This window comes from Trachypithecus francoisi, unplaced genomic scaffold (genome assembly GCF_009764315.1).
Source record: "Trachypithecus francoisi isolate TF-2019V2 unplaced genomic scaffold, Tfra_2.0 Lachesis_group8, whole genome shotgun sequence".
Taxonomy (NCBI): Eukaryota; Metazoa; Chordata; class Mammalia; order Primates; family Cercopithecidae; genus Trachypithecus; species Trachypithecus francoisi.
In genome coordinates this window covers 13218661-13342972 of record NW_022681473.1, presented here as the reverse complement: position 1 = coordinate 13342972, position 124312 = coordinate 13218661, and the positions used below count along the sequence as shown (strand labels likewise).

The 124312-nt window shown below is 38.1% G+C and overlaps 2 protein-coding genes across 10 annotated transcripts; both read left to right on the top strand.

Annotated features, from left to right (window-relative positions):
* Window positions 1-7183: 7183 nt before the first annotated feature.
* Window positions 7184-46182, top strand: LOC117080998 (membrane-spanning 4-domains subfamily A member 8-like). 4 transcript variants are annotated; one of them, XM_033206525.1, is made up of 7 exons: window positions 7184-7382; window positions 8796-8849; window positions 16061-16204; window positions 28742-28798; window positions 40837-40956; window positions 43292-43409; window positions 46027-46182. In XM_033206525.1, the coding sequence occupies exons 2-6, from the start codon at window positions 8802-8804 to the stop codon at window positions 43400-43402; spliced, it is 480 nt and encodes a 159-aa protein (XP_033062416.1). In that variant the 5' UTR covers window positions 7184-7382; window positions 8796-8801; the 3' UTR covers window positions 43403-43409; window positions 46027-46182. The 4 variants fall into 4 exon arrangements, with proteins under 4 accessions (XP_033062416.1, XP_033062414.1, XP_033062415.1 ...); XM_033206523.1 differs by having other exon boundaries at window positions 8753-8849; XM_033206524.1 differs by having other exon boundaries at window positions 7184-7521.
* Window positions 46183-50210: 4028 nt separating this feature from the next.
* LOC117080968 (membrane-spanning 4-domains subfamily A member 8-like) lies at window positions 50211-122591 on the top strand. 6 transcript variants are annotated; one of them, XR_004436028.1, is made up of 8 exons: window positions 50219-50317; window positions 55032-55080; window positions 55863-55960; window positions 57022-57077; window positions 76034-76090; window positions 89292-89411; window positions 96425-96545; window positions 122357-122591. XR_004436028.1 is itself a non-coding variant. In XM_033206471.1 (8 exons), exons 3-7 carry the CDS (start codon window positions 55913-55915, stop codon window positions 96542-96544), a joined length of 489 nt encoding a protein of 162 aa, XP_033062362.1. In that variant the 5' UTR covers window positions 50219-50317; window positions 55032-55080; window positions 55863-55912; the 3' UTR covers window position 96545; window positions 122357-122591. The 6 variants fall into 6 exon arrangements, 4 of the variants coding, with proteins under 4 accessions (XP_033062366.1, XP_033062362.1, XP_033062365.1 ...); XR_004436029.1 differs by having other exon boundaries at window positions 56934-57077; window positions 76034-76086; XM_033206471.1 differs by having other exon boundaries at window positions 56934-57077.
* Window positions 122592-124312: the final 1721 nt, after the last annotated feature.

Here is a 124312-nt window from a genome sequence, read left to right as displayed (position 1 = left end):
GAGCCTACAACCAAAACCATCTACCATGAGTTCCAGAAGGAATCATGCACACCAGTGCCATGGTGGAAAGGCTTGTCTGCCTGCTGACATTGATCTTGGCAGTGACCCTGAAAGGTGCACTGTGGCTCTGCTTCAGCCTTCCTTAGCTGAGGTCCCAGCTCAGAGCTACTCACACAAGAACCCCAAAGTGAGACTCACTCATCTCTTGTAACCCAAAATTCTGAGCCTCCATGATAGGCTTGCCAACCTCTGTCCCACAGCAGATCCCAAGCGGGTCCACTCTCAGCTCCAGTGCCTCTCACTGCAGTGAGAAACTATCCCATCTGTGCTGAGAATCTGCTGGGAAATGAGTACTTGTCTGGGCCAACAAGATGAGTATTCCATCCTACATCACAAAGGAGACCCCAAGGGAGCCCAGTCTCAGTTCCAGTCCCTTCTGCTGCAATCAAGGAACCATCGCATGTTTGCAGGGTCCTCCTGGGAGACATGTGCCCTCTGAGCCAACAAGACGGAGCTCTATAACCTTTATTCCACCGCAGATCCTGAGGGGCCCCAGTCTCAGCTCTGGCCCCTCTCACTGCAGTTGAGGAGCTATCCTATCTGTGCAGGAACTTGCTGGGTGGCACGCACCCCTCTACACTGAAATTGACCTCCTCATCCTGTGTCTCACTGAAAATCTCAAGGGGGCCCAATTTCAGCTCAAAACCCTCCTGGTACAGTCAGGTAGCTATACCAGCAACCCACCCTCTGTTTCACAGCAGATCTTGAGGGGGCCCAATCTCAGCTCTGGCCCTTCCTGCAGCAGTCAAGAAACTTGCCCACTTGTGCAGGAATCTGCTGGATGATGCATGCTTATCTGAACTGACATGGGCCCACTAGCCTCCTTCTCACAGCAGTTCCCAAAAGGGCCCAGTCTCAACTCTAGCTACTCTTGCTGCACTTGGGGACACAGCCTATCTGTACAGAGACTTGCTAGGCAGTACGCCTATCTGGGTCACTGGGTCAGTCATTCAGCATTTTCACACAATCCCAGTACCCTTCTTGAGTCTTTCCCAGGTCCATCTGGATCAGAAAGCTGTGTCAACCTTGAAGTCTTCAAGAGGTTCACAGTAAGCCTGGGCTTAAGGTGTCTTGTAATGCTGAGATAGCTGCAGTGGTCACAGGCTCCGGTAAAACAACAGTAAGTCAGCTTAGAATCCCTGGAAATCCCTCTAAAGGACAGGCACAAACAAAGCCAGTCTGTGAAGAATGAAATAAAACCTAATCCCTCAATGCATAGAATAGAATGCTAAGGTGATTGTTAAATTGATATTGTAACTGTGGTGTTTAAACGCTGTATATCTTTAGTAAGAAGACTAAAGCCAAAACTATTAAAAATAAGAACATTTAAACTACTAAAAATAAAAATATTGCCTATCTTAAATATCTAAAATATTTAATATTTATATTAAACAACTTGCTATAGCTATAAGATGCTTTATATAAGCATAATGGAAACCACAGAGTAAAAACCTATCATCGATATCCTAAAAATTAAAATAATGAATTAAAACATGCTACTGGAGAAAACCACTTACACACAAAGGAAAACAGTAAGAAAGGAAGAGAAAAGTTACACAACAACTATAAAACAAGTAGCAAAATGGCAGTAGTAAGGCCTTACCTGTCAATAATAACACTGTTATTAAGTAAATTAAATTATCCAATTAAAAGACATACAGTGGCTGCATGAACTAAAAACAGAACCCAACTATATGTTGCATACAAGAAATTTACTTCACTTATAAAGACACACACAGATTGAAAGTGAAGGATGGAAAAAGATATCCCATGCAAATGGAAACCAAATATGAACAGGAGTAGCTATGCTTAGATAATATAAAATAGACTTTAAGTCAAAAATTATACAAAAAGGCAAAAAGGCCATTGTATAATGATAAAGGTGTCACTTCAACAATAGGAGATAACAATAGTAACTATGTATGCACCCAACACCAGAGCACCCAAATACATCAGCAAATATTAACAGATTTGAAATGAGAGATACTGTAATACAATAATAGTAAGGGACTTCAACATCACATTTTTGGCAGTGGACAGATCATCCATGCAGAAAATCAACAAAGAAATATTGCAGTTAAACTACACATGAATTGGACCTAACAGACATTTAGGGAACACTTTGCCCAACTACTGCAGAACACATATTCTTCTCATCAGCAAATGGAATAACCTCCAGGATAGACCATATTTTAGCCACAGAATAAGTCTCAACAAATTCAAAAAAGTAAAAATTGTATCAGGTATCTTTTCCGACCACAATGGAATAAAACTAGAAATCAAGAACAAGTGGAACTTGGGAAACTGTACAAATACATGAAAATTAAACAATATATCCTCAAACAACCAATGGGTCAAGGAAGAAATTAAGAAGGAATATTAAATATTTTTGAAACAAATGAAAATGGAAACAAAAGACACCAGAATCTATGGGATGCAGAAAACGTGTACTAAGAGGGAAGTTTATACTAATAAATAGCTATATTTAATAAATTTCAAATAAGCAACCTAACAGTGCACCTCAAGGAACTACAAAAGCAAGAATAAACCACCCTGAAATTAGTAGAAAGAAAGACATTTCTAAAAGATCAGAGCAGAAATAAGTGAAATTGAGACCAAAAAACAATACAAAAGATCAGCAAAATGAAAAGTTGAATTTTGAAAAGATAAAACAAAATTGGCAAACCTTTAGTTAGAATAAAAAGGAGAATAAAAAGAGAAGCCCCAAATGAATAAAATTGGAGAAGAAAAAGGAAACATTACAACTGAAACCAAAGAAATACAAAGGATCATTAGAGACTATTATGAACAACTATATGCCAATAACTTGGATAATCTAGAAGAAATGGATAAATTTCTCGACACATACAACCTACCAAGATTGAACTATGAAGAAATAGAAAATCTGAACATACCAATAATGTGTAACAAGATCAAAGCAGTTATAAGCAGTCTCCCATCAAAGAAAAGTCCAGGATCTGAAAGATTGACTGTTAAAGTCTACCAAACATTGGAAGAAGAACTAATATCAACTCTACTCAAACTATTTCAAAAAATTAAAGAGGAGAGAATAGTACTCAACTCATTTATAAGGCTAGAATTACTCTGATACCAAAACCAAACAAGAACACAACAAAAACTACAGGCCAATATCCCTAATGAACATAGTTGCAAAAATCCTCAACAAAATACTAGCAATCTGAACAACATACTAAAAGAGATTATTTATCATGATCTATTGGAATTCAACCTAGAGATGCAAAAATGGTTCAACATGTACAAATCAGTAAATGTGGTAAATCATATCAACAATAAAGGACAAAAACTATATAATCATTTCAACACAGTCTGAAAAAGCATTCAATAAAATTCAACATCCCTTCATGATAAAAACCCTCAACAAACTGGTATAGAAGGAATATACATGCACTTGATAAAGGCCATATATGACAAGCCCACAGCTAATATCATACTGAACAAAGAAAAACCGAAAGCCTTCCCACTGAGATCTGTAACAAGGCAAGGATGCCCACTTTCACCACTTGTATTCAACATAGTACTGGAATTGCTAGCCAGAGCAATTAGGCAAGAGAAAGAAATAAAGGGCACCCATATTGGAAAGGAAGCAGTCAAATTATCTTTTCTCCAGACGACATGATACTATATTTAGAAAAATGTAAATTCTCCATGAAAACACTCACAGGACTGATAAATGAATTCAGTAAATTTGCAGGATATAAAATCAACACTCACAAAAATCAGTAGTGTTTCTACATGCAAACAGCAATCAATCTAAAAAATAAATCAAGAAAGCAATCCCAAGATTGCTCCAAGATGGCTGAATAGGAACAGCTTCAGTCTACAGCTTCCAGCATGAGCGATGCAGAAGACAGGTGATTTCTGCATTTCCAACTGAGGTACTGGGTTCATTTCATTGGGACTTGTTGGACAGTGGTTGCAGCCCACAGAGTGTGAGCCAAAGCAGGGTGGGGCATCACCTCACCTGGGAAGCATGAGGGGTCAGTGAAATGGTGCCAGTGCCCAAGCCACCAATGCCAGTACCACCTCAGATTCAGGATTCATAGACCCTCCACAAGTACCAGTGCTTCAGTGAGATATTGCTCCTCACTGGAGGGCATTAGCTGTGGGGGGTCCACCCACAGACCCTGACCCAAACAACGGATGAATAAAATCTACACTGATATACACAGACACTCTGTTTTGCCAGTCCTGCTGAGCGTCCAACCGCCTGCACACCAAGAAGGGTTTGTCGCTGCGGCCAGCCCTGAGCAGTTCACACTCCAAGCATTTATTTAGTATACAATAAACAACAAAAGCTCTGAGTCAACACACTTGTGGATAATTAACATGGTTAAGAGAGTAGTTCTAGGAATGATTAAAGCTCAGGTCTAAATGATTAAAGCTGCGATCTAAAGTAAACACCATTAGGGGACAATATTCCTGGTCGACCTCCCCCCAAGAGGGCCATCTGGCTCAAAAGTTAGTTAATGGAGGTAGGGTAAACAGACTTAACTAGGGAAGCCTCTATTGTCCCTAGTATTTACCCTATGACCTAATGCTCTCAGGTAAGAACCAGCTGCCTTGAGCCCGTTCAGTTATTACAAGCTATGTAACCTTTCGGCCTTCCAACAGATTTGTGACTATTTCTTATAACTTTTCCTAATATTTCCCTTTAATATTTCTGCCACCATCCTGAGTGAATCCCAACACTTCAGGCTTCATGTCTATGACCACTCCACAGGTACCACTCAGCAGACATCAGTGCCAATGCCATTTGGGCTTGCAAGTAGGATCCAGTGTCAAGAGAACTTCCATCACTACAACATCAGGATCAAGAAGACCCTAACAGCTACAACCACCATAAAGCCCAAAAACTCACACTACTGCAACAAACATCCACACTGGTGCATGCTGAGGATCCATGTAATCTTTGTCAATACCAAACCGAGCTGACAGAGCTGCAAAGAGACTGCACAGCTGTGCCCCTTAGTGATGCCAGAACTTCTGCTGCATCCCACCTAGCAAACACTCTTGCACCTCCTTTTACCCACAGGAAAAGGTGTTTATACACAAAAACTAGCCTGTAAATTCTAGTATAGAATTTCTCTGCTCCACAAATGCAGAGAAATCAATATAAGGCAGTAAGGAACATGAACAACTAAGGAGACATACTACCAAAATAACAGTCTCCCAGTAGCTGACCCCAAAGAAATAAAGATATACAAACTGCTTCACAGACCATTTAAAATAATTGCTTTAAGAAAGCTCAGCAAACTTCAAGAAAATATAAACAACTCAATGAAATAAGGAAAATAATAAATGATCAAACAGATACACTTAACAGAGATTAAAATTATTTTAAAACAAATTTTGGAGCTGAAAAATATAATAAATGAAGTGAAAAATGCAATAGACTCAGTAATGTTTATTGCTGAGTCAAATGGCATTTCTGCTTCTATATCTTTGAGGATTTGCCACACTGTCCTCCACAATGGTTGAACTAATTTATACTCCCACCAAAAGGGTAAAAGCATTCCTTTTCTCTGTATCCTCTCCAGCATCCGTTGTTTCTTGATTTTTTAATAACCGCCATTCTAACTGGCATGAGATGGTATCTCCCTGTGGTTTGGCTTGCATTTCTCTAATGATCAGTGAAGTTGAGCTTTTTTCATATGTTTGTTGGCCACATGAATGTCTTATTTTGAGAACTGTCTGTTCTTGTCCTTTGCCCAGTTTTTAATGGGATTGCCTGTTTTTTTTTTTTTTCTTCTTATAAAATTAAGTTCATGGTAGACTCTGAATACTAGACCTTTGTCAGATGGGTAGATTGTAAAACTTTTCTCCCATTCTGTACATTGTCTGTTCATTCTGATGATAGTTTCTTTCTTTTTTTTTTTTTTTTTTTTTTGACAGAGTCTCGCTTTCTCACCCAGGCTGTAGTGTAGTCCAGTGGTATGATCTCAGCTAACTGCAACCTCTACCTCTCAGATTCAAGCAATTATCTGCCTCAGCCACCCAAGTAGCTGGGATTACAGGTGCCCACCACCCCACCACCACACCCGGCTAATTTTTGTATTTTTAGTAAAGACAGGGTCTCACCATCTTGGCCAGGCTGGTTTTGAACTTCTGACCTCATGATCCACCTGCCTCAGCCTCCCAAAGAGCTGGGATTACAGGCATGAGCCACCATGCCTGACCTGATGATAGTTTCTTTTGCCGTGCAGAAGTTATTTAGTTTAATTAGGTCCCTTTTGTCAATTTTTGCTTTCGTTGAAATTGCTTTTGGCATTTTCATCATACAATTTTTGCACTTGCCTATGTCCTGAATGGTATTGCCTATAGATCATATCACATATTATACGTTTTATTTTCAGGCTATGGAAAGGTATTTTATCTATATATAGCAACTTGAATTAAGCACAGAGTCTCACTGGGCATAAAATATTCTCTCTGAAGAGTTTTCATAGGAAGCTGAAAAGTCTGCAGTGACTGTGCACTTTGGTTTTGGTTTTGGGGTTTGTTGTTGTTGTTGTTATTTGTTTACTTGTCTTTTGACTGTTTGCCTGACATTTGGCAGGTCATCACCAGGCACAGGATTAAGAGCACATTGAAATCTGTGGTCTCTCTATTTTATAATTTACTTTATCCCAAAATGTACACCTTAACTATACAGAAAACAACGTAAAGAATAGGGAAGATCAATACTTTGCTCAAACAGGCAACTACCAAATAAAAGGGAGAGTTAAGGACCAGAGCCCAGGTTTATTGATTAGTACCCTTTCCTCTAGACCTTGTGGGGATTAAAAGTAAAAAGACTTGTTAATACTAACCTATTACAGAAGTGATGAAGAGGGCATTTGCTTGATAACGAAGTCTCTGTGGAGGCGGCCTGCGGCTGGAGTCAGGCGCAGCGAGTATGACGCTAACATGGGCAGGAAAGCATTCGTCTGTGTCAGATCCCACCCCACGCCTCATCTCTCACTGCCGTCCTGAGAGACAGCAGGCTCAGAACAGTTTGCAGGCCCGCAGGGTGCCTGTGTCGGCGCAAGTCTCCACGTGGAGTCCCCTGGCAGCCGCTCTAGACCATAACCGCTGCGTTGGAACCTCGCGAGAAGAGATGAGGGTCACCATCCAGGAAACATCTCCCACCAGGGAGGTGCTGCTTCCGCAACTCTGAAGCCGGAAGATCCAGATCTAAGGGCACCAACTGCAGGATCACACACCTCTGGCCTTGTGATCAAGTCATTGTAGGGCATGGTCTGCTGTGGACCATAAGTTCCTCTTGTTCGAGTTTCAATTTTGTAAGTTTCTCTTGTTTGCTCCCCAATACAGTGCTACAGGAGGGAGGGTGGGTTTTTTTGTTTTTGTTTTTGTTTTTGTTTTTTGGCGCTGAGGAAACAGACTTTGGAAAAGTAAATGATGTGAACAAGGTCATGTAAGGTAAGATTTGAACTCACAACTGGTAAGATACGAACTCAAGTTTGACTCTTTCCACTACAGCTTTCCATTTCAAGCTTAATGGGTCATCTCAAAGGCAGTTTAAGCCTTAAGAGTTCATGGTTTATATAAGTGAAAGGAAACGTTTATAAATGAAAAATATAAAGACAAGATCTTAGACTTTGACAATCTTCCCTTGGAGACTGGGGAATCTTGTGAAAACCACATGAGAAAATTTACAAGACAAAGCAATTTAAAAAAAAGTTGCAAGAAACAAAAGCTATCTCTTATTAGTTTTAGCAAAATTAAGATATATTTGTTATAATATATGAACTGGTATTTTACATAATGTAAGGACCAGAAATCAGCCAGGTTTCTGAAAGAAATTGAAACTAGAAAATGGAAAGCCATCATAATCTTGGGAAGTTCTGTTCTTCCATCTCTGCTTTTCTCTGGGTGTCTTTATCCTCTCACTCTCAAAACTTACTTTCTCTACAATTTTGTCCATTAGAGAAGAGCATGGCAATGCCACTGCTACTAAATTTTTACATCTTCTCAACAAGAGACCAGCCTGAACAATCTTGGAAAGAGAATATCATGAACTCACCTTGCTTTAGATGTTTACCTTTGACCCAATCAGCTAGGATAAAATAATAATTATGGATGCTAGGGAGAATAACACAGGTTATATACAATCTAATGATAGCTATCTGTGAGTTGTAATTATCTATTGAACACCCTCTCTATATTTTTATTGGTTCCTAACTTATGAAGCCCACCTTTCCAGAATATAACTTATCACTCTATTTTCCAGCCTCCCCTGCATCTGGTGGAGGTATATGACATGGGTTCTTCCAGTCAGGTACCCCTGAACCAGGCTTTAATTTAGAGGGAAACAATGAGTAAGAGAATAAACCATGGCAACCAAAAGCCCAATTTCTCTGACCCTGCAAGATGTGGGGATATGGGTAATTTCTAGAGGGATTGATGTTATTGGGACAGTCACCATATTCTATTTACTAAAGCCTAATTTAAGGTTTGTAAGTGAACAAACAATTTGAGAGGTAACTAATGGATTTCTCAAGATGGTAATCTTGGTGGTTTCATGCAAAAAGCTCTCAGGGAACAACAAAGTCATGAAAAATAGGCAGCTGTAGGTTGGATTTCCCTCTAAAGTTTAAGTTTCTTACCCCCCAAAAAATTAACATTAATTTGTTTTCATATTTTCCTACAGAAAAGGAATACATTTATTCTTTCATTTCTCTATTGTATCTTAGTGAAAAATGCCACAAACTCGTCTGTGGATAAAAGAGGAAACAAGAATGTTGGGGGTAAGAACTAAATGCCACTTGAGTGAATAAATGATTATAGTGTTGCGATTTCTAAATATAAAAGGGAAGAGACTGTAACCACCTCTATTATAAACTCCTCAAATGGAGGAATGTTAATAGAAGTGTCCTGAAATTGTTATGTAGCATCTGCATTTTTCCACATTCAGCCTCAACACGTAAGCTATTTATCAGGCTCACATTAAATAAAGCAGAAATTATGAATTTATCAGCTACATGTAAATGACCCAACAACGTCTAAACCCACTCATTGCTCTCAGAAAACCCTGACTCTGGAAATGCGTAAAGAAATCTCCTTTTGGCATCTATAAATTATTTCAAGCTAAGCTAATGACATGGTTCTAAATGAGATGATCAAATTGTGGAAACTACATTCAGGAGAAGCTGCAGACCATAGAGCTTTATGGACAGTGGTAACAATAGCACTGTGCTTTCAAGATTACCCCCAAAATACATGACTCTTTTCCCAGTCAACTTCATCAAATATGGCAGGTATTCACCCATATTGCTGGATGATTTTGCATTATCCATTCATTGTTGGATGATGGAACCAGATTAGGATTAAACAAGTAGGATTAAAGTTTGGTTCAGGAAAATTCCCAACATCACAAGTATATTATTACTCCCACTTATTTAAGATCTGCCTGATCCTTTGCCAGAATTATACTAAGAGCCTTACATAAAACAAGCAATGAACCCAATATTTTCTCTCCTCATTTATAAGGTATGAAATTAAAGATGTGGATTCCTAACCCCCTTATCCATTTATCTGGTCTTGATATTGGGAAATAATTAGTTGAAATGTATTTGAGAATAAATAAATTTGTTATTGTCTATATTACTGTCTTTCTAATGAGATCTACTGTTATCTAAGAAGACACAGAGCTTTGGTTTTATTTCATGCTTTAAGACATTCCAACGACCATTTCTCCCTATTCTTACCACTAACTATATCTAAAATTTTGGATAAATACAAGAAGATCCTGAGAAGTACAGATAAGGAAGAATAAGATTTAGGGAGCTTTGAACCCAGAGAATGATATGTTAGTGAGTTTCCTGGGTTTTCTTTTTATTTCATATATCTCAAACTGGGTCCCCAGTTGAGATATACCTACTAATGTTTTGAAGCCTGCAATTTCAAAACATAAAATACCTAAGAATAAATTTAACCAAGAAGGTGAAAGGAAAACTATAAGTAAAACTACAGAAGACTGATAAAAGAAATTGAAGAGGGCATAAACAAACAGAAAGACATCCCATGCTCATGGATTGGAAAAATGATGATACTAACCAAAGAAATCTACAATTTCAATGTATTCCAAATCGAAATACCAATGTAATTTTTTATAGAAATAGAAAAAAGAATCCTAAAATTTGTATGGAATCAAAAAAGTTTTCAAATAGCCAAAGCAATTCAAAATACCTAGAAGAGAGGAACTTGAGACATTTGCAACACACAGAAATATCCTAAATACCCTGGCTTGATCATTACACATTCAATAAATGTAGCAAAATATTACATGTACCCCACAAATCTGTACAAATATTATATAACTAAAAAATAAAATAAATTTTAAAAATAAAAATTTGATTGATATAACTAAGCAAGAAAAACAAATATATTAAAGAACTCAACACCACCATCAACCAGTAAAATGTAATTAATATTTATAGAATATCTAACATCAGAACACATACTCTTTCTTTTTCTTTTTTTTCTTTTTCTTTTAGGTTCAGGGGTGTATGTGTGGGTTTGTTATATAGTAAATGGTTATTATGGGGTTTATTGTACAGATTATGTAATCACCCAAGTCATAAGCATAGTACCTCATGGGTAGTTTTTCAGTCCTCACCCTGTTCCAAACTTCTACCCTCAAGCAGGTCCTGATGTCTGTTGTTACCTTCTTTGTGTTCATGTGTGCTGGACATTGAGCTCCCACTTATAAGTCAGAACATGCAGTATTTAGTTTTCTGTTCATGTGTTAGTTTGCTTAGGATAATGGCCTCCAGCTCTATTCATGTTGCAGCAAAGGACATGATTTCATTCTTTTTTATGGCTTAGTGTATATGTACCACATTTTCTTTATCTAGTCTACCGTTGATGAGCATTTAGGTTGATTCCATGTCTTTGCTCTTAAGAATACACATTCTTTTTAAGTGTCCATGGGCCATTAACCAATTAACTATATTTTGGGCCATAAAACAAACTTGGAAATATTTAAAAGAATTGAAATCATATGGAATGTGTTCTTTCACCAAAATAGAATCACACTAGAAACCAATTAAGAGAAAGATAACAAAAAAGCTCCAAACTTGAAAATTAAGACACTACTAAATAATTAATGCTTTAAAGAGGACATTTCAATGGAAAATTTATAAAATTCAATTAAATTATAATGAAAATACATGATATCAAAATGTATAACACTAAATCCTTACAGAAAACAAGAAAATTGTCAAATAAATACTCTAAACTCTCACCTAAAAATAAACTAGAAAAAAGAAGAGCAAAATAAACCCAAAGAAATCAGGAGAAAATAATAAAGATAAGAAAATAAATCAATAAAATTAAAATTTAAAAAGTAGAGAAAATCAGTACAACAAATAGTTAATTCTTATAAAAGATCATCAAAATCAACAAACATCTAGCAAGACTGATCAAGAAAAAGAAGACAAAAATTATCAAACTCAGAAATAAAGTATATTACTACAGATAATTTATATCTCAAAATGATATTAAGAGACTGCTATCAGTAACTATAGACACAAATTTGACAACTTTGATAAAATGAACAAATTTTCCCAAAAAGCACAAACTACAGCTCAATATGAAATAGATCATTTTAATGGCCCTATAATTGTTAGAAAAATTAAATTTGTAATTTTAAAACTCCTGAAAAAGAAATCTCCAGGCCAGGCCTGATTTCACTGAAGAATTCTACCAGGTGTTCTTAGAATATTCAACACCAGTTATTTTCAATATTTTTCAAAGAAACAGAAGAGAATGAAACATTTCCCAACTTATTTGAAGAGGCCAATATTATTCTGATACCAAAAACAAATAAGACAAAGATAGTACAAAAGAAGAAAACTATAGATCCATATCCTTCAGAATATACACCCAAAAATCATTTATGAAGTATTAGCAAATATAATTCAACAATATTTAAAAATACTTTTCCACCATGACTAAGTGAGACTTATTCCAGATACACAAAGCTGGTTTAGTACTCAAAAAGCAATCGATGTAACCCATCATATTAATAGGCTAAAGAAGAAAAATCACATGATCATGTCAGTTGATGCAAAATAAACCACATTTGACAAAATTTAACACCTATTCATGATATTTTAGAAAGCTCTTAGAATAATAGAAATGTAAGAGAACTTCCACAACCTGATAAAGAACACCCACAAAAAAACTTACAGCTAACATTATATTTCATGTTTAAAAATTGAATTATTTTCACCTAAGATTGGTAACAGTGCAAAGATATCAAGTCTCACCATGCTTACTAGCACAGTACTAGAAGTCTTAGCACAGATCAATAAGATAAAAAAGAAAAATAAAAAGCATACAGATTGTAAAGGAAAAAAATGAAAATATCCCTGTTTGCAGATGACATGATGATCTATGTAGAAAATCCCCTGCAATTTGAAAAAAAAAAAAGGACTCCTGGAACTAATCAGTGAGTTCAGTAAGGTCACAGGATACAAGATTAATGATCAACATACAAAATTGATTATATTTTTATATAATAGCAATGAACATATGGACAACAAAATTTAAAACACAATACTATTTAAAATCAGTCAAACAAATACTTAGGTATAAAGTTAGCAAAATATGTACAGGACTCATATTTTGAAAATTATACTAATAGAGACTCAGGCAGGTGGATCACCTGAGGTCAGGAGTTCAAGACAAACCTGACCAACATGGTAAAACCCCGTCTCTACTAAAAATACAAAAATTAGCCAGGTGCCGTGGCACATGCCTGTAATCCCAGCTACTCAGGAGGCTGAGGCAGGAGAATTGCTTGAACCTGGGAGGCAAAGGTTGCAGTGAGCCAAGATCATGCCACTGAATTCCAACCTGGTTGACAAGAGCAAAACTTTATCTCCAAAAAAAAAAAAAAAAAAGAAATAAATAAAAGAATTCCAAGTAGGTTACGTAAATGAAAAGACATTTATTGTTGTGACTGAAAATCTCAACATAGTAAAAATATTAATTGTCCCAAAATTGACATATAGATTTAGCACAATTCCTATCAAAATCCTGGAAACATTTTTTGTAGATTTAAATAAGATTATCAAAAATTTTTATGGAAAGGTTGAGAAGCTAGAATAGCTAAAACTTTTTAAAGAAGAATAAAGTGAAAGGAATCATACTACCTGATTTTAAGAAATGTAACTACAGATATTAAGACTGTGGTATTGGTGTAGTAACAGATACACAGATAAATGGAACAGAACACACTATCCATAAGTAGACTCATACAGTTATGGTTGACTGACTTTTTATAAAAGTAATTCAATGGAGGAAGTATAGTCATCTCTAAAAATTGTGTTGGACTAACAGGATAACCACCGGCAAAAAATAAAAGAAAAGAACCTCAAACTAAAGTCTTTTACCTTATACAAAAATTAACTCAAAATGGATAATATATTTAAATATAAAATATAAAACTATAACACTTTTAGAAGAAAGCATAGGAGAAAATATTTAGTACCTAGGACTCTAGAGCTCTTTAACATGACCTTAAAAACATGATCCATCCATAAAAGACACAAATCAATAAATTTTACCTCACCAAAATTAAGTTTTGTTTTGTGAAATACCCTTGTTAGGAAGATGAAATGACAAGCTACAGAGTAGGAGAAAATGCTTGCTAACCACATCTCTGACAACGGATTTATATCTAAGAATATCCTTCTTAAAATCCTTAAGACTCAACTGCAGAAAAAACACAAATGATTCAACTTTAAAACCAGCAAAAGACATGAAAAGACATTTCACTGAAAAAGATATACAGATGGCATAAGCATATAGAAAGATGCTCAACAGCATTAGCCATGAGAGAAACACAAATTAAGACCATAATGAGATATCACTACAAACCTATTAGAACAACTAAAATAAGAAATTGTGATAATACCAAATGCTGGAGATGATGCAGGGAAACTGGATCTCTCTTACATTGCCAGTGAGAATATAAAAATGATATAATCACTCTCAAAAATAGTTTGACATCTTATTTAAGTACTAAACATACACTTACCATTAAACTTAGCAAGTGAGCTCCAGGGTATTTATCTTGGACAACTGAAAACTGATGTCTGCAGAATTTACATATGACTATTCATAACATCTTTATTTGTAATAGCTCCCAAACTGGAAACTATAAAAATACCCCCTCAAGAGGTGAATAAACTCTAGTTGTTCATACCATAGACTACTACTCAGAAATTAAAAAGGAGTGAACTACATTGTTACACATAACAACTTGATGAATTTCAAAGGTATTTTGCTGGACAACAACAAAAAAGCCAATCACAAAAGGAACATACTGAATTATTCCATTTATTTGACACTATCAAAATGATAATAGTGAGGATATGAAAAACAAATTAGTGACTACCAGAAGTTTAGCATTGTTGGGACAATAAAGATATAGCACGAGGGATAGCTTCATGGTGATAGAATAGTTCTGTATCCTGATTATGGCTGTAATTATGCAAATACGCTTATGTGCTAAAATGACACATAACCATACACACACACTGTATCGCGGTTAATTTCCTAATTTTGATATTGTCATATAGTTACGTAAGATGTAACCATTCTGAGAATCTGGACTCAGGACACAAGGACCTGTCCATAGTTTTGAAAATTCCTATGAATTTATAATTACTTAAAAATAAAGGTTTTTTTTTTTTAATTCCACATCCTTCACTAAACTCAGACTTCAGAGAAAGTCATTGTGTTCCATGCCAAGCAAGGAGATGAAATGTGCACAGCACGTCAGTCAGTGGGAAAAATCCTATCCATTCCAATTTCCCCTTGCTTCCTGCCACAGCCTGCCGGAAGTACCTCTAAATGCGTAGTTTTGTGTTGTCTAGGGGTTAATCTGTAAGTGAAAATAGTATTTTCATTAATTAGCCACTTCTTGGCTCTCCCCAGAATCACACACCAGAACAGAAGCTCATTGCAAACTTCAAGTAGAGATGTCCATGTTTTAACAAAATCTGTGAGAAAAATATGTCAGGAATCCCCAGACATTGTGAAACTATGGTGGCAGTATGGCAAAAGATGCTAAGTTATGAACTCCAATCCTGCTCCTTCAGCTTTTTCAAACTTAACCCCTGTGCTTACCTGGGGGTGTAGGTAGGGAGAGTCAGAATGTTGGTTCATTCAGCTGTGGCAGAAAAAAGCACCCCTGAGAAATATCTACCTGAAAACCAACTGAAAGGCTCTACAGTGATACGTTAGAGGGCTCTTCATACAACTTAGATTTGTCCTCCTATGGCTGAGAAACTGTCATAGCTGACCTATAACTTCACTGGGTACGAATTATCTGAGACCTCCACATCAGGAAATAGCCCCTTGGAAGAGTGACAGAAAACCAAGGATCCCAAAGGTTCACTACCCTTTCAAAAGGACCCTCTTGTGAAGGACTCAAAACTATCAGTTATAGATGTTTTGGAGGTGGGAAGAACAAAAGGAACCAAAGTCCAAAACCCAGCTTTGGTAAGATAAGAGGAATCTAGGGAAGGTCAGAAATACCAAGTCTAGTTGCCTGTAGAACATAAGAGTTGTATATGCCGGATAATATTGTTGACCTAGGTCAAGAATTCTTGACCATACAGGTCAAGGATTGTTGACCACACAGGGACTGATGACTCTCAAAAGAGATCAGTTCTTCTGGACTCCAGGACTAATGCTGCTATGTAATCTCCTGAACCAATCAGATAAACAGACTCCTAGTATAATTTTATTGGATATGTACATAGTCATTATAACTACAAACTGCTCTGAAATAATCAAGTCTCCTTATCTGATTTGAATGTTGAGAAATTTAAAATTCTGTTAGGTCATCACCTTCCATCTTCACCTTGGCGCTTTCTTGATGTCTATTCCTTTCAAAGGTTGAACTAAAATAATAATTAATGGTAGTGTTATTTTCTTCCAGGCCATACAAATAATGACTGGCATACTTCTTGATTGCCTGGGACTGCTCTGGATGTATTTGTTATTCACACAAATTGTTGCATTTGGAGCCACATATACTCCTATTGCATTACTAACAGCATACCCATTTTGGTCATCCTGGCTTGTGAGTAAATAATCAAATTTCTGATTGTCATTCATTACATTTAATGACTGTGTATTAGTCAAGCAGTGTGCCAGAGACTGAAACTAAAAATGCACAATTTTTATTCTCAAGGAACTCATTTTATCTAGTTGAAAATAATATACCAATACGAAAAAACTTAGATTCTTATCAGTGATATTCTTTAATAATAAGAGTCTTTTGTTAAAAGGCTACCTTTTACATTCTTCTAGGATATGAAGAAAAATGATAAGATGCACAAGGGGCATTTTGGGAAAACAGAAAATTGTTGGTGACTATTCAACTGCCCATATGGTATTTATTTTGCCAGTGGCGCAAATAAAACATGAGAGAGCATAACTGCTGAGGAAATAGTGGGATATATACAATTTGTGTAGGGAAAGAAACATAAAATCTTTGTGTTGTATTCCAGAAGTATTTGGTAAAATTAAACAGAGATTTTAAAATTGAATTTTATTGTGTCTGATAGTATGATGAGTGATGTGCCATTGTCTTTAAAGGGGATATCATGAAGAAGGATATTATGGTGGTTGATGTGCCATGTTTCCCACAAAATCCTGAGTGAAGCTTATTATAATATCACATTTGGAGTTTGATCACTCAACTGGTACTTACTGAGTACCATGATGTGTCAGGCACTGTTTTAGGTGCCTGAGATACATTAGCAAACCAAACAAAGATCCAAGTTCTTATGGAGCTTTTATTTTAGCATGGCGTAGTATATTAGAAGATGATAAGGCTATAGAAGCAAAAAGAGAGTAGGCTAAGGGGGACTGGAATTTTTGGGAAAGTGGCAAAGGGATATAGGTTATCATCTAAAATTGGATGGTTGAGGTAGGGCTCATTGAAAAAGTGGCTCTATTACTGATCTATTGTTATGTAATAAACCACCAAACACCCAGTGGCATACAATTACAAGCATTTATTTTTTACTCACGCAGACTTGGCAGAGATTCAGCTGCCCTTGGCCTGGTTTCAAGCTACAGGACAGGTCCAGATCCACTCCATATGTATCTTATTGCTTTTAGACTAGTGGCTACTAGAGGCATATTCTTCTCACAATGAAAAGTGAGAACACAAGAGGACAATCCTAATCATACAAGACCATTTCAAGCTTTGGCTTGGGTCATGTTTGTTAAAATCCCAGCTAAAACAAATAAAATGATCAAGACCTAAATTAAAGAGCAGGGAAGCATAATCCAAGCACCATGAGATCATGGCAAGAGTATGAAAATATATTATTATTACCTAAAAGTAAAAAATTGTGACCAACAGTTCAAACTACCATAGTGACATTTGAGCAAGGACTTGAAAAAATGATGGTTTTGACCACAAAGATATGTTGGGAAAGAACATTTTGGAGAGAAAACAGTCAGAATGAAGTCTTCAATGAAGAGTTCCTAGAAAAATGTAGTCAGTATTTCTGGAACATTTCTGGAACAGAGTGAGCAACCACAATAATAGTAGAAAACAAGCTAGAAAAAATAATGAGATGCATGACAATATAGGGCTATGTAAGCCATTGTAAAGATTTTAGCTTTTACTGTAAGTGAATTGGAGTTATTATAGTGTTTCATAAACAGAAGTTAAATAATCTGGTTTAGGTTTTAAAAGAATCACTTTGGTTTCTGTGTTGAAAAGAGAATGAAGGGGTCCAAATAGACTTTTTAGAAAGCTACTTCAAAAGTCCAGGTGAGGCTCAAACAAAGTTGTTAGAAGTGAAGGTGGTGAAAGTAATATAGACATATGTTGAGGTAGAGCCAACTTGATATCTTGATGGATTGGGTATGGAGTGTGAAAGAAGTTAAAGATAATGCCAGGGTTTTTGTTCAAGCTAATAGAAGGAATGACTTGACATCAAGTGATACAGGTGAGACTGTACAGAACTGGTTTTCAGAGGAAGATGATGAGTTTGCTTTGACAATATTGAGTTTGAAATATTTATTTAATATTCAACTGGAGATGTCAAGTAGCCTGTTGGATATGGAATGTAGAGTTCAGAAGACAGAATTAGAATAAAAGATACAGAATTGCAGAAAGGACAAGAATTCACCAACCAAGTATCTGCTGCCTTCAAGACACTCACCTAACACAAAAGGAATCACATAAACTTAAGGGAAAGGGGTAGAAAAAGATATTCCATGCAAATGGACACCAAAAGCTAGCAGGAGTAACTATCCCTGTATGAGACAAAACAAACTTTAAAGGAACAGCAGTTAAAAAGACAAAGAGAGACCTTATATAATAATAAAAGGCCTTGTCCAACAAGAAAATATCACCGTCCTAAATATATATGCACCTAACACTGGAGCTCCCAAATTTATAAAACAATTACTACTAGACCTAAGAAATGAGATCGCAACACAATAATAGGGGGGACTTCAGTACTCCACTGGCAGCACTAGACAGGTCATCAAGACAGAAAATCGACAAAGAAATACAGATTTAAACTATACCCTGGAACAAAGTAACTTAACAGATATTTGCAAAACAATTCTACCTGAAAACTGCAGAATATACATTCTTTTCATCAGCACATGAAACTTTCTCCAAGATAGAACAAATGATAGGCCACAAAACAAGTCTCAATAAATTTAGGAAAACTGAAATAATATCAAGTACTCTCTCAGACCACAGTAGAATGAAACTGGAAATCAACTCCAAAAGGGACCTTTAAAACCAAGCAAATACATGGAAATTAAATAACCTGCTCCTGAATGATCATTGGGTCAACAATGAAATCACAATGGAAATTACAAAATTCTTTGAACTGAATAATAGTAACACAACCTATCAAAACCTCTGGGATACAGCAAAGGCAGTACTAAGAAAAAGTTTACATGCCTACATCAAAAAGTCTGAAAGAGCACAAATAGACAATCTAAGGTCACACCTCAAGGAACTAGAGAAACAAGAACAAACCAAACACAAACCCAACAGAAGAAAAGAAATAACAAAGATTAAAGCAGAACTAAATGAAATTGGGGGGGAAAGGCAATACAAAAGATAAATGAAACAAAAAGCTGGCTCTTTGAATAAGTAAATAAAATTGATAGAACATTAGCAAGAGTAACCAAGAAAAGAGAGACAATCCAAATAAGCTCAATTAGAAATGAAATGGGAGATATTACAACTGAAACCGCAGAAATACAGAAGATAACTCAAGGCTACTATGAACACCTTGTGCACATAAATTAGAAAACCTAGAGGAGATGGAAAAATTTCTGGAAATTTACTACCCCCTAGATTAAACCAGGAAGATATAGAAGCTCTGAACATACCAAAAAAAAAAAAAAAAAAGCAGTGAGCTTAAAATGGTAATAAAAAATTGCTAACAACAACAAAAAAAGCCCAGGACCAGATGGATTCACAGCAGAATTCTATCAGACCTTCAAAGAAGAATTGGTACCAATCCCACTGACACAACTCCAGAAAATAAAGAGGGAATCCTCCCTAAATCATTCTATGAGACCAGTATCACCCCAATACCAAAACCAGGAAAAGGACATAACAAAAAAAGAAAACTATACACCAATATCCCTAATGAACATAAATGCAAAAATCCTTAACAAAATACTACCTAACTGCATCCCACAGCACTTCAAAAAAATAATCCACCATGATTGAGTGGGTTTCACACCAGGGATGCAGGGGTGTTTTAACATACTCAAGTCAATAAATGTGATACACCACATAAACAGAATTAAAAACAAAAATCACATGATCATCTCAATAGATGCAGAAAAAGCATTTGACAAAATCCAGCATCGTTTTATGATTAAAACCCTCAGCAAAATCAGCATACAAAGGTCATACCTCAATGTAATAAAAGTCATCTATAACAAATCTACAGCCAACATAATACTGAATGGGGAAAAGTTGAAAGCATTCCCTCCGAGAACTGGAACAAGGCAAGGATGCTCACTGTCACCACTTTTATTCAACATAGTGCTGGAAGTCCTAGCCAGAGCAATCAGACAAGAGAAAGAAATAAAAGACATCCATATCAATAAAGAGGAAGTCAAACTCTTGATTTTTCCTAATGATACAGTTGTATATCTAGAAACTCCTAATGACTCATCCAAAAAACTCTTAGAACTGGTAAATGAATTCAGCAAAGTTTCAGGATATAAAATTGATATACACAAATCAGTAGCTCTGCTATACACCAACAGCGACCAAGCTGAGAAACAAATCAAGAACTCAACCCCTTTTACAATAGCTGCAAAAAATAAAATAAATAAAATATTTAGGAGTATACCTAACCAAGAAGTTGAAAGACTTCTGCAAGGAAAACTACAAAACACTGCTAAAAGAAATTATAGATGACAGAAACAAATAGAAATACATCCCATGCTAATGGATGGGTAGAATCGGTATTGTGAAAATGACCATACTGCCAAAGCAATCTACAAATTCAGCACAATTCCCATCAAAATACTACCATCATTCCTCGCAGAACTGGAAAAAGCCAATCCTACAGTTCATATGGGACCAAAAAAAAAAAGCCCACATAGCTAAAGCAATATTAAGCAAAAACAACAAATCTGGAGGCATGATATTACCCAACTTCAAACTATACTATAAAGCCATAGTCACCCAAACAGCATGGCACTGGTATAAAAATAGGCACATAGACCAATGGAACAGAATAGAGAACCCAGAAATAAAGCCAAATACTTACAGTTGGCATATCTTTGACAAAGCAAACAAAAACATAAAGTGGGGAAAGGACACCCTATTTAATAAATGGTGCTCGGATAATTGGCAAGTCACATATAGGAGAATGAAACTGGACCCTCATCTCTCATCCTATTCAAAAATCAACTCAACATGGATCAAGGACTTAAATCTAAAAAAAAAAAAAAAAAATTAACATCGGAAGAACCCTTCTAGACATTGACTTGGGCAAAGACTTCATGACTGAGAACCCAAAAGCAAATGCAACAAAAACAAAGATAAATAGGTGGGACTTAATTAAACTAAAGAGCTTCTGTACAGCAAAAAGAACAGTCAGCAGAGTAAACAAACAACCCACAGAGTGGGAGAAAATCTTCACAATCTACACATCTGACACAGGACTAATATCCAGAATTTACAAGGAACTCAAACAAATTAGCAAGAAAAAATCAAACAGTCCCATCAAAAAGTGGGCTAAGGACATGAATAGACAATTCCCAAAAGAAGATATACAAATGGCCAATAAACATATGAAAAAATGCTCAACATCACTAATGATCAGGGAAATGCAAATCAAAACCACAGTGTGATACCACCTTACTCCTGCAAGAATGGCCATAATCAAAAAATTTTAAAAAAAGAATAGATGTTGGCATGGATGTGGTGAAAAGGGAACACTTCTATGCTGGTGGGGGAATGTAAACTAATACAACTATTATGGAAACAGTGTGGAGAGTTCTTAAAGAACTAAAAGTAGAACTACCATTTGACCCAGCAATCTCACTGCTGGGTATCTACTCAGAGGAAAAAAAGTCACACAAAGAAGATACTTGCACCCACATATTTATAGCAGCACAAGTTGTAATTGCAAAAATATGGAACCAGCCTAAATGTCCATCAATCTACGAATAGATAAAGAAGCTGTGGTATACATATACAATGGAATACTACTCAGCCACAAAAAGCAACAAATGAATGACATTCACAACAACCTGGATGGAACTGGAGACTATTAATTTAAGTGAAGTAACTCAGGAATGGAAAACCATACATTGTATGTTCTCACTCATAAGTGGGAGCTAAGCTATGAGGCTGCAAAGGCATAAGAACAATACAGTGGACTTTGGGGACTCGGGGGAAAGGGTAGGAGGGAGTGAAGGATAAAAGACTACAAATTGGGTTCAGTGTATACTGCTAAGGAGATGGGTACACCAAAATCTCACAAATCACCACTGAAGAATTTATTCATGTAATTAAATATGACCTGTTCCCGAAACCCTATATAAATTTTTTTAAAAAATGTAATGACACAAAAGAAGCTTAAGAAAGAAATCTTTAAAAAGTAGAATGAAGAGTCACTGGCATCTAGTAATGAGACTAGATGAGATCACCAAGGAAATGAATAAGCATAGAAAAGAGGAGATAACTAAGGACTAGAGCTGCACTGTCTAATACAATAGTCACATGTACCTACTGAACCTGGAAAATGCAATTAAACTGCACTGAGAAGTGCTGTAAAGATAAAATACATATAAGATTTCAAAACTTAGTATACATTTTAAAATGCAAAATATATAATTATTTTATATTGATTCTATGTTGAAATAATTTTGGATATGTGAACTTTTAGAAAATATTAAAATAAGTTATATATATTTCTTTTTAGTTTTCTTAATATGGCACTTGAAAACTTATAATTACATATGTTGCTTGCATTATATTTCTATTGGACAGCCCTAGACAATATTCTGACTCAGGACAGTGCTATGATTAGGTTTGTTTTAATACCATTACTCTATGAGTAATAAGAGATTAGATTTGAGAATGTTAGGGAAGTTAGAAGAGGCTACTGCAGTGATTCAGATAAGAAAAATGGGGCCTTAATTCAATTCAGAGGTGCCAAAAATATAGGTTCTGTCTTAGTCCATTTTGTGTCGCTGTGGTAGAACATCACAGGCTAAGTAATTTATAAAAGAAAACAAATGTAAGTAATTTATAAAAGAAAACAGTTCTTGGAGCTGGGAACTCTAATATCAAGATGCTGGCATCTTGTGAAGACCTTCATGCTGCATCATCTCATGATAGAAAGTGTAAGGGCAGGCCGGGGACAGTGGCTCACGCCTGTAATTCCAGCACTTTTGGAGACTGAGGCCGGCAGATCACGAGGTCAGGAGATCAAGACCATCCTGGCTAACATGGTGAAACCCTGTCTGTACTAAAAATACAAAAGATTAGCCGGGCATGGTGAGGTGGGCACCTGTAGTCCCAGCTACTCAGGAGGCTGAGGCAGGAGAATGGTGTGAACCCAGGAGGCGGAGCTTGCAGTGAGCCGAGATCGCACCACTGTACTCCAGCCTGGGCGACAGGGTGAGACTCTGTCTCGGGGGGGAAAAAATCAGTGAAACAGGTAGTTGATATTTTGCAAAGTTAAACAAATTTGACAAATGTTTAGCCAGACTAACCAGGAAAAAAAGAGAGAAGATTCAAATAAATAAAATCTGGAATTAAAAAAGAGACATTACAACTGATGTTGCAGAAATTCAAAAGATCATTAGTGGCTACTATGAGCAACTATATGCCAATAAATTGGAAAACCTAGACAAAATGAACAAATTCCAAGATACATACAACCTACCAAGATTGAACCATAAAGAAAGCCAAAACCTGAACAGACCAATAACAAGGAATGAGGTCAAAGCCATAGTAAAAAGTCTCTCAGTAAAGAAAAACCTGGGACCCGATAGCTTAACTGATGGATTCTACCAAACATTTAAAGAACTAGTATCAATTGTACTCAAACTGTTGCAAAAAAAAAATAGAGGAGAAGGGAATACTTCCAAAGTCATTCTACAAGGCTAGTAAAACCCTAATACCAAAATCAGACAAGGACCCATCAAAAAAAAAAAAAAAGAAAGAAAAGAAAAAAAGAAAACTACAGGTCAATCTGATGAATATTGATGCAAAAATCCTCAACAAAATAATAGCAAACCAAATTCAACAATGCATCAGAAAGATCATTCATCATGACCAAGTGGGATTTACCCCTGGGATGCAAGGATGAATCAACATACCCAAGTAAACCAACGTAGTATATTATATCAACAAAATGAAAAATAAAAACCATAAGATCACTTCAAATGATGCTGAAAAGTCATATGATAAAACCCAACATCTCTTCATGTTAAAAACCCTCAAAAAACTGAGGATATAAGCAACATACCTCAATATAATAAAAGTCACTTATGACAGACCCACAGCTAGTATCATACTGAATGGGGAAAAATGGAAAGCCTTTCCTCTAAGATCTGGAACATAACAAGGATGCCTACTGCCACCACTGTTATTTAACATAGAGGACACAGACAAATGGAAGAACATACCATGCTCATGGATAGGAAGAATCAATATCATGAAAATGGCCATACTGCCCAAGGTAATTTACAGATTCAATGCCATCCCCATCAAGCTACCAATGAGTTTCTTCACAGAATTGGAAAAAACAGCTTTAAAGTTCATATGGAACCAAAAAAGAGCCCACATTGCCAAGACAATCCTAAGTCAAAAGAACAAAGCTGGAGGCATCACGCTACCTGACTTCAAACTATACTACAAGGCTACAGTAACCAAAACAGCATGGTACTGGTACCAAAACAGAGATATAGACCAATGGAACAGAACAGAGTCCTCAGAAATAATACCACACATCTACAGCCATCCGATCTTTGACAAACCTGAGAAAAACAAGAAATGGGGAAAGGATTCACTATTTAATAAATGGTGCTGGGAAAATTGGCTAGCCATAAGTAGAAAACTGAAACTGGATCCCTTCCTTACTCCTTATACGAAAATTAATTCAAGATGGATTAGAGACTTAAATGTTAGACCTAATACCATAAAAACCCTAGAAGAAAACCTAGGTAGCACCATTCAGGACATAGGCATGGGCAAGGACTTCATGTCTAAAACACCAAAAGCAACGGCAGCAAAAGCCAAAATTGACAAATGGGATCTAATTAAACTAAAGAGCTTCTGCACAGCAAAAGAAACTACCATCAGAGTGAACAGGCAACCTACAGAATGGGAGAAAATTTTTGCAATCTACTCATCTGACAAAGGGCTACTATCTAGAACCTACAAAGAACTCAAACAAATTTACAAGAAAAAACAACCCCATCAAAAAGTGGGCAAAGGATATGAACAGACAGTTCTCAAAAGAAGACATGCATGCAGCCAACAGACACATGAAAAAATGCTCATCACTGGCCATCAGAGAAATGCAAATCAAAACCACAATGAGATACCATCTCACGCCAGTTAGAATGGCAATCATTAAAAAGTCAGGAAACAACAGGTGCTGGAGAGGATGTGGAGAAATAGGAACACTTTTACACTGTTGGTGGGATTGTAAACTAGTTCAACCATTATGGAAAACAGTATGGCGATTCCTCAAGGATCTAGAACTAGAAGTACCATATGACCCAGCCATCCCATTACTGGGTATATACCCAAAGGATTATAAATCATGCTGCTATAAAGACACATGCACACGTATGTTTATTGCGTCACTATTCACAATAGCAAAGACTTGGAATCAACCCAAATGTCCATCAGTGACAGACTGGATTAAGAAAATGTGGCACATATACACCATGGAATACTATGCAGCCATAAAAAAGGGTGAGTTTGTGTCCTTTGTAGGAACATGGATGCAGCTGGAAACCGTCATTCTCAGCAAACTATCACAAGAACAGAAAACCAAACACCGCATGTTCTCACTCATAGGTGGGAACTGAACAATGAGATCACTTGGACTTGGGAAGGGGAACATCACACACCGGGGCCTATTATGGGGAGGGGGGAGAGGGGAGGGATGGCATTAGGAGTTATACCCGGTGTAAATGACGAGTTGATGGGTGCAGCACACCAACATGGCGCAAGTATACATATGTAACAAACCTGCACGTTATGCACATGTACCCTAGAACTTAAAGTATTAAAAACAAACAAACAAAAAACAAAAAAACATGGTACTGGAAGTCCTAGCTAGAGCAATCAGACGAGAAAAAGCTATGAAGGGCATCCAAATTGAAAAGGAAAAAGTCAAATTATTCTTGTTTGCACGTGATATTGTCTTATATTTGGAAAAACCTAAAGACTCCACTAGAAAACTATTAAAACTGATAAACTCAGTCAAGTTGCAGGATGCAACATCAACATACAAAAATCAGTAGCATTTCTATATGCCAACAGTGAACAATCTGAAAAAGAAATAAAAAGATTAATCTCATTTACAACAGCCACACATAAAATTAAATACCTAGAAATTAACTAGGGAACCAGGAAACAAATCCACACACCTAGAGTGAACACATATTCAACCAAGGTACCAAGAACATATACTGGGGAAAAGACAGTCTCTTCAATAAATGGTGCTGGGAAAACTGAATATCCATATGCAGAAGAATTAATATCTCTCACCATACACAAAAATCAAATCAAAATGGATTAAAGACAAATCTAAGACCTCAAACTATGAAACCACTACAAGAAACATGAGGAAAATCTCTAGGACATTGGTTTGGGCGAAAATTTCTTGAGCAATACCCCAGAAGCACAGGCAATCAGAGCAAATATGGACAAATGGGATCACATCAAGTTTGAAAGCTTCTGCACAGCAAGGACACAATCAACAAAGTGAAGAGACAATCCGCAGAATGGGAGAAAATGTTTGCAAAGTACCCATCTGACAAGGGATTCATAGCCAGAATATATAAGGAGCTCAAGCAACTCTATAAGGAAAAAGTCTAGTCATCCGATTAAAAAATGGGCAAAAGATTTCAGTAGACATTTCTCGAAAGAAGACATACAAACGACAAACAGGCATATGAGAAGGTGCTCAGCATCACTGATCTTCAGAGAAACGCAAATCAAAACTACAATGAGATATCTCACCCCAGTTAAAATGGCTTATATCCAAAAGACAGGCACTAACAAATGCTGGTGACGATGTGGAGGAAAGGGAACCTTTGTACACTGTTCATGGGAATGTAAATTAATACACCCACTATGCAGAATAGTTTGGAGGCTCCTCGGATAACTAAAAATTCAGCTACTATATGATCCAGCAGTCCCACTGCTACATATATACCCAGAGGAAGGGAGATCAGTGTATCAAAGTAATATCTGCACTCCTACATTTATTGCAGCACTGTTTACAATAGCTAAGACTTGGAAGCAACCTAAGTGTACATAAAAGGATGAATAAAGAAAATGTGGTACATATACACAATGGAGTACTATTCAACCATCCAAAAGAATGAGATCCACAACTGTAGCAGCTCTGCTCCCACCTCAGGCCTGCAACACGGGAGAGCACAATTCCAGTGCTCACTGCTCAGACACTTTCCACAGTTCTAGCTGTGGAGGCTCTTAGCCCACACCAAGGCAAGAACTCCAATCTCTGGCCCAAGACTATAACCCTTACATGGCCATGCTGCAGGCTCACCATAGAATGACTGACTTTGTATGCACCCAGATTAAAAATGATGTCCTGCTATTGGTCCTGGGTTTGGGGAAATGTCTGCAGCTTTTCCCAGCGCCTTTCCCTCTCCCTGTCTTCCAGCTTCTCCCTACGTTAGCTCCAGGGCTTGGGAGAAATAAAATGCTCCTCCTCAGCCTGGGTTCCTTGGATTTCCCGTGGAAAGATGAGTCACGCAGGGAGGCTCTCTGCTTCTCTCACACGGTGGGACTTCACTCACTTCTATCAGCCAGACATCATCACGGGGACTGTTCGCCCATGCTCTCTTCTCCAGGATCTGGGTGTCCTTAACAACACTCGTGAGTTTCTGTTTTCCTTTTTGGATTAAAGCCCACAGAGTTGATCTTTATGCACTATTCTTTTATTTCCAAGTTGCTAAAGTATGCTAAAAGCCCCCTAATCTGCCATCTTGGAAAAAAAATCGAAACATTATATGTAACTGTTACAACACTACCACAATAACACGGTGTAACAGATTATCCTCATGTTACCAATGAAAAAAGCAAAACTAAGTTATAGGTTCAGTAATTTTCCTGAGTCACAGAGAAAGCAAAGAGCAAAGAACTCAACCTCAGATCCTTCTTACTTCAAAATTCTATTTAGCATTGACATACGAGTTTCCAGATTTTTCTGGGAAAAGAACATCCCTCTCCCATACTACTAACTGACCTGTTCATTTCTTAAAGCTGTGGAAAGTTTTATAAGTTCATAAATGTTGCATCTGTGAGTCAAATAAATTTCTGATACACCATAATTGCCATCTTTCTAACAAGTGTCACGAAATGATGGAAGATCTCAGAACAAGCTTCTCATGGAAGACATTGTATAATTCTTCTATTTAAGTATGTAAACTGAAGCACCAATATTTTATGAATGATATTTTCTATTAATAAAATATATAAGCATCATATTAAAAGTATTTTCATATGAAGTCACCAAGATACAACATTTCCCAGTAGTAAATTCATTAATTGTGTGCATTTTCCTGTAATTCACATATTGGCTTTAATAAATTATAATTGACAAAAACTAAGGAAACATTGATACTCCTTTTTCCATAAAGTCACTTCAGAATGCCCTTAGATTCTATTTCCAATACATATATTAAATTAGTAGCCAGAGATTTCATGGCTTTCTCCCATCTCCACAAATAAGAAAAAAACCCTTGAATTATATATCCTGGATGATTTTCTCAATGGTCCCATATTCTTTATGTTAAAACATAACAGAATTCTCTTACTTTTTAAGTTTATACATAAGCATAATGACTGGGTATTAATAAATGTAATCTTTGTTTCCAGTTTATCTTCTCGGGAGCCTTTACAGTATTGTTAGAAAAGAGACGTTCACCATTCTTGGTAAGTCAGAATGCTTATAGCAGCTCTAGAGTTTCATTTGCCAAAAGAAGGAAAGTCAGTGGGTAGACAGCATTGTGTGTGTGTCACTAGAAACCTATATATCATTGAAGAATAGATTTTTAAAATATAAGAAATGTAAGTTTCCATTGCATTTTCAAACAAAAACAGAATACATGCCAGTTACTGAAGTCATTGTTATATTTCTTCAGTTATAAAAATAACTCAGATGTATGAATTTAATCAAGAAGCTAAATTTCTACATGATAAATCATTTAGTGCAAATTAAAATTCAATGAAGACATAAATCTAGCTATCTTGAAATGACCCAGTTTCTGTTATTACCTTCTTTTTCTCTTGCTTCTTTCTTCACATGTCTAGGAACTTTTAATTGTGTGGGGGCTACTGTGTATGTGGTGTTGTTTTAAAGAGTCTGGATCATGTTGATTTCCTTTAGTGAATATTGCATTTTGTATTGATAGGAAGTGAGGTGAAAGAATAAGAAATTAGAATAATTATGTGTGTAAATGCTAGAAGATTGACTTCTGGAATGGCAGACTGAGAACTCCATGAAATCATTCTTTAACAAAAGCAGGGACAGCACTGGCAAAACAACCAAAAGTAATGATTTCAGAGCATTGGAAATGAATCAAAGCCACAGCTAAAACAGAAAATTTTCTAAGAGATACTAGCAAACCTCAGAAAAATAGAGAGATCTATAATGTTTTAATTTGAGGCTAATTTCTATCCCCTCTCCCTTCAAGCTCATTGGCAGAGTATGTATGAAAAGCCAGCAGTAGAGCAACCAGCTCAGAGGACCGACATCTTGTGATGCTCTATTAAAAGTGCCATCATCTGAGCACACTCAATATTTTGTCTGAAATTGCACCTCTGTTCCCAGGATGTTTTGGCTGTTTTTTGTATAAAGATTTCAGCTCAGTGAAAACAAAGTCCTACCACTAGATGGCGTAAACACCATCAATCTGTTAACAATAGCACAGCTTAGTAAGGCTATGAATGCAGGTAAATAAGGGCTTGGTCAGAAATTTAAAAGACAATCCTGAATAACTAGATAATCATAAGGAGCTTTGAAAAGCTCTGACATATTCTTGGAGATCTAAAGCCCCTCACAAATATGGAAAGCTATGTGCATGCCCAGGAAACAACTAAGAAAGAAGAAAGGCCCACCACTCATTTACCTCTGGCTGACTATGAGGCCCTAAGCAAGGAAGAAGTGAAAGCTGAAGCTGTCTTATAAACTAACTGAAGTTTTAAGCATATATTCTCATACATACTCTCCTTGGCAAAGGATTATGGACTGACATTAAATTACACTGGGCCAGGGATGGCTCTCAGGAAGCAGATAACCCATGGGCCACATTGAGGGAATAAAATATTTACAGAATTAATCCAGGAAATTTAACAAAGAAGAAGAAATAAGAAAAACAAAAACAAAAATAGCAAAAAAAACAACCAACAGAAAAATAGTACTGTGAGGGCCAAAATTTGGTACTTACTACTCAAAGACTTTAAATTAGATCTTTTAAGTATGGTCAGAGAACCAAAAAAAAAAAAAAAATGTTTAAAGAATTAAAAGAAAGCATGAACATGATATGTCACCAAATACAGAATATCAATAAAGAGAAATTATAGATTTTAAAAAATTAACACGCTAATTGGAATTCCCATAGAAATCACTTTAAAACATGACTGAAAATATACACAACAAGAAATAAGGCCATCTCCAGTGATGCCAGGCACAAGTTCAACTCAAACCATCCTAGACTCCAGACTAGTCCTACAGACCCAGACTCTACACCTGCCCTAGCACCAGGCCAACCCTAAGCTGCAGGCCAGTTCTTATAGCCCAAGTCTCCAGAGGACCCAGGGTCTAGGCCTGCTCCAGCAGACGCAAGGTCCAGGCCCACCCCAGTGGACCCCATTGCCAAAATGAGCCACATGGACTGAGGCACCATGACCACCCTTGCAGACCCATTCCAATGCCCATGGACTCAGGACCCAGACTCATCCCTACAGACTTGGTTTAGACTTGCCCCAGCACCAGACCAGCCCCATGGACTCAGAATGCAGACCCATGTCAGTGGTCCCAGGTGCCAGGCCCATCACAACATCTGAGTGACCCCTAAAGACTCAGGCTCAAGGTTCACACTAGTATCAGCTCAGCTCTTGTAGACTCAGGCTTCAGGCTGGCCCCCATGGATACAGGCTCCTGGCCCATACCCATATGCCAATCAACAAGTCCACCATGGTAGATCAGGGCTACAGGCACAACTCCACAGAACCAGGATTCAGGCCCACCTACCTGCTAACCTGCTATCAGGCCAGCTTGCCTGAGGACTCCAGCAACAAGCCAGCCATACCAGATGTTCTGCTCAGAATCTCTGAATCTGGTGAAAGTCTTTTCTAGACAAAGCCAGTATGAAAAAAACTGGAATAAGGCTCCTACTGCAAATGGACCGATATCAATATAAGGCAAAAAAAGATGAGAAAACAAGAAGACATACCACCAAAACAACACAGTATGCTCCCGGTAGCTGACCCCAAAGAAATGGAAATATATGAACTTCATCATTAATAATTCAAAGTAATTGTCATTGAAAGGCTCAAGGAACTTCAAGAAAATGCAGATAATTTTATAAAATCAGGAAAACAATAACTGACCAAAATGAGGAATTTAACAGAGTGAATAAAATTATTTTTGAAAATTAAAAAGAAATTCTGAAGCTGAAAAATAAATGAATGAAGTTAAAAATGCAACAGAGAGCAGCAACAACAGAATTCATTAAGCAGAAGAAATACTGTGACAGTGAAGACAAGGCATTTGAATATATACAGTCATAGGAGAAAAAAATGAAAAGGACAAAAAAATCTATAGGATTTGTGGGACAAGATCAAAAGAGGAAATATTCAAAGTATAGGAGTTCAAGAAGAAGAAGACAAAGACAAATGGCTTTGGGAAGATTATTAAAATAACATAAGAAAGCTTTCTAAATCTGGGAAAAGATATAAATATCCAGGTACAGGAAGGACCAAAGGTCTCCAATTAGATCAATCCAAGCAAGATTACACCAACATATAATCAAACTGTCAAAAATCAAAGACAAAGAGAGGCTCCTGAAAACAATAAGAAAAAAGAAGTAACTAATATATAAGAAAGTTTCAATAAGGCTAGTAGGAGATTTCTCAGCACAAATCTAACAGGCCTGGACAGAATAGGATGATATAATCAAAGTGGTGAAAGAAAAATACTATCAACAAATCACCCAGGAAAGCTGTTCTTCAAAAATTAAGAATGAAGACTTTCTCAGACAAACAAAAGCTGAGAGAGTGTATTATCCTCTAATGGAAGGGTCAAAGCTTACAAAATTTTAGTTAGATAGGAGTAATAAGTTCAAGAGACCTTATGGTGCAACATGATGACTATAGTTAAAAACACCAGATGTGACAGAGGTGTTGAAATTATCACACTGTGACTTCAAAAAGCTATGATTAATATGCTGAGAAATCTAATGGAATAAAGTGGGCAACATGCAAGTACAGATAAGTAATGTAATCAGAGAAACAGAAATTCTAAGATGTAATAAAAAGGAAATGCTAGAAATAAAAAATGTTATAACAGAAATGAATAATGCCTTTGATGGGCTCATTAGTAGTCTGGACATGTCTGAGGAAAGAATTAATGAGTTTAAGGATCAGTAAATATAGAAGCATCCACAACTAAAAAGTAAAGGGAAAAAAAAAAACTGAAAAAAAAACAGGACAAAAAATCCAAGAACTGTGAGATAAAGACAAAAGAAGTAACATGTGCATAATGGAACTGCCAAAAAAAGAACAAGAGGGAGTGGAAGAAATATTTGTAGCAATAATGACTGATAACTAATATCAGACCAAACCACAGATCCAGAAACTTAAAGGGCACTAAGCAGAATAAATGCCAAAAATATACACTTAGGAAAATTATACTTAAACCACAGAAAATCAAATAATTTTTTTAAAATCTTGAAAGAAGTTGCATTAGTTTGTTCTGCTATATAGAAATACCTAAGACTGGGTATTTATAAAGAAAAGAGATTTAATTGACTCACAGTTCCTCAGGCTGTATAGGAAGCAGGACAGCATCTGCTTGGCTTCTAGGGAGGCCTCAGGAAACTTAAAATCATGGCAGAAGGTGAAAGGGAAACAGGTACATCTTACATGACAGGAGCACGACCAAGGTGGAAGGAGGTGCCACACATTTTTTAACAATCAGATCTCATGATAACTCATTCACTATCATGAGAACAGAGGGGGAAATCCACCCTTTTGATCTAATCACCTCCCACCAGGCCCTACCTCCAACATGAGAGATTATAATTCAACATGAGATTTGGGCAGTGACACAGATTCAAACCATATCAGAAGCCAAAAAAAAATTACCTATAGAGGATCAAGGATAAAAATTACATAGGACTCCTCCTCATACAGCACACAAGTAAAAAGAGTGGAGTTAAATATTTAAAGTATTTGGAGAAATGCCAACCTAGAATTCTGCACTCTGTGAAATTATTCTTCAGAAGTGAAGGAGAAATAAATATTTTCTTAGACAAGCAAAATTGAAGAAGTTTGTTGAGAGTAAACCTGCTTTGCAAGAAATGTTAAAGTTAAGATTTTTCAGGAACCAAAAGAAATTATATTTGTCAGACTTAGAACTTAATAAAGAAAAAAAGATAGAGAAAGAAAAAGTGAAGGAAAAAATTAAAACTTTCATTTTTCTTATATTTAATCTAACAGTTTGTTCAAAATGATAGCTGCAATGTATTCAATGATCACACCCTATAATTAGGTTTAATGAAAGAACGCAATGATACAAAAGATGAGAGGAAGGAATTAGAACTGCTTTGTTAACATAAGATACTTGTACTATCTGTGAAGTAGTATATTGTTATTTGACAAATAGAGTTGGATTAGTTGTAAATGTATATTGAAAACACTGTGGTAACCACTTGAAGAAGTTTATTTAAATATTTGATTTGCTAATAAAGAAGAGAAAACAGAATCACATAAAATGTTCATTTAAGTCAAAAAAGGTAGAAAAACAGCATAATCTGAAAAAAACAAGCAAGAACAAGGGAAATGAATAAAGACCAGTAATAAATATATGACAGATATTAATCCACCTCTATCAATAATCACTATAAACACCAGTGATCTAAATGCACCTATCGAAAGACAGAGATTTTTGAAGAGTGGAACAAAAAACAATATTCAACAATATGTTGTCTAGAGGAAACCTGCTCTAAATATAAAGACACATATAGATTGAAAGTAAAAGGATGGAAAAAGATATCACATGTTAACGCTAATTGAAAGAAAGTAGGAGTAACGATATTAACTTCAGACAGAGCAGACATCGGGACAAGGAAAATTATCAGGAATAAAGAGAGGCGTTACATAATGATAAAGGGGTCAATGTATGTGACCAACAAAAAAGTAATAAAATACATGAGGCAACAGCTGAGAGAACTGCAAGGAAATATATATGGACCCACTATTAGAGTTGAAGATTTTAACTCCTATAAGTAATAAAGACATTCTGCAAGCAGAAAATCAGTATGTACAGAGATGAACTCAACAACACCGTCAGTCACTTGGATATAATTGACATCAATACAATACTCATACAATAAAAGGACACATTTTTCTCAAGGACACTTATAACAGCCCCTAAGATAGACCATGCTCTGAGTCATAAAATACATGTTAATTGCTAATCAATTTTTTAAAATAAACATTGTACAATTTATGCTCTCAGATCACACTGTGATGAAAATAGAAGCTACATTAGAAAGGTAAGAGAAATGCTTTCCCTTTGACTCTGTCACCTCTCCACGACAATGGCATAGCACCCACCACACAGAAAGAATTTCCTTAGGCCCAAGATTTCTACAAGGGAATGAAAAGGGAGCCCATGGTGGACATCCAGCTTCCCCAGCATTCCTGGGTATTCTGCAGGAGGCCCACTTCTGTCTTGCCAAATGGGGAACATTGGAAGTATCATCAGGGATGACTATGTGGTGTCAGCTAGAAATAGAAAGGTGGGGCCCACAGCAACCAGCACGTGAATCTTGGCTGCGGCTCTGTATTCTGGTTAGCAGAGGCACCCAACCAGAGAGATTAGCCAAAAGCATCTCTGCAGGAAGCACAGTTGAGAGATTTGCCAGGCTCAAGCCTTTGTCTAGCTTTGACACCCAGCATCAGAGCTCTGCATAAGGCTCTCCCAGGCTGAGAAGCAAGTCTGCATTTGGACATTGCTACAGAGTGTACCTTCTTGCCCAGCTCAACATGATTAGCTAAGCAGTAACCCAGCCTCAGAGACCTGCAAAAAGATGTACCAGGCTGGGAGGCAAGCCAATATATGAGCATATCTATGAAGCAGAACATCTGGCTCTGCCTGACACTAGCAGTTCAGCAGACGCCCCATCAATCTTCAGAGCCCAGTCGGAGGTTCTGTCCAGACCCCACCAGGGAGGGAATCCTATGACTACACATACCTGTGGAATATAGTCTCTGACCCTGACCATTTCAAATAACATGTTCATAATTGAATTTATAGAAGGAAAAGAGAGAAAGGAAGAGCAAGCATATTTAAAAAAATAATGGCTGAAAACGTTTCAAATCTGGAAAAAGATGGCGACATACAGATACAGGAGGCTCAGAAGTCTTCAATCAAATTAAACCCAAAGAAGGGTTAACCAAGACATATCATGTTCAAACTATCAAAAATCAAAGACAAAGAATTCTCAAAGTAGCAAGAGACGAGAAACATATCATATTCGAGAGGGTTCCAATACAGCTATCAGCAGACTTTTCAGCAGATATCATGCGGGCCAGGAGGGAGTGGAATAATGTACTCAAAGTGCTGTAAACAACAACAACAACAACAAAAGGTCAACCAAGAATATTTTACCTTGCAAAGCTATTATTTTTATTATTTTTTTTTCTTGACACAAAGTCTTGCTCTTGTCGCCCAGGCTGGAGTACAATGGTGTGATCTCAGCTCACTACAACCTCCACCTCCTGGGTTCAGGTGATTTTCCTGCCTCAGCCTCCTGAGTAGCTGGGATTACAGGCACCTGCCATCACGCCTGGCCAATTTTTGTATTTTCAGTAGAGACAGGTTTCACCATGTTGGCCAGTCTAGTCTCAAACTCCTGATCTCAGGCTATCCACCCGCCTCAGCCTCCCAAAGTGCTGGGATTACAGGCGTGAGCCACCGCGCCTGGCCCTTGCAAAGCTATTCTAAGGAAATAAGGGAAAAATTAAAACTTTCCCAGACCAAAAAAAAAAAAAGCTAAGGGGTCTCATCATCACTACACCTGCCTTACAGGAATCATGAAAGGGAGCTATTTAAGCTGAAACCAAAAACACAATGACACAAATTAACAACATAAAACATATAAAAGTATAAAACTTGGTGATATAAATAATACACAGTCATATTCAGAATATTCTAGTACTATAATGGTAGTACATAAAGCAATTTTATCTCTAATATAAGTGTTAGAAGAAAAACACCTATAACTACAATAAACTAAGGTATACAAATTACAAAAGATACACATTTTGACATCCAAATAACAAATAGAGGAAAAAGTAAAATGCAGACATTTTGTATTGAAAGTTAAGTTGTTATCAGCTTTCAAAGCCTGGTACAACTACAAAATATTTTATTTGTGCCTCATGGTAACCACAATACAAAAACTTATAATAGTTGCACAAAATATAAAAACTAAGAAATCAAATCATACAACCACAGAAAATCATCAAATTACAAAAGACAGTAAGAGAGGAGGAAAGAAACAAAGGATGGTTTAAAAAGAAAATAAACCACAAAACAGCAATAAGAATTCTTATATATTAATAATTACCTGGAATGTAAATTGACTACATTCTCCAATAAAAAAATTAAGTAACTAAATGGACTAGAAAACAAAATGCAACTATTTGCTGCCTACAGGACACTCGCTTCACCTTTAAGGACACATATAGACTGAAAGTGAAGGAGTGAAGAAAGATATTTCCTGAAAATAGAAGCCAAAAAGAGAAGAAATAGCATACTTAACACCAAATGTTAACAGGTATGTAGAGAAAACAAGCCCTTCATATTGTCATTGGAAGTGTAAAATAACACCATGACCTTGTAAAAATATGTGCTCATTCATTCAAAATTTAAATATACACCTGCCATATGATCCAGCAATTCATTGCTAGGCACTTACCTCTGAGAAATAAAAACATATGTCAAAAACAAAAAACAAAAACTTGCCCACATGTTTATAGGAGTTTATTCACAATAGCCAAAACCTGAAATTGAACTAGGCAAGAAAACTTTTATCTGAAATGTTTCAGTTATTTTAGAAACAGAGCCTGGGTTTTTTAAAATAAATATTAATAATTTATGATTTTCTGTGGCTGCAATAAAAGTATAAAAGTGTTTCTTAAAATATTCTTTATACCATCTCTCTGGGCGCAGTGGCTCACGCCTGTAATCCCAGCACTTTAGGAGACCAAGATGGACAGATCACTTGAGGTCAGGAGATCAAGACCAGCCTGGCCAACATAGTGAAACCCAGTCTCTACTAAAAATACAAAAATTAGCTGGGCGTGATGGCGTGTGACTGTAATCCCAGCTACTTGGGAGGCTGAGGCATGAGAATTGCTTGAACCTGGGAGGTGGAGTTTGCAGTGAGCCGAGATCCCACTACTGCCCTCCAGCCTGGGTGACAGAGTGAGACTCTGTCTCAAAAAAAAAAAAAAAAAGATTATATGGTCTCTATTTTCAAAAATTACTAAAAAGCAAACAAAACAAAACTTCATAGTAGATGGCAGGATCGTAGAGGGTAGCTTATCCCATGCCTCACACTCTTTTACTGCATCTGGCTCTCACATAGTGCCCCTTCATGCTCTTCTTTCTTAATTTTTAATAGCTTTATTGAGGCATAATTGACACACAATAAGCAATAAACTGTACGTATTTAAAATACACAATTTGGTAAGCCATTAATGCAATAAGATAGTGCATATGTCACCCCCAACAGTTTTCCCCTGCCCCTTTGTAATCCCTCTTGCTTTTCCCTCCTCAAAACCCTCCCTCCCCCAGGCATCTACTGATCTGCTTTTTATCACTACAGATTAATTTGCATTCTCTAGAGTTTTATACACATGGAATAATACAGTATATATGCTTTCTTGTTTGACTTATTTCATTCAGCATAATTATCCTGAGATTCATCCGTGTATATAAGTTATCAATCCCTTTTTTATTTCTAAATTATATTCAGTTTTATGGATATATCACAATTCATTTATCCATTCACCTATTGATGGAACTTGCAGTTTCCAGTTTTGAGCTTTTACAAATAAAGCTACTATGAACATTTACATATAAGTCTTCGTACAGACATATGCCTTCATTTCTCTTTAGTAAATACGTGAATCGTAGGGTATATGCATGTTTCACTTTTCAAGAAACTGCTAACCTATTTTCCAAAGTGGTTGTAGCATATTACATTTCCACCCACGGGCTGAGTATTCCAGTTCCTCCACACTTTCGCTCTCTTCTTACAGTGCACTTACTGTATATCTTTCTGTATTAATGATTTCTCAAATCGTATACTTTAAATATGTCCAATACCATCCCAACGGAGAGCAGGAATCAAAACAAGTGTTTCTGCTTGTTTTATTCAGATAAGTTTTTCCCAGAAAAACTTCACGCTCCAAAGAAGAACATCTGCTCCACAGGGCCTTATTGATGCATTTCCTCAACAAGGTGGCTCTTTTCTAAATAAAAACAGATTATTTTGACATAACTATTGCCTGTATAGTTGAGAAAATGAAATATTTACCAAATATACTTCATTTTAAAGACTGGATTATGTCAACATACCAAAATTTACTAAGCAATACAGTTGTATGTTTAGGTTATAAAATGAAATAATGAACACTTTATTTTCATTTGTCTTTCTTTCAGGGAGATTTGTTCCAAAAGAATAAATTAGTTGAGATCACTATACAACATACAACAGCAACTTTGATAAACACATCCTTTATCCAGTGAAGTTGGTTTCAGAATTCAGTAGTTTAAGCTTTAGTAATTATTATCTAATTCATATTAGATAGAAGGAAATATACATATCTTTTTAAATTTAACTTTTATTTTAAGTTCCGGGGTACATGTGCAGGTTTGTTATATAGGTAAACCTGTGTCATGGGGGTTTGTTTTACAGATTATTTCGTTACCCAGGTATTAAGCCTAGTACCCATTAGTTATTTTTTCTCATCCTCTCCCTTCTCTCACCCTCACCCTCCAATAGGCTCCAGTGTGTTGTTTCCCTCTATGTGTTCATGTGTTCTCATCATTTAGCTCCCATTTACAAGTGAGAACAGGCGGTATTTGGTTTTCTGTTCCTGCATTGGTTTGCTAAGGATAATGGCCTCCAGCTCCTTCCGTGTTCCTGCAAAGAAAATGATCTTCTCTTTTTTATGGCTGCATAGTATTCCATGGTGTATATGTACCACATTTGATTTATCCAGTCTACTATTGATGGGCATTTAGGTGGATTCCATGTCTTTATTATTGTGAATCATGCTGCAGTGAACATATACATGCATGTGTCTTTATGACAGAATGATTTATATTCCCTTGGATATATTTCCAGTAATGGGACTGCTGGGTCAAATTGTACTTTGTTTTTATGTCTTTGAGGAATCACCACACTGTCTTCCACACTAATTGAACCAATTTACACTCCCACCCACAGTGTATAAGTGTTACTTTTTCTCTAAAACCTTATCAGCATCTGCCATTTTTTGACTTCTTAGTAATAGCCATTCTAACTGGTGTGAGATGGTATCTCATGTTTGATTTGCATTTCTCTAATGATCAGTGATGTTGAGTTTTTTTTATCATATGCTGGTTGGCCACATGTATGTCTTATTTTGAAAAATGTCTGTTCCTGTCCTTTGTCTGCTTTTTAATGGGGATGCTTGGTTTTATCTTTGTAAATTTGTTTAAGTTTCCTACAGATGCTGGATATTAGACCTTTGTCAGATGCATAGTTTGCAAAAATTTTCTCTCATTCTGTAGGTTGTCTGTTCACTCTGTTGATTGTTTCTTTTGCTGTGCGCAGAAGTTGCTTGGTTTAATTAGATCCCACTTTTCAATTTTTGTTTTTGTTGCAATTGCTTTTGGTGTCTTTGTCATGAAATATTTGCCGATTTCTATATCCAGAATGGTATTATCTAGTTTGTACAGGAGAGACATAGATATAGATATAGATATTCAAAGGTAGACAAAGAAATAAATATAATAAATAAGGATCTTCTTAATGTCATGTCACCTCTCTGATCCTATACATGGACGAAGTGCAATTATGCAGCAACATTATACGTATGCATGCCGTTCTCTACCATCTTCAAGATAAAATCCTAAATATCTAGCTAGATAGCACCTATCCTTCCAACAAAATTTTCTACAGCTCTCCTTCTTCCACTCCAAAATGAACCATAACAAACTCCTGAAATGTTAGCTCTCTGATATTCTGAAACTGTATGGCACTATGAATTTGCCTACATTATTAACAATTTTTTTTACATTCTATTCACATTTAACATGCACTTCTTTGTCTTCCTCAATAGCCTGAAAATTCCTTGAGCGCAGAGACCATTTCTTTTCTGTCTTTTTATCTACTAATGCAGAGCATAGATTACAGGGTATAGAATAGGCATTCAATAAATGGTCAGTGAAGAAATAAACTTGTTTATTATATCAAAAATTGTATCATCTCCAGAATGGTTTATTCCTATTGGGATCCCGACAAATCTGCAGTTCTGACTGTCTTTGTAATGATCCTACTATGCTGAAAAGATCAACATTTATATAAACCTTTTACTTTTAAAAACAATGTTTTACTTTAATATACTTGTCAATGATGCATATGGATAATTTCCAATGACCAAATGATTATTTTTCTCTATTGCAGGTGTCTTACGCTTTAGTAGTAAACATCATAAGTGCCTGTATTTCAGTGATTGGTCTGCTTTTACTATCAATTGAGTTTATAAAATATAGTAAAAGTTTAAAAAATCCTCTTTGGCCACATGTAAGTACCAGGTTTCTGTGAGAATCTCATCACAATTTTAGAATTATGTGTTAAATATTTACTAAGTGATCAGAGTACTTAAGTACAATGCAAGTCATGGAAGTAACCCTCACCGTTAGTTTACCTCATGGTATATGCATCTATTAAAAATGTGAATCAAACTACGAGTTATATTTCTAAACCCAAGACCACCCAAAGCCTCAAGTAAATAAATGAAAGATATTATAAATATTAATAGATGCATTTTGAGTGACTAAGTATTACATTCAATTCTGGACCCACATGATAGCCATGATATTTTTATGATGGGCAGCCCAGTTCATTCCAGGTTCCTGCATCTCTGAGGTCAGTTCTCCCAGGCCTTAAAAGATCAAGTTTGTTATAGCAAGACTTGGTCTTCCAAGAAGGAACTGGCATACTCATGTACCTGTGATACCCAGGGGTTTATGTTCAAGTCAGGGCTGTAGTTTATAAAAAGAATAAAGCTGAACTCTGTACACGTATTCATTTTGAATGCATGAGTACTCAGTTCTATATCGTTCATGGGACATTTTTGCACTGCCTGCTTTGAGTCTGTCAGTTGTTCAGCAGGTCTGTGGGAGTCTAAGTGTGTTCACATTTGCATTTCAGTATCTGTGTATATCTATGTTCCCATTCATGTGGAACTGTGGACATATGTGCATTTATCCATACACATTTGTTGGTGTATAGAGAAGGGGCTAGGAGGGCAAGAAGGTGGAAGTCAGTGCTAAGCAAGTTGTGTAGAAATTGAAGCGTAAGGGCCAAAGTCTTCTCTAGGATTTCTGTCCTTCTGCTCTATCCCATCTGCCCAGGGCTTGATGAAGGGCAAAATAGTGGGGACTTTTACCAATACTTAGAAATCAACTTTTCTGAATTGAACCCATTAGATATTGCCTATATTTAAATTCCTAACTCATTAAGTAAACTCTCCTTACTTCAACATCCAAAACTCTTGGTTAATTATCTAGTTGCAAAGAATACACCAGTTTGCATTTTGCTGGATTTTTCTTATTTCTATGTAGCTTTGAAAGTGATTTTACAGTGAGTGCAACTGTAAACCTCCTTAGGGGACCATTTATGTCTCTGATTCAATAAAGAAATGAGTTTAGAAATTTTAAACTACTTGCTCAGAGTCACATGGCTAGTCACTTACAGAACATTTTTTCTAATGCAGAATGGTTTTAAATTCTAAATTATCTTACCCCACAAAATTGAGCTTTTACAAAAATCAATTCAGTGGCACATCAAAGAATCATTTGGCTGCTGCAGAGAATGCTAATATTTTATGACACATACCCTGATGGATACCATAAAGTGGTATCTTAAATAAATAGAAACATAAAGATGTTGCTTAAGATTATATTTGTATAACAAGAATGGCTCATTTTATTGGATTGATCTTTAATTATGACCTTAACTCTTTCATTTTTCTAATTTACCTCTTAAACTATCAATATTCATATTAGTAGGAAATCCAGAATCTTCCTTCTGAGGACCCCTCCCTGTTGACCCTCTCAAGTTATTCAAAACCACTGGGATCCAAAGGTTCAATATTGACTCCAAACCCTTAGTTAACAGAGTCATGGAGTATCTCATCAGTCCACCAGCGTGCCCTTAATTTCCGCTGCCATGGTTCAGTTACTACTAAATGATGTCATTATTTAACACTGATCTGAGTAGCCCGTGGTGACCTTGTCATAAAAGTGCGTTGAGTACTGAAGAGGCTTGGGATCCCAATATTACAGATTCTGTATTATTGTTTCCAACCCAGCTATCCTGTCAGGATACGGATCTATTGGGGCTTATAGACAAAGGTACAATCCCAGGAGGAAATTCCTACCCCCAGGCCACATAAGCCCTTGTGTTGAGTCCAGGTGACAAGTCCAAACATTCTTTTCTTTCATTGTTTCTCTGTAGCATCCTTTCCTATCAACAGGGCAGATTTGTATATGTTTCTCTATTAAGTAAGTTCTACAACACTAAACCTCAAGGGTGTCACAATTCCATCTTCCCCAGAGATTTATTGGCCTCAGTGAAAATTTCCTGTTATTATCCACAATAATAAACAAGAAAACACAATCAATGATTCTCATCATCCATTTGGCAGAAATGTATCAGTTAATCATTATCCTCAATAATTATCAGTTGTAATTACGATTAAAAAATATTTAAAATTCTCTTGTTGAGGGTGGAGGATATGGTGGGTCGTTTTTCTCTTCTGTTTTTCTTCTTCAATTTTAAGATACCTTTATCAATTCTAAAGCATTCACACAGAAAGATCTGTAAGGAATGTACATTTTCTTTTTGGGTACAGAAAACTGGTAAACTCCTTTTGGAATATCTGTTCATATTAACCATCTTGGAGTTGTTTGTCACAAGTATAGTCATCCACTGGGCATTCCAAGCAAAACATACAGGAAGATAAAGATGCAGTGAGTATCCCATTTCTCCCTTAGTAAATCAGAGGATGTTGTCTTCTGTTATGAACACTATTTGAATAACTAAGGTTTTGATATGAATTAAGTATAAACAACACCACCACTAAGCTCTGATTGTAGATAACTGAGAACACTCGGCACTAACTGTCGTGTACTTAAATGGGTCCCTCCACAGCTGAATAATCTTCCCTTTTATAAAAGTGTTTTGCATTACAGGATACTTTTATGTCCACACCATATGAGAGAATAAGGTAGAAGACATGTGATTTTCTGGCTCAGGTCTGTTTAATTCAACAGATATTATCCTGGAAACAAAAAGCTTTGTAGAAGTTGTTACCAGGCACGGGGATATGGGACTAAGGGACTACTGAAGTCTGAAGCCTTTATTTCTCAAAATTTGGGAGAACAAGTCGACTATCTAAGTGTAGAAATTTAGTGTCTTCAGAAACCAAGATGTGAGAGTAATGGAGAAGTTGAAAAAGATGGTAAAAACCTTTTTTCAATAAAGCTATTTTCCTACTTTCTCCATTCCAACTACTTTATGTCTAAAGGAAAACTTAACCTCCATTTGACCTCAGTCTCACTAAATCAGAGAACTTCAGTGAAAGATATTCCCACCCTTTTTCCCCAGTACCCAATCAACAGGCTGAGGCTTAGGGATCTGTGAGATCATAAAAACAACTGAGAAGGAGACCAAAGTTAACACAAAGAAGAAAATGAGTTGTCCATATATCCTAGACCACACGTGTAGAAAGGTTTAGGAAATTTCAGCTTCCTCCCCATTGTACCACTTTCTAATCTCATCTGTTTGACCCTTTGACCTGCCTTCTTACCTAGGTCTTAATCTCTTCAGGTTGCTATTCTGTGCCTTGACTTTTCCAACTGTACCTCTATAGCTTTTTTATAGGCAACACCATATATACCTACAGCTTGGTAGATGTATACCATCTATAAATTGATAATAATCCAAATGTTGAATCTCCACCCTAGACCTTTCTACTGAGCTCTAGGCTCATTTTGCCAACTTCAAATGATTCCAAAGTACCTCAAATAAAATATATCTAAAACTGAACTAATCATCTCACCCACAAGTGATTACCTTGTCTTTTCCATTTAAGAGCACCACCATCTACTTGGCTGCCCTGGCCAGGGAGCTGAGAAATACTCTCAAATTGAAACTGTCTGAGAATCCTTTTTATATGATCCCCTAAATGTACTTCAATTCTGCCCTCTGTTTCTTCATCTCCCCAGATGAAAGTTTAAACAGGCAATACTCACCACATGAAAGCCTGATATTCTAGCACAACATTCATTTCTGCAATAAATTAGCCCAATCTACTTTCCTGACTTCATTTCCTACCACTCACTCCCATAAACGCTGTGCTCCAGCCTCACCAATTTACTTATCATTCCATATAGATGCCTTGTTAAAGTTTACTATCTTAATTTACAAATAGCTTTGTTTAGGAATCTCTATTTTGAATTAACCTGATAAAATGAATTAGGAGGGAGAGGAATTTATCATATAGATTTCTTTTCTGGTATTTCCCACTTTCTCTTGACACTCAGAGGCTACATCTTCATTTGTACTGCAAAAGTCATTTGCTTTTCAAAACATGTGAATTAGCTATAATTAGGGTATTGAATTAGGGTATTGAAAACCTGTTATCTGGATCACTGACTGCCTTTCAATGAATTTTCTCTAAGTAAGGTATTAAAATGGGGAGCTGAAGTTCCATCTAAAGGTATTCAAACTCAAAATCTCAAAAAAATATGGCTCTACCTAAAAGCAAAGTAAACAAAAACACACCACACACACACACACACACACACACACACAGGTCTTATTCTTAATTCTTCTCTGAATAAAGTGAAAAGAGAACAAACATGGATTGGGTATATAAGAACATATAGATTTCTACTCCAACTAAATAGAATTTAAACTGATAGGTATTCAATGCTATGCTTAATAATGCAATCAAGTATGAGTAGAAAACAATATGTCCTTTATGATCGGTCATTGTCTTGGGGACTGTCTTGTCATATGGCACTGTCTTTGGCTTTCAATCTATAGAAACAAAAAAGAAGGGAGGATGGAAACCAGGGAGAAAGGGAGAGAGGACAAAGAAAGAAACTAAAAAGTATCAAAAGCATGTGGTTTAATTTAAAAATCTCGCCTGGTGGGGTGGTTCACACCCATAATTCCAGCACTTTGAGAGGCTAAGGCAGGAGAATTGCTTGAGCTCAGGATTTCGAGACCAACCTGGGCAACACAGTGAGACCCCATCTCAAATAAAATAAAATAAAATAGAAAAAATTACCCAGGAGTGGTGGCACATACCTGCAGTCCTATAGCTAGTTAGGAGGGGAAGGTGAAAGGAGGGCTTGAGCCCAGGAATTCAGGGTTACAGTGAGCGATGATAGTGCCACTGCACTCCAGGCTGGGTGACAGATAGAGACCTCATCTCTAAAAAATAAATAAATAAAATAAAAATCTCAATGATGAGAATACTTCTATTAGAATTATTTCCAAAATTCTACCCCAAATTTTATAGTTCTTTATTTTAGAGTGTATTAATGATCAATGTACTGATATCTAACTTAACCTCAGGTTCATGGCAGAAGGAGATCTTTTTTCTACATATTAAAGAAATCATCGGTGAGCTCAGTCAAGGACGAAAGTTTAGTGACAAATGAAGAACTTCATTCTGTTCAAGAGGCTTCTTGGAAAATGTAATTTCATTAAATCCATCTCAGTATTCTCTTTCCCCTATTTCATTAATAAAAATTAAAATTGATGAATGTGGTTATTTTTGTCTATGTGGGGAACTGTGCATGAATTTGTCTCGGTTTGAATATGGTCAGCCTGAGTTAAGAGATTCTTCCATATCAGAGAAATTCTATGAATGGGCACATGTTTCTAGAGTAGAATCTATACCTTAAATTGATAATGATGTAATAAATGCTAACTCGAGAAAATTATTTCATTATGAGAAGGAGACTTCATATAAATGATAAATAATCCCATTGCTTGTGAAGGCTTCTTTGCTGATTAGCTCTAAATACTATTTCTAATTATTTCTTTCTCACTGGATATTATTAAAACAGGCATAGCTTACATACAGTGAAGAAGGTATATTACAATTAGCCATATCTTTATGTTATTGAGACTACATGAATTAATAGCTACTGGATTTGTCTAGAAAGTCCAGCTCCCAAAACGTTACGTATTTTTGCCTATAATTTTACACTGTGGCTTATCACACTCAAATTTTAAGTAAATTATCTTAGAAATGTCTTGTTGTGTCTATAAGGATGCTTCTTATTTTTAAAATTTTCTTTGATGTCCATACTCCACTCCCCCTTCCCTCCCTCCATGAGCAATTGTTCCACTTTATAAAACATGGCTATTTTATTTGTCAATATCTCCCCAAAAATGTATGGCATTCTATTGTGGGAATGTATTTGGAATCCACGAAGATCATACACACTGATAAATTACATGCACAAATTTTGCTCCTCCCAACAGTAAGTTTTAAAGATCTATCCATATTGCTATCAGTACCTCTATCAGTTGATTTTAAATGCTGCCTAAAAGTCTGTGCCATGTACCCAGCACATTTATACATTCGCTGTCCCAGGAATGGGCAACTGGGTCCCCCCATCTTGCCCCTTAAGTAATTTGGGGGGATATAAATTCAAGACTAGAGTATCTGTGTTATTTATGTATATGCCATTGGTTTATGAAATGCAGAAATTTCCACCATTTAGAACTGTCTTCTGTTGCAGGTCCTTTATTATTGTGTACTTGTTCTTCAGTCTAGTCTGCATACTTTTGGTCTCTCAGGAATTCACAGATTCTGGCTCACCAAGAGAGTTGCTTCTTATTTTTCAATGTGGCAATGGAATATTTTTTGTAGGAGTGCTCCTTGGAATTGGAGTTCATATGAGGAATATGTAGGATCTGTTTGGTCTACCTTCATGAACTAGAAACCACAACTGTGAGAGAGACTTGTATAAATGTATGGGTTGAGAAGAAATATGAAGCAGGGAGTAATATTTGAATATACTGGGGAGAAAGAGATAATTGATGGATTAAGGTTTATAAGCCCTTTGAAGGAAATGAGATTGGTAGCACAGGAACAGATTACACTTTAGAACACAGGAAAGATACCTAATTCTGATCAAGTAAGAAAATAGCGAATCAATAGCTTTAATGTAAATGTTCTTTATCCATTTCTCCATATGAGGAGGATAAGAAAGAACATGAGAGCCTTTGTCTTTCCTTTGAAAATATTGACAAGGAAATCATTTAGGAGTGAGGGGTGGTAACGAATAAAGTACTTGTTTGGATTAAGAGTTGCCAGGAATCAGAGGAAAAATTGGCCAAATTACACTCAACGATTTAATTAGAAGCACAGATGAAGACACTGGACTTTCAAATGACATCTTTGTTGGGTGTCTATCCATGCCATTGTGAGTTTCCCTAAAATATCCTACATAGAAAAGGTGTCATTACAAGGTGGTAAACTTGCATTTGTGGGTTTTAATAAGAAGATAATTAGTTGGATCTGTGGGATCCAGGCTGAAAGAGGAAGGATATGATGCCAGAAATTTTGAAAGAAATGTAGAGATCGGGGGGCACTAATCTGAAAAGGGGCTACTAACACGTAAGATGCCATTGTGCAAACTAGACAGAAGTGCCCTGTTCAAAAGGACAGACTGCTCAATAACAGCTCCTCTGGGAAAATGAAATAGACAGTGAGTCCCCTCTGAACAGTACAATTAGAAATTGAGGCCCCTTCCTCCTAACTGATCAACCCAGCACCAAGGAAGTCTGCCCTGCAAGTGGAGATCAGGTGCAAATGCAGCACCAATCTTTAACTCCATTCACATGCATCCTTGAACAAGGTCCCAGCTTTAGAGCCTGAGCTAGTTTAACACAAAGAATAGCTCTAGATAGGGATGCCATGTCAGATCTGAAAGATATTTGTTTTTTATCACAGAGCAGGATATCACCATTGAGATACTGGAAAGAATGAGCTGTTAATGTAAATATAGGGTAGCTCCTCCATTCATCCATACATTCATCATAAACTACTTTTTGACAATTTACTTTGCACCAGGCATAATGCTTGCTTCTGGGAACAGATTTAAACAAAAGAGACAAGATCCTGCCTTCAGGGAGCTTATATTCTAGGGAAAGGAAGTCAGTGACTCTATATGGATCACGCACTGGTCAACAAAGCAAATACATAAAAATGTAAAAGACCAATCTCTCCCTCCCCCATAAAAAAAGAAAAAGAATCATAGTCACCCTTGTAGGGTGTTCATTATTTCAAAATTTCATAAGTAAAGAGATAAAACATACATCTTGCCTTTCATTTTTATAACAGTTTCATTGAGATATAATTCAAATATTATAAAATTTGTCCATCTAAAGTGTATAGTTTAGTGGCTTTTAGTATATTCACAGAGTTGTGTAAATAACACCACCTAATTTTGGACCCAAACCCATTAAGAGTAATTCTTATTCTCCACCACTTACCTCAGTATTAGCAAACCACTGGTCTACTTTTTGTCTCTGTGGATTTGCCAACCGGGGCTATTTTATATGAATGTCTTTGTGACTTGCTTCTTTCACTTACCATAATGATTTCAAGGCTTATTCATGCTGTAGCATAAACTAGAACTTTGTTGTGTTTCATTGTCAAATAATACATTATATGGATATACCAAATATTATTTGTTCATTCATTAGTTGATAGGGATTTGGGTTGTTTTCATTTTTGGCTATTAGGAATATATAAGAATGCTCCTATGAACATTTGTGTGCAAGTTTTTTTATAATGAGGACTTTCCTGACTCCCCTCATTTACATTTCCATTGACCCCACCTCCCTTTCATACTTTATTATTCTCCTTAGCGCTCATTATTCTTAACATGCTATAAATTTTCCTTATGAATCTTATTTATTATTAGCTTCCTTATTCTTATTAGAATTTCATCTGTTTTATTCACTGCTGTATCCCCAGCCTTGTGAACAATGCCTAGCACATACTGGCACCAAGTGGAAATTTGCTGAAGTAATTTATCATAAAAACGCCAAAGATAAAAGAGTCCAACAAACATGACTGTCATCTATTACTCATAATTAGCCAGCGATGCTAACACTTTAATATGTTAGACAAAACCTTGCGATCATTCATCTGTTCCTACTATGTGTTGAGGATAGTTGTTAAACACTGAGAATACAACTTAACCTGTCAGGTTGAGCATGAAGGACATATATGCACCCTGCTTATCGCAGTGGCATATGTTTGTAATCGCAGTGGAATATATTTGTAAACCATCTTTGGTTTTCAAAGTTCTGCAGCATGAGCATATGAGGTACCTAAGCGGGTATCATCTCCACTCTACCAAAGAATACACTGAGGACCGAAGGAGTTAAGTGCAGTGCTGTATCCACCACATTTTGCAGCAAGATTCTTAGCGGCAAGGAGCTTCTGACAATGTTGCTGCTTCTAAGCGGGGGTGTGTCTGGGGTTAGCAGTGGGGCCGCCACGTGATCAGCCCGTCGACACATCATGCACAGCCTCTTCCCCCCGGGCGTCCCAGGCCCAAGGACAGAGGATAAAGCCCACACAGCCAGGAAAGGGGGGCATCTTCGTCAGCCCCTACCCCACCCTCGTCTTGGGAACCTGCAGGCTCCGCGGAGCCACAGGAGCCCCACTGCGCCTCAGGTGTCCGCGCGGGTCTCTGGCACAGCCGCGCTCTTGGACGTTGGAACCCCGCGAGGCGAGGTGAGGGGCGCCACCAAGGAAGCACCCACCGGCCCCCCGGGGCTGCCAGGCCCCGCACTGAGGAAGTTGAATGCCAGATCACACTCGCTGGGCCCAGGCGTGAGTGGAGGGATCCCTGGTCGGATTTTCACTGGCGCTGGGAATAAAACTAGCACCTGCTGAGGGTCGGGTGTTCCCCACCACCCCATAGTCATAATGTTTTTCAAACCACTTCCACTTGGAAAGAGCCTCAATTAATACATTGTGGCACTTTTCACGTATTTCTTTCAATATCTTTTCTTCCAATATGTGTTTTCAGTAAGTGACCTGTTTGACACACCCAGCATCCTCTCATGTAAAAATAAATTGGCTAATTGACAGGAGGAAAATATGGAGACAGTGTAGTGAACTGGGGATCCCAGGGTCATGGTTGTGCCAAGAATGACTCTTACTTTCCATCTTTTACTGTATTTCTATATCCTTTTTAGCTTAGGAGATGTGCCTTGGGTTTTGCACTAGAGATTATATAAACAGAAACTCATATTTTGGATGATAGGAATGGTGGATTTCCAAGAACAGTGACTCAAGAGTCTCCCTGATTGTGTATTCCCTTTCCTGGCTGGCCTACAAAGCTTTAGGAGGGAGAACCGTTCATCAGGATTCTGGTATAAGTAGATTCCGCTGCTGCTCCTCTGGAGCAGGCCACAGAGTCCTCGTGTGAAAAGTGGCTCTTCTGAGAATCACCTCCTGAAATTCATATTGTCTGCACGTATAAATTCAATGTGATCCTTAACATTGAAACCGAAGTTTGTTTTCTCAAGACTGTTTAGTACCTGCCGCATGTCTCAGTCAAGTCTGTTCTATCTCCTTGGGTTCATCTGCTATGGAGAAAGACAGTATGTGTCTTTGGGGTAACCTTCCAAGGCTGCCCAACACTAATTCAATAAATGCCAGAGAACCTATGCTCTAAGGCTGAACTTCCCAGACATGTTTCACAACTGGCATAAACAAATCTACCCATCTATACCTAATGTGGTAACGCGTCATGCATTTCCTGGGAACGCATCAGCCGGGAAAGGGAGTACACAATCAGGGAAACTCTTAAATCACTGTTCTTGGAAATCAACCTTTCTTATCATCCAAAATATGAGTTTCTGTTTATATAACCTCTAGTGCAAAACCCAAGGGACAAGATGCCCAAAATGGGTAGAAAGGATTCTCCCAGCAATTATTGTATTCCAACAATGTGCAAACTCATTGCTAGAGCCAGATGCTGTGACACTGTGAGATTTTGCAGCAGCAATGATGTATTTAGGAAGGCACTTAAAAACCATAAGGTGCTTAAATATTACACAGTAGTGGAAATGTCAGCGGTCAGGAATGGATGGAGTGCTGTGTGGGAAAAAGAAGTGTAGGCCAGATATACCTGGCTCCAATGTGCCACACAAAGAAATATGTACTGTGACCTGAAGAGAACGAGGAGTCATTGAAAGACTTTTTTTTCCAACTTTTGAGTTCAAGGGGCTACATGTCCAGGTTTGTTACATGGATAAACTGCATGTCATCGGGGTTTAGTGTACAGATCATTTTATTACCCAGCTAATAAGCATAATACTTGTAGTACTTGAAAGGTAGATTTCTTTTTTTTTTTTGAGACACTGTCACCCCAGCTGGAGTGCAGTGGCGCAATCTCAGCTCACTACAACCTTCGCCTCCCAGGTTCAAACGATTCTCTGGCCTCAGCTTCCCAAGTGCTGGGATTATAGGTACCTGTCACCATGCCCAACTAATTTTTTGTATTTTTAGTAGAGACAGGGTTTCACCATGTTGGCCAAGCTGGTCTTGAACTCCTGTCCTCGTGGTTTGCCTGCCTTGGTCGCCCAAAGTGCTTGGATTACAGGAGTGACCCACTGCTCCCAGCGTAATAGGTAGATTTCCTATCTTCACCTCCTCCCACCATCCACCATCACATAGGGCCTAGTGTCTACTGTTCCCTTCTTCATGTTCATGTGTACTCAATGTTTAGCTCACATAAGTAAGAACATGCAGTATTTGGTTTTCTGTTCCTGCATTAATTTACTTAGGATAATGACTTCCAGCTCCATTCATGTTGCTGCAAAGGACATGATTTTGTTCTTTTTCATGGCCGTGTAGTATTCCACAGTGCGTATGTGTCACATTTTCTTTATCTAGTCCACCTTTGATGGGTATTTAGGTTGATTCCATGTCTTTGCCGTTGTGAATAGCATGGCAATGAACATACAAGTGCATGTATCTTTGTGGTAGAATGATTTAAGCAAGTGATTTCTACACGTGATTTCTGTTTTGGAAATGCCACTGTGGTCATATTATAGAGGCTGGATTTAAGCTTTTAGGTTCCTTTGCTGTGGTGATTGAATTGTTTCATATTTTGCTACTTTGAAGCAAATTGTAACTCAAGGGAATAATTCAAAGGAATGGTGTGAAATAACAGTAGGGTCCAGCCCCACAGGGCTGTGGGTTTTTCTCTTCGTGTGCGGAGACAAGAGATTGTAGAAATAAAGACACAAGACAAAGAGATAGAAGAAAAGACAGCTGGGCCCCGGGGACCACTACGACCAAGGCGCGGAGACTGGTAGTGGCCCCGAATGCCTGACCGCGCTGCTAGTTACTGTATACAAGGCAAAAGGGGCAGGGTAAGGAGTGTGAGTCATCTCCAGTGATTGATAAGGTCACGTGAGTCGTGTCCACCAGACAGGGGGCCTTTCCCTTTTAGGCAGCCAAGGCAGAGAGAGAGGGGACAGCTTACGTCATTATTTCTTCTATGCGCTTCTCAGAAAGATCAAAGACTTTAATACTTCCACTAATTCTGCTACTGCTATCTAGAAGGCGGAGCCAGGTGTACAGGGCGGAACATGAAAGTGGACCAGGAGCGTGACGGCTAAAGCACAGCATCACAGGGAGACGGTTAGGCCTCCGCATGGCGGCGGGCGGGCCTGACTGATGATGCGGGCGGGCCTTCCACAAGAGGTGGTGGAGCAGAGTCTTCTCTAACTCCCCCGGGGAAAGGGAGGCTCCCTTTCCTGGTCTGCTAAGTAACGGGTGCCTTCAGAGGCACTGGCGCTACCTCTAGATCAAGGTCTGCTAAGTCATGGGTGCCTGCCTGCCCAGGCACTGGCATTACCGCTAGACCAGGGAGCCCTCTAGTGGCCCTATTCGGGCATGACAGAGGGCTCACACTGCTGGTCACTTCTCACCGTGTACCTTCAGCTCCTGTCGCTGTATAGCCTGGTTTTTCCTAGGTTATAATTGTAGAACAAATATTATTATGATATTAGAATAAAGAATAATGCTATAAACTAATGATTAGGAATATTCATAGATAATCATATCTATATTCTATGTCTAATATAACTATTCTTATTTTAAGTATTTTGTTGATTATACTGGAACAGCTTGTGCCTTCAGTCTCTTGCCTCGGCACCTGAGTGGTTTGCCGCTCACAAATAACCAGTGAGGTTGTTTCTAATACAATCTGGAAAAGAAACCAAAAGTAATGTCCAAAACTATAGGGGAATCGGGAATCTGATACAAGTAACTGGAGAGAGGTTGAAGGGAAACAGGAAAAAAGCATTATTGGCATTTGACTTTGTGCCAGTTCCTATTATTTGCTCCCCAAAACAACTCCGTGGGAATAGAAAACTAATTCTCTGAAATATTATGTAGAACTTTATTGGGGACCGTGCCGGGGGTGGTGGAGAATGAACAGACACGAGAGACAAAGACAAACAGAGAACATGGCGGCCGCCCCTAGAGCCTCCGCCTCACTTTATTCATACTCCATAAATCCCACGTCAGCAAAAACAACACAATGCAAAACAAACTTTCTGCACCCAGATGTAACCTTCTACTTAGTTCCTTGTCTCTAAGCTCTTTCTTATTTGTCTGCCTTCTTGGCGCCTACTAGAGTTCATTAAAAGTTCAACTAGAGATACTGTCCTTGACTACTGGAGTTCATTGAAAGTGCAACTAGCTAGAGATACTGTCCTTGAGCCTTATCTATTCTTAGCATATTATTTTCAATGGCCCCTGCAGAACTTAACATTAGTAATTAATATAGACAACTGTTATTAGTCTAAAAGTAGTTGTACCAATTATACAATTAGCAGTCAATCTAGATAAGATTTGAACTCAAGTCTATATCTGCTTGTTTCACAATACTATGCTCCATTTTCTCAGTTTAATGTGTCATTGGTACATCTATTTGGTAACTGATCCTTAAGAAGTAATGGTTGATGTAAATCAGAAAGAAAAATAACATAAGTAAAGATTTTGAAACCAAGATATTAGACTTCAGAGTTGGCTATTGGCAAAATATTGAGAAAAAATCTAAACTAGGTAAAGAACAAAGATCCATCAGATATTGTAAAATCTAAAGAGTAAATTCTCAAAGCCATAGGGCAAGAGTTATAAGAAAGACAAAGCAATAATTTAAAAATACTTTGACTGCAAGTAACAGAAAACAGCTCTTGCTAGCTTAAGCAAAACAAAGACACATGTATTTTCCAAGGGCAGGAAGACATCTCAGTTTCAGAAAAGGACTATAACTAGGAAATTGAAAGTTATTAGGAACTCCAGTAGTTCTCTCGGTCTATTTTTGATTTTTGATTTTTCTGGATGTCTTCTCAGCTCATATGGTAGAACACATTAATGTTCTTCATTTCAAGAGTGTATATAATCTTATCTAGAGGCAAACCCAGACTAACGTTATAATATCTAAGTTCTAAATACACAATTCCTGGGAAAGTGACACTGATGGATCCAACCTGAGACAGACTCCCCACCTCTCTTCCAGTTAATACAATAAGGGAATAATTCCTACAGATGACAAGCATGAAACTGAGGTGAGTTGGCCACATACCCAGAATGGTGTCCACAATGGCAAAGTCATAGAGATAATGTATGGCTGCCATCTTTTAAACATTCATGGCTGCCATGTGTCAAACATCTTCCCAACCTTTTTTTGGTCACTAAGTTGTAAAAGCTACCTTTGCCAAAATGGAATCCAAAAAAACGATATTCCCTTGCCTCCCTTGAAATCAAAGTGCGGGCATTTGATCTAGGTTCTGCCAATTACATATTCTTGCACTAAAGTTTGATTTAGGGGAGAACAACAAAAGAGACCCTACAGTAGTCATCAATTGGACAGACGATGGCCCAGGAGACAGGGAAGGTTTTATCATGATGCCAGTTCTACAACAGAGTTCTGGGACAGGAAATGGTAAGAGCACTTCCTTCTCAGTTTAGATCAGCAAGTTGTCTCTGGGCATTGTTTGATAAGCCTGCCCTTCCCAGTGATTATGTGAGCTCACTCGTGTTCTATTTTGCTTAAACAAGCCACATTAAATTATGATGTCTGCATCTTAGAATCCTAAGGACCCACAGGGTGTCATTTACAATTGGTAAAACTGTATAAAATCTAATAGGATAATTAGAATTGCCAAGAGGTTAGCTATGTCCAAGAGAGCTTATCAATTGATTCACTTTTAAATACCTATTTCAGGGAACTGTTTCATTATTTAAACATTAAAGACAACAATGATAGGTTTCTCAACGACTTTTAAGTGCTTATTTGAGATCGCTGTTTTTAAAATCACTATGTTTATTTTTTCTATGTTGCCTTTAGAGATAGATTCCATTCATCCTTTCTAATGTCTACACCATATTTTGGATAACATGCCATCATCTCGCATTGTGTTGAAAGAAGAAATCAGAATGTTGGGGGTAAGATTCAGTGCTACTTGAGTGGATAAATGATTTTGGTGTTGCAGATCCCAAATATTTAAGGAAAGAGACATCAATTCCTCTATCTCAGTTATCCAACGGGAGAGAGTTGATAAACTGAGTCCCAGCAATCCGACTGCTGTGATTTTCCCTTTGTCTGTGTGTATCTATAAAGAGTTTGAAATAAAGCTGAGACTGGGTCCTAAAGGAGAAGACAAGGTCGGGGTCATAGTCAAGAGATAACCTAGATCATAGGGCTTTGTGGACATTGGTCATCTCATAGCATGATGCTCTCGATGCTCTTTCTCTACATTTATCTCAAGGAAGTTGACATTTTGGACCATTATCTACTCTTTTTCCCCAACCAAACCTCGTATGCTACATATTTTTTCATAATACAGTCTAATTATTGGGGATTTGAGTGAGCTCAAAAACCAAACTATGAGATTGTATGGTTCAAGTAAGTGCCTAAGACCACAGGGGCCAGAATCTGAGGATTCAGCAGGACTGATTGCAAGTGTTCCTCCCACCCCATGGTGTCAAAAATCAAAATTGCTATCACAAGAAAACCATTTTTGTATTAACTGATCGATAGGTATGGTAAAAAACACATCAGGGAAAGGAGCTGGATCCATGTATTTTGCTGACCTGGCCCATAAACAAGCCACTAGAACACCTTCATTTGCCTGAAAGCAACCATACATCTACTAGTTGCTAAAAACCCTCATGCATAATTCTGTGTGAACGAAATGTAGCAGTTCTACGCACTTTTATGGCTGCTACCTTCTTCTGTCACCTTGGCTTCTCCCCAGTTTTTGGATAATTTTGAGGGCTGATCAAGAATAGTAGCAAAGACTCCTGAGATTCAGAAACATGGAAGCTATACTCCCTCCCTTCCCTTTCCATCACCTAATTTGTAACTCTCTTAAAACATATGTATCATATAATTGATTCTGACATTCTTTTCTTATAGGCTGCTCAAATAATTATTGGTCTGATCCACTGTGCTCTGGGAAAAATCTGGATATATTTATGTCTTAATCAATCTGCTTCATTTTCAGCAATCTACTTGCCTATAGGCTTGATATCAGGATTCCCATTTTTGTCATTCTTAATTGTGAGTAAATTATTTTTCTGATGAGCATTTATTTATTCATTCAATATATTTAATGACTGCTTCTATGGCCAAGCAATGTGCTAGAGATGCCATCTGTGAAAATGTATAATCCTTGCTGTCAAAGAATTCAGTCTTGTATCTTTGAAGATATTTTAAAGTGGTAAATTTACTTATAAAATTGTTTCATACAAAGAGTTTATTTAGTTGAGTAAACATTGGGGGTCAAAGAATGGTAAGGTTCCAAACGACAAATAGTAAGTGGTTAATGAGTGCTCAGCTTACTTATAAAGCTCAGGTTTCCCAATAATATAGGCAATCTGAGAGCCAGAACTTCATTTCTGGGGCAATAGAAGGAACTATTAAAAGTAGTTCCACAAAGAAGAAGAGAGATCAGGGCATTACTGGCCCAAGAGGAATTTGAAAGAATTCAACAGGGATTTCCTTTTTTTGTTTGTTTTTTGTTTTTTGAGATGGAGTCTCACTTTGTTGCTCAGGCTGGAGTGCAATGGTGCAATCTCAGCTCGCTGCAACATCCACTTCCCGGGTTCAAACAATTCTCCTCCCTAGCCTCTTGAGTAGCTGGGATTACAGGTGCATGCCACCACACCTGGTTAATTTTTTCTATTTTTAGTAGAGACGGGATTTCACCAAGTTGGTCAGGCTGGTCTCAAACTCCTGACCTTGTGATCCACTCACCTCGGCCTCCCAAAGTGCTGGGATTACAGGTGTGAGCCACCGCACCCGGACTCAACAGAGATTTCTAAGGAATTTATATTATATCTTACAGCACAGCGTAAAATATTCCTCCTTCCATTTTCCCACACACTTCTCAGTAATATCTATCTCCCAAAAATATTTTAGTTCATTCACTCAACAAAAATTTACTAAATACTTACTATAGACCAGGCTTTCTTCTAAGTGCCTCACTTACAGCAGTGGATACAATAGACCAAGATTAGAAACATATAACCTACCAACACTGATTCTTGAAGAAACAGAAAATCTGAACAGAACAATATTAGTAAAGATTGAATCAATAATCAAAACCCTCCCAAGTGAGACTGGCCTTTAGGACTGTGGGCTGCATGAGAGCAAGGTGAGGCCTGTGACTCCCAGCTTTCCCCTACTTCTCTGCTGACCTATATGACTCAGCAGAGGCAGCCATAATCCCCCTGGGAATATAACTCCATTAGATTGGGAACCATGCCCCCAGCCCACATAGCAGCCACAGCAAACCCTGCCCAAAAAGAGGCTGAACTCAGACACTCTTATGCCTGCTCCCACCTGATGGTCTTTCTCTACCTGTCATGGTAGCCAAAGATAAAGGTCATAATCTCTTGGGAGCTCTATGACCCTGCCCACTGCCTGAAAAAACTGCATACTTTATCACATGTTCCTAGGGCAAGTTTGCATCCTCCCTATAAGACCACCGCTGATACACTCTTGAAAGTATCACCTCCTGGCTGGAGACCAACCAAAACAAAACCGGTGCACTAAACAAAAATACAACCAAGGACCCTCACAGAGTCCACTTCACTCCCCTGCTACCTCCACCAAAGCAGGTGCTGGTACCCATGGCTGCAAGATCTGAAGACAGATCACATCACAGGACTCTTTGCAGACACTCCCCAGTACCAGCCTGGAGCCCAGTAGTTCTGCTGGATGGCTAGACCCAGAAGAGCAAAAACAATCACTAAAGTTTGGCTCTTAGGAAGCCCCATTCCTAGAGAAAACCACATCAAGGGAGCACCCCGTGGGACACAAGAATCTGAACATCAGCACTTGAATCCCACATCTTCCCTCTGACAGAGTCTACCCAAATGAGAAGGAACCAGAAAAACAATTCTGGTAATATGACAAGACAAAGTTCTTTAACAACCCCAAAAGATCATACCAGTTCACCAACAATGGATCCAAACCAAGATGAAAGATCCAAATTGCCAGAAAAATAATTCAGAAGATCAGCTATTAAGCTAATCAAGGAGGCACCAGAGAAAGGTGAAGTTCCACTTAAGGAAGTAAAAAACATGATACAGAATATGAAAGGAAATTTCTTCAGTGAAATAGATAGCATAAATAAAAAACAATCACAACTTCTGGAAATCAAGGACACACTCAGAGAAATGCAACTGCACTGGAAAGTCTCTGCCATAGAATTGAAAAAGCAGAAGAAAGAACTTCAGAGCTTAAAGACAAGGCTTTCAAATTAACCCAATCCATCAAAGACAAGAAAAAGAATTTTAAAAAATGAACAAAGCCTCTAAGAAGTTTGGAACTATGTTAAATCTTCAAACCTAAGAATAATTGGTGTTCTTAAGGAAGAAGAGAAATCTAAAGGAAAACATATTTGAGGGAATAATCAAGGAAAACTTCTCCAGCCTTGCTAGAGATCTAGACATCCAATATAGAACTCAAAGGAACACCTGAGAAATTCATTGCAAAAAGATATTGCCTAGGCACATAGTCTCAGGGTTATTCTAAAGTCAGAAAAAAGGAAAGAATTAAGAAAAACTGTGATGAAAATGCACCAGGTAATGACTTGTTTTTTCTAAGACCACCAGAGCGGGCGCAAAGGAACCAGCGACTAGGCAAGGGTAGGAGCAAAACTGCAAGTTTATTTTGGTCACCTAGCTTCAGGGGAAGAAGGTGGGTAAGGAGAGGTCTGTTGGCCTCCGGCAACTGAGGCCCACAGAGTTCTCCATGCTGCCCTCGGACGGAGTTCCGCAGTCCCGACCGCAGTGGGGAAGCTGGGAAGTCCGCGCGTGGCACTGGTCCGCAGCGGCTTTTCTGGGAGTGGGAGGGCGATAGGCGGGGCACGGGCGTGTCCGGGGGCGTTCCGCAGGTGCGACCAGGTAAATCTTGGTCTCTTCAGATTGACGTCACCTGGCGCATGCCCAGTTGGTCTGCACCTTCCCGGGCGTCGGCTGCATTTTCGCGCGCGCGCGGGAAAAGTTGGAGGGGGGGGATGAAGAACCCGGAAGTGCACCATCTTGCCTCCGCTCATCCAAACAGTCCAACCTTTTATTGGTAATAGTGATAAAGGGGCGCCGTGGTCTGTCTGGCTACTTCCTGCTGTTAAGGGGCGTCGTTAAGGTCGGGGCCCATGGTTGGCATTTGGACGCACGGATGAAAAATAAAATAAGGCACAGTATTAGTATAGGAACGAGGTATGGAAGCATTTGTCGGAATATGGGCAAAACCCAGAAGGAAGGTCCTGGCAAGGTTGGGGTGTTAAGGTTTTGTATCTCAGTTTTTTATTTTATTGAGGGTTTGAATGTTAGTGTCTACTAGGCCTGACTTGCTAACATAATAGCAGCACTCTTCTCCAAGGAAGAGACAAGTGCCTCCTTTTTCAGCTGTAAGCAAGTCTAGGGCTCGCCTGTTTTGGGCAGCTACTTAGGCTATTGAGGTAGTTCGGCGCTGCAGGGAGGCCAGGCTTTCAGCTGATTCCAATAACTAGAGGGAGGAAAACAGCCCGTTTTTTTTTTTACGGGGGTGGCGTAGTGGCATGGAAAGTTGCTGGAAAAGCTCTGCTACTTCTGCCTGGCTGTATAAAGTTAGACTGGGGACCAAGGACACGGGGACATAGAGGGATCAGTTAATGGCTGTATGGTTAAGAGTTTTAGAGAGAGATCAGTTGCACGAGAAATAGCCTTCAATGGGGGCTGTGTGGCCTCCATTGGGTGCCTGAGTATGATTACCTCAGGATGAATTTGGAGTTGAATAACGGAAAGGAAGGATTGGGCAGTTTGGATGAGAAATAGCCTTCAATGGGGGCTGTGTGGCCTCCATTGGGTGCCTGAGCATGATTACCTCAGGATGAATTTGGAGTTGAATAACGGAAAGGAAGGATTGGGCAGTTTGGATTTCTGGTATAGTGGCGCCTGGAGTGTAAGTGAATTGTGGGATGTTTGACCAGTTGTGTTGAAGGCCATGGGCAGGGGGCTGCCACTAGGTGGGGGCCTTCTAAAGCCTCACAGAGGAAGCAGTGGGAGAGATTGGTTATATTCACAGTGTAGGTTAAGTCTAGCCTTTGGCAGATAAGTGCGAGCCATGAGAAAGGGGTCTCTATTGTGTGGAGAGAAGTTTGATAGCCTTAAGGAAGGCAACTGGCAGAGCTATGTACTACTGAGTGTGTTCGGCTGTCTTGTGGCCAAGTTTCAGTGATGAGAAAAAAATTGCCATACAGTAGGCGGACTAGCAAAGGTCTGAGTGAATGAGTGAAACAGCAATATAAGTATAAAATGAGACTTCATTTTCCGTGTAGTCACGGAGTGTCCCTTGCCACTGGAGATGTTCAATGAAGGTTAGGAGATGGGAGAACCACTGCTCTGGACTATTGTCTGGAGGTAGATATGGGTCTGGGGTTATGTATTGAAAGTCTGATAGGTTTATGTAGAAGATGGTGAGAAAGCGAGCTAAGCGCCAGGGGTCAGGGAGCATGAACTAGTTAAGAAAGTTTTGTAAGTTTGAGGCGAGTGGGGGAAAGTTGAACTGATGTCCACTGATTGTTCCCGGTGGGGGCCCTCTTTAGCTGGGAGATATGAATCCAATGCGTGTGTCCTAGGAGTTTTGCGGCTGTATGTGTAGACAGGAGGACAATGTATGGGCCTTTCCACCTGGGCTGTAAGTCTTTGGCTTGGATATCTTTTATGTATACTTGGTCTCCAGGACTGAGGGAGAGATGTGGGTTGTAGGCGTCTGTTGGAGGAGGGTGTGCTAACTCAGCGTGTTGTCTTAGGAGTTGTCTGAGAAGAGTGAGATATGGGAGGTAGTTCGCCAAAGGGGCTGGCAGGGAAGGTATTTGTTGGAGGGTTAGGGGCCGTCCGTAGACTAATTCGAATGGACTGAGACCTGTTGGGCTTCGAGGTGCTGCCCGCAGCTGGGTCAGGGCTAAGGGAAGGAGAGTTACCCACGACTGCCGGGTTTCGATTGAGAGTTTGGTGAGCTGCTGTTTGATGAGTCCGTTAGCCTTTTCTACCTTACCAGAAGACTGGGGCCTATAAGGGATGTGGAGTTTCCAGGTGATGTGTAGGAGGGCTGCCACCTGTTGGACTACCTTAGAGATGAATGCTGGACCATTATCAGATTGAAGAGTGACCGGGAGGCCAAACCTAGGAATAATATGTTCAGTGAGTATAGAGGCAACAATGTTAGCGGTTTCTCCTGTGGTAGGGTAGGCCTCGATCCACCCGGAAAAGGTGTCCACAAGGGTTAAGAGGTATTTGAATTTTTTATGTTTTGGCATATGTGTGAAATCAATTTGCCAATCTTCACCTGGTTGGTATCCTCTGAGTTGATGGCTGGGATGGGGATTACGCAATGCGCCTTGAGGATTTGCCTTTAGGCAGGTAGAGCACTGCTGGTTGATTGTAAGTAAGTGTTTTTGTAGTGTTGGACAGTGGAGGAGGGGATTTAGGAAATTATATAAGGCTTTGGGTCCTATATGTAAAGAATTATGTATGTCTGTTAGAATGGTATGGAGTTGTTTCAGGAATAACTAGTTTGTTATTAATATAAATCCAGTCACCCGTAGCTAGTTTGGCTGTTGGATTTTGTAATAGCTTAGCCTTTTCTTCCTGAGTGTAATTAGGGGCATACTGGGGGGAGAGAAAACAGGCGGAAGGAGGCTTAGGGGTGGAAAATCCGGCGGCTGACTTGGCAGTGATGTCAGCGAAATTGTTGCCGGCTGCTACCAGGTTAGATGAAGTTTGGTGCCCTTTACAATGTATAATGGCTACCTTGGAAGGTGCCGACAGTGCATCTAGTAGTTTGAGTATTTGGTTTTTGTTAATAATAGGGGTACCGCCGGTGGTTAAAAACCCTCTCTCTCTCCAGATAACTGAATGAGTGTGTGCGATTAGAAAAGCATATTTAGAATCTGTGTATATGTTTACTGTTTTTCCTTTTGATAGTAGGAGTGCCTTGGTTAGTGCAGTGAGTTCTGCCTGCTGTGATGTGGTCCCTTGTGGTAGGGGTTTTGCCTCCAAAACTGTGGAAGAGGTAACTACTGCATATCCTGCCTGTCTGTTTCCTTGAGGGTTGATAAAGGAGCTGCCATCCACAAATAGGGTTAGTTGTGCATTCTGAAGGGGCTGGTCATGCAAGTGTAGGTGGCTGGGGGGCTGGGCCTCCAGAACCTCAGGACAAGAATGTTTAGTATGGAGTGGTTTAAGAGAGCCTGGCAGTAAAGTGGCTGGATTTAGAGAGGAGCAAACTTCTAAAGTAACAGTGGGGTCTTCTATGAATAAGACATGGAAAAGCTGGAGCCGGGATGGAGTTAAGTGGCTAATACTTTTATGAGAGATGAGATCCTGAAGACGGTGTGTGGAGAAGACTGTCAGATTACTGCCTCTAATGAGCTTTTTTGCTTCCTGGGTCAGGCAGGCTGCTGCTGCTAGCGCACGCAGACAAGGTTGCCAGCCTTGTACAGTTGGGTCTAGCTGTTTGGATAGATAGGCCACAGGACGGTGGGTGTTACCGACAGGCTGGGCTAAGAGACCAACTGCCACTTTCTGCCTTTCATCTGTAAAGAGTTGGAAGGGACGCTGGAAATCAGGCAGTGAGAGAGTGGGTTGTGAGAGAAGGCAAGCTTTTAAGCGGGTGAAATGAGTCGAGATTAACTTGGGGTTGGACAAAGGCCCATGTGGGGTTTCTTTAACTGCAGCGTATAAAGGTTTGGCTAGGATTCCAAAATTGGGGATCCAATGTCTGAAGAAACCTATTAGACCTAGGAAGGATTGAATTTCTTTTGCATCTTGAGGGGGAAGAAGGTTACGTATTAGGGCCATGCGGTCAGTAGTTAGTGACCGGGTTGTTGGGGTGATTTCAATTCCTAAGTATATGACGGTTTGGCAAGAAATTTGGGCCTTGTGTTAGATACTCTATAACCTAATGAGCCTAAATGGTTGAGGAGAGTTGCAGTGTCTAGAAGAGAGTCTTGTTTGGTAGGGCTACAGATTAGGAGATCATCTACATACTGCAGAACTTTGCTCTTTGTGAGAGGGCAAGAGGCAAGGTCTTTCGCTAAGGCCTGACCAAAGAAATGGGGGCTGTCCCGGAACCCTTGTGGGAGGACTGTCCACGTCAGTTGAGTGGAGGTATGTGTGTCTGGGTCCTCCCATGTGAAAGCAAAAAGGAACTGGCAGTCTGTGTGTAGGGGTATAGTAAAGAAAGCATCCTTAAGGTCTAGCACAGTAAAATAAGTAGAATTGGTGGGGATATGGGACAGAAGGGTGTAAGGGTTGGGAACTACAGGGTGCGTGGGACGGGTGGCTTCATTGACTAGCCTAAGATCCTGTACTAACCTATACGTTCCGTCTGCCTTTTTAACTGGAAGTATTGGAGTGTTACAGGGGGAATGTGTGCGGACAAGAATATGTTGGCTAAGTAGTCGCGTGATAATTGGCTTTAAACCTTGTAGATGTGTCGGAGAGAGAGAGAATTGGGGGCGGTTTGGGAAACGAGTGGGATCTTTGAGCTTGACGAGAACTGGTGGGTGGTGGGCAGCTATGACCGGGGTGGAAGTGTCCCACACTTGAGGGTGTACAGAAATAGGGAAGGTGGGGGGTGGGGGCGACATAGGAGGAGCCTGTGCACTTGCACAAAGCATGAGCAACAGGTCATGAGGGGGTTGAAGGGGAGTGGATGAGTTGGTGGGAATGTATATGGAGGCCTTTAAGGTGCTTAGGATGTCTCGGCCTAGTAAGGGGGTAGGGCATGAGGGTATAATGAGGAACGAGTGCGCAAAGTAGTTGTTGGCCAGGCAGCAACTAAGGAGTGGAGTTTTTCGTGGGGTGGATGGCTTTCCGTCTACTCCTACTACAGAGATATCGGATGGAAGGCTAGGTCCAGAGAAGGACGGCAAAACAGAATAGGTAGCCCCGCTATCTATTAAAAATTAATTGTCTTACCCGCTACCAGGAGAGTTACCCGCGGCTCGGCGAGGGTGATGGGGGTCCCCGAGTCTCGGCACCTTCAGTCGTCGTTGTCGTCCAGATGTAGGAGCTGGAAGGAGCTCCCAGGATCCTGGGAAAGGGGGTCACGTGGAGACGCAGCACCTGTTCTCAGGGTGGGGCAATCAGACTTCCAGTGTCCTCCCTGCTGGCAAGCAGGGCAGGGGGTTGCTGGTGGACGAGGCTTAGGACATTCATTGGCCCAATGTCCTGACGCCTTGCACTTATAGCAAGGCTGCGTTGGGGCTCGGGGACCTTGCGGACACCTGTTGGCATAGTGTCCTGCCTTGCCGCACTTATAGCAGGCTCCTTTCGTAGCCTTGGAGTCTGCGGAGTGTGTACTCTCTGGCCTGGGGTTACGACTGGGCTGTAAAGCCGCTGCTAGGAGCTGGGCCTTCTGTTTGAGGCGTGCCTGTCGCACTGCCTCAGCCGTCTCCTCTCTGGAGTTATAGACCTTAAAGGCTAATTTAACCAGATCTTGTATTGGTGCCTGAGGACCATCCTCTACCTTTTGAAGTTTCTTACGAATGTCAGGAGCTGATTGAGAAATGAAATAAGACGCCAAAATGGTGGCCCCTGTGGGGGAGGCCGGATCTAACCGGGTATATTGGGTTAGAACCTCAGTCAGCCTATTTAAGAATGCGGCTGGATTTTCTTCTGGATTTTGTATATTTCTTTTAATTTGTTAAAATTTACAGTTTTGTTTGAGGCTGTTTGCATACCAGCCAACAAACACTGAACCATTATGTCTCGCCTACGGCGCCCAGGCTGGTTTGCTTGGTAGTTCCAGTCTGGGTCTGCCGAGGGGACTGCTTGCTCCCCTAGTGGGATGGTGGCATCAGTTAAATGTAGTTGGTTGGCGTGCTGCCTGGCGGCCGCTAGGATGCGCTCTTGCTCCTCAGGGTTTAGGGTGGAGGTTAGGATAACCTGGAGGTCATGCCAAGTTAAGTCATAAGCCTGACAAAGATACCTAAATTCCTTTATGTAAACGGTGGGATTAGCTGAGAAATCCCCTAAACGCTTTTCAATTTTGGAAAGATCGGCCAATGAAAAAGGGACATGTACTCTGACTACCCCCTCCGCCCCAGCCACCTCTCGCAAAGGTGCTAACACTGTAGGAGGGTGTGGGGCAGGAGTGGAGGCATCAGCAGGGCACTTAGAGCGGGTGTGTGCAGAGACAGGAGACTCAAGACAGCCAGTTGGGTGCCCCGAAGGAAGCACGGGACTGAGTGGATTACTAGTAGGTAAGGAAGAGGAAGGAGGAGTCCGGGCGGAGGGAGGAGAAGTATAGGGCGGAAGTGAGGGAAACCCTAGATCCTCCGGCTGAACAGAAAGGAATGAAGACTCCTCTTTTTCGGGTTCCTGTGAGCCGGCGTCCTTGGCTAGCATAACTTGGGCCGAAGAGCACCGGCTACACAGGTCGGGACGAGAGCGTAAGGCCCAAAAGCCTTGTATGTACGTAATTTCAGACCACTTGCCTAACCGCTGGCAGAAATTGCTGAGGTCGGTCAGAACATTGCGATCTAGGGTGCCCTCCGGTGGCCACTGAGACTGATTGTCTAGTTTGTATCGGGGCCACGCCACAGTGGAAAGGAAAATTAACCGCTTCCTCCTAAGGTCTTGTTCAAGCTGTAAGGTTTTTAAATTGGCTAGGAGGCACCCCAAGGGAGTGCTCTTTGGAAATTTGGACTGGGGGTTTCCCATTTGTTTCCTCTTTACCGACAACAATGGACCCAATGGACATGGGAATGGATCCCTGCCTGGCTTCAAAGCGTCCTTTGGAACCAGCAGAGACAGACGAGAGGCTCTTGAAGCCTAAGTGGAGATTACCTTCAGGCGGACGTCTCCGTCCTGAACGGGTCTCCCGAGCCACGTGGGGCTCCGAGCCACTTGTGGCTCCAAATGGACCCCGGACCTGCGCAGGATTTCTGGCCGAGGGAGGTAAAGAGGAGACAAGGGCACTTACCCCAGAGAGGCCGTGAGAGTGAGGGAAGCGGGTCTCAGGTCCTGGTCCGTCTGCGGCGTGGAGCGAGGAGGAGGAGGAGGCTCCACAGGCCCTGGGGGCCCCGAGGAGGGGTCTCCTCCCGGGTTCGGCACCAACTGACTTGTTTTTTCTAGACCACCAGAGCGGGCGCAAAGGAACCAGCGACTAGGCAAGGGTAGGAGCAAAACTGCAAGTTTATTTTGGTCACCTAGCTTCAGGGGAAGAAGGTGGGTAAGGAGAGGTCTGTTGGCCTCCGGCAAATGAGGCCCACAGAGTTCTCCATGCTGCCTCGGACGGAGTTCCGGCAGTCCCGACCGCAGTGGGGAAGCTGGGAAGTCCGCGCGTGGCTGGTCCGCAGCGGCTTTTCTGGGAGTGGGAGGGCGATAGGCGGGGCACGGGCGTGTCCGGGGGCGTTCCGCAGGTGCGACCAGGTAAATCTTGGTCTCTTCAGATTGACGTCACCTGGCGCATGCCCAGTTGGTCTGCACCTTCCGGGCGTCGGCTGCATTTTCGCGCGCGCGGGAAAAGTTGGAGGGGGGGGGGATGAAGAACCCGGAAGTGCACCATCTTGCCTCCGCTCATCCAAACAGTAACCTATAAAGGAAAACCTATCAGATTGATAGCAAATTTTTCAGCAGAAACTCTACCAGCTAGAAGGGATTGGGGTCCTATGTTTAGCCTCCTTAAACAAAACAATTATTAGCCAAGAATTTTGTATCCAGCAAAGCTAAGCTTCATAAATGAGGGAAAGATATAGCCTTTCCCAGACAAACAAATGCTGAGAGAATTCACCGCTACCAAGCCAGCACCACAAGAACAGCTAAGAGGAGCTCTAAATATTGAAACAAATCTTCAAAATCACAAAAGTAGAACCTCCTTGAAGCATGAATCTTACAGGACCTACATAACACAGTAACACAATGAAAAAAACAAGGTTTTCAGGCAACTGATAGCAACATGAATAGAATAGTACCTCACACCTCAATACTAACATTGAATGGAAATGGTCTAAATGCTCCACTTAAAAGATGTAGGATGGCAATATGTATAAGAATTCACCAACCGGCCGGGCGTGGTGGCTCAAGCCTGTAATCCCAGCACTTTGGGAGGCCGAGACGGGCGGATCACGAGGTCAGGAGATCGAGACCATCCTGGCTAACACGGTGAAACCCCGTCTCTACTAAAAATACAAAAACTAGCCGGGCGAGGTGGCGGGCGCCTGTAGTCCCAGCTACTCGGGAGGCTGAGGCAGGAGAATGGCGTAAACCCGGGAGGCAGAGCTTGCAGTGAGCTGAGATCTGGCCACTGCGCTCCAGTCCGGGCGACAGAGCGAGACTCCGCCTCAAAAAAAAAAAAAGAATTCACCAACCAAGTTTCTGCCGTCTTCAGAAGACCCACCTGACACCTAGGACTCACATAAGCTTAAGGTAAAGGGGTGGAATAAGATATTCCATGCAAACGGACACCAAAAGTGAGTAGGAGTAGTTATTCTTTTAGCAGACAAAACAGACTTTAAGGCAACAGCAGTTAACAAAGACGAAGAGGGACATTATACAATGATAAAAGAATCAGTCCAATGGGAAAATATCATAATCCTAAATATATAGGCACCTAACAATGGAGCTCCCAAACTTATAAAACAATTACTACTAGACCTAAGAAATGAGATAGACAGCAACACAATAAGAGTGGGGTACTTCAATACTCCACTGACAGCACTAGACAGGTCATCAAGATAGAAAGTCAACAAAGAAACAATAGACCTAAACTATACCCTGGACAAAGGGGTTTAACAGATATTTGCAGAGCAATTATACCCAACAACTGCAAAATATACATTCTACTCATCAGCTTACGAAACTTTCTCCAAGATAGACCATAGGATAGGCCACTAAACAAGTCTCCATAAATTTAAGAAAATTGATTACAGGTGGCTCACACCTGTAATCCCAGCACTTTGGGAGGCCAAGGCAGGCAGATCACAAGGTCAGGAGATCAAGACCATCTTGGCTAACACGGTGAAACCCCATCTCTACTAAAAATACAAAAAATTAGCCAGGCACGGTGGCGCACACCTGTAGTTCCAGCTACTCGGGAGGCTGAGGCAGGAGAATGGTGTGAACCTGGGAGGCAGAGCTTGCAGTGAGCCGAGATCACACCACTGCACTCCAGCCTGGGTGACAGAGCAAGACTCCATCTCAAAAAAAGAAAAAGAAAAAGAAAATTGAAATAATATCAAGTACTCTCTCAGACCACAGTAGAATAAAATTGGAAATCAACTCCAAAAGGAACCCTCAAAGCCATGCAAATCCCTAAAAGTTAAATAACCTGCTTCTGAATGATCATTGGGTCAACAATGAAATTAAGATTGAAATGTAAAAATTCTTTAAACTGAACAATAATAGTGACACGACCTATCAAAACCTCTGGAATACAGCAAAGACAGTGCTAAAAAAAATTCATAGCCTTAAATGCCTACATTAAAAAGTCTGAAAGAGCAGATATAGACAACCTAAGGTCACACTTCAGGGAACTGGAGAAACAAGAACAATCCAAACCCAAACCCAGCAGAAGAAAAAAATAATAAAGATCAGAGCAGAACTAAATGAAATTGAAACAAAAAAAAAATACAAAAAAAAAAAGCTGATTCTTTGAAAAGAATAATAAAATTGATAGAACATTAGCCAAATTAACCAAGAAAAGAAGACAGAAGATCCAAATAAGCTCAATTAGAAACAAAAAGGGAGAAATTACAACTGATACCACAGAAATGCAAAAGATTAGTCAAGGCTACTATGAACACCTTTACATGCATAAACCAGAAAACCTAAAGGAGATGGATAAATTCCTGGAAACATAGAGCCCTCCTAGATTAAACCAGGAAGATATAGAATCTTTGAACATACCAATAACAAGCAACAAGATTGCAAATGATAATTTGTAAAAACTGCCAACAAAATAAAGTCCAGAACCAGACGAATTCACAGCTTAATTCTGTCAGACATTCAAAGAAGAATTGGTACCAATCCTATTGACACTATTCCAAAAGACAGAGAAAGAAGGAATCCTCCCTAAATTATTTTATGAAGCCAGTATCACCCTAATATCAAAACCAGAGAAGAATATAACAAAAAAAGAAAGCTACAGACCAATATCCTTGATGAACATAGATTTTAAAATCCTCAAAAAAATACTAGCAAAAAATACTAACAAACTAGAACCCAACAGCATATCAAAAAGATAATCCACCATAATCAAGTGGGTTTTATATCAGGGAGGCAGGGATAGTTTAACATGCACAAGTCAATAAATGGAATACATCACATAAACAGAATTAAAAACAAAAGTCACATGATAATCTCAATAGATTCATAAGAAGAATTTGACAACATTCCACATCTGTTTATGATTAAAACCCTCAGCAAAACTGGCATAGAAGGGAGAAGGGATATAAAGGTAATAAAGCCATCTACAACAAACCCACAGTCAACATTATACTGAAAGTGTAAAACTTGAAATTCTTCCCCCTGAGAACTGGAACAAGACAGGGATGCCCACTTTTACTACCTATATTCAATATAGTACTGAAAGTCCTAGCCAGAGCAATCAGACAAGAGAGAGAAATAAAGGGCATCCAAACCAGTAAAGAGGAAGTCAAACTGTTGCTGTTTGCTGATGACATGAATGTATACCTAGAGAACCCTAAAGACTCTTCCAAAAAGCTCCTAGAACTGGTAAATGAATTCAGCAAAGTTTCATGATATAAAATTAATGTACACAAATGAGTAGCTCTGCTATACACCAACAGCAACCAAGCTGAGAATCAAATAAAAAACTCCACCCCTTTTACAACAGCTGCAAAAAAATAAAAATAAAACACTTAGGAATGTACCTAACCAAAGAGGTGAAAGACCTCTACAGGAAAACTACAAAACACTGCTGAAAGAAATCGTAGATGACACAGACAAATAGAAACACATCCCATGCTCAGGGATAGGTAGAATCAATATTGGGAAAATGTTCATACTGCCAAAAGTAATCTAAAAATTCAAAGCAATTACCATCAAAATACCACAATCATTCTTCACAGAACTAGGAAAAACAATCCTAAAATTCGTATGGAACCAAAAAGAACCTGCATAGCCAATGCAAGACTAAGCAAAAAGAACAAATCTGGAGGCATCACATTACCCAACTTCAAACTAAACCGTAAGGCCATAGTTACCAAAACAGCATAGTACTAGTACAAAACAGCATAGTACTAGTATAAAAATAGGCACATAGACTGATTGAACAGAACAAAGAACCCAAAAATAAACCTAAATACTTATAGCCAGTTGATCTTCCACGAGGCAAACAAAAACATAAAGTGGGGAAAGGAAACCATATTCAACAAATGCTGGGATAATTGGCAAGCCACGTGTAGAAGAATTAAACTGGATCTTTGTCTCTCATCTCCTACAAAAATCAACTCAAGATGAATCAAAGACTCAAATATAAGACCAGAAACCCTTAAGATTCTAGAAAATAACATCGTAAAACCCTTCTAGACATTGGCTTGGGCAAAGACTTCATGACCAAGAACCCCACAGCAAATGCAACCAAAACAAGGAAAACTAGATGGGACTTAATTAAACTAAAAAGTTTCTGCACACCAAAAGAAATAATCAGCAGAGCTGACAGACAACATACAGAGTGGGAGAAAATCTTCACAATCTATACATCCAGTGAAGGACTAATATCTAGAATCTACAAGTAACACAAACAAATCAGCAAGAAAAAAACAAACAGTCCCATCAAAAAGTAGGCTAAGGACATGAATAGACAATTCTCAAAAGAAGATACACAAATGGCCAACAAGCATATGGAAAAATACGCAATATCACTAATTATCAGGGAAACGCAAATCAAAACCACAATGTGATACCACCTCACTCCTGCAAGAATGACCATAATCAAAAAATAATAGATGTTGGCCTGGATGTGGTGAAAAGGGAGCACTTTTACACTGTTGGTGGGAATATAAAATGGTGCAACCACTATGGAAAACAGTGTGGAGATTCCTTAAAGAACTAAAAGTGATCTACCATTTGATCCAGCAATCCTACTACTGGGTATCTACCCAGAAGAAAATAAGTCATTATACATAAAAGGTACTTGAATATGCATGTTTATAGTAGCACAATTTGTAAATTTTTATAAATTGCCCAGTCTCAGGTATGTCTTTATCAGCAGCGAGAAAATGAACTAATACAATACCCAAGACTGAGTAATTTATAGAGAAAAGAGGTTTAATTGACAGAGTTCCTCATGGCTAAGGAGGCCACAGGAAACTTACAACTACGACAGAAGGCAAAACTGGCACATCTTACATGGCAGCAGGTGAGAGAAGTGAGTGCTGAGCAAAGGGGGATGTCCCTTATAAAACCATCAGATCTTGGGAGAATTCACTGACTATCATGAGAACAGCATGAGGGTAACTGCCCCATTGTTCCATTACCTACCATACATGGGGATCATGGGAACTACAATTCAAGATGAGATTTGGGTGGGGACACAGCGAAACCAGATCATTGTATGGTCTCACATATATATGGAATCTTAAAAAGTCACATTCATAAAAGCATAAAGTAGAATGGTGGTTGTCAGGGTCTGGCACTTAGGGGACATATTGGTCAAAAAGTAAGAAGTTTCAATTAACAGGAAGAATAAGCTCTGGACATCTATTGTACACCATTATGACTATAGTTAATAAGGTATTATATACCTGAAAAACGCTAAGAGAGTAGATCTTAAATGTTCTCACCCCCCCCAAAATATACTATGTAAGTTGATGTATATGTTGGTTTGATTATGGTAATCATTTCATAAAATATACATATATCAAAACATCATGTTATACATCATAAATATTTAAAAGTACTGTGGGAAAACAATAAAATATAGAGGAGGGTAAAGAAACATGAGGTTAGTGCAGGTTACAATTTTTTTTTTTTTTTTTTTTTGAGACCAAGTCTTGCTCTGTCATCCAGTCTGGAGTGCAGTGGCCTGATCTCAACTCACTGCAAACTCCACCTTCCAGGTTCAAGTGATTCTCCTGCCTCAGCCTCCCAAGTAGCTGGGATTACAGGTGCCCACCACTAGGCCCAGCTAATTTTTGTATTTTTAGTAGAGATGGGGCTTCATCATGGTGGCCAGGCTGGTCTCAAACTCCTGGTCTCAAGTGATCCACCTGCCTCAGCCTCCCAAAGTGCTGGGATTACAGGTGTGAGGCCACCATGCCTGGCAGGTTACAATTTTTATAGAATGTCCAAGCCTCACTGAAAAGAAAACATTTGAGCTAAGACTTGAAGGAGTGAAGTAATAAGCCACTGGATATCTGGAGGAAGAGTAAGAAGGAGAACAGGTCTTAGGCTAAGAACAAGCCTAGAGTGTTTACTAAAGAAGAGGCCAGTTTGGATGGAGCAAATTCAGCTAAGGGAAAATTGGTAGAAAAGGAGGTCAGCTGTATGACAGAAGACATGATAATCTAAGGATCTGTGATCCTTGCATGGATGAATATCATTGACAGTCATTGCAGGATGCTGAACAGAGGAATGACATGATCTGAATTAAGTTTAAAGATCATTAAGAAATTATAACGGAGCAAAGGTCAAAGCAAGGAGACCTCCTAAAATCTGATTACCGTTATCCATAAGAGATGATAGTGGCTCAAACCAGGGAGGCAGCAAAACAAAAAGTAGTTTGTTTAGGATATACTTTGATAATAGAGACCATAAAACTTCCTAATGGATTGTATGTGAGATGTGAAAGGGGAAAAAGAAATAAAGAAGACTCCAAAATATTTCCTCAAGTAATTAGAAGAATGGATTTGACATTGACTAAAATGAGTAAGACTATGAGTAGAGGTTGTTTGAAGAGGGTAGAATTTCGGGTGTTCAATTTGGGACACATTGGGTTTGAAATCTTTTTTAGACACCAGGTAGAGATGTCAAGTACCTATCTGTATATGAGTCTGGAGTTGGAGAGAGAAATATAAGTGTGAGATTATTGTCATATTGATGGTATTTAGTACTGTAAGAAAACAAGAAATTATTAAGAAGGGATCTCAATTGTGTAGACGGGATAGAGTAAAGGACCAAGGCTTGAGACCTGGTGTACCTACAGCATCAGGAATTCAGATTGAAGAGGAGGGAAGGGCAAAGACAATTGAAAAAGAGAAAAATAAGAGTATGCTACATTGGAAGTCAACTGAGGAAAGTAAAGTCAAGAAAAAAGGAGCAATTAACTCTTGAAGACTACAGATTAGGCCAAGTTAGATAAGACAAGATCTAAAATTATCATTAGATTTTATAACATTGAGGTAATGAATGATCTTGACAAAAAGAGGTTCATTGGCAAGGTAGAATTGAAAACCTGATTGGAGTGGGCTTAAGAAATAGTTGGAAGACAAGATAGTAAGTTTAGATAACTCTTCACTGAATTTTCCTGCATAAAGAATAATAACAATATGGCGGTAGCTGATAAAGCAAATGCAGTGTGTGTTTTCATTCTGACAGTGATTAACTGGGTCTGGCCTCAAAGTTATGATGGGAATCTAGTACATTGAGAGCACTGGTTACCCAGTGTGGATAAGTCGCACATGGGTTAAATACATTTTTATATCATATTATTAGGTGACCATGCAGTAAGGAAGCCACCAGTCATCACAGATTCAAAAGTGAAGATTAGTTTTATCTAGCCTTATTCATTATTCAGGGACCCACAGTACAATTTCACTGGTTAAAATTACCCCCAACTCAGCCAGTTATCATCCCTAGTGTCTTTACATATTAATTAGTTCTATTCACAAATTTTTAAACCTAGTGTATGTACTTATGCAAGTCATCTAAATTCCATTTTGAACTAAGGATATAAAGAGGCAAACAAATGTATGCATAATTTTTTCAACATATTTGAGTGTTATTATAGAAACACAGATCATAGATGCTTGACGCAGATGGTCACCACAACTGGAAGAAAGGAGGGAGGCTTCCCAGAGGCAGGTACTCTAGCACAGACGCTTAGCTCCTTTGCAACGGCTGTTTTCTCTCCTTCAGATACTGCGCCCTCAAGTCTTACTGTCATGCAAATCACAGTTTAAAGGTCACCTTTCTGAGAAACCTTTTTGAAAAACCTCTTGAATTTCGCCCTCAGCATATCCTTTATCATATCATTCTGTTTTATTTACTTCATATTTTAATATGACATGAAAATCTCTTCTCTATATGTTGTTCATTTGTTTATCTGTCTCTAACACTATTTACTGTGATTTTTCAGAGGCCCCATTTTCTGAGAAAGGAACATTCTCTGTTCCACTTGTTACAGACTACATAATCATATAATGTCATTTAAAAACTGCATACACACATGCAGTTTACACCGATGGAAAAAAAAAATCAATTATTGATGCACCGAAAACTATTGTCCTTCCAATCAGTGCCAGAAAAACAATAGAATATTCACCATAAGCTACATCTGGAAGCTAATACATGACACTTGCATTTCAAAAATTAAACTGCAGATGAACTATTTTCAATGCTGTTTCTGGTTAGTAAAATATTTTTCAATAACATTATATTGAACATCTGTGAATATGAACTCACCAAATTTTAACAACATATATTTTCTAGCAATAAAACTCCTATATTCAGTAAGAAGTTATTAAATAAAACCACGTAGGCTTTTATTTACCCTCTAAGCTATAAAATCATGTTTAAACTATCCCTGTATTTTATGCCAACTACAAGCATCACAGTAATCCAGTAATGATTCTCTATATACTAAAGAACCATTGGATTTATAGCTGGGTGATTTTTCCAGGGGCTACCACAGAACCACAACAGGAATTTTGGTATTTCAGCCAAATTCTTCTTAAACTTCAACTGCTCTTTGCATGGGCTTCATGTTATTAAAGTTCTGAGAATCTCTTGTATGATAAGGAAACTATTCTTATGTATACCTCTTTTTGTTCTCAGTATGTTATATCAGGAAGTTTTGCAATAGCAGCAGAGAGGAAACCTTCCCCAAGGTTGGTAAGTCAAAATGATTAAAAGAATTTCATGCTGTGTTAGGTGTCAGAGCCCTGGCGTCAGAGAGTGGTCAACTCATGGGTTGGTTAGAAAAATTTAGCAACAATAGTATAGGTTTTTAAAAATAAAGTTTTATTAGAATGAAAGAATGCTGCAGAAGAGTGCAGCAGGGCATCTCAGCAGGTGAGGAGTGAGCATGCCACAGTGGATTTTTCCTTAGGGATATTTATGGACCTTAAAGCAGGAGCTTAAGGGTAATATGCATGTTAAACGATTACATTTGTAGACATTTTGGTGGCTTAATGTCAGGAAGGGTAGCGTGAGTTTAGACATGCATGCATTCCAGAGATATACAGAAATTCTGGTTACTTATAAATTTTAAGTTGAAAAGAGGCCTGGAACGAGGTGCTGACTTTAGATAACAGGGAAATCTAATTACTTCTAAATTACTCAAATAAGGAATTTGTTGTCTTGGATGACCCGCTTGATGGTCACCAGGTGGTCTTCGCCCTCATTTCAGAAAAAAAACATTTAATTTGTCCAAAACAACGATATTTGTAAAGAGCACATATCATTGTTTCTTAAGCAGTGCAAGTCTATCCAAAGTACTACAAGGTAAAAATATTGCTTTACAATACTTTATGATATTTTTAAATGGGTATACTACAACAGAATTATTTGCTAATTTTATAAAACACCAAAATAATACAGGATGCATGAAGCAAACCAGAAAGTCAGATATGGAAATGTAAAGAAAACACAGTATTCATTTCAAATTAAGATATCAAATATGACAGAACAAATGTATATAGATACATTGAAACAGTAGGAGAGAAAAATATGATTAGAATAATAATGTTAAGATTTATTGGATGGCTTCTAAGCACCAGATGCCTTACGATGTTTTTGCACAATAGCTCACAGCACAGCAAATCCTATCAGGTTGATAATATTATATACATATTTTATAGATAAAGAAACTGAGATACCAAGAGCATATGCAACTATCCCTAGAGGTATATTAATTAATAGATCCATATTTTGTAAGGGATGGAGCTGAGCTTTGAATCAAGTAACCTTAGGTTAAGAATTCAAACACCTAGGCCGGGCGCGGTGGCTCAAGCCTGTAATCCCAGCACTTTGGGAGGCTGAGACGGGCGGATCACAAGGTCAGGAGATCGAGACCATCCTGGCTAAGACGGTGCACGGTGAAATCCCGTCTCTACTAAAAAATATAAAAAACTAGCCGGGTGAGGTGGCAGGCGCCTGTAGTCCCAGTTACTCGGGAAGCTGAGACAGGAGAATGGCATAAACCCGGGAGGCGGAGCTTGCAGTGAGCTGAGATCCAGCCACTGCACCCCAGCCTGGGCGACAGAGCGAGACTCCGTCTCAAAAAAAAAAAAAGAATTCAAACACCTAATCATTGCTTAGGGAATATGGCAGAAGGAACAAATGCTTAGACTAAGAAGGCATTGGGTGGGAAGAATCAGAGAGGGCTAAACAGAAAGTCTTGGTTGAGAATAAGATAGGATCCAAGTTCTCCGTGAACTCAGCAAAACAAAGTGACGCATGGTATTTATTCACATATCTGTATTTTGTTTCTCTTCATTTATTTCTGTATTTCAGCATTACAAGTTGGCAATACTTTCTCTCTGGCTGAGATATTCCCTTCAACTTGTTTTTGCACAAAAATCCTGGCAATAAATTCTCTCAGCTTTTGGCAGTTTGAAAACCACCTTATATTGTCTTTGTTTTGAAAGATTCTTTAGCTGTATATAGCATTCTAAGTTGGCAATTATTTTATTTTACTTCAGCACTTTAATGATGTCATTCTATTGTGTTCTGGCTTACCTCTTTGCCGTTGTGAAGTTTCTGTTTGTCTTAGTTTCTCAGAGTACTTTTACAATTTTCTCTTTTCGTTTTTAAAAGATTTACTATGATGTACTTAAATATGGTTTGTTTTATGTTTATCTCATTTGGAATTTGCCAAATACATGTACCTACATGGGTTGACTGTCTGGGTTGATAGTTTTCATCAATTTCTGAATATTGTCACCCATTTTCTCTTCAAATATTGCTTTTTCAAAATTGCCTTTCTATTTCCCCCAACCTCCAGGATTCCAATTATATGTATGTTAGATATTTTCACTGTATATTATATATCTCCCACACTTTTCTCCTTTTTCTTTTATTCTTCTTCTCTTTACTTCAATATCAGCATTTTCTTTTGCCCTTTGCTCCAGATCATTAATGCTGTTTGCTATTGTATCTAATATGCTGTTAAACTCAGTTACAGAGTTCTCCATTTCAGTGAATGTATTTTTCAATTCTAGAACTTCCATTTGATTCCATTTTTAGTTTCTAATTCTTCTGTGAAACTTTCTCTCTGTTCATCTGTTTTATCCATTTTTTCTATTTTCTTGAACATATTAATAGGAGTTATTTTAAAATCCTTATCAGTTTTAAGTCTATGAACTGGATCACTTATGACACTGTTTCTATTATTTTTGTTTCTCTAGTGTTTCTTTTAAATATGGCCATGTCTTTTAACATGTCTAGTAATTTTTTATTAAGTGCTCAAAAATATGTATCAAAAAGTACACCAATGTCAGCTGATGCTTAGTTCTTCCAGAGTGAGCTCACTCTTCTCTCCCCAAGGTTGATAAACCAGAACCAAGGCTGAATGGCAGTTGGTTCATTTACTTCTAATTTATCTTCTAATTGTAGCATATAACCCTCCAAAGTTTTCAACTGAGAACATGGTATGTCTTCAAGTAACTTCCTTCTTGCAGTCCTGAACCATGTTTTCTCAGCACAATTATATGGCCAAAAAATCCGTTCTGTTTCTCAGCTGCTTTCTTCTTAATTCCTCGTCCTACTGACCAGAAAGGCATCAAAATCTGGCTAGCGCGTTAATAGAAAAATTCGTTATGAAGCTGGCTCATTTCTCTGACCCCTTCTTCTACTGAGGAGCTTATCTCCTCAGGTTTACATTTTCTTTTGAGACCTTAAAGAACACGAAAAAGCTATAGTGATTCCTTTCTCCCCTAGCAATTCCCACTTAGACATAATCAGAAACCTCAGCCTCTTGTCCTGGCAAATGCTCCCAAAGGCCAACATGGTGAAACCCCATCTCTACCAAAAATACAAAAATTAGCTAGGTGTGGTGGCAGGCACCTGTAATCCCAGCTACTTGGAGGCTGAGGCAAAAGAATAGCTTGAATCTGGGAGATGGAGGTTGCAGAGAGCCGAGATCGTGCCATTGCACTCCAGCCTTGACAACAAGAGCAGAACTCTGTCTCAAAAAAAAAGAAAAGAAAGAAAAGAAAGAAAGAAAAGAAAAGAAAAACTACCTGTAGAACCAACATCTTCTCACCTTTCTGTGGCTTTCTTAAGATTCACAATCCCTTTATATTCCTGATTGTTTTAGAGGTTTTCTGATGCTTTTATATAGATTAAATACTTTTTGTACTGTATCATGCTTTTCTAGTTGTTTTCAGAGGGAACACTAGTCTGCCATACCTTTTTTATCACACCAGAAGTATAATCTTGTCAATGTTTTTATGCCTATAGGATCTCATTGTTTTCTTTCTGATATTGATTATTTGTGTGCTCACTTTGTCTTGGTTAGTCACAACAGGGATAACAAACTGCAAAAAAACCCTATAAATTAACCTATAAAATATATGTCTTTGAAAACTACCATCTATTGAAAGAAGATATAAGAGGAAATGGAATATATTGATAGTCCTATAACTGTTAAGGAAATTAAATCCATAGTTAGCAACATGCCTACACAAGATAAATTTAAGCTGTGATGGCTTCACAAACAAATTCTATCAAATACTTATCAATCTTAAATTATTTCAGAGGATATAAAAGAAAGTGGACTTCTCAGCATGTATTATGAGGTCAGTAAGCCTTGAAGTCAAGATCAGGCAGAGACATGATGAGAAATAGAAATTAAAGGCAAATATCTTGTATACATGTACATATAAGCAAAAATTCTAAACAAAATATGAATAAATCAAATTAATTATTATATAGAGAATATAATATGATATAAAAGGTTATTTTTATTACAGGATATAAGGTTGATATAATATTAAAAATTTAAAAATGTAACTTGTTATATTAGTAGAATAAATGAGAAAACACATATCAGCATCTCAGTAGATAGTGCAAATGCAGTTGATAAAATTTAAAATCATTCATACTGTATTTAAATCTTAGAAAGCTTGGTGTAAAAAATGTAAATCAAACATTATATGTCATACTAAAATAATAAGAGCTTTCTCTTTAATCAGGAATAAAACAAAAATGCCAGTACCAAGATGGTTCACTTAGGCCCAATGATAATCTCAAAGAAAAACAGCACAGAAAATACACATGAGATAGCTTTTTATGTTAAAGTGTATCACTACAAAAATCAACAAATCACAGAGGAAGAAAACAAGATTGGGGGAAAAAAAGGAACTGCAAAAGAATCGATAAATAATTAACAAAGTGACAATAGTAAGTCCTTTCCAATGAATAATTACTTTAAATGGATTAAATTCTCCATCAAAACACATAAAGTGACTCGATGAATAAAAACAAGACCTAAATATCTACTACATACAAAAGAGTCACTTTAGCCTTAAGGACACACGTGAACTAAAAGTGAATAGATGAAAAAACATATTCCTTGCAAATAATAACCAAAAAAGACCAAGAATAGCTATGCTTATATCAGACAAAATAGACTCAAAGACAAACACTGTAAAATGAGCCAAAGAAGGCAATTATAGAATAACAAAGGGTCAATTTATCAAGATAATATAACAATTGTACATATATGTGCATCCAACATCAGAGCACCTAAATATACAAAAGGGAATATTAACATATCTGAAGAGAAGATAAAAATAGACTGCAATACAATAGTAGGGGACTCAGCACACAAAGTTAGTAGAAGTAAGGAAACAATAAAGACAAAAACAGAAATAAATAAAATAGAGACTAGAAAAATAATGTAAAAGATAACCAAATGAAGATTTGTTTTCATAAAATGATACATGAAATCAACAAGCTTTAGTAAGACTTTAGCTACACTAAAAAACTGTTAGCTAGACTAAAAAAAAGACAAATAAAAATTTGAAAGGAAAAAGACATTGCAACTGATACCACAGAAATAAAAAGAATCATAAGACACTTCTATGAATAATTATATGTCAACAAATTAGATAACCTAGAAAAAATGAATGCATTACTAGAAATGTAAAGCCAAGCAAGACTGACTTCTGAATGAATAGAAAATCTGAATAGACCAATAAAGAGTAAGGAGATAGAGTCTGTAATAAAAAGTATCTTATCAGAGAAAATTCCAGGACCTGATTGCTTAACTGCTGAAATATACCGAACATTTAAAGAACTAACAACAATTCTTCTTCAAATATTTTTTAAAAATTGAAGGAGAATAATTTCAAACTGATTTTACAAGGCCAGCATTACTCAGATACCAAAGCCAGAAAAAAACACTGTGAGAAAAGAAAATTAAAGGCCAGTATCCCTGGTGAACATAGATGCAAAAATCCTAAACAAAATTCTAGCAAAACAATTTCAATAACATATTAAAAGGAACATTCTGCGTCCCATGTGGCACCCCCAGCACTAAGAACTGGAATGTATAATATCCGCTGTCACCAGCAACCACTCCCCCTTGCCCAGCAGAGCCACTATGCACTAAGCATGCCCTCTCATAAAACAAGGGCCAGCCCTCCTGGGACCCACCACCACTGATGATTCTACCACCTCAACCACCAGAGAAAGTGTGCACCATGGACATTCCCCAGAGTCCAAAGATAAGATTATCCATCACATACCATCAACAGTGACCTTGCTCAATTAACCTGCAGAGCAACCAGGTGCCACATATACTCCTGCAGTCCAAAGACGGGCTCACCTGACAGCCCAGAAAAACTGCACCACTAAATTCATAAATACCTGCAGTCTCTGTGCACACACAGACACCATTGACATTGGTTACAGTCAAAGAAATCACACAGAGACCACTATTGTGCCCACCCAGAACCACCAAAGCACCCTACTCACACAACACTGTAGAACACATCTAGAAGAAAAAGATTTTCCCTGTAAAAAAGCTACTCCATATAATTGGAAGAGGCACTTTTCCACAAGATGCACAGATATCAAAGTATAGACACACACACACACAAACACACACAAATGAAAAAGCAAGTAAACCTGAAACATTCAAAGAATACAATAATTTTCCAGTAGCAGAACCAAAGTAAAAGGCAATCTATGAAATGCATGAAAAGGAATTCAAAATGATAACTTTAAAGCACTCAGTGAGATACAGTGGAATACAGACAATTCAGTGAAATAAAAAAATTATGATCTAAATGACAAATTCAACAGAGATAGGTATAAAAAAAGCAAAGAGAAATCTTAAAGCTGAAGAATTCAATGAATGATATAAAAAATACAACTGAGAACTTGAACAATAGACTAACTCAAGCAGAAGAAAAAAATTCTGAACTTGAAAACAGGTATTTTGAAATAATCCAATCAGACTAAATAAAAAGAAAAAAACAATTTAAAGAAATGAAGAAAGCCTATGAGACTTACGAAACACTCTTAAGCAAACAAATATTTGCACTATGGGGTTTTGGGAAGGAAAACAGATTAGGAAAGGCATAGAAAACCTGTGTAATGAAATAGTAGCTTAACACTTTCCAAGTCTTGGGAGAAATATGAACATCCAGAGTCCAGGAAGCTTAAGCGTCTCCAATAGACTCAATCCGGAAATGTCCAGATGCTCTAAGGAACGTTAGAGTCAAACTGTTAAAAGTCAAAGACACCCATCCCTCTAGGCTCAGTTTGCTCCCATAAGAGACTTTAGTCCTCAGGGAACTGTCAGACCCTGTGGTCTTCCACATCAGAAAGAGCTGGTCTGACCTGGGCCCTCCTTGGTTTGATGGTCTCTCCTAGGGCCCCAGTCTGGCCATGCCTGCTTACAGAGCAGTCTTGGATGCCCTGGGGGACCCACACGATAACTTCTGCACCAGTGGACAGTGCCTGACTGGTGGAGAGCTCCAGCGAGGTGGCCCCTATAGCCATGCACCAGCCCGCACATTCCCTCCTCATACTACAGCTTCCCCCAAGCCCGTGGCAACTCCCCACATCACTTTGATGGCACGTGTCTGCAAAGGCAGGTTTTGCTTTACTTGCCCCACCAGCATGCAGGAGTGCAGTATGCTTTCCCACCTTTGCTGACCATCATTGCAGATAAAGCCTTGAAGGCAAAGGGTCAGTAAACCCCACCCCAAGAAACACCCAACCCTTGCACTAACACTGCACAGAGAGCAGGGGATCCTCCCATACCCTAAGCGATCACTCCTGCTTGCAGAGCACAGAGAAGGTACTCAGACCTGCACTGGCCAGCCCCCTGTCCCAAGCCAACACCACCTCCATTGAAACAGGGCACACAGTCTCCACCCAGTAGGGTCCCCCAGCTGTCTTGCCTCTGCCATTGTTGTGAATGCCCACAGGGAGGCAGACACGCTGCATCTACTAACACTCTGCTACAGATGCCGCACCTCAGTCCCCCCAGTACAGTGGAATCCAAACTTCAAGGAGCCAGAGAACAAAGCTGGGGCCCAACACAAGTCCTCCAGAGTTAGAGCAGGCAGTTCGTGAGTTGAGAGCTGAGCACTGGCCCCCTAAAATCTCCCAGAAATGAAGACAGTTAGCTGAATCCACCTTATACCACAATCAAACCCTCAAGGTCATCAAATAGGATAAAACTAAAAAAAAAAAAAAAAAGATACAAAGGTCAGCAACCTCTAAGACTGAAGGTAGATAATCCCCTAAAGATGCAACAGAACCAGTGCAAGAATGCTGAAAACTCAAAAAGCCAGTGTGCCTTCTTTCCTCCAAAGGATCACATTACCTCTCCAGCAAGGGTTCAGAACTGGACTGAGGGTGAAATGACAGAAATGTAATTCAGAATATGGATAGAAACAAAGTTCATTAAGCTACAAGAGTATGTTATAACTCAATGCAAGGAAGCTAAAAATCATAATATAACATTGCAGGAGCTGACAGACAAAATAGATGCTATAAGAATTTCATAATGCAATCACAAGTATTAATAACAGAATAAACCAAGCAGAGGAAAGAATCTTAGAGCTTGAAGACTGGCTTTCCAAAAAAAGACAGGCAGACAAGAGTAGAGAGAAAAGAATGAAAAGGAATGAACAAAACCTCTGAGAAATAAGAGATTATGTAGAGACTGAATCTATGACTGATTGATGTACCTGAAAGATATGGTTGGTTCTATGCAGAGAACAGAATCAATCTGGAAAACATATATCATGACATCATCCATGAGAACTTCCTCAATATAGTGAGAGAGGCCAACATTCGAATTCAGGAAATGCAGAGAACTCCAGTAAAATACTCTACAAGAAGATCATCCACAGGACACACAATCGTCAGATTCCTCCAACGCCAAAATGAGGAGAAAAAAATATATTGCCGGGCGCGGTGGCTCAAGCCTGTAATCCCAGCACTTTGGGAGGCCGAGACAGGTGGATCACGAGGTCAGGAGATTGAGACCATCCTGGCTAACACGGTGAAACCCCGTCTCTACTAAAAAATACAAAAAACTAGCCAGGCAAGATAGCGGGTGCCTGTAGTCCCAGCTACTCTGGAGGCTGAGGCAGGAGAATGGCGTAAACCCGGGAGGCAGAGCTTGCAGTGAGCTGAGATCTGGCCACTGCACTCCAGCCTGGGCGACAGAGTGAAACTCCGTCTCAAAAAACAAAAAAAAAATGTTAAAGGCAGTGAGAGAGAAAGGCCAAGTCATGTACAAAGGGAAGCCCATCAGACTAACAACAGACCTCTCAGATGAAATCCAGCAAGCCAGAAGAGACTGGAGGACAATATTCAATATTCATGAAGAAAAGAAATTCCAAACCAGAATTTTATATCCAGCCAAACTAAGCTTCATAAGTGAAGGAGAAATACGATTCTTTTTAGACAAGCAAATGCTGAGGGAATTTGTTACCACCAGACCTGCCTAACAACAGCTCCTGAAGAAGTCACTAAATATGGACAAGAAAGACCATTATCAGCCACAACAAAAACACACTGAAGTACACAGACTACTGACACTATAAAGCAACTACATAAACAAGTCTGCAAAATCAACAGCTAACATCATGATGACAGGATCAAATCCACACATATCAATATTAATCTTAAATGTAAAAGTGACAAGCTGGATAAGGAACCAAGACCCACCAGTATGTGGTCTTCAAGAGATCCATCTCACATACAATGACGTACATAAGCTCAAAATAAACAGATGGAGAAAAATCTACCAAACAAATCATAAACAGAAAAAAGCAGGGGCTGCAATCCTAGTGTCTGGCAAAACAGACTTTAAACCAACAAAGATCAAAATAGACAAAGTAGGGCATTACATAATGATAAAGGGGAGGTCAGGAGGTATATGGAAAATTTCTGCTCAACTTTTCCATTAACCTAAAACTGCTCTTTAAAAAATTACCTATTTTGGCCAGGCACGATGGCTCATGCCTGTAATCCCAGCACTTTGGGAGGCCGAGGAGGGAAGATCAAGAGGTCAAGAGATCGAGACCATCCTGGTCAACATGGTGAAACCCCATCTCTACTAAAAATACAAAAATTAGCTGGGTATGGTGGCAAGTGCCTGTAGTCCCAGCTACTCGGGAGGCTGAGACAGGAGAATTGCTTGAACCAGGAGAGGCAGAAGTTGTAGTAAGCCAGGATCGCAGCGCTGCACTCTACTCTCTACTCTGACAACAGAGTGAGACTCCATCTTTTTAAAAAAAAAAAAAAAAAAAAGCTATTTTTAGAAAGTCAGGTTGATCCCAATAAAAAGGCTGCAGTAATCTTCAAGAAAAACAATGTGGACGTACTCTCTCAAATTTTAAGACATTAAAACTTTAAAAAGACAGTATGATATTATCACTCAAATAGACCAGTAAAATAGAACAGAATAGAGTTTCCAGAAACAGACACATGCCTACATAGACATTTGATTTCTGACTAAGATGGCACTGCAGAGCAATGGGAACCCAGCAGCCTTTTCAGTAATTACAGCCATCTGAACATGACTCATGTGAAAAGAATGAAACTTTAGTCCTACCATACACCATACACACTCAAAAAAATCAGTTTCAAGAAGATTTCAGATATAAATGTGAAAAGTAAAATTAAATGCTTCTAGATGATAAGTGTATATTTTCCTGATTTTGTGGTAGGTACAAATTTCCTAAACCAGATATAAATAGGAAAATACATTAAAATTATAAACTTTAATTCATCAATTGGCACTATTCACAAAAACTAGGTAAGCCACACAGGGAAAGTTAATTTTACAATTATCACCAACAAAAGACTTGTATCTACAATATATCAAGAACTTCTAAAAATCAATAAAAGTACAGATAATCCAATAAAAATAGACAAAATCCTTGAGCAGTCACCTTATACAAAATGATATTCAAATGGCCAATAAATTCTTTAAAATATAATCAAACTGAAAAGGGAACCCTTATACACTGTTCTTGGGACTGTAAATTGGTACAGTCATTATGGAAGATAATATGGGGATTCCTCAAGAAATTACAAATAAAACTACCATATAACCCATCAATCCCTTTTACCAAAGGAAGTGAAATCAGTAACTCATAGACATATCTGTATTCTCATGTTCATTGCAGCATTATTCACTATAGCTTATATTTGGAAACAACCTGTGTCCATCAATGATAAATGGATAAAGTGGTACACACACACACACACACACACAAACAAGGGAATATTGTTAAGCCTTTTTTAAAAAGGAAATACTGTCATTTGCAACAACATGGATGAACCTGAGGTACATTGTGTTAAGTGAAATAAGCTATACACGAAAACAAAAAGAATGTATGATCTCACTTATATGTGGAATCTAATAAACACCAAATACATTGAAACAGAGAGCAGGACAGTGGTAATCAGAGGCAGGGAGGCGAGGAAATGAGAAGTAGGTCAAAAGGTACAAACTTGCAGTGATGTAGGATGAATAAGCCTAGAGATCTAACGTACAGCATGAGGACTATAGGTGATAATATATATTTAAAATGTGCTCAGTGAGTAGATTTTGAATGGTCTTACCACAAAAAAAGTAATTATGTGATGTGATGGACATGATCTTTTGCATGACAGTAGTAATCATTATACTATGTATATGTGTATCAAAACATCATACTGTACAACTCAAATACATTGCAAAATGATAGAGCTATTTTGTATGACAGTATGGCAGAAACAATAAAAATAGAAAAAACATAAAAGCAATATGCTTAAGCTCATTAAAAATTAGGAAAATAAAAATTAAAACCACAATGAAATACTACAGCAAAATTGCCAGAATGGTTAACTTACTGGCAAGAATGTAAAACAACTACTAGTGGAAGTTTAAATTTCTACAACCACTGGAAATTTGTTTGACTGTATCTTCCAGAGTTGAACATATGTTTGCCCTATGACTGAGTAATTCTACTTCTATCAGAAATGCTTACATATGTTTTATGAAAGGAAATAAAAGTTTATAGCCTCCTTTTTCACAGTGGCCAAAACCGGAAATAACCCAAATGTGCATTGGTAAAAATATGGATAGACAAATCATAGCACACTGACAGAATGGAAAATAACATAGCAATGAAAATGAACAAAACTACTAAACATAACAAGACTGATGAATTTCATACAAACATAATTTTGAGTGAAAGCAACAAGGTACAAAACAGTACATACTGCATGATTACATTTACATAAAGTTCAAACATAGACAAAACGAATCAATGGTATTGGAAGTCAGCTAGTGGTTTCTCTTATGGAGGACAGTGGGAATAGGGAGTGAAAAGAGATATAAGTGATTGATTTCTGGGTTGCTGAATATGTTTGGTGTCTTGATATGGGTGGTGGCTACATGAATACTTACACTTTGTAATAATTCTCTAAGCTGCATACTTTAGAATGCCTGTTATGGCATCAATATTTATTTTTAAAACGATTTCAATGTAATTTACTGCATTAAAGGATAAGAAAATATTTGATCATCTTAAAAGATGTCAAAAAATAAGTCAACAAAATCTGTAATCATTCATGGTAAAAAGCTATTAGGAATATCTAGGAATGTCCTTTTGATGACAAAAATATTTATTAAAAATTTACAGCAAATATCATCCTTGATAATGCAACTTTAGAAGCATTCCTATTAACATGAGGCACAAGACAAGAATAAACACTTTCATTGTTACTACTCAATATAGAAATTTGACATCCTGGTTAATGAAATAAGACCCAAAAAAAGTCAGAAATATAAATATTGGAAAGGAAGAGCCAAAATTCTATTTTTTTTTTTTTTGAGACGGAGTCTTGCTTTGTTGCCCAGGCTGGAGTGCAGTGGCACGATCTCAGCTCACTGCAAGCTCCGCCTTCCGGGTTTACACCATTCTCCTGCCTCAGCCTCCCGAGTAGCTGGGACTACAGGTGCCTACCACCACGCCTGGCAATTTTCTGTATTTTTAGTAGATACAAATAATTTTCTGTATTTTTAGTTTCACCGTGTTAGCCAGGATGGTCTCGATCTCCTGACCTCGTGATCCACCCGCCTCGGCCTCCCAAAGTGCTAGGATTACAGAAACTCACTATTTTAAGATGGTAGGCATGGCTTCTCCCAGGGCCTTGAAAAAAGCCTTGTGCATTTGAGAAGCTCAGAGACAAGTGCTTTTAGCTTCATGGTAATCCGCCCCTGCAGAGAACATTGGGTTTCTTCATGATGTCAGTATTTATTGCATTGTCTTCACATTTACTGTTGCTAGTTTTTCTCTCCCATTAGAACGTAGCCCTTTCTTGTTTGCCTCAACACAGTGCCCATAAGAATTTTATATTTAATGAGGAAATGAAATATCTGCATTATTGGAATCCTGACACATTTGGAGGTTGGGAACCCTTAGAGTGAACTTTGATTCAGAAAAAAATCAGAAGTTATAACAAATCCTCAGCTTTAAAATGTTTATCAGAAATGCAAACTGATAACTTCATGTCAGCTTGTTTGTTCCACATATAACTAGTTGACATTTTGTATCTGTTCCAGTTGATGTATGCCCTATGGATGAATTTGAGCAGTTTGGGTCTTTCAGTAATTGGTTTACTTCTAATTGCATGTGAAATTACACTCTTTTTACTGCAAGATGAAATTATTCAGTGGCCACACGTAAGTACAAGGTTTTACAATATATTTTTCACAGAAACTTACATTTTAAATTTGTTTGTAAATGAGCAGACCTACTTTGGTGTTGGACAAATGCAGAGGTGATCAAAATTATCAGTTCACACTTGGCATGACCACAAGTCAGGATCCAAACCACTGAATAGACCTTTAAAACTGTAGCCACAACAAACTTCAAGAATCAAACAGTGTTACATAAAATAAAATAACTGAAATGTAGATTATTGAGATTCAGATGAAGGATGATGGTGAAGATACAAAAACCTTAAATAAATATAGATATCTCTTCAAAATAAGGAGATATTGGAAGTCGGCAGGCTCACTGACACAATGTACCAGATGCATTCCAGTTATCTGTGTCTCCTCAATCCATATTTGCAGTGCCCAGAACTTAATAGACGTCTAATAAGAGTTTATTGAGTGAATGTAAATACTTTTTATTTTACTATCCTTTCTGAAAGTATTCCCAGCAAAATACTCCTGAGAATCAGTAATCAGAAATTATCTGTACGCAATGGGCAGGTAAGTCACAAGTCCCCTGAATATGCTGTAAATTCACCTTTTTTTTTCACATGGCACTAACCATTTGATTTTAAGGTAAATATTATGGATATGAAAATAGAAATGCAAAAAAAAAAAAGATGAACATATGGTCATTGGCTAAATGTGCATGGAATTTCTAGTTGCTTAAAGTTAGAAACCTACGTATACCGGGATGGGGGAGGTGATACATTAACACTTCAGGATGTCAAAGACCTGATGGAATTAGAACAAAGAAAGGAAGTCCCTTTTTTTTTTCAAATTTAAAAAATGACAGGATAGTTAGGACAGATATCTGCAGTTCAGAATTTTTACACTCATAAGCATTATTGGCATTTTGATCATTTTAGGACTACACTTAATATTTTATGACACCATGTGTACTGCATGCCTTATGCAGAAGGAGGGTCTTAAGAATTCTGAGGCCTATCAAGTGTTCATATCTCTTTTTCAAATCCTGCTTGTGCTTTATTGATGTGACAGCTCAGTATATATCTGGAAGTTTTGTTTTTACAGCCTATAGGAGTAAATAAGAACACTTTAAATATTTGATTGAGTAACTAGCTGGTAGGTCCTAGAGGATATCACTCATATGCACAAACACAAAAGATATAGAGCAAAGGCCTAAGACATCACAGTACATTCAAAGGTCAGCCTGCCCCACTCCTGGAAGTTTATTTTGTCACACATCATGGGCAGAATCCTATCAAGCAAATTTAATGACAAGGATGTTGAAGTATGATGGCTTTCCATACCTAAAGCTATTATAGAGGTCATATAGTGGCCCCTCAAAAACTTTTTGTAAAGTATCAATAATTTATGAATTCATGAGTCTTCCGCCCAGGCTTTGACATCAATTTCATGTTTGTTCTTTCTTCAATTTTAGCAGAATTCATGTTTCTCTGGTAGGGGCTCTTTTCAAACTGACTTCTTACCCTTTTAAGTGCCTCAGACTAAATCCTGTTAAGACATGTTATGACAACTTAGTGTGAGTTTATTTTGGTGCAAAAAGTTTTTGAAATCCGTGCATAGTTTTTCCATAGTATGCATTTCCCATAGACTTTTTGAAGACCCCTTGTATTAGGTTGAACCATTTGAAATTGCTGATATCAGACCATTTTTAATCTACAAATTGTCAGTATTGTATGATCCAATCCAATGTATTAGACTATTCCACTATATGTAACTTGGAATATGCTCCTTGTGAAATCAAGAGGAAAATGATAATGTAGATATATAGGTTTTAGAATACTATGAATTACCAATATTGACTCAGTTTTTGCACTAAGTTTCCTGATAGGCAAAGTGAAAATGAAATTCAATCATCAAGTGAATAAATTATCTATCAGGCAGAAATGTTTCAGTTCATTATGGATAAAATGATTCCTGTAATAGTACTTTACAACCATTTATTCATGTATAGTTCAGTATAATGGACATTGTGTCATGAGGTAGATCAGCGAAAATAAACTCCTTGAAGGCTATGATCTTGTCTGCTTCAGATACTGCTACATCCCCAGCATCTTAGACAGGACTTGGCACAAAAGAGGCACTAATTTATATGTGAACATTCCTACAGAAAAGGCTAGAGTAGCTTCCAAAAAGCTATTTCTTTTTTTTATTTTTATTTTTTTATTTTGTATTTGTTTATTGTATATTAAAGTATACATTATTTTTATATATTGCAATATATAATATGTTAATGATATTAGATACAATTTGTATATTGCATGATATTGTATGTTATACAATGTGAAAGGAAAATATCTTGTGCCCTCAAAATCACTAAGCTAAAGGGAAAATTCAAGCTAGGAACTACTTAGGGCAAACCTGCCTCCCATTTTTTTTTATTTTTTTATTTTTTTATTTTTTATTTTTTATTATACTTTAAGTTCTAGGGTACATGTGCATAACGTGCAGGTTTGTTACATATGTATACTTGTGCCATGTTGGTGTGCTGCACCCATCAGCTCGTCAGCACCCATCAATTCATCATTTTTTTTTTTTTTTTTTTTTGAGACGGAGTCTCGCTCTGTCGCCCGGGCTGGAGTGCAGTGGCCGGATCTCAGCTCACTGCAAGCTCCGCCTCCCGGGTTTTACGCCATTCTCCTGCCTCAGCCTCCGGAGTAGCTGGGACTACAGGCGCCCGCCACCTCGCCCGGCTAGATTTTTGTATTTTTTTAGTAGAGACGGGGTTTCACCGTGTTAGCCAGGATGGTCTCGATCTCCTGACCTCGTGATCCGCCCGTCTCGGCCTCCCAAAGTGCTAGGATTACAGGCTTGAGCCACCGCGCCCGGCCCAATTCATCATTTTTATCAGGTATAACTCCCAATGCAATCCCTCCCCCCTCCCCCCTCCCCATGATAGGCCCCGTGTGTGATGTTCCCCTTCCCGAGTCCAAGTGATCTCATTGTTCAGTTCCCACCTATGAGTGAGAACATGCGGTGTTTGGTTTTCTGTTCTTGTGATAGTTTGCTAAGTATTTCTTATTTAAAAAAAAAAAAAAACTTCTAAGGAAATTCTGGGGAAACTGTAGAGTCAAGAAATTGTGGACTAACGACGGTTGCTTCCTAATGACCTGCTTTGATCGAGAGATAAAACCTCGAGAGGTGGGGAGTTCATGAGATTACATACTTCAAACTATTTCATAAATAAATCATGGATCCATGATAATAATTGAGTATCAGACTGTTTTCAGGTGTATGTTATTCTGGAATGATTAGAACCTGAAGATATTTGTAATCACATTAGACTTGTAAAAATTTAGCAAGCAGGTAGTAAATAAGCAGATTTATGTTCTTTAATAGAATTTGAAAAGTAAGATTTTCAATAGATGAGCTCTCATTCATTCTGACATAGTTATTATTATAACCGGGACTTTTCTCAATCCATTCTAGCACATAAATCAGGTTTCCCATATTTTATGCCACAAATCATGTTTTTAAATGTATTAACTGGAATATTTTGGTGAAAAGTATGTCACCCAAACCAGCCTTAAAGAATTACTTAATAATACTCTTGGAAAAAAACCTGGATTCAAGGATTATAACTTCATAGTTATCTCATTAGAAAAATTATTTATAAGATTAACAAAAATAACCAAAGAAATTGAAACTTAGAAAATATATGACATTATTAGATAAAAACAATGAAATTAAGAAATATTTATCCAAATTAATATTATTGCTTTAAAATAATTGGTATCAAATATTTTTAGTGGAAATTATTATTTAACATGATCAATTGTCTCTGGTGGCCACTCCTACTTTGTGAGAATTAAATAATGTCATTAGCATTTAGGAAGATGTCTGTCCTCTCCTCTAAGTAAAGTATGCCTGAAGCTCTTTTGAAAGGCACTCCAATTACTAGAATATCATTTAAGATTCAAGAGAGACCAAATACAATCATTTTTATCTCATTGTCTGTCAGATCTTTATTACCAATAGTCAGAAGAGCAATTTCTGCTCACCCTAATCCTTAGTCATGTTCACATGAAAGAGTCTCATAAGAACCACTCATTATAATAAATTCATTTAGTATAATCTATTCATATTCAATCTATTCATAATGTATAATCACTATAGTCATTTAATATAATGTATTCATATGACCATATTATAATTAATATTAATAGATTATAATATATTCATTTAGTATAATCTATTAATGTGATTATACTAAATGGATGTATTATAATTAGTGATTATACAGTATAACTAGATACAATATTAATAGATTACATTATATACAATAATGTATATATTCTATTATAGTTAATATAATATATAATAGTATAATATATAATACTATTATAGTTAGTATAATACATAGTAGTATAATATGTAATACTATTATAGTTAATATAATATATAATAGTATATATACTGTTATAGTTAATATATAATACTATAATATATATTATACTATATTCATAGTATAGAATATAACATATAATGTGATTAAATTACCTATTAGGCAGAAATCTTTCAGTCCATCATGGATAAAAAGATTCCTGTAATAGTACTTTACTCTAAAACCATTTGCTCGTGTAGAGTTCAGTATGGTACACATTGCATCATTAGATAGACTCGTGAAAATAAACTCCTTGAAGGAGTTATTAGAAAGGAGTTTTATTAGAAATTATTAGAATTTTATACATATAGTATATTCTATGCTATGAATATAATATACATATGCTATGACTATAACATATGTATTAGTCCATTTTCACACTGCTGATAAAGACATATCCAAAACTAGGAAGAAAAATAGGTTTAATTGGACTTACAGTTCCACGTGACTAGGGAAGTTCTCACAATCATGGCAGAGGGCAAAAAGCACTTCTTACATGGCAGCGGCATGAGAGAATGAGGAAAAAGCAAAAGCGGAAACCCCCGATAAGCCCATTAGATCTCGTGAGACTTAATCACTATCACAAGAATAGCACTGGAAAGGCCGGCCCCTATGATTCAATTACCTTCCACTGGGTCCCTCCCACAACATGTGGGAATTCTGGGAGATAAAATTCAAGTAGCAGTTTGGGTCCGGGCACAGCCAAACAATATCAACATATTCATAGTACAATAAATTCATATCATGTTCCAATTTGAAATGGAAGAAAATGAAAAGAAAGCCGCAAATAGTCTTCTCAAATGTTGATACTAACAGAGTGAGCTAGAGAAATGCATGTGCAAAGCATTTTGACAGTATTTACCATAAAACAGCTTTTTTGAAATCCATTTTAATCAAAAGATAGAAAACCTTGGATGAACCAAAATATGTAGCAAACTTAAATATTATATTTCCACTTAAATATTCTATAAATATTAAGTATTAAGATTCTACATAAATATAAACTTCTTATGGCATAATTTTAATGAAAAAATGAGAAACGCTTTTTTTAATTATTATACTTTATGTTCTAGGGTACATGTGCACAATATGCAGGTTTGTTACATATGTATACATGTGCCATGTTGGTGTGCTGCACCCATTAACTCGCCATTTACATTAGGTATATCTCCTAATGCTATCCCTCCCCCCTCCCCCCATCCCACAGCAGGCCCTGGTGTGTAATGTTCTGCTTCCTGTGTCCAAGTGTTCTCATTGTTCAATTCCCACCTATGAGTGAGAACATGCGGTGTTTGGTTTTCTGTTCTTGCAATAGTTTGTGAGAATGATGGTTTCCAGCTGCATCCATGTCCCTGCAAAGCACATAAACTCATCCTTTTTCATGGCTGCATAGTATTCCATGGTGTATATGTGCCACATTTTCTTAATCCAGTCTGTCATGGATGGACATTTGGGTTGGTTCCAAGTCTTTGCTATTGTGAATAGTGCCACAATAAACATACGTGTGCATGTGTCTTTACAGCAGCATGATTTATAATCCTTTGGGTGTATACCCAGTAATGGGATGGCTGGGTCAAATGGTATTTCTAGTTCTAGATCCTTGAGAAATCACCACACTGTCTTCCACAATGGTTGAACTAGTTTACAGTCCCACCAACAGTGCAAAAGTGTTCTATTTTCAACTATAACAATGTTATAGAAACACGTAAATGAGAAAACAGAAATTACAATCTTATAAGTCTGCCAGAACTAGGATGGAAGTCACCCGAGAGAGAGTAGAGTAAACAAAGAAAAGGGGGCTGGAACCAAGTTCTAAGCAGCTCCAACATCCAGTAGTACTAATTTTGCTATTTTAACTTACCCAAGTCTCATTTTCTTCTACTCTAAGGTGAGAATAATAATGCTACCTACCATAAAGGATTATTGAGCGAACCCAATGAAATAATGCATGTGAAACATTTAACACAAATTCCTAACCATCTAATAAGTGCCCAACAAGTGTTTGTTACTACAGTATTATCTTATATACAGACAAAATCATCACATTGTATTAAGGTTGTGGTACTAGTATTACAGACGAGTTTTCTTTTTTTATTTTATTTTATTTTTTATTGTATTTTAAGTTCTAGGGTACATGTGCATAACGTGCAGGTTTGTTACATATGTATACTTGTGCCATGTTGGTGTGCTGCACCCATCAACTCGTCAGCACCCATCAGTTCATCATTTATATCAGGTATAACTCCCAATGCAATCCCTCCCCCCTCCCCCCTCCCCATGATAGGCCCCGATGTGTGATGTTCCCCTTCCCGAGTCCAAGTGATCTCATTGTTCAGTTCCCACCTATGAGTGAGAACATGCGGTGTTTGATTTTCTGTTCTTGTGATAGTTTGCTAAGAATGATGGTTTCCAGCTGCATCCATGTCCCTACAAAGGACGCAAACTCATCCTTTTTTATGGCTGCATAGTATTCCATGGTGTATATGTGCCACATTTTCTTTCTATTTTCTACATTTATTGCAATTTTATGTTATCTATATGTCGCTAGAAATTTTAGAAATGTGAAGATCTCTGAGAAATATAGATTTTCTTCTTTTTTATTTAGAAAAGTGGAATCATGCTTTCAATGTATTTGTGGATATTCTCCACCTTGGAGTTGGTCTTTGCAAATACAGTGACCGGATGGATAAAAAAAGCAAATAATCATGGCAACAATACCATGTAACGTGAGTATTTCATTTCTCTGACTAATTAGGAAGTAGTAGTCTGTTATGAACCCATGCTAAGGGATTAAGATTTCAGTAGAAGCTTTTTCTACTTAGTGTTTCCCTCAACACTGAATATGAGCTGAAGCTGACTGGACTAAATTTATCTGTGTACAAATGAAGATAAACAATTCCCCTAGACACATTTTTAGCATCATAGGGGTGTGTGTCCACATCCCCATAAGAAAATGTAGTAGGAGATATATCGTTTTCTGGCTCAGGTCTATTTCATTTGAAGGATAATTGCATGGATATCAGTCCACTAGGTCTGTGACTTATAATTAATAAATGAAGTTTAGGTCCCTGGCACCTGGGAGCCTTGGAGCAGAAGGAACATAAAACATGTTGGGAGAAGAGAGAGAACATGTCCTACTGGCAGACAATGCTGGTCTTAGATGACACCAGCGATACAGAAATAATGTATTTCTCTTCTCCAAGCATCTCCTCGAAATAGGCAAACAGCAGCCTTGACATTCAAACTCATCCACAACTGCCTGAAAGTGAACTAACTTTAAATCTGATAGAAGAGAAGGAATGAAAATGAAGAATCCAAATAGTATGAGGAAGTGAGAGAAATACAAAAGAACATCGGGTCATAGCTGTGGATCAGGCTGGAATAGAAGGAATAAACCCCCAGTTACTCTGCATTTTCCAAACCCTACCCTGGACCTTCAACATGTACATGATGGGTTATGTATTAAAGTAACCTGAAATAAAGGAAAACTTCTCAAATGGACATTTGCCATATGATTGGAAAAACTGTCCGTTTCGAACAGAAAGATTTAGGTAACTTAATTTAAAAGCCACCAGTGACCAAGAGATCTGGTTCTCAAAGCTCCATATGCTCTGGAATAAAATGCAATCCATGTGTTTTAAGAAAAGAAAATATTCTAGCTATGTAAATAATGATGAAGCCTCGCAACACTAAGGAAAATGGGGGAAATAGCTGAGTTCTAGCCCAAGAACATGGAAATAATTAATTTAGAAATCCTCATAATGAGAGCAAAGTGTAAGAGGGAGGAGCTTGACAAGCCTGAAACACAGCATTGGAGGAGGTGAGTGACTAAAGAATCTCAGCTGAAAAACTCAAGGGACATAATGGTACAATGACCTAAATGTTATAAGAATATCAGATCAAGACTTGGGTAAAGGGTCAGGTTTGCAAAATTATAGGAAGTAGTAGCCAAGTGGTAAAGTAGCCCAAGTCATAAGAAAAGGCACACAAACAATTAAAAACTGAAATCATGGTTGTAGCTAAAAGCAAAACAAACCTCTACAAAACAAAAAACTATTGATGTCTGCAAGCAAATTCCAGTCTCTGGGTTCCTAAGTCTTGACCCTCTTCTGCAGGACCTGAAGAGAGTTGGCCTCCTGGAAAGGGAAAACCCACAGAAAATGGAAAGTTGGGAAACGAGAGAAGAGAGTTATCAAGAAATTTTTTAATGTTAAATTACGTTTTGTATATTGCTGACAGTTACACCATACAAATAACACTGGATAAAATACAACCTCGTGTTAACTATAATGACATTAATAAATCACCTTCCATTTATTCTAAATTCTTTCATCACATAGTAAATATCAAGCATAGCACTACACTCTTAATGGTTTAATTTTATTAATTTAACTTGAAACTAAATACTCATGTATGTTCTCTTTAGATTTTTAGTGTTTGTAATGCATGGTCATTCATTTCTAATCTAAAATGAAAACATCAAAAGCATATGTACCCTTTCCTGGGGGTAAAAAAAAAAAAAATCCTGAATGGTGAGAATAATCCCGTTAACATCCCTTCCAAAATGACCACCGAAAATTTTGTAGTCTGACACAGACAGTCCTCACTCCTCAGTTTTTCAGATTTGATTCATCTGCCCAGAGAAACATGAAATAGATGACTCAAGAAAAGGCTTAGGGTCTCTCAGAGTCCAAGTAGGAATTAATATTCCTATTAAAGAATAAGCTGAAAAAGTAGAGAAGAGAATATATGGAGAAAAGGAGTGTTTATTTATTATTTATTTATTTATATATTTTTGAGACGGAGTCTCACTCTGTCGCCCAGGCTGGAGTGCAGTGGCCCATCTTGGCTCACTGCAGGCTCCGCCTCCCAGGTTCACACCATTCTCCTGCCTCAGCCTCCCGAGTAGCTGGGACTACAGGCACCCGCCACCACGCCCGGCTAATTTTTTGTATTTTTAGTAGAGATGGGGTTTCACCGTGTTAGCCAGAATGGTCTCGATCTCCTGACCTTGTGATCCGCCTGCCTCGGCCTCCCAAAGCGCTGGGATTACAGGCGTGAGCCACCGTGCCCAGCCAGGAGTGTTTATTTTCATATAATTGCATCCTTCCTCTGAATCCTTGCAAGTTGTGTCTTTGAATCACTTATCAGATCTAATTCAGAAAAGGAATTTAATTGGGAAGAATTTGGAGAGTCATTTATTAGGATACTTCAATTACTTAGAATAAGACCACTCAGGATATATTAATGATCAGCTTCTAATACTTAACTTATCTCAGGTTCATTGGCACAAGGGGACTCTTTCTTACATATTAAAGAACAGAATCATCATAACCTCAGTGCAGGATGAAAAAGTTTCATGGTGAATGAATCATCATTTGGTTCATGACCTCAGGCTGGGATGAAAAGGTTTAATGGTGAATAAATGGTCATTTTGTTCAAGTGACTTTCTAGAAAACATACAGTGAAGTTTGTCTTAAAGTTTCTTTCCCCCGTTCTATAATTAAAAATTAGAACACATGGCCGGGCGCGGTGGCTCGCGCCTGTAATCCCAGCACTTTGGGAGGCCGAGGCAGGTGGATCACGAGGTCAAGAGATCGAGACCATCCTGGCTAACACGGTGAAACCCCATCTCTACTAAAAATACAAACAATTAGCCGGGCGAGGTGGCGGGCGCCTGTAGTCCCAATTACTTGGGAGGCCGAGGCAGGAGAATGGCGTGAACCCGGGAGGCGGAGCTTGCAGTGAGCCGAGATTGCACCACTGCACTCCAGCCTGGGCGACAGAGCGAGACTCCGTCTCAAAAAAAAAATTAGAATACATAACTCTAGTTATATTTTCGGTATGGAGATACTGAACATTCTCAGTTTGGATCGTGTTGTCTTGAGTTAAGGAATTATTTCACCCAAGAAAACTTCCAGGAGTGGTGACAGATTCTCCAAAGTAAGCATAATAAGCAAGATGGATGCAAGGAGGAAGCATAGGTTGATAGGGTAATATTTTAAATGCTGGCTCAAGGAAATCATTATGTCATTACTAAGAGTAAAATTAGCATGAAGTATAAGCATCTCCATAGCCTAGATAATCTTCTCTAGACCAATAATAGTTCTAAACATACTGTACTCTAAATACATTATTTCTGAGTAATTGCTCCTCAGTGAACACTTGAAATTTGCATAACCTGCCATTAGAGAGAAGGCATACTTCAATTATACATATTCTAATTAAGTTGTTACTGCATACACTAATGCCCACTAGGTTAACATGAAATGTTTTAACAACAGTGTAGCCTTCAGTTTTCCAGAAGGTCCAGTTTCCAAAGAATTATAGCGTTCCTTATGCCTAATGTCCTAGCTACAAATAATGATACTGTATAGTTTTTTCACAATATGAATTTCATGAAACATTTTACTGAGATTATCTCATCAGATCTGTTAAATCTCTACCCTATTTTTATTTCCTTTATCTCTACACTCTACTCTCAAATATCTCCCCTCATGAGGAACCATTCCTTTGTATTTAATATAAATGGTTTTTTAAAACCACTTTTTAATTTTAAGCTACTTTATATGATTAATACATAAAAGTGTCAAGCCAGTTTCTAAGATCCACAGCTGCTGTTGAGATCCAAGTGCTGTCTGTGGGAGTCCATTCTGAGCTGTGCATGGGAATGTGTGTGGTACTATTCAAGGTGGGGTTCCCAGGGTGCTAGGAGAATGTGTTGGCTCTTTGGGAAGCCCTCTGACAAGTCATTCTGCAGGGTTTATGGTCAGGTCTCTTGGTGGAGTTCAAGAGCTGGTTAGCAGGATCTGCCACTACCTCTTGAGAACCACACCACCAATTCTGTGTACTCCCTCCCCTTTTCTCTGCTCCTACCTATCTCCAGATGATTCACACTGCCAGTCCCCTCAGAGTTCAGGTAGAGTAACACAGAAGTGGAGTCCTAGACAGCATCTCACAATGCTGGGGAAGCTGACACTCGCTACACTCTCACTTTCCCCCATGGAGACTGGCCTAAGAGGCCTTTCTTGGCAAGCAACTATGCTGCCCTGGGGAAGGGGTGATGCAGGTAAAGTAAAACTTTTCTTACCCTCTTCAATGTACCTACTCTCAGATTGTTTGCTCCACTGAGGTGCTGAATCTCAGCTAGACTCTGGGGGTCCCACAATGTATTCTCAATCATGAGTGTTTAGCCAAAATCTGTGTCTCTATGAGGGGATAATTCCTGAAGTGTCCTCTTCTGCCATCTTTCTAACATTTTCATCTAATGTATGGGGTTTTTTTCTATTTTTTAATAGATAATGTTCTATTGTGTACATATATTTAAATCATGTGGACGGTATAGTGTCTGTGCACATGTGTGTCTGTGCACATGCGTGTCAGTGCATAAACACATGTCCTTCTCTTGGTTACTCACCACCATACTTTTATACTTCATCCAGGCTGCCAATAGTATATCAAACCTGTTAACGTTAAATGTCGCATAACATTTCATAAAACACACCTTTACCTATCTGCCTTCTAAATGATGAACACCTAGATAGCCTCCAATTCCCTGATCCCTTGAGCAAACCTGCAATCAATACATGCATCTCATATAGAAAATTATCTATGAGTGCAATTATGGATTAAATAGTTTCCATCTATTTAGTTTACTTAAATACTAAATAAATAGATATTCCAGAAAGGCTGCTACAGTATGTATTCCTACCAAGCAAAGCATAAGCAATCCCAAAACCCACATCTTTTAACAGAACTATCCAGCTTTTGACAGTCTAATGAGTATAAAGTATTATATCTCATTGCTTTTCAATGAGAATCTGAATCTCTGTGATTATCAATAATTATGATCATCTATTTATGTGATTGTTAAAATATTAGTTCTTGTTAATGAAATCAAATTAACCAATTATTTGCCACATGGTTACTAATTTTAAAGTTTTTCAGAATCCTTGCATATGCCTGTTACACATGGTATTCTGCTACATTTCTTCCTATTAACTTCAGTTTTACCTTCTATATTTAGAGCCCCCATCCATCTACAATCCAGTTTATATGTGATGATAGGTAGTAATCTATGTTTATTTATCTCTAGTTAGCAAAATGGTTTTCTCAATAATATCTGCTAAACAATTCATCCCTTGCCATGAAGTTTTGTTATCTTTCCTACATATATATCTTAATAATGTGTAGAACAATCTGACCCTTCTATGTCCTTCTTTTTTAAGATTAACTTAGTATTCACAAACGTTTATTCCTTAAAATTTTAGAGTTTATCAAAGTTTCTCAAAAAATTCAACTTAAATTTTTCACAGAATTAATACATTAATTTGGGGAGAATTGACATCATTATAATACTGATGTCCATCCAAGGGCATGGACTGTCTCTCCATTCATTCAGATCATTTTGATCGTCTTCCACTATTAGACTTTTAAAGTTTCCTTCACAAAGGTTTTATATATACTTGGTTAAATTAATCTCTGGATAATTTATAGTTTTTGCTATTATGGATGTTTTCTTACTCATTACATTTTGTAGTTGGTTACCACTGGTGTCGAAAAAATGATAAAGGCTTTTGTGGGTTGATTTTGGATTTGAAAACCTAGATAGACTATCTTCTTAGTTTTAGCAGTTTTTTGGCAGATACCACTGAACTTTCAAAATAAGTGATCATATTGTTCATATCACTTTACTACCTAGTTTCCAAACCTTTCACTATTTATTGCTATTTTCTTTCAGCATTGGCCAGTTTAATGATAAATAATAGCAGTAATAGAAGGCATCTCAGGTTTCTCCCTGTCTTAAAGAGAATGAATCTCATGTTATGGACCCAATGTGTCTACCCAAAATTCATATGTTGAAATCTAACCCTAAAGTGATGGTATTTGAAAGTGAGGCCTCTGGGAAGTGATTAGGCCATGAGGATGAAGCCATCATGGATAGGATCCTATGCTCATGGGATAGGATTAGTGGCCTTATAAGAAAAGGCCAAAAAGTTCACTGGCTCTCACTTCACTGTGTGAGAATACAACAAGAAGCTGACAGTCAGCAACCTGGAAGAGGGCCCTCACCAGAATTCATCCATGCTGACACCATCCAGAACCGTGAGAAATAAGTTTCTGTTGTTTATAAGCCATCTAATCCATGGTACTTTGTTGTACCAACCCAAACTGACTAACACACCTATATTGCATAAGATTTAGTGTAGGTTTCATTTGTCATTTTCACCAAGTTAAAAGGTTTTCTTTAGACTGCATAAATCTGTTTTGGCAAGAGTCTGGGAAACTTTCTAGAAATATTAGATCAAAACTCGTTGTCAAAGGTGCAGTTATGCAGTGTTTAAAATTTAACGTGTTAGCTCAAGTACCTGGAAACGACTTAATAGCTTGTTGGTTACTAACTGGAGCCAGGCTTGCAGTTAATGTCATCTAACATGACATTCAAACTTCCCTTGCGTATTTTAGAAGGAGCTTAAAGATTCCAAGAAACGGGGATCTTAGAATGAATCTTTTATATGCAACATACCCCAGTGATATTCTCTAAGAAGTTCCAGAGCGCACTGTCTTCACAGAGCATTAAGACATATACTGGTGACAGTTTAGTGGCATACTGAAGAACTTTGTGGTGACTCTATTTTGTAAGCCAGAGATGACAGTGGGTGGTGCAGCAACAGAACCAAGTATCCTCATAACAAGGGGAATTATGGGATTCCAAAGTGGCAGATGGCTAGGGATGGCATTTAACTATCAGTGACAATGGGAATGAAATTAGAATCCCCTCCAAAACATGATCCCCAGATCCCCAGACTTCTGCCAATACAGATTGGTGCAGTCCTATAACTCTTTTGCAAACAGACTAATAGCACAGAGATGAGAACAGTAAGTAGGAGGTTGTCTTATGTTTCATATTAGGATATTGTGCTGCTTTTATTATACTAGGATTCCATGCTGCTGTGATTTTCTCACAATCCGGACTTGCAAGTTTTACACATATGATTCTTCAGTATAATAATAAAAATACACATTTACGCACCATTTGTTGAGCATTTGTTGTGTGTGAGGTAAGTGCTTTACCTACATGCATTCTTTTTGTCCTTTACTTTCTTTTTTTGGAACATTATACATCAGGGATACTATCCCACCCCAAAAAAATCTGTATTTAGTCAATTCGCTCTCCGCTGCATCAACCCTATGTTATCTAAGAACATGCAAGGTCAAAAGCTGTACCCCCATTAGACTATTAGATTCCAAAGAAGGTTTTTTGGATGTGCCTATCTTAAATTAGTCACATAGCATGCCCTGCGGCACGGAGTGGACCACATTCTAATATGGGAATCAGGGTGTTTGATAAGCAAAGGAGCCTTTGGCTCTATACTTCATCCATTCATTCACTCGTTCTCACTGTGTGCCAGACACAGTGCTATACACTGCTGAGAGTTGATTGCCAGCATTAGAGCCTTTGGCTCTATACTTCATCCATTCATTCACTCGTTCTCACTGGTGTGCCAGACACAGTGCTATACACTGCTGAGAGTTGATTGCCAGCATTAGAGGGGGAGGGAGGGATGAATAAGCTAAGCACCGGGGGAAGGAAGTCAGACAGGGTATCTGCCCTCATGAAACCCACCTATAGGACGATTCTAAATAGCTGCCCCCCCCTTTTTTTTTACTTAGAATAAAATAAAGTGAAACAAAATTACCTAATTATAGCAATAGACGATATTTGTATAGCAGCTTTGGTCTCCAAAATTCTACAGCATGAGCATGAGCTGCCCGGTACCTAAGCAGGTATCATCTCCACTCTACAGAATAAACTGAGAACCGAAGGAGTTAAGTGCAGTGTTGTATCCACCACATCTTGCAGAGGATTCTTAGTGGCAAGGAGCTTCTGACACTGTTGCTGCTTCTAAGCGGGCGTATCTCTGGAGTTAGCAGTGGGGCCGCCACGTGATCAGCTCGCCGACACGGCAAGCAGTCTCTTCCCCCTTGGCGTGCGCGGCCCAAGGACAGAGGATAAAGCCCACACAGCCAGGAGAGGGCGGCATCGTTGTCAGCCCCTACCCCACCCTCGCCTTGGGAGCCTGCAGGCTCCGCGGAGCCACGGGAGCCCCACCGCGCCTCAGGTGTCCGCGCGAGTCTCTCGCACAGCCGCGCTTTTGGGCGTTAGAACCCCGCGAGGGGGGATGAAGGGCGCCAACCGAGGAAGCACTCACCAGGCTCCCGGGGTTGCCAGGCCCCCAACTGAGGGCGCTGCCTGCAGAACCACGCCCCCCTGACCCTGTGCTAAGAGCAAGAGGAGAGTGCCGGAAGCCCTGACCTGGTTACCATTCGCGACTCCCTCGTCCTGGGTTTTCCCATTGCCAGGAATGTTTTACTAGCAACCATCGTATAGTTGAGACCATCCACTCTTGTCCTACGCATTTCGGCACGATACAGGCGTCTAGGAGGCTTACCTGGCATTGCCTGAAAGAATCTTCCATCCATTTAAGTAAACACCAGCGGGAGATTTGGCCTTGTGAGTTGCCATGAAAAACCAAGGCCTGCAGTTCTCAACATCTGCCCAATTTGAGCTCTTGTTTGAAACCACTGTTGGTTTTCCCTTCTCTTCCTAATGGTTGAGGTGGCCATAAGAGATCCTCTTGAGACTGTCAGTTATTTTAAAAGATCTCTGTTTATCACCTTGAGATGTTCAGCAGGGTCCCTAAAGTGAATTTTGTATATTCACATAGCCTAGATTTTAAGTCGTTCCATTCCAGACTTACCATTCAAATTTGGAGTTTCAGCTTGCTCTTTAGGACAGTAGTAATAAAACTACAATCATGGCTACATTTATTGCACAATGTTACGTACTAGACACTTTTTAAAATTATCTATTAATACTAATTTTATGAATGCCATGAGCTCATATACTAAGATATTTATAAATATAAATATCTTAATTTTTTATAGTCTATTCAGATTTTCTATTTCTTCCTTAGTCAGTTTTAATAGTTGGCATGTTGCCAGGAATTTGTTCATTTCAGCAGGTTATCTAATTTGTTGGCATATAATTGTTCATAGTATTCTTTTATAATCATATTTATTTCTATAAGGTTTGTAGTAATGTTTCCACATTCATTTCTGATTGTACTAATTTGAGACTTCTCTATTTTTCTTTAGTCTCATTAAAGGCTTTTCAATTTTGTTCATCTTTCAAAAAATCAACTTTTGTGTTCATTGATTTTCTTATTGTTTTTCTATTTCATTTGTAAATAATTTAATAATTTTCACTTTAATCTTTACTACTTTATTTCCTTCTGCTTTCTTCCGGTTTGATATGATTTTTTTATTTTCATTATCTTAAGACGGAAAGTTAGGTTATTGATTTGGGGTCTTTCTTCTTTTTTAGTATAGGCATTCACAGCTATAAATTTCTATCTAAGCACTAATTTAGCTGCATCCTATAAGCATTGATATGCTGTATCTTCATTTTCATTCATCTCAAAGTATTTTCTAATTTTCTTTTTATTTCTTCTTTAATCCCTTGGTTATTTAGGAGTATGTTGTTAATTTCCACATATTTGGGGTTTCCCAAATTTCTCTGTTATTAATTTTAATTTTGTTCCATTGTACTTAGAGAAAATACTTTACTATTTCTAGCCTTTTAAATTTATTAAAATGTGTTATGCCCTAAACTCTGATCTATCCCAAAGAATGTCCCATGTGCAGTTCAGAAAACCATGTATTCTGTTGTTGGGTGAAATGTTCTATAGATGTCTGTTAGGTCTAGTTGGTTTATAATGTTGTTCAAATCTTCTAACCTTTCTTCTGCCTTGTTGCTCTACTCATCATTAAAAGTGGGTCATTGAAGTCCCTAACTACTATTGTTAAATTGTCTATTTCTTTCTTTGTTTCTGTCTGCTTTTGCTTTGTGTATTTCAAGCCTCTGTTCTTAGAAAGCATATGTTTATAATTGTTATCTTCCTGATGAGCTGAACTTTCACCATTATAAACTGTTCCTCTCTATCTCTAGTAGCATTTTTAAAATATATTTTGTTTGGTATTAGTATAGCCATTCTAGCTTCCTTGTGTTTGTTTTTGGATTACAAATATTTGTCTATTTTTTTGTTTTCATTCTTTTTGTGTCTTTGAATCTAAAGTGCATATCCCATAGACAGCACATAGTTGGATCTGGTTTTTGTATCCAGGCTGACAATCTCTACCATTGATTGAATTGTTTTATTAATTCACATTTAATCTTGTATTGAAATAGGTTTGCATTTGACATTTTACTTTTCTCCATGTTTTATGTTTTTTGTTTCTCTATTCTGCCTTGACTGCTTAATTTTTTACTAAGTGGATATTTTCTAATGTAGTATTTTAATTTTTAATAATTTTTTACTATACATTTCAGTTATTTCATTAATTGTTGCTCTAAGGCTCATCGTATTTTAACTTATCAAAATCTGCTTCATATTTATGCTAATTTAATTCCAGTGAAATGTAGAAACATTATCCCTATATCGCTCTATTTCAATACCTCTTTATGTGATATTATTGTTTTATGTATTGTATCTATGAATGTTACAAACACAAGATAACATTATGATTATTACTTTATATAATTCTATCTCTTTTAAAGAAGCAAAGAGAAGGAACAAGTATACATTTACAGCTTTTGTTATTTACCATTTGTTATTTATTTACCATTACAATTCATTATTTACCAGAAATTTTTTATTTATAATTTCTTGTTCTCCACATTTGTTCCTGTGGGTTCAAGTTTAACTGCTAGAGTAAATTCCTTAGCTTAAAATACATTTGCTCCCCTCCCCCTACTTTTGCTGTTATTGGAAAATATATTGCATTTCCATGTTATAGACCCCATAATACATTTATATACATACTGTTTCATATGATTGCTTTTTAAATAAGTTAGTAGAAGAGGATAAATTTGCATTTACACTTTCTTTTACATTTGTATAATCTTCCTTTGTCAGTGATCTTTACATTTTCATGAGATTCAAAACACTATCTGTAGTCACTTGCTTTCAATCTGAAGAATTTTTTCGTATTTTTTGTAAGGCAGTTATGCTAGCAACAAATTCTTTCAGATTTTGTTCATCTGCAAATGACTTTATTTTGCCTTCATTTTTGAAAGATAGCTTTGCTAGAAGTAGGATTCTTGGTTGATAGGTTTTTTTTTTTCTTTGAACCCTTTGAATATGTTATTCCACTGTCTTCTGGATTTCAATGTTTCTGATTAGAAGTCAGCTGTTAATCTTACTGGAGTTCCCTTGTACGTCTCAAGTCATTTTTCTTTTCTGCTTTTGAGATTTTCTCTTTGTTGGCTTTCAGCATTTTTACTATGCTATGTCTACTTGTGGATTTCTTTGTGAGTTTCTTTCTTGGGATTTGTTGAGATTCCTAGGGGGTGTAGATTAATGGTTTTGAATAAATTTGGAAAGTTTTCAGGCATTATTTCTTTGAATATATTTTCTGTTTCTTTCTCTTTCTCCCCTTTTCTGCTACTTTCATTATGTATATGTTGTTGTCCTTAATGGTGTTTCACATTTCTCTATGTATCTATTCATATTTCTTTATTCATTTTTCTCTCTGTCTTTCAGGTTGCATAATCTCTATTAATCTATCTTCAAATTCACTAATTCTTTCTTCTGCCGGTTCAAATCTACTGTTGTGCCACTGTAATGAATTTTTTATTTTAGCTATTATAATTTTCAACTCCAGAATTTCCATTTGGTGTTTTAAAAAATGATTTATATATCTTCATTGATATTCTCTATTTGATGTAATATTGTTATCACACCTTCCTTTACTTCCCCAATCGTGGCTTACCTAAGTGCTCAAACATCTTTATAATGACTATTTTGCAACATTTGTTTATTAAATATTATTTCTGGTCTCTCACAGTTTTTGTTGCCTACAGCTTATATCATCTATGGGCCAAACTTGCCTGTTTCATTTCCTGTTTTATATTGTTGCCTACTATATAATTGTTTTGTTGGAAACTGGGCATTTTAGATAATATGTTATAGCAACTCTGGGTACTCATCCCTCACACCAGGACTTACTGTTATTTACTTGATTAGAAAAAAACGGTCTGGGTTGTTTCAGTGAAGTCTATTTCTCTGTCCTCACTGTTAAGCTTTGATGTTGCCCCTTATAGGGTGCAGGCTTGTGTATGCCCACAGTCACCCTGGGATGACATTTATCTTGGAAAGGTTCTCTTTGTCTCTTTCCCTAGCCATACCCAGCTATTAAGCTATACTAATTGCTTGCTGGTTGTTCTGGGGCAAAAACTGCTTCACAGACTAACCCAAACAAATCTGAGCTCCTTTGAGGGAATAGCTCCCCAAATCAGTATTTGAGATTTGTTTTGACTCCAAAAGGGTTCTTCCTAGCTTTTCCTTTTCCCATTTCTCTCTGGGAAACTCATGGGCCTACAGTTTAGCCTGTATCTAAAATGTATCTGTGAACACCTACCAAGTGCCTTTTACCACAACTTCCACTGTTTTTTGAGAGTACTTGTAAGCCTAAACTTCTCCACACGCTATAAATGAAGTCACCTCCTTTGGGAACAGAGTGGAGATTTCTATTCTACAGCTTATTTCTCTCCCAAAATCTCTGATCTAAGGATCTGGTGCAGGGGTGAGGAAGTGAGCAGGGACAATGGAGTCCTTCTCTTTAAGAGTTGAGGGTTTGGTGAATGGGGGAGGGGACAGAAGCCCCAGTTCCTCTCAACTTGGCTCTCATGATGTGAAACCCTTATCCCAAAGCCAGAAAAAGGTCAATTAGAGCCCAGTATTCTCAGTAGTGCCACATCTAAGATAGAGTCTCCATCCCATGAGCAAAAGCTGGGTAGAAGAGATCCCCTCTCTCTTGGCTGCATTCACCTGGCACTTAGCCTCAGCATAAGTATTTGGGCAGGATTAGAAAGGCTAATTAGATGGCCTACCTTCCTGAGAAGATAGTATAGCACTCTGACTGGGATCTGAAAGGGAGCCCTGGTTTTGGCTATTTCAACCAGGAGCGGTCTTGCTGATCTGAGGGGAGGGAGGGAGGGTGCAGGTCTTCGTTCAGATACCATACCAGACACTCTTACAGGTTTTACTGAGTAGATTTCCTTGAATAAATGTTCCTTTACTTGCCATATTCCATTAAAAAGGTTGCCAGAGTTCAGAAGTTTTAAATGATTAAGATTTTTGAAATAATTTTCACAAATTTGACGGGGGAGTTGGTTCAGAGTTCCTCCCACTCTTATGCTGGAAGTGGGATTCTCCACAAATAATAATGCTGTACACTTAATTCTATAATAATTTATTAGAATTTTTAGGAACATAGATACCTTCTTAAGTGATCCTGGTTCGTAAGCCTCTCTACCCTCATTAATGGACATAGGATAAGTGTGCAGAGGCTTTCTAAGCATACCACAATCTGACTTCGTACTAAGGATGAATCTTTTTAGTTGACAACTCCAGCAACATAGTTCTACATATTCACAAAGCTAAAATTGAAAATCCTAATTGCATTATACTAGATTATTCATCATATAGCACCTCCTCACCTGTCTAGCCACATGTTATCCAACTCCCTTTCAACACTCCACATTCTTGCCATAACATGTGCCAGATATTTCCCTGAGGACCTGCTTTCCCATGCTTCTGAAATTTTGTACACACTGCTCTTTCTTCCATCATACACTTTCCCAGTTTTGTCAATTATTGTGAACTGAATCTGGCTATATTAAGCAAAGACAGGATCTATTAGGAAGATGCCAGGCTTATAGCACCAGGTCCTTCTCAGGAGGTGAAAGACCAGGGAGTTATCACCACAAGACATCATAGCTGCCCTCTAACACTCAAGATCACCATTTCCCACACTTTATGACATCACAGCTGCCTCTGCTAGAAATGAATTTCAGTATTTTTTTCATCTTTAAGTCATTTGCTTAAAATTACAATCCATGGGAAAAGAATATTGGGGGCCATGCCCTGGGCATGACTCTAAGAGACTGGAGAGAGGAAGGATCTTTCTCCTCTAGCTTTCACAGTAAACATTTGATAAGCTTATTTTATAAAGACTAAAACAATTAGGAGAGCCCCCCAAATAGGAAGAAGACTGCCTGCTAGACAACCAAAAATGTATAGGTCCACATAAGTCTTTTCCTTTGGTTGACTAGCATCAAATCACACCCTTCTTCCCATTACTAAAAAAAAAAAAAACAAACTACTCTCCCTTTTTCAACATGTAACTATCCCTCACACATACATTAAAGAATATATGAAGCCCCTACTCAAAGGGGCACAGCCTTCCTTCACAGCTCATGCCAGGGTCTCAGTGCCATTTGAAAGACTGTGGATGCTTCCCTGAAGGAAACTGGGAGTCACTGAAAGGTTTTCAGTAGTAAAGTAACATTGCTAGAGGAATGACACTGACAAATCCTAAACTTGAAGCTCATCCATGGCATGACATGTATTAAATTTTATTTAATGAAATTGTGCTTGTAATTATGTCTCCCTCATTAGATTAAAATCTCCTTGAGTAGAAACCTGAGGTTTAGTACATTGTAGGCACTGTATAATTAATGAATAAACAAATATTGCCTCTGAAAAAAAATTATCCTACTAGCTTCTAGACAAATGTGAGGCAGAGTCCTGATATCAACCTCTGTGAAGATCAAAGAAAGTCAGATTTTGTTAAACTTTAACTTGAATGTTCCAGCCAGTAGGACAGACTGATTGCTTCAGCAACATCTGTTTATGCTGTCCATAACAAATTTTTCTTTGTATGTCTATCACAGCTTACTTTAGCCATTGTAATGAACAGCATAACTGTTTGTGTGACTACACTTGGTATAGTTCTATTAAGCATTGAGATTGCAAGTTTTGAATTAAATGCAACTACATACAATTGGTCAAATGTAAGTATCAATTTTAATAATAATTAGATCAAAATTTTAATATAAATGAAAAATCACAGTGAATGATGTATGTTGAAGTGAGTAAGGCATAGAAAAGGCCACCAAATGTGTCAATTATCTTTGGCATTGAAATGTAAAGATAAACTATATTTTCTCTAAATTATTGCTATAAGCACATCAAAAAATCAGTTTTTCTCAAAAATTTTGGTGCACTATAAACCTCAAGAGAGATTAAAATTATCATTAAGATAAAATGATAGAATTCTTAGAAACTCCAAAGACTTACCTGAAAAACAACTGCAGAAGTCAAGCAGTTTAGAAAGGTGGCTGGATAAAAGAAAAACCTGCAAAAATTAATAGTGTCTTTACACTAGAAATAACCACTTAAATATTGAAATAAGAAAACAATCAAAATAATAGCATAATTATAAATGTTTATTCAGAAGCATTTAAAAAGGACTGAATACTTTGCAAAATTATGTTCTTGAATGCAAATTTACAAAATCATAAAATTGCAAGTTTCTGCAAATTAACACATAATTGTGATGAAATTCCATTTAGAATCTCGACAGCATTTTGGAAGTAATGCAATAAAACTACTCTAAAATGCATATGGATAGATGAATAATTGCATAAAAATGCCAAGAAAGTCTGGAAGTTACATAATGATTGAGGAGGATCAGAGAATTTGCTGCACTAGATATTAAAACTTGTTATTAGGCTATTATAATAAAAATAGTACAGTACACACTAAAAGGAAAATTTAACAAAGAACAGAATAGACAACTGAGAAATAAATCTAAGTATAACTGAACACTTATTATTTAAAGGTGATAACATTACCATTCAATAGAGAGAAGATGAAATTAGAAAAAAAAAACAGTATTAAATCAATAAGCTATCGATTTCCAAGAAAATAATAATGGACACCTACTTTGTACCACATACAAAAATAAATCACAGATTAAGTATGTGTACATAAAAACCATTAAAATTAGCATAAAATATAGAACTAATATATTATTTAAATAAGCAAGAGAGAAAACCAAGAAGGAGAAAAGATAGAAAGACATTTTATATCACAAATATTTGCATTTTTTATATAATACAGGCTGAGACAACAATAGCCTAAAGAGTTAAAATATTGCCCCAGTGGGCTGAGAGAATGGGGTCCCCGCCCCAGGGTGTCAAAGAATAGGGCTGTCTCCCCAGCTGACCCAGAAGTCATAACCACAGAGGATTATCCTCAGGCCTTAAAAATCTAATAAAATTTTCTCTATTGGGTTTTGGACTTGCTTAGGTCTGCTGCCCACTTCTTTCTTTCTTATTTTCTCTATTGGAAATGGAAATGTCTAACCTCTGCCAGTCCCACCATTGTATTTTAGAAGTAGATTACTAGTTTTCTGGCTTCACAAGTCCACAGATAGTGAGGAATTTTGCCCCAAGATGAATCATACTATAATTGATTATTTATAGCATGAATCTAGATGCTTTAACTGATTTAGATGATGAGATTTGAGGATTTTTGATTTTAGAATATTTAGGACACGTTTGGACATAGTGTTGATTCTGGAGTGGGTTACAACTTTTGGAGATGTTGAAATTAGCTAAATCTATTTTGCACATGGGAAAGACATGAATTGAGGGGAACTAGAGGCAGACTGTTAAGGGTTGAATTGTGTCACCAAAACATATGTGTTGCAGTCCTAACCAACGGCACCTCGGAATGTGACATTTTGGGGAAATGGGATTATTCCAGGTATAACCAGCTAAATTAAGATGGGGTAGGTAGGTCATTAATCCAGTATGATTAGTATTCTTATAAGAAGAGAGAAATTTGGACACAGGTACATAAGGAGGATGGCACTGTGTATTAGTGCACTTTTACACTGTTATAAAGAACTGACTGAGACTGGGTAATTTTTTGCATGGCTCGGAGGCCTCAGAAAACTTATAATCATGATGGAAGGCAAAGGAGAAGCAACTACCTTCTTCACAAGGAGGCAGGAGAGAGCAAAAGGGGAATAGCTACAGACTTTTAAACCATCATATCTCATGAGAACTCACTCATTATCAGGAAACAGCATGGGGGAGCCACTCCCATGATCCAATCACCTCCCACCAGATCCCTCCCTCAACACATGGGGATTACAATTCGAGATGAGATTTGGGTGGGGACACAGAGCCAAACCATGTTATTCTATCCCTGGCCCCTCCCAAATTTCATCTCCTTCTCACATTTCAAAACACAATCATGCCCTCCCAGCAGTCCCTCAAAGTCTTAACTCATTCCAGTATTAACTCAAAAGTCTAAGTTTAAAGTCTCATCTGAGACAAGGAAATTTCCTTCCACTGAGCCTGTAAAATCAAAAACAAGTTAGTTACTTCCAAGGTACAATGTGGGTACAGGCATCAGGTAAATGTTCCCATTCCAAATGGGAAAAATTGGCCGAAACAAAAGGGCCACAGGTCCCATGCAAGTCTGAAACCCAGCAGGGCAGTTATTAAATCCTAACGCTTCAAAGTTATCTCCTTTGGCTCCATATCTCACATCCGGAGCACACAGATGCAAGAGGTGGGCTCCCAAGGCCTTGGGCAGCTGCACCCCTGTGGCTCTGCAGGGTAAAGCCCCTGCAACTGCTTTCATGGCTGATGTTGAGTGCCTGCAGCTTTTCCAGGTTCATTGTGGAGGCTGTCACTGGATTTACCATTCTTGGGTCTGGAGAAGGGTGGCCCTTTTCTCACAGGTCTAGTGGGCAGTGCCCCAGTGAGGACACTGTGGGGGCCTCAACGCCACATTTCCCCTCTGCAGTGCCCTAGTAGATGGTCTCCATGAGGGCTCCACCCCTGTCACAGGCTTCTTCCTGGGCATCCAGGCATTTTCATACATCCTCTGAAATCTAGGTGTAGCCCACCAAGCCTCAACTCCCGACCTCTGTGCACTCACAGGCCCAACACCACATGAAAGCCACCAAGGCTTGGGGCTTGCTCCCTCTGAACCAACAGCCCAAGCTGTACCTTGGCCCTTTTAGCCACAGCTGGAGCTGGTGCAGCTGGGAAGCAGGGTCCCAAGTCCCAAGATTGCACAGAGCAGCAGCAGGAGCCCTGGGCCTGGTCCACAAAACCATTGTTTTCCTCCTAGGACTCCAGGCCTGTGATGGGAGGGGCTGCAGTGAAGATGTTTGACATGCCCTGGAGACATTTTCCCCATTGTCTTGGCTATTAATATTTGGTTCCTAGTTACTTATGCAAATTTCTGCAGCGGGCTTGAATTTATCCCCAGAAAATGAGTTTTTCTTTTCTACCACATATCAGGCTGCAAATTTTCCAAATTTCTATGCTTTGTTTCCCTTTTAAAAACAATTTCCAGTTTCAGATAATCTTTGTTCACACATATGTGAATACACATCTAGAAAAAAACAGGTCACCTCTTAAACACTTTGCTGCTTAGAAATTTCTTCCACCAGATACTCTAAATCATCTCTCTCAAGTTCAAAGTTCCACAAATCTCTAGGACAGGGGCAAAATGCCACCAGTCTCTTTGCTAAAGCATAGCAAGACTGACCTTTGCTCCAGTTCACAAAAAGTTCCTCATCTCCATCTGAGACCACCTCAGCCTGGACTTCATTGTCCATATCACTATCAGCATTTTAGTCAAAAGCGTTCAACAAGTCTCTAGGAAGTTCCAAACTTTCCCACATCTTTCTGTCTTCTTTTGAGCCCTCCAAACTGTTCCAACTTCTGCCTATTACCCAGTTCCAAAGTTGCTTCCACATTTTCAGGTTATCTTTATACCAGTACCCCACTCCTGGTACCAATTTCCTGTGTTAGTCCATTTTCACATTGCTAGACTGAGACTGGGTAATTTATAAAGTAAAGAGGGTTAATTGGCTCATAGTTTCACATGGCTGGGGAAGCCTCAGGAAACGTACAATCATGGTGGAAGGCAAAGGAGAAACAAGTTTCTTCACAAGGAGGCAGGAGAGAGAGAGTAAAGGGGGAACTTCCACAGACTTTTCAACCATGAGATCTCATGAGAACTCACTATCATGAGAACAGCATGGGGAAAACCGCCCCCATGATCTAATCACCTCCCATCAGATCCACCCCTCAACAGTTGGGGATTACAGTTTGAAATGAGATTTGAGTGGGGACACAGAGATGAACCATATCACCATCTGAACATAGAGGCAGAGACAGGAGTTATGCTATTACAAGTCAAGGAACACCTGGGGCTACCAGAACCTGGATGAGACAAGGGAGGATTCTCTCCTATATGCCTCAGAAAGAGCATGATCCTGCCAACACATTTATTTTGAACTTTTGGCATCCAAACCCATAAGTCAATAAACTTCTGTTGTGTTCAGCCACCCAGTTTGTGGTACTTTATTATATTGCCCTAGGAAATGAATACAGGAGGACAATATGTAAGTATTCAATAAATTTAAAACATACTTAGTTGTTTTGAAAATACCCAAAAATAATCATAATTGTGTGAGACTGCTAGGACGAATATTACTCCCAATTTTCTAAATGTTGACCTTATATCATTTTAAATGGTTAACATGAATAATTTTATTCAGATAGTTGGTATGGTGCTTTTACAATATTTACTACTCTGCACCATCTTAGAGATGACCATTGTAATCATAATCATCCAGCGGGTTGCAAGAGCATTTCATCATGAAAAACACACTGAAGAAAGTGAGTAACTTTGTTTCTGGCAGTCAAATCAAGATAAAGTCAGTTTATTATAAGGACCCTCTCTGAGAGTTCAAAGTTTAGACTTGGCAAACAAGACTGTTGCTTCAAAAGTAAGGTCAAGAGTATCTGCAAACATGCTGAAATGTCTTCTGCTTGATATTGTGTGGAACTGAAGTCAAACAACCTGCCCTGGCACAACTATGTAGAAGTCTTTTAGACTTAACATCTCCCAGGAGATTAATAGAGGAAATATATAGACTAAAAAGGTTTCAGAGATCATACTTGTGATATGGGGATACTGACTGCTATAAACCCAAAAATTCAAATTTAGTTCTGAAATGTTGTTTCCAACATTTGGAATATCAAATGCCTTCAGAAAATAAACATTTTAGAGGACACTGAAAAGAGTACTTCTAGAATAGAACAGTAAGATCCTCCAAAAACCCATTCCTCAATAAAAGCAATGAGAATACGAAAAAGGTGTCAAAATCAACTTTTTCAGAACTTCGGAAATTAGTCAAAGACCTACGACAATCAAATAAGCATTTATTCAAGTTAAATAGCCAAATCATGGTAAGAACAGTGAGCTCTATGGTATTGCAGCATGCCCTATTCCCATCCGTCTTACCACATCTCCTCAGTAGCCTTTAAAAGTAACAACCCTGCAACCGTAGTACCTGTGGAAAAAAAAAACAAAAACAGCCTAACAACCACAGGAAAGGACAAAATGGGATTTAAGTGCCCCCAAAAAGCCTCATTCTCAGAGAATTGTTGCTAACTTGTCTGGCAGCTCCCCAGACATCCCCACTGGCAAGACTCTTTTTAATTTGATTTCATTCAGAACTCAGTCCCTGTAAACAGCTTTTCTTTCTGGGATATGTGTCAGAACAATCAGTAGCATTTAACATCACAGCTGCCTGAGGCAGAGATAACAGTTGTGCCAAACAAAAATTCACATTTAAAAGAAAAAATCTGAGCAGTCAGATGTCCGTAGAATATTTTGAAATTATGACAATATCTGGAAACGTAAAAGGTCACATGCCTATGCAGGGATGTGTACATGCCAAGAAAAGACCTGAAAAATATCCTAACCTCCCACCTCTGGCTGACCTGAAGAAAATCCAATTCGACCATTCAAGTTAACTGGCCGAATCATGGTAAGAACAGTGAGCTTTGTGGTATTGTAACGTGTCCTATTCCCATCCCTCACAAACCATCTCCTACTTTTACAATAAAAGCATGAAGCGATAGCTAAGGCAGAGTTGCAAACTCTCCCAGAGCTTTAAAACCTTACCCCAACACCAACACATGCAAACACGCACACACACAATCTCTCAGCAAAGTCTAGGAAATTTACTGGTTTGAGAGAATTAAGGAAATCTATGTCCAATCACTAGCTGACCACCAAGTTAACAAAGCAGAGTAACAAAGACAATGATACAACCAACCCCTAGAGGGCTATGATTTACAATGTTGCCACACTATGTTATTTTAAATGTTCAATTTTTAACAAGTAAAAATATAAAATATGCAAGGAAACAGAAAAGTATGGCTTAAATACAGGAGGAAAAAAACAGTCAATAAAAATTTTCTCCAAAAAAGTCTAAATGTTGAGGTTTCTAGAAAAAAACGGTATTTTAAGTCAGCAAGTATAAATAAGCACAAAGAACTTTTAAAAACCATGTCCAAAAAAACGAAAAGTATAAACTCAATGTCTCATCAAAAAGAGAATATTAATAATGACATAAAATAGAAACTGTTTTTCAAAAAGAACCAAATAGAAATTGTAGAGCAGAAAATTATAATAACTAAAATAAAAATTTTACTCAAAGATCTCACCAGAAAATTTGAGCTGCAGAAGAAATTATCCACAAACTTGACAATAGGTCAATTAAAATTACTAATCTACGAAACAGAATGAAGAAAAACGAACAGAGCTTCAGACACCTTTGAAACACCAGCAAACGTACCAAAATGTGCATAATGGTGATCACATAAGGAAAGAAGAGAGAAAGAAAGAAAAAAATGGCACAGTGAGTTTGTGAAGAAATATTGGAAAATGTATAGCTATAAAGACTATATTTTGAATAAGTATCTCAAATCAAAAACCCAACTTTCCTCCTTAAAAATTCAGGAAGAGAAAACTAAACCTAAAGTGAAAATAATAAAGACTAGAGCAGAAATAAATGAAATAGAAGATAGGAAAACAATAGAGAAAAGCAATAAAACCAAAAGTTCCTTCTTTAAAAAGAATCCCAAAATAACAAACCATTGACCACACTGACCAAGAAAAAAGAAAGAAGACTTAATTTACTATAAGTATGAAGAAAGAACATTATTAACAATGTTATAGAAGTAAAAATATTGAACAATCATATGCCAACAAATTAGATAACCCACACGAAATGGACAAATTTCTAGAAATACACAAATGACTGAAACTGACTCAAGAAGAAATAGAAACCTAAATATACATATCACAAGTTAAAGAATCAAATTAATAATCAAAACATTTCCATAAGAATAGCCCAGTCTCAGATAGCTACATTGTGAACTCTACCAAAGGTTTAAAGCATTAACACTAGTTATTCACAAACTTTTTCCAAAAAAAAAGAGGAGGAATAAATACTTCCTAGCTCATTTTATAAGGCTAGCACTAGTTTGGTACTAAAATAAAACAAAGACATTACAATAAAAGGAAACTATAGACTAATACCCATTATGAATATAGATGCATAAATCCTCAAAAACTATTAACAAATGGAATCTAGCAACATACAAAAAGTATTATATATCATGACTAGTTAGGATTTATCCTAAGAGTACAGAGCTGGTTCAATATATGAAAACTAATCAATGTATTACACCTTACTAATACAATAAAAGCCAGAAACCACATGATCACCTCAAAAGACATAGAAGAAGCATTTAAGAAAATTGAACACCCTTTTATGATTAAAAAATTTGAAAAACTAGGAATAGAATGGAATTTTCTCAACCTAAATATGGGAATTTATTAAAAATTTATCATTAACATAATACTTGATAAAGAGACACTGAATCATTTTCTTCTAAGATAAGAAACAAGATATCTTGTCACTTATATCCAACATTGTATTGTAGGTTCTACCCAGGAAAACCAGGCAATAAAAAACAAAATAATTTAGTTTGATCCAGGAAAAATTAAAACTAACACTTTTTACAGATGACATTATCTGATCTTGTATAAAATGCTAAAAAATCCATAAAAATCTGAACTAATAAATAAGTTGAACAAAATGGCAGAATATATGGCCAATATACAAAAACCAGTTGTATTTTTGTATACAAAAACACAGTTACAATAACATCAAAAGGAATAAATATACATATACTTCACGTCTAGGAATAAATTTTTAAAAAGAAGTGCGAGACTTGTCTACCACAAATTCCAAAACATTATTGAAAGAAATTTAAGAAGATACAAACAAATGAAAAGGCATCCCATGTTCACAGATAAAAGACAATATTCGAAGACAATATTAGGATGTTAATACTCCCCAACTTAATATACAATTTAACACAATCCCTGTTAAATTACAGCTGGCATTTTTCAGAAATTGACAAGCTTATCCTGATATTCATATGAACATGGAAAAGACCCAAAACACTCAAACCAATATTAAAAAAGAAAAACAAAGTAGGAGGTATTAGGTTTTGAAGGGAAGGGAAGGGTTAAAGAAAGACACACACACACACCCACACACACACACACACACACACACACACACATATATATATATAAACAGGGTGGCTCAACAGCAAATACAGGCTTTACGTCCAGCATGAAACCTACAGAAGTGGGAGACCAGTGTAATGCCAGAGCCCACGGCTGCTTACAGGCTGGGGGTACAAAAATCTTCAACAAAAAACTAGCAAACCAAATCCAACAACATATAAATATGATTATACAACAGGGCCAACTGAGATTTATTGTAGGAATTCAAAGTTAGTTTAACATACCAAAATCAATCAATGCAATATATTTCATTAAAATAATAAAGGGCAAAAACAGGCTCACTAAACAAAGTGATGAAAGGAAATAGATTGTAATGGCTGATGATTTTATCTCCTTATTTCCCTATTTTCCCTAAATCCTTTCAAAATAGATAATTAATTCCAAAAACAAAAATCTGTCGTTTGGTGTCAACCTAAAACTCTGCCAGGAGCCAAAGGAACAGCACGTTTGTGGAATTCCTGTAGGATAGTATGTGGAGGAGAGTGGCAGGAAATGAGGCTGTAGAAGGACATTGAGACCAGATCTTAAAGGGGCTTAACTATACCTTATTAAAGAATTTTGAATTTAGTCTATAGATAACAGGATGCTCTTGCAGGGTTTTTAATAACAATGTTTCTGGATCAAACTTTTCATTTATGTAATTATTTTCATTAGAATATTTCCTGCAGCAAATTACAGCCCTTCCCCCCACTCCCAACTCAAACTGCTAAATCAATCAGGAATCATCTCATGATCATAAAATGGCTTAGGCAGCATAATTTCCAGTTCACATCCAGCAGGAGAAACTGGCCTTTCTCAGAAGCTACAAGGAGACCTCTCTTTACTTCACTTGGCTTGATTGCCTCAGGTCTGCTCATCTCTGAATTGAGTAATAGCAAAGGGAATGGAATTACCATAAAGGATTCAGACAAATCATATGTAGTAGGATAATTTTGAGGGAGTCAACCAGAGTGTCCTCAGTCATTCTGGGAGGAAAATAGAGACAGAGATAGGAAAAAGAAGAACAAAGCTAGAGATGAATATAATTAGCTGGTTGCCCCAACAGCAAGCCAAACAATGAGTACCTAAACCTAAACAATGAAGAATAAAGAGAAGATGATAAATTTGAAAGATATTTAGGAAGCTTATTAATGTTTTGTATGTTCGTTTCACACTCAACGTTCAATCTTAGATTAAATAAAATTAGTTTAATAAACTGCTTATCCCTTATTTCTGTTTCCCATACTGCTCAATAACTATTGAACATAGCTTTAAATACTAACCTGTATTTTACTTGATTAGGAAACTATTTCTTAAATCATGTATTTTCAGTTTTGTGTGTATGTGCTTATGCAATATCATATTCTGCTGTGAACTTAAAAACAAAATAGAAAAACAGAGGTTTACTCAAGAAAAGAATGACACTGTTCCCATTAGAATGCCTTCTACAGAGGCTCCCAAAAATCCTGTAGTATGAGCCAGATGGCTCTCCGCTCCAATGGTTGTTCAGATATTTCTCTTCCGGTCTAGGACAGGAAGTAGAGTACCCAAGAGGAATCAGGACTCACTGGAGTCCAGTTAAAATCATTTTAAGAAGAATAGGCCGGGCGCGGTGGCTCAAGCCTGTAATCCCAGCACTTTGGGAGGCCGAGACAGGTGGATCACGAGGTCAGGAGATCGAGACCATCCTGGCTAACACGATGAAACCCCGTCTCTACTAAAGACTACAAAAAACTAGCCGGGCGAGGTGACGGCGCCTATAGTCCCAGCTACCCGGGAGGCTGAGGCAAGAGAATGGCGTGAACCCGGGAGGCGGAGCTTGCAGTGAGCTGAGATCCGGCCACAGCACTCCAGCCTGGGTGACAGAGCGAGACTCCGTCTCAAAAAAAAAAAAAAGAATTTAGTTTAATATGGTTGTTGTAGTTCATTGAAACCTCTGATATCTGATGAGTTATAGGTCTGATATGCCTTTGGCTAGACCCCCCAGAACAGAGTAGGTACTGTCTTCTCAGTACACTTTTAACTAACCACTTTCCAGGTTTACATATTTGTTCGCTTGTTGTTGTTATTTTGTCTGTCTTTAACTCAATGTCTCAGGATAAGGCTCTTATTTTAGACTATAATAATGATCCGTTTTCTATCTCATTTCATCTCAGGCCCTTCGCCCTCAGAAATCTCACTGTCGGAATCCTTGGAAATCACACCACCCACAACTTCTATTGCTTCATAATTTGCAAAGAATCAGTGTGACTCCAGTCAAGAACAAAAGATGAACTGTGAATTAGCAAAGAACTCTAATTTTTTCAAGAGGCCACATGGAAAACACATTCTAATGAAGTCCTTTCCATTGCTCTTTTTTTCTCAGTTCTTCAATAAAGCATGCGATTTGATCACAAATTGACTCTTCCCTTTTTAAAAGCCAGTATGGGTTAACACGGATCAATATAGCCCCTGCAATCCCTGTGGTTGAGGGGATGTAGGAGAATAGTGTTGAATGCCCACTTTATCTTAGGTTGGAGGAGATTGGCTTGAATTAAAGAACTCCTTCATCCAAGAGGAGAAAATACTCTGATTTTGGAAGTTGCCATAATGTTCATGTGATAATGTCAAGACTCTTGCTCTCTCTGTACTTTTGTTTTCTCATCTGTAAAACGGAAATAATAGTCTCTAGCCCACAGAGTAGATGGGAGGATTAAATGACAATATATCACTAAAAGAGCTTACAACAGCTCTTAACTCATAGTTGTCCCTCAGTAAGTTTTTATTATTTATTATTTATCAGCTCTTATCATTATATCAGTAGCATAATGATATATGAAGCCAGATTGAATTTTTCCTGTTTTCCAAGAATTGGTGACTAGAACTTCCCTCTGAAAGCAGGAGAGGTACTCAATATTTTAAGGCCACAAAACCACTTAAAATCTTGATGAAAATGTTATGTATTGAGTTGTGTCCCCCTCAAAAAAATACATTGAGGTCCTAATCCCCAGTACTCAGAATATGACCTAATTTGGAAGTAGGATCTTTAAATAACCAATTAAATTAAAATGAAGTCATTAGGAGAAAGCCTAATCCAATACCACTGGTTTCCTTATAAAAAGGGAAAATTGGGCTGGGCGCAGTGGCTCATGCCTGTAATCCCAGCACTTTGGGAGGCCGAGGCAGGTGGATTACTTGAGGTCAGGAGTTCAAGACTAGCCTGACCAACATGGTGAAACCCCGTCTGTACTAAAAATACAAAAATTAGCCAGGCATAGTGGTGCACACCTGTAATCCTGCCTACTCAGGAGCCTGAGGCAGGAGAATCGCTGGAATCCAGGAGGCAGAGATTGTGGTGACACTAGATTGCGCCATTGCACTCCAGCCTGGGTGAGAGAGAGTGACTCTCATCTCAAAACAAAGAAAAGGGGAAATTAGAGACAGACACAGATATGCACAGAGGGAAAACGATGTGAAGACACACAAAGAGAAAACCATGTAAAGATGAAGGATTGGGTGATGCATTAACAAGCCAAGAAGTGCCAAAGATTTCTAGCAAACCAGGAGGCGGTCAGGAGGGATCCTTCTCCTACAGGTTTCTGAGGGAGCATGACCCTGCTGGCATCTTGATTTTGAACTTCTAACCTCCAGAACAGTGAGATAATAAATTTCTGCCACTCATTTGTGACACCTTGTTACATTAGCTCTGGGAAACTAATGCAGGTGCCTTTTCATTACAAGGAGCACTAGATTTCCTCCACCCCATGGAACATGTTAGGTGTTTATGAAAGGAGGTTATCCGCTCACCTCAGCATTCCACAGCAGGAGTGTGGCATTCGAACGGCTCTACTCTCTGAAGCTGGGGAAGAGAAGCAGCAGCTGTAAAGTTTGTGGCTATTTACAGGAAGCATCCCACTCCCCAGTGATAGTCTTTGGGACCCAGGTGGGACTCGCTGACCTGATCTATAACAACCAGAGCAAAAGCCAGCAATGTTAAAAAGAAGGCACGGTATAAGAGCCTGCAGAGAGGGACCATGGACCAGTCCTAAAAGTTGGAGTTTGCAAAAGCTGAGAAACTGAGAAAGGCCAGTTTCTCCTGCTGGATGTAAACTAGAAATTATGCTGCCTAAGCC

Coding starts and splice junctions, on each gene's coding strand:
- LOC117080968 (XM_033206475.1), top strand. CDS start 55,913: ATGCCATCATCTCGCATTGTGTTGAAAGAAGAAATCAGAATGTTGGGG. Junction 55,961..56,933: donor AAGAAATCAGAATGTTGGGG/GTAAGATTCAGT, acceptor CTTTTCTTATAG/GCTGCTCAAATAATTATTGG. Junction 89,412..96,424: donor AAATTATTCAGTGGCCACAC/GTAAGTACAAGG, acceptor TTTTTTATTTAG/AAAAGTGGAATCATGCTTTC.
- LOC117080998 (XM_033206525.1), top strand. CDS start 8,802: ATGCCACAAACTCGTCTGTGGATAAAAGAGGAAACAAGAATGTTGGGG. Junction 8,850..16,060: donor AGGAAACAAGAATGTTGGGG/GTAAGAACTAAA, acceptor ATTTTCTTCCAG/GCCATACAAATAATGACTGG. Junction 16,205..28,741: donor CATTTTGGTCATCCTGGCTT/GTGAGTAAATAA, acceptor CTTTGTTTCCAG/TTTATCTTCTCGGGAGCCTT.